Below are 144,179 nucleotides of genomic sequence, written 5' to 3'. Positions count from 1 at the left end.
CCACCCCACCCCCGGGGGACAGCACTACCACATTTCTTGCTTCTTCTTCCAGAACTTTAGTATTTGAACACTCAGGTAGCACTTGGGAAATACCCCTCCTTTTGCTTCAGCGTCTGTCTGATTTTTTTACATTAGCCTCCATCTACTGCTAATACTAACAAGGGGCCCTATGAACGTTTCCACACCACAGAACAGGGAACTGAGGACTCTCATCCAGGCTGCTCATGTGACCAGTCAGGTGTTAGTTAGGGAGGCCATTCAGCCAATGGACTCATTTGTTAAGCCACCAAGGCACTGGCCCAGGAGACCCCTATCCCTATCCCTGATGAATATCAACTGCCCATCAAGGATGTCAGATAAGGTGAAGCTGATTCTTTGCCAATGTGTTTTATGGATGGATGGTTTGGAACATCCTGGCTTCGAAGTCAGTTATGGAGTCATGCAGACCACTGGCCATTCAGAGCATTCGCTGAAACACCATGGAAATGCTCATAGGATGAAGATGGTGAGCGAAGAGATAAACAGACTGAACATCCCTGAGCATTCAGAGGGTCTTTGCCTGGAAGAAAAGGTGTCATTTGGGGTCACAGATTTAAATGTAGTGGCAGGTGGCTAGGTCTGGCATATAACCTTGTCTTGGTTCGGGCACCTCCTCTGGGTACCAGCTGTCTCTCTGCAGCAATCTCGGAGCAGCCTCAGGAAACATGGGAAAGGGAGTAAGGGGAGCTCTTGGATGAGTAGTTCAGTGCATGATCTAGGGTCTAAGGTGTTCAGGGAACTTTGTGCCCAGGTGGCCAAGGACATTTCTGTCTCAGATTCATCACTCATCAGTGTTATGGCAAGTCACTCATCCCCTCTAAATTTCAGTGCCCTGGCATTCCCAAACCCTTCTCTGTCCACACCACAGTGCTGATGTGCAGTTCACAGGAGTTACTATTCTCCATGAGCTCTAAACCATCTGACTCGTGTAAAGGCTGAAAAGTTACTATCCATCTTCCCTGACTCGTACCCATTCCTCTCTGGAGGAACCACTGCCATGTTTCTCCCTTATACTTTCAAACTATTAATATCTGTATTAATTAAGTTACAGTTAATATCTGTAACTATTAATATCAGTGCTTACAAAGTACTGATCACTTTTCTTCAGACTTTATCCGAATTCACCTATAGCCTCACGATAGCAACACGTAGAACCTAATAGAATTTTCACGTCACAGAACAGGGAACTGAGGACCCCGGGTTAAGTAATGTTCCCAGGTTCCTGTGCTTCCAAGTGGGATCTGAACCCAGACCATCAGGCACCAGCTCCCATGCTCTCCATCACGGTGCTCTGCTCCCTTTCCACAGTATCTCCTCTGAGTCAAGTCCTGTCCTCACACACAGCCTGCTGGACATTCTGAGCACCAGAAGTGCATGCCGCATCGCACCTTCCCCCTTCCCAAGCCCAGCCTGGATTCGGCTGACCCCCCTCCCAGGCACCTGGCCAACAGAGACAGCAGAGGCAGCACCTGGGAACAAACTGATAGTCCCCCTGGTCTTCTCCCAGCAACTAGTCAGCTGGCCTCTCAATTTTTATTGTGGTTTCCAGGATCATGGCTCAGGTAAAAAAGAAGAAAAGGGAATCAAACACAAGATGCACACGAAAGTCATCTGCAATCAAGAAACCCTGCTGGCTGTCCCCAGCAGGGGTTCAGACACATGAGAGTCAACATCTGGCCCAGCAACAGGATAGGGGCACATGAATCACCCCCACTAACCACTCCACTGAAGTGCTAACTGATGAGAGAACACCAGTGAGTCGATTTGAGAGTAATGGCTGTAGTTTGTGCAGCAGAGACTGGACGTGGTTGAGGAAGGACTGGACAGGGAAGATGCCTGCTCTCAGCCAGGTTCTTGTCCAGGCTGCTCCAGGGACTGGTCAGGTTTCAGTCAGGGAGGCACTGGAGCCTGTGGACTTCATTTGTTAAGCCACCAAAGCACGGGCCCAGCTGACCCCTTTCCCAGCTGATGAATATCAACGGCTCATCGTCCAGGTTTGGTCAGTTGAAGATGCTGCTGATTCTCTGTACACCTGTCATGTGGGCAGTTGGTTTGGAATGTCCTGGGTTCTGAGCCAGTTAGGGACTCAAGCAAACTACCGGTCATCCAGGGTGGTCACCTGACCCCCAGGAAGTCTCACTGAAAAGCAGCTGATAGAATCAAGTGCTGAGGGGCAAGGGAGGGGAAGTAGGACACATGTTTGCATCACCCTCGTCCATCAGGGGGTCTTCTTTGGGGGAAAAGCAATATATTTGGGGTCAGAGACTGAAACGTAGAGCCAGGAATTGGGTTGAGATCTGAGCCATTCTCTTGGGCCAGGCACCTCCTCTGGGTACCAGCTGTCTCCCCACAGCACATCGGATCGGAGTGGAAGAACGTGGGAAAGGGAGTGAGCAGAGCTCTTGGGTTGGGGTGTCCAGGGCATGATCCATGTCCAGGAGTTCAGGAACCTCTATCCCCAGGGAACCACCTCTGTCCCTTGCCTCAGATCCATCACTCATCAGTGTTGTGACTCTTGGCAACTTAAATGCCTAAATTTCAGTGCCCTGCACCATAAAATATGAGTCACAGCCCCTACTCTGCCCATGCCACAGTGCATCCCAAGAAGTAAAAGATTCTTTCCATGAGCTCTGAAACTTCTTTGTCACCTCATCAATGCACAAAATTAAGTTCTCTCCTCCTGTTTTTAGCCTGCTAGGTTCCCTTTCTGGGAGCAAGCCATAAAACATTTCCTGCTTATTCTTCCAGACATTTAATTCTTGAACACTTAGTAGATGGCACTTATGAATTACCATTTCTTCAGGCTCTTTGTTTACTAATTTTTAGCCTCCTAACTTAGTACTAATAAGCAAATCCTATTAACATTTCCGTATCTCAGGCCAGAGAACTGAGACACAGAAGGGCTACCTAACTAACCTTCCACGGTACATGTGGCTTTCAAATGGGATTTAATTTCTGGCCATCAGGCACCAGCATTCACACTCTCCATCAATGTCTTGTGCTGACTTTATACTTGTTTCATTTATATATTAAAGTTATGTTTCCCATGCCATCAGTCTGTTGGGTATTTTAAGTACATTCTAAAATGCAAAATCCATGTTCATAAGCCCTACTTTGATTCAGGCAGCTCCTGGGCAGCTAGTGATAAGGAGATCTGAGGTATGACCTGGGAATATGTTGTTGAGATTTTTACCAGGAAGATATCAACAACCCTCGGTATTGTGAATGACTTTCCAAGGACCTTACTTCAGAAATATGAAGAGAAAAAGACCAAGGATTCAAGGATGCATATGGGGATTGATCATCAGTGAATAAAATATATTGTCTGGCCCTCACCATCATCAAGCAGGTCAAAATGAGCATTTGGCCCAAAACCTCAAACATCATCCCATACAAGCCACTCCATTGAGGTCACTGTGGGAATTTCATCACAAAGTTGATCAAGAGTAATGATTTTACCTGGGGCACCATACTGACAGATAAACTATAAAAATGTTAAATAATATCCCCTTTTGATTGATATATAATTCACATTCCATAAATTCATGGTTTTGGAACTGTATGATTCAGTGGTTTTTAGCATCTTTTGGTTTTTCAATCACCTTCTTTATCTACTTCCAGTGCATTTTCATCCTCCCCCCAAAAGAAACCCCATACCTAGTATCTGTCATTTTCATTCTCTCTACCCCTTGCACCCCAGCACTGGCTTTTTCTGTCTCTATGGATTTTCCTATGCTGTAAATTTCATGTAGATAGAACCATACAGGAGTTCCTGTCGTGGCACAGTGGTTAATGAATCCGACTAGGAACCATGAGGTTGCGGGTTCGATCCCTGGCCTTGCTTAGTGGGTTAAGGATCTGGCATTGCCATGAGCTGTGGGGTATGTCACAGACGTGGCTCAGATCTGGCATTGCTGTGGCTCTGGCGTAGGCTGGTGGCTACAGCTCCGATTAGACCCCCAGCCTGGGAACCTCCATATGCCACAGGAGCAGCTCAAGAAAAAGGCAAAAAGACAAAAAAAAAAAAAAATAGACCCATACAATGTGTAGACTTTTGTGTCTGACTTTTGCAGTAAGCAAAATGTACTCCAAGTACATCCAGGTTGTAGCATGTATCTGTCCTTCACCCTTTCATGAATGAATAATATCCACTGTATGAATTAGTTTTCCTTTATCAGTTGATGGATAGTTGGGTTGCTTCTACTCTTGGGCTATTATGAAGCTCATTTACAAGGTTTTATGTGAATATGTTTTTTCTTTCTCCTGGTCATATACCTAGGAGTGGAATTTCTGGGCCATATGGTTTCTCTGTGTTTAGCCTTTTGAGGAATTGCCAGACTACTTTCTTTTTTATACTTGCACAAGCAATGTTTGTAGGTGCCAATTTCCCCCACACCATTGCCAACACCTGTTTTTCAAAAATTAGAGCCATCCTAGTGGGTGTTTGCATAATTTTGATTAATAATTTTGAACATGTTTTTGTGTGCTTATTGGCAATCTATGTCTCTTCTTTGGAGGAGTATTCATGCAAATTCTTTTTTTTCATTTTTAAAATTTGGTTGACATTTTATTGTTTAGTTGCCAGTGTTCTTTATATATTTTGAATACTAGACTTTATCAGATATGTGATTTGCAAATATTTTCTTTCATTCTATAAGTTGTACTACATCTAACTTGATGGTGTTCTTTGAAACACTAAAGAGTTTAATTTTGATAGAGTCCTATTTATTTTTCCTTTGTTGCTTGTGCTTTTGCTATCATATTTAAGAGTTCACAGCCAAATCCAAGACTGTGAAGATTTATTCCCTTTTTTTCTTCAGAGATTTGTATGGCTTAGCTCTTACATTTAAGTCTTTGATCCATTTTTAATTCAAAGTCTATTTTATCTGATATTGGTATAGACATCCCTTGCTCTCTTTTGGTTACCATTTGAGTTTTCTCATTGAGTTTAGAAAACGTTTTTTTCTGTCCTTTCACTTTCAATCTGTTTGTGTCTTTGTATCTCAAATGAGTCCCTTGTAGACAGCATATGGTTGGATCATACGTATGTTTTTATCCTTTCTGCCATTCTCTGTATTTTGACTGAAGAGCTTAATCCATTTACATCTAAAGTAATTACAGATAAGAAGAGACTTATTTCTGCTATTATGCTATTTATTTTCCATATGCCTAAAGCATTTTTGTCCCTCATTTCCTCCTTCCTATCTTTTTTTGGTGTTTAGCTGATTGCTTACGGTGAAATATTTAAATTACTTTCTCACTTTTGTGTACATTCTACAGTTATTTTCCTTGTGTTTACTATGGGGTTACCTTCATCATCCTAAAGTTAAAACACTCTAACTTGAATTTATACCAAGTTAATCTCAATAACATCCAAGTTCACAAAATTAATAGATCACCCTACTATCTCAATGCAAAAAGACCTTCTCCAAGATGCATTATAATGAAGTTGTCAAAAATCAAAGGGTAAAGAGAGAATTCTAAAAGCAGTCAGGGAGACCAAAAGATTGTAACTTACAAATGAATCCCCATTAGGTAATCAGTGGATTTCTCAGCAGAAATGTTACAGGCCAGGAGAGAGTGAAATTACATATTCAAAGTGTTAAAAGAAAAAAACCTGCCGGAGTTCCCGTCGTGGTGCAGTGGTTGATGAGTCTGACTAGGAACCATGAGGTTGCAGGTTCAATCCCTGGCGTTGCTCAGTGGGTTGAGGATCCGGCATTGCCGTGAGCTGTGGTATAGGTTGCAGATGCAGCTTGGATCCCGCATTGCTGTGGCTCTGGTGTAGGCTGGTGGCTGCAGCTCCGATTCGACCCCTAGCCTGGGAACCTCCATGTGCCGAGGGAGCGGCCCAAGAAATGGCAGGAGGACCGAAAAAAAAAAAAAAAAAAAAACAAACAAAAAAAACCTTCCAACTAAAAATACTCTATCCATCAAAGCTGACATAGAAATATGAAGGAGAAATAAAGATTTTTCTAGACAAAGGCTGAGGGAGTTCATCACCACCAGCCCTGCCTTGCAAGAAATGCTGAAAGGGAAGTTCCTGTCATGGCTCAGTGGTTAAGAACTCAACATAGTATCTGTGAGAATGAGGGTTTGATCCTCGGCCTCACTCAGTGAGTTGAAGATCTAGATCTGGCATTGCCACAAGCTGTGGTGTAGGCTGCAGATGGGGCTTGGATCTAGCATTGCTGTGGCTGTGGCGCAGGCTGGCAGCTGCAGCTCTGATTTGACCCTTGGCCAGGGAACTTCCATATGCCATAGGGGCAGCCTTAAAAAAAATAAATAAATAAAAAGAAAAAGTGCTGAAAGGAGTTCTTCAAGCTGAAATTAAAAGACAGCAATTGGCAACATGAAAATATGTGAAAGTATAGAATACACTAGTAAAGGTAAATATAGAGTCAGACTTAGAAAACTCTACATCTATAATAGGACAGTGTCTTTAACCCTAATTATAAAGTTCAAAGGAAGAGTATTTAAAATAATTATAGCTACTATAATGTCTTAACAAATACACAATATAAAAAGAAGTAAATAATGACATTAAAAACATGAAGGGTACAGAGTAAAAATTTGAAATTGTTGTAGGCAATTGAAGTTAAGATGCTATCAGCTTAAAATGGAGTATTTTAATCTATGAGATGTCTCATGCAAGCTTCATGGTAACCACAAAGCAAAAACCTAGAGTAGTTGCACCAAAGATGAAGGGGAAGCAGCACATGCCATAGAAAATAACCAATTTACAAAGGTATGAAGAAACAGAGGGGGAAAGAAACAATGGTAAAACAAAAAAAGAGAAAACAATAAGAAGGCATTAGTAAGTCCTCATCTATCCATGATAACTCTAAATATAAATGGATTGAATTCACCAATCCAAAGGCACAGAGTAGATGTGTAATAAATTAAGGGTGGAGCAAGCATGTATTCATTCGTGTGTGTGGTGGTTAAGGTGAGACCATTAGTATATGACCCTTAGCGCAGGACCCTTAGAGGTTGCACTCCACCAACGAGTCTCACAGTGGTCTTTGCAGCAGAGAGTGTGGTGAGGAGCAGATCACAGTCTCCTCCTGGGAGCCCTCCAGGCCATCTGGCCTTGTGCAGACAGGTGAGCTGGGGGACTCAGGAACAGGCTGAGCGCTGTGTCCTACAGAGCTCTCACTGCAACTTCCCACTGGCAGAGCCCAAGCCCCACCTTCACAACCTAATGGCTTTGTCAGTCTCCCTTGGTTGCAGTCTGTGGGACACAGCCCACACGATGTGACTGTATGCTGCCTATGACAGAATCATTTCAGCTTTAAGGACACACATAGGTTCAAAGCGAAGGGATAGAAAAAGATATTTTATGCAAGCAGAAAGCAAAAGAAAGTGGGGGCAGCTGTAATTATATCAGACAAATTTAGATTTTACATTTCTAAGAACAAATACTATGCTTGATCTTAGTCATAATGCTGAGAAGCAGTAGACAAAATAAGCTTTAAGCTAAAAATGCTAACAAGAGACAAAGGTGGTCATTATACAGGGATAAAGGGGTCAATTTATAAAGAAGATATAACAATAATTGGTATAGGCACATTCAACATTATAGAACTTAAGATATACTAAGTGAATACAAAAAAAAAAACCTAAAGGGAGAAATAGACAAAAACAAAATAATAGTAAAGGACTTCTATACGTCACATTCAGCAATGGATAGATCACTAAGACAGAAAAATCAACAAGGAAACACTGGGTTTGAACCATACATCATACCTAACAAAATATTTATAGAACATTCCATCCAAGAGAAGCAGAATATATGTTTTTCTCAAGTGCACACAGAACATTCTCTACCATAGACGATACATAGGGCACAAAACAAGTTAGCAAATTTAGGAAGACTGAAATCACACCAAGAATCTTTTCCAACCACAGTGGTATGAAACTAGAAATCAAGAACAAAAGGAGAGCTAGAAACTCTATAAACATATAGAAATTAAAATACTCCTAAACAACCAACAGGTCAAAGAAGAAATCAGAAGAAAAATCAGGAGTTCTCTTATGCTGTAGTGGGTTAAGGATCCAGCATTGTCATTGCATTAGCGTGGGGTGTTGCTGTGGTGCAGATTCAATCCCTGGCCCAGGAATTTCCATCTGACACAGGCACAGCCAAAAGAAAAAAAGAAAAATTTAGAAACCTCAAAACCAAAAAAAAAAAAAAGGAAACACAACATACAAAAACCCTTGGGGTGCTGCAAAAGCAGTTCTGAGAGGAAAGTTTATAGTGATAAATGCAAATATTAAGAAAACAGGAAGATCTCAAACAATCTAGCTGAATATCCAAGGAACTAGAAAAAGAAAAAATTAAGCCCAAAGTCAGCAGAAGAGACACAGCAAAGATCAGAGTAGAAATAAATGAAATAGAGACTAAAGAAACATTAGGAAATATAAACAAAACTAAGGGCTGTTTTTTGCTTAAAGATAAAATTGACAAATATTTAACTGGATTAAACAAGAGGAAAAAAAATAAAATCGGAGTTCCCATTATGGCTCAGTGGTAATGAACCTAACTGGTATCCATGAGGATGTGGATTCAGTCCCTAGGCTTGCTCAGTGGGTTGGGGATCTGTGAGATGAGATGTAGGTCACAGACACAGCTTGGATCCTGCATTGCTGTGGCTGTGGTGAAGGCCAGAAGCTACAGCTCCAATTCGACCTCTAGCATGGGAACTTCCATATGCCATGGTGTGTCCAAAAAAAGAAAAAGAAAAAAAATCAGAAATGAAAGATGAGACATTAAAATAGGTAAAACAGAAATACATGGGATCATCAGAGATTACTATGAAAAATTATCTGCCAACAAATTGGATAACCAGAAGAAATTAAAAAACAAAACAAAACAACCCTAGAAAGAACCCCAATAAGGTTATCAGCAGATTTTTCAGCAAAAACTCTGCAGGCCAGAAGGGAGTGGTACAATATACTTAATGTGATGAAAGGAAAAAACCTCCAACCAAGATTACTTTACCCAGCAAGGCTCTCATTCATATTTGAAGGAGAAATCAAAAACTTTACAGACAAGCAAAAGTTAAAAGAATTCAGCAACACTAAGCCAGTGTTACAACAAATACTAAAGGAACTTCTCTAGGCAGAAAAGAAAAGGCCACAACTACCAACGAAAGTACCACAAATGACAAGGCTCACCAGTAAAGGCATATATACAGTAAGATAGGAAATCATTTCATCCATGTATAATTATGCTACCAAAATCAGAAATCATGAGAAGAGGTGGGTACAAATGCAGGACACTGGAGATGCACTTGCAATTAAGAGACCAACAACTTAAAACAATCTTGTGTGTATATATAGAGAGAGAGATAAAGAGAGAGAGAGAGATTCCTATATCAAAATTTCAGGGTGATTGCAAAACAAAAACCTACAATTGATACACAAACAAATAAGAAAAATCAACTCAAATACAACACTAAAGATAGTCATCAAACCACAAGAGGAGGGAACAAGAGAAGGAAAGAATAAAGAGCAACGAAAACAAATCCAAAGCAATTAATAAAATGGCAATAAGAACATACATATCAATAATTACCTTAAATGTTAATGGACTAAACAACCCAACCAAAAGACATAGACTGGCTGAATGGATACAAAAACAAGACCCATATGTATGCTGTCTTCAAGAGACCCACTTCACTTCTAGGGACACATACAAATTGAAAGTGAGAGGATGGAAGAAAATATTCCATGCAAATGGGGATCAAAAGAAAGCTGGAGTAGCAATACTCATATCAGACAAAATATACCTTAAAATAAAGAATTTTTTAAGAGACAAGGAAGGACATTACATAATGGTCAAAGTATCCATCCAAGAAGAAGATATAACAATTTAAAATATATATGCACCCAACACAGAATAAGCACAATATATAAGGCAACTGCTAACAACCTTAGAAGAAATTGACAATAACAAAATAATAGTGGGGGACTTTAACACCCCACTTGCACCTTATTGATCATCTAGACAGAAAATCAATAAGGAAACATAGGCCCTGAGTGAAGCATTAGACCAGATGGACTGAACAGATATTTATATGACATTCCATCCAAAAGCAACAGAATACACATTCTTCTCAAGTGTACACGGAACATTCTCTAAGATTGATCACATCCTGGGCTACAAATCAAGCCTTGGTAACTTAAAGAAAATTGAAATCATATCAAGCATCTTTTCCGACCACAACGCTATATGACTAGAAATCAACAACAAGAAAAAACTGCAAAAAAACACAAACACATAGAGACTAAACAACATGCTACTAAACAATCAATGGATCACTAAAGAAATCAAAGAGGAAATTAAAAAATACCTAGAAGCAAATGACAACAAAGATATGACACTCCAAAATCTATGGGATGCAGCAAAAGCTGTTCTAAGAAGAAAGTTTATAGCAATACAAGCCCACTTCAGGATACAAGAAAAAGCTCAAATAAACAAACTACTTTATATCTAAAGCAGCTCGAGAGAGAAGAACAGACAACACCTAAAGTTAGTAGAAGGAAAGAAACCATAAAGATCAGAGCAGAAATCAATGAAATAGAAACAAAGAAAACCATAGAAAAGATCAATGAAACAAAAAGCTGGTTCTTTAAAAAGATCAACAAAATTGATAAACCCCTAGCCAGACTTATCAAGAAAAAAGAGAGAGGACTCAAATCAATAAAATTAGAAATGAAAAAGGAGAAGTAACAATGGACATCACAGAAATACGAAGGACTTTAAGAGACTACTATATGCAACTATATGCCAATAAAATGGAAAACCTAGAAGAAATGGACAAATTCTTAGAAAAGCACAATCTTCCAAGACTAAACCTAGATGAAATAGAAAAGATGAACAAACCAATCACAAATACTGAAATGGAAACTGTGATTAAAAAACTTCCAACAGGAGTTCCCGTCATGGTGCAGTGGTTAACGAACCTGACTAGGAACCATGAGGTTGCGGGTTCGATCCCTGCCCTTGCTCAGTGGGTTAACGATCCAGTGTTGCTGTAAGCTGTGGTGTAGGTCGCAGACGTGGCTTGGATCCCGTGTTGCTGTGGCTCTGGTGTAGGCTGGCAGCTACAGCTCCGATTTGACTCCTAGCCTGGGAACCTCCATATGCTGCAGGAGCGGCCCAAGAAATGGCAAAAAGACAAAAAGACAAACAACAACAACAACAACAACAACAACAAAAAAAAAAAACAAAACAAAACAAAAAACTTCCAACAAACAAAAGTCCAGGACTGGTTGGCTTCACAGGCAAATTCTATCAAACATTTAGAGAAGAGCTAACATCTCTCCTTCTGAAACTATTCCAAAAAATTGCAAAGGGACACTCCCAAACTCATTCTATGAGACCACCATCACCCTGATACCAAAACCAGACAAAGATACCACAAAAAAAGAAAATTACAGGCCAATTTCACTGATGAACATCAATGCAAAAATCCTCAACAAAATACTAGCAAACCTCATCCAACAGTACGTTAAAAGGATTGTACATCATGATTAAGCGGGATTTATCCCAGGGATGCAAGGATTCTTCAATATCCGCAAATCAATCAGTGTGATAACCACATTAACAAACTGAAGAATAAAAACCGTATTCATCCCCTCACTAGACGCAGAAAAAGCCTCTGACAAAATCCAACACCCATTTCTGATAAAAACCCTTCAGAAAGTGGGTATAGAGGGAGCCTACCTCAACATCATAAAGGCCATATATGACAAACCCAGAGCTAACATTATTCTCAATGGTGAAAAGCTGAAAGAATTCCCACTGAGATCAGGAACAAACAAGGATGTCTCCTCTGCCACTACTATTCAACATAGTTTTGGAAGTCCTAGCCACAGCAATCAGAGAAGTAAAAGAAATAGAAGGAATCCAAACTGGAAAAGAAGTAAAACTATCCCTATTTGCAGATGACATGATACTATACCTAGAGAATCCTAAAGACTCTACCAGAAAACTGTTAGAACTCATCCATGAATTTGGCAAAGTCGCAGGATACAAAATTAATACACAGAAATTGACTGCATTTCTATACACTAACAATGAAAGATCAGAAAGAGAAATTAAAGAAACAATCCTATTTACCATTGCATGAAAAATAATATAATACTTAGGAGTAAACCTACCTAAGGAGACAAAAGACCTGTACTCTGAAAACTATAAGACACTGATGAAAGAAATCAAAGACGACACAAACAGGAAGACATACCATGCTCTTGGATTGAAAGAGTCAATGGTATCAAAATGACCACACTACCCAAGGCAATCTACAGATTCAGTGTAATCCCTATCAAGTTACCCAGGACGTTTTTCACAGAATCAGAACAAAATAATTTAAAGTTTGTTTGGAAGCACAAAAGACCCAGAATGGCCAAAGATATGTGAGAAAGAAAAATGGAGCTGGAGGAATCAGGCTCTCTGACTTCAGACTATACTATAAAGCTATAGTCATCAAAACCATATGGTAATGGCACCGAGACAGAAATATAGATCAGTGGAACAGGATAGAAAGCCCAGAATTAAACCCACGCACCTACAGCCAACTAATCTATGACAAAGGAGGCAAGAATATACAATGGAGAAAAGACATCCCCTTCAAATAAGTGGTGCTGGGGAAAATGGACAGCCACATGTAAAAGAATGAACTTAGAACACTTCCTATCACCATACACAAAAATAAACTCAAAATGGATTAAAGACCCTGATATAAGACCAGATACTATAAAACTCTTAGAGGAAAACATAGGCCACTCTCCGACATAAACGACAGCAACATCTTCTCAGATCCACCTCTTAGAGTAATGATGGTAAAAACAAAAATAAACAAATGGGACTTGATTAAACTTAAAAGTTTCTGCACAGCAAAGGAAACCCTAAACAACACAAAAGACAACCCACAGAATGGGAGAAAATCTTTGCAAATGAAGTGACTGACAAGGGATTAATCTCCAAAATTTATAAACACATTCTGCAGCTCTATGCCAAAAAAACAAACAACCCCATCAAAAAATGGGCAGAATATCTAAACAGACAGTTCTCCAAAGAAGACATACAGATGGCCAAAAACACATGAAAAGATGTTCAACATCACTCATTATTAGAGAAATGCAAATCAAAACCACTATGAGGAACCACCTTACACCAGCCAGAATGGCCATCATCAAAAAGTCTAGAAACAATAAGTGCTGGAGAGGGTGTGGAGAAAAGGGAACCCTACTACACTGTCGGTAGGAATGTAAATTGGTGCAACCACTGTGGAAAACAGTATGGAGATTCCTCAGAAAACTGAAAACAGAATTACCATTTGATACAGCAATGCCACTACTGGGCATCTATCCAGAGAAAACCGTTACTTGAAAAGATATATGTATTCCAGTATTCACTGCAGCACTATATACAATATCCAAGACATGTAAACAACCTAAACGTCCATTGACAGAGGAGTAGATATAGAAGATGTGGTACATATACACAATGGAATATTACTCAGCCATTAAAAGGAAAGAAAGAACAGCATTTGCAGCAACATAGATAGACCTAGAAATTATCTGCTAAGTAAAGTCAGTCAGACAATGAGACACCAACATCAAATGCTATCACTTACATGTGGAATCTAAAGAAAGAACACAATGATCTTCTTTGCAGAGCAGATACTGACTCACAGATTTTGAAAAACTTATGGTTTCCAAATGAGACAAGTTCGGGGGGTGGGGGAATACACTGAGGGTTCGGAATGGAAATTCTATAAAATTTGGTTGTGATGATTGTTGGATAACTAAAAAAAAATCCCTAGAAACATACAACCTATTAACTCAGAAGAAACAGAATGGCTAAACAGTCCCCAGTGCTCTACATATTAGTACTCAACTCTCTAATGAACATAAAGGCCCGAATGTTTCACACTGGTTGTTGCCTCTGAGCCTTTCCACATCTTCCTCCTGCTTTTCTTGCCTCTCAAGATCCACCACTTTTCAGGAGTCCTTGGGCAAGTCCTTGGGTAGGCTCATTGACCTGACCTATCTCATGTATAGGGTAGGAAACATATCTGCCCAAGCCACACACAGAGAATGCACGGTCCCTCGGCAATCTCACAACACTCATCTGGCCTGGAGACCACAGCTCTCAGCCCTTCCAATAATACTACAGGCTCCAGGCTTACTGTTTATAATGAAACTTCAACTCTTTCCAGGGGCCTGCTCATCAGCCTCATCTCACCTGCACCAGGTGTAGAGCAGTATCTAGCAGAGGAGAAGGAAAATGGACAGTGTGTCACAATGAAGTTTGGAAGAAAAGTTCTAAAGGCTGGGGTAAAAATTGGCAGGGTAACTAGGAAGTTAACCTGCATGCATGTTCTGGTATCCCCAAGAGGGAAGGTCAGACAAGGTCCCCTTAAGAGCACTCTGAACTCTTTCACACCTGAGCCCCAAGTGCTAATGGAGGAAGAGAACCCTCTTGCTTTCCAGGCCTCCCTGGATGCTGGGTCTCTGGGTCTTGTGGCCTCAGAGACACATCTTTCACTCTGCTCCATCTGCCCTATGTCCAGCCAAGGGCACAGTCTCCATTGTCCCCAATTCCCCCGCACTCTGCATACCAGGGCAGTGATGGCTCTGTACCAGAGTGCAGCCAAGCTCTGAGCCACACATCAGCAGCTGGGCCTACATCCCTCTGACACCAGGTCCTTGGGTTTCTAATTCTGTTGGTTTCTGCTCAGCAGAGATGGTCACCATACTGTCCCTTTTCCCCTTAGCATCCTTCTGCCTTCCTTCACACCACCACCCACAAGCCTTCCTCCCTCCTTCTGCCAAAAGAATTCAAAGCAAACCAATGTTCTCCTCTGTCCTTGTCTGCAGTGGAGGTTCTGGTGGGACCACCACATCCCTGACATAGGCATGGTAACTGAGAGCATGAAACACAGGCTCAGGCACATATAAGTCCTCAAGAAGTGAAAGCTGTTATTCCATCTTCATCATCGCCATCAATCAAAGAAGAAAAGAGCCCACTTTTTCTAAGAAAAACATTTGTATGATGATGAAAGTTTTACTTGTCCTTGGAAAATGTTTTTTAATAAATACAATCAACTATAAATTTTACTAACATAGTAATTCCAAAGGACCAAGGAGCGTGGCAGTGACTTTTATTGAGTACCCACTATTTCCAAGTGTTCAACATGCCCAGTCACTTTTTAGTCATCACCACAGCCCTATAATTTGGAGTTTAGTTATCTCACTGTGGAAGGTAGAGGCTCAGGGAGGTAAGGTGACTTGCCCAGGGTCACACAGCTAAATGAGAGTCTTCTGGGACCAGTAGTAACTTTTGCAAAAACATCTCTTGCTGTACTTACTTAATCCCTGCCACCATCTGATACTCATATTCTTTTTTATTCTATCCTGTTTCCTCAGGTCAAAGAATCCTGAATTAAGGTAAATGGGAATTCGTGGCAGATCAAAAGCCAAAATTACCTCAAGATATTTTTTTAATTCCCCAAGTAATGTCATTAGTCATAAAAATAGAGAGCAATATAGAAAATTACAAATTGCAAGTGATCTTGTATTCATGGGCAAAGCACTAACACATTTTAATGTACCATGATCATATTAAACTAGAAATAACTTTTCTTTCACATGTATTTATAAATCTTTTTTTCAGAGAGCACACTGAGATACTTATTCTTTTATTGTCAAACAATTCTAATTTTTATTTCTTGGAAAATACCTCACTGTAAAGTGTGATATTTAGTGTATTTCTGCTTTAGTTATATATTCCAAGCACTTCGTGCTTACCAGAAACTGCCTAATTTTTTTTAAATTATGGTAAGAACACTTAACATGAGATATACCCTCTGAAAATTTTATTTATTTTTGCTTTTTTTTAGAGCCACACCCGAGGCATACAGAAGTTACCATGCTATGGGTCAAATTGGAGCTACAGGTGCCAGCCTACACCACAGCCACAGCAATGACAGATCCGAGCTACATCTGTGACCTACACCACAGCTCATGGCAATGCCGAATCAACCTATGGAGTGAGGCCAGGGATCAAACCTACATCCTCATGGATACTAGTCAGATTCGTTTCTGCTGAGCCACGACAGGAACGCTCCCTCTGAGAATTTTAAATGTGCAATACGGTATTGTTAGATGTTATACAGCAGATCTCTAGAACATATTCATTTGCAGAACTGAAAATTTATGCCTGTTAACCCCAACTCCCCATTTCCCACTCCCCCTCACCTCCTGGCAATCATTCAACTTTCTATTTGTATGTTTGACATTTTTTTCTTTTCTTTGGCAGGGGTGGGTAGGGGGGTGGGCAGCAGGAGGAGGATTCTTTTTTTCAGCTTTATTGGAGTGTTTCGACAAAATTATTAGTTGTATACAATGTGATTGAAACAGCACTCCTAAATAGGTTGACTAATCAAACTTTGAGTTATTTTACAGAGACGGTGCTATGCCTGTACAATCTGGGATGACCCCAAACCAAGAATCTTCAGTCTACCAATTTAAAGAATAAAAATGTTGCTATCAGAGCCCTTTACAAAAGGAAGAGTCCCATAAGGAAAATGTAGCCTCCTGCTGCAGGAGTAACTTACATGAACTTCTTGAAGACTGGCTAACCTGCTTCCAAGTTTGAGATTCCCCTAATCCCTTAAATTTCACCCCAAACCCTGGATGGAGGAGACAGATTTGAGAGCCTGGCTCCCTGTCTCCTTGCTGGTCAACCTCACAATAAAGCTCTTTCCTTCCTCAAAATCCATTGTCATGGTTTTGGCTTCTATGGGCATCCTGCAGCCAGCCCTTGCTCGGTAACAGGAAGATTTGACACACTGTGAAAGGTTTTCCCCATCAAGTTAGTTAATACATCCATCACCTCACACATTCAGCTTTTTTTTGGGGGGTGGGTGTAAAGACATTCAAGTTCCACTTTCTTAGCAAATATCAACTATACTATACACTGTTATCAACTGGAGTGAGTTCGACTGTTTCAAATACTTCATATAAGTGGAATCATACAATATTTGTCCATCTGTAACTGGCTTATTTCACTTAACATGGTTGAGCAATCCCACTTCTGGGTCTCTATCCAAAAGAATCAGGTTCTCAGAGACATCTGTACTCCCATTTTTATTGCTGCATTGTACATAATAGCCAAGGTATAGAAACAACCTTATGTGTATCAACAGAGAACAGATAAAGAATACATCGCATACACACATTTATATAATGAATATTCAACCCGAAAAGAGGAGGATATCTTGCCATATGTGACAACTTAAATATATTTATTTTTTAAGGCCACACCTGTGATATATGGAAGTTCCCAGACTCGGGGTGGAAATGGAACTGCAGCTGCTGGCCTACGCAAGAGCCATGGCAATGCTGGATCCAAGCCGCATCTGCGACGTACACCAAAGCTTCCAGCAACAAGGATCCTTAACCCACTGAGCAGGGCCAGGGATCGAACCCACATCCTCACAGACACTGTCAGGTTCTTAACCCACTGAGCCACAACGGGAAGGCCTAAATATAAAAATATAAGAAACAGTAGACTTCTGGTTGGGCCAAGACAGAGAAAGCCTCATACAACTTCTCCACAGAGATTACAAATGAAACTCTAGATAAGAAGACATAAAGCATGAACTTGAAACCCTAAGAAGTAAACACTAATGGGCAGGGGTGGCCAGGAAGTCCAAAGTTGAATAACAGCCTGTAATGGAGTAATTGTGGTGGGTTTTTACCTGCCTCTGCTTCCCAGCTTACCCAAGGTAGGTGAAGTCAAGCAGCAGCTGAACATTGAGACTCTGGGATCAACCCCTTATTTCTAACCAGACAAGTGAGAAAGTGGGGCGGGGGGGGGGCTTGCATATTGAGGAGTGAGAGGGTCATCCCCATTGGTTTTTCTCTCTGGTTACATCTCCCCTGCAGCCTCAGTGATGGCAGAGGTACCTAAACCCTGAGAAATTATCTGTGTCTCTGGACAAACAGGTAAAGAGACTCCTGTTGTCTGAAGACTGTGAGGGAATGCTCATTCTTTTCCTTTCTTTTCTCTTGCTATTTCACCTGAAAGGCCACATGTAACTGCATGACGGCTTTGAGGAATGTGCAAGAAGGGTCATGAAAGTCTGAAAAAATGGATAGAATCCTGAAGAGGAGAGAGCTGGAGAAGGAGACTAAGTCTGCATATGAACCAATATAAGTCCTGGGTTCCCTCTGAGCATCTTGCACAGAGCAGACCCAAAGAGGAAGAGCAGAGGATCAGAGAAGTGAACTATGGAATAAACTGCCATTCAACTCCTGAGCAGTACATGCACCATGTGGACACAGACAGCATAGCAATGTCATGAAAACTGAACTGAGACTGGAAGAACCGAGGCTGGAAGATCTCAGAAGATAAGGCACAACAAGCATTTGACAATAGCTGTATTGACTGCTTAATCAAAACAACAGAAGAAGTAATCACCAGAGGATTTTTTTTTTTTTTTTTTTTTTGCTTTTTAGGGCCATACCCACAGCATATAGAAGTTCCTAAGCTAGGGGTTGAATCAGAGCTACATCTGCCAGCCTACACCACAGCCACAGCATTGTGGGATCCCCGATCCACTGATCAAGGCCAGGGATCGAAACTGCATCCTCATGTATATTAGTGGGATACACTTCCGCTGTGCCACAACAGGAACTCCCTCCAGAGGATTTTAATAAGAACCAGAGTCTAGAAACATAATAAACTGTCCAGGATACCATCCAAAATCACACAGCAGAGCATACAGAGAACTACAAAAATCTGACCACTTCTCAAAGGAAAAGACAACAGATCCAGCCCTGAAATAACCCACATGAAAGAATTATCAGACAAAGCATCCATTATAACCACGTTCAATGAGGTAAAGGTAAATCCTCTTGAAATTAATGGAAAGAAACCAGTTCTCAGCAGAGAAACTGAAGCAAAAAGAAGCAGCAATTGAAAATTCTCTAACTTAATATGCACTATCCAAAGTCAAACATTCACTGGATGGGCTGAATAACAGAACAGAGAAAACAGAGGAAAGCTTTAGAAAATTTATAAATCAATAGATATGGCACAATCTGAAGAACAAAGAGGAAAAAAAGATTGAACAAAAATTAAGAGTCTCTGGAGTTCCCATTATGGCTCAGCAATTAATGAATCTGACTAGCATCCATGAGAACGTTTGCTCCCTGGCCTTGCTCATTGGGTTAAGGATCCTGCATTGCTGTGGCTGTGGTGTAGGCTGGCAGCTACAGCTCCGACTCAACCTCTAGCCTGGGACCCTCCATATGTTGTTGGTGTGGCCCTAAAAAGAAAAAAAAATTAAGAGTCTCAAAGACATGTGAAACAATACTGTAAGTTCTAACTTTTGTGCCACTGGAGAGTCTGAAGGAAAGGTACAGAAGAAAATATATGAGGAAAAGAATGATTGAAAACTTCATAGACTTAGAGACACAGATCTAGGCTAAGAAAGGATCTCCCTGACACACAATCTGATAAAAAAGCAAAGATGAAGAATAACTTTAAAAGCAGTTTGGAGAAAATGACCTGCTATAGATTAGCAAATATTATTTTGAAGGGCAGTGATTTCTCATCAGAATACACAAAGGCCAGAAAAGAAAGGAATAACAAAGTACTGAAAAGATCAAGTCCAGGATATTATATCCTTAAAGCAAAGATATCCTTAAAGATGTAAAGCCAAACAAAACCCAAAACGAAATCAGATGGAGATGAGAGAAAACTAAGAGAATTCATCACCAGATAATTTGCTACAAAAATATGGGAAAGGAAATTCAGGCTGAAATGAAATGATATAGGAAAGAAGTTTGCAACTTCAGGAATAAAGGAAGGCCAACAGAAATGGCAAGTTTCTGGATAAATTCTCCTCTTGAATTATTTAGTATATATATACGACTTTGGGTGGGGGGCTGCTCCCATAGCATGTAAAAATTCCTGGGCCAGGAATTGTACCTGCACTTCATCAGTGACCCAAAGCTACTGCAGTGACAATACTGGATCCTTTATCTGCTGCACCACTAGGGAATTCCTTCTTCTTTTTTTTTTTTTTTTTTTCATTTTGTATTATGACTTTTGAATGGAAAAAAAAAAAAAAAAGGATACCATAGTCTCAGGAGGTGGCTCTCAAGTCATATAAAGGTGATACATATGACAACTATAACAAAGAGTGGAAAGTGAAAGAATCTATACGGATATAAGTCTTCTGCATTTTTATTTAACTGGTAAAATATTAATTCTAATTAGATTGTGAAACAGTGAGTATATATAGTGTTACTCTAAGAACAACTAAAAAATTACAAACTCAAGAAAATTGGGTAATCTCTATAGTCGTATATTTAGGAGTTGTGGATAACATAGCTAAAGCATTTACATACAGGTTTTTTTGAGTTTTTTTTTGTTTGTTTTTTTTCTTCTTCTATAGGTTAATTGGGTCATATGGTAAGTATGGCTCTCTGGGCCTGCAGCCCCCACCCACTGCAGGTGTCACTCCAGTGGGATCTGGGTGATTGGGCACTTCTGTTCTTAGTGGCTCTCCAGTGCTGCTAGGGGAAAGGGCAGGAGGATGCATAGGCGCTGATGCCAAAGCTGCCACTCGAGCGAGGGCTGCACAGCCAGGAATCCTGCTCCCCAGCCTTCCTGCTCTGCTGGGAGAAAACCTGTCCTGTACAGTTAGTTCCCTGACAGCTGGGATGGGGAATCCCAGTCAGGGGACAAGGGGCTGCCGCCCTGCCAAGAACCTCATCATCCTCAGGGCAAACACCTCCAATCCTCAAACCCCAGATTTTGGAAGCGCCAGATGGTCCCGGGCGTATCCTCACCTGCGCCGCCCCAGGCCCTCACTTGTCCTATGCGCAAGCGCCGTCCCTCCACAATCGCTGCACGCTTCCCTTCCTCGTGGGCCCAGTGCATGCGCGCTCATTCTTCGCTCACAGGTTCCAGAGCCACGTCCCAGCAACAGGTCAGTGAGCGCTTCACCTTTGGCAGAGTTGGCAGGCGAGGAAGAGCGCTCTGAGCCCAGCTGTCTGTCCAAGGGCTGACCTCACGCAAGTGCTCCATGGGTAGTTACCTGACCAGGCCCTGACCCCTCACCCGCGCCCCCGACACTGGGGGGCTAGAGCCTGCCGGGAGGGCTCGGCTACCTGCAGCCGGCTCCCCGCGCTCGCCAACTTCGAGTAACGCGTCCCAGTCACCCAGCTGTCCATGTCCTCCTACCCACTCGCAGGAGAGACTTCTGCGAGTGGGTAGTGGGACTCTGCATCTGCGCTTTGTCATAGTGTCTCTGAAACGGTAGACCCTACGATCCTGCAGACCCTGCGCTCCTTTCTGGGGGTACTTACCTCTATCTGCAGGCAAGGCCGTGGGAGGAAGGCAGTGCCAGGCGCACACACTGTCACGATTTCCCACAGCTTAGCGTATGCGGTGTACACAGTCATCGTCTGCGTGGGGCAGGAGCAGCTAGTCACCCCTGAGCCGCCTACAACACGCAGATGTGCCCTGGATTCCGGTACAGAGAAAATTGTATTGAGGGCCTTGAAAGAGAGACGGAAAAGGATGGCCAAGCACGACAATCAGGTAACGAGGTCCTGATAGCTCCCGCAGTGCTCAATCTGAATCTGGGCCACCGAGGGTCCAGGGAGGTCTCTCTTCCTTCGTGCCCAGACCTGGACCTCTGCAGAGGAACCAGAGGCTCTTCATGCCAAGAGCTCAGAAGACGGATCCAACAAGAAACTCCGGACCTCTTGTATGAGCTCCAGCCCCCGGAGAAATGCCATTACGAGCTCATGCAGTTCCACCGGAGGTTTCCCGCCAGTGCAGAGGAGGTGGGGTCCTACCACATCACATGCCACAGGGGTAGCCCGGGTCCCCAAAGAAAGGGAGCAAGCAGGGCCTAGGTCTCCCTCTGAAGCTCTGGTGGTTTCCCAGGGGAAGAGCTTGACTGACAAGGATGTGGATGCCGCCAGAGGGCAGAAAGGAACCTGGAGGAACTGTTCGCCCACACCTGACAATCCCAGATTCCTAAGGCACAGGATTCTTCTGCTGGCATCCAGGTGAGGGAGCCTCTGAGGCTGCCCCCACCCCCCAAGCCTGACGTCGGAGTTATCGCTAAGGACCTAGACTCAGAAAAGGAAGCTGCTCTCCGGCACATCAACAGTGGGAGGTGGGGTGAGACCCAGGCCATCTGTGGCTGTAGCACCATGCAGCATTCCTGCTCCTTCCTCCTACCTGCTGCAGGTGCTGGTCCTCAGCCAGCAGTCCCTCCAGCCACCAGCAGAGATCCACATCCTTTGTCTGCTCCCTCTTCTCCCTTTCACAGCCCCTTCCAGGCACCTCTTCATACTCATGGCCCTCAGCCCCATTCACCTTGCTGAGCCCCATTTCCTCCCCAGCATCAGGCAGGGCTGAACTATCTGCTAGGCCCCCAAACCTCTCTGCCCCTGCACCCACCACTGCTCCTGCCACCGTGCCAGGCTTGGCCAGTGCAATCAGAAGCCTGGCTCCTGAGAGGCCAGTTCCTGTGGCTTCCCTCACCTGCTGCAAGTTGAAGCCCATCAGGAGACCTCCTGTGAATGAGGTAGGAGAATGCCATTTACAACCCAAGGCATCTGTCACAGCTGCAACAGATGCCAGGCTTGCCTTCCCCGCAGCTCCCACCACCACAAGAATGGAGCCCCCAACACTCATGCTTGTGGATCTTCCTGTCTTCAACCCACAGAACCCTTCTCCCATCACTGACCCTAGTGCCTCTCCCCTCACCAGCCTACCAGTCACATCTGCCTTCAGTTCCAGACCCTCAACCCGCACACCTACAGGCCTGGCTCCCCAGCCCCCTTCCCACACCCAGGTCACCCCCATGGACACCCCTGGCTCTGCAACTTCCATCTCTGTGCCCACTGTTGTGAGCAATGCTGGGTCCAACAGCTAGCAGTGCTGCTCAACAACTGGCAGCTCAAGCCTGGCCCCCTTCAGGTTGGGGTCTTGGCAACACCTCTGGGCTTTAGAAGCCGAGCAGCTGCCCCAGATCTGAGTTGCCACTTTGCAGCAACTCAGAATGACAGCAGAAACAAGGTGGCGGGGGGGCTGAGCACCACATTCCACTATGGGGGAGGCCTAGGGCTGAAAACCTGGAGCCTCCCTTGCCACAGCACCCTCATGGTGACCACGGGACCTAGCACTGGGTTTGGAGGCACTATTGCCCCCACCTTAAGTCACATCCCTGGGGGCACACCCAGGCAGAGCCCCCTTACTTCCAGCTGAGGGCCTGACACCACTGCCAGCAAGGCTGCCTTTTGCGACTTGTCCATCCTGGCCCCCAAGGTGGGCACAGCAAGGAGCAGCCTTTCTGTGAGGACCCCCCCTCATCATCTGCCCAGGGCCCAGTTTGACACAAAACTGTTCAGCCATGGACCAAGTCATTTTCCTCCAGGTCAATGTCCATTCCCTTGGGGTCTAAGAGGCCAATGACGGCCTAAGATGATAGCTTTGGGGAGAGACCATCAGTGTCCTCGTTCCTCCCAGGGTGGGCCTCATATGGGCCCCATTTTGATGTGAAAACACAAGTCTAGCCCTAGCTCCTATAATCTGCAAGCAAACAGTGCCCAGATACAGACTTCTGTTCCCACCCCAGTCTGTGGCAATTTGGGGCAGCTGTCCTAACCCAGTAGAGTCCTCAGAATGGTAGACAGAGGCTCTTGTCCTGTTCAGTCTTGGAGCAGGGGGATGCCCTGCTGCTTACAGCTGACTCCTCCCTTCTTGTCCCCCCCCCACCGCCCCCAGAGCCCTTGTGTGGTCTATAGAGCCTATAATAAAGCTTTGTTCTTGTTTCTTTGCATGATATTCATGTGTCTGTGACCCGTAGATCAGGTGCGGAAAAGCACTGGCTTGTAGGAGTGGTGACTCAGGAGGCCAGAGCTATTTACAGTTTCCTGTGGCCCTGTTCATGGGGTGTGCAGAAAAGCCCAAAGCGATGGTTTCAAGGACTGACACCTGAATATGAAGTGTGTTTCGAGTTTAAACGATGCAGCCCATGAGAAAATGGCCTCAGGGGATGGATAAACAAGGAGTACATCCTTGTCTGCTGTAATTTCTGACCTGGAGGGTCAGAACATTCCAAGTGAACACCAGGAGCCCACACTCTACACGTTTGCCTTTTTTTTTGTCTTTTGTCTTTTTAGGGCCACACTCGTGGCACATTGGAGGTTCCCAGGCTAGGGGTGTAATTGGAGCTGTTGCTGCCAGCCTATGCCAGAGCCACAGCAATGCCAGATCTGAGCCACGTCTGCAACCTACATCACAGCTCATGGCAACACCAGACAGATCCTTAACCCACTGAGTGAGGCCAGGGATCGAACCCGCAACCTCATGGTTCCTAGTTGGATTCTTTTTTTTGTCTCTTTTTTTTGCTATTTCTTTGGGCCGCTCCTGCGGCATATGGAGGTTCCCAGGCTAGGGGTCAAATCGGAGCTGTAGCCACTGGCCTACACCAGAGCCACAGCAATGTGGGATCTGAGCCGAGTCTGCAACCTACACCACAGCTCACCCTAGCTGGATTCTTTTCCACTGCGCCATGACAGGAGCTCCTACATGTTTGTCTTTTTTAATGTAGTAATCTCTTTTTTTTTTTTTACTTCTTTGCTTTCAGACTCCTAGGCAAATCACCTATATACACTTCTCACCTAAACAGTGTGGGTTTGACATCAAAGCTTCTGGAATGGTGCAAACAAGGAAAGCTTTAATTCTAGGATGCACCACCTCCTGGGGCAATTTGTGACATTCACATTCTGCTTTTTAAAAAAGAAGGACTCCTTAGATATATCTCTTCCCTTTTGCAAGAAATAAAGATGAAAGGGAACTATTTGCAGAGGAAAGAAGCAAACATTAGTTAACTTTAATTATAAAAGATTAAAAGACTTCCAGTTTGCAGTCTGATATGTTTGGAGCTTAGAGATCACCACTCCTGTCATCACAGTACGAGAGAAGCTGAACAAACTGAAATCAATAGTTTTTTCTTAAATCCCTCAGAGAACTGATCACAGGGCAAATTCTTACCTCCACAAGAATTAGGTAAGTAAATACAGAGAATCACAGCTTCACAAAGTACAGGACTGCTAGAGCCCACATCTGGGTAGCAAAGTGGAATGGGGTGTTCCCACTGTAGCTCAGCGGGTTACGAACCTGACTAGTATCCATGAGGACAAGGGTTTGATCCCTGGCCTCTCTCAGTGGGTTAAGGATATGGCATTTGCCGTGAGCTGCCCTATAGGTCACAAATGTGGCTCGGATCCCACGTTGCTGTGGCATAGTCTGGCAGCTATGGCTCTGATTTGACCTCTAGCCCAAGAATTCCCATATGCCCCAGGTGTGGGTACAGCCCTAAAAAAAAAAGCAAAAACAAAAACAAAACTGCAATTGGTGAATTTCTGGAGGCTCATCTTCGACATGTTTAAAAACTCCAGGGGAGGGGGGCAGTCTTATGGGGATCTCCACCCTTTCCTGAATTATGCCTCTAAGAGCCCCACCACATGCTCAGGGTGAAGATCAAGGAAAAGTCCCTCACGCTTCCGGCAGGAGCAAGAAAATCAGCAAGGGTGAACTGAACAGTGTCATCAACTGGATCTAACTAACAGTTATAAAATACTATGTCCAACAACAGCAGTCTTCTTAAGCTGACATGAAAAATTCACTAGATAGGACACATTCTGGGTTTAAAAAAAACTCACACCTCAAAAAAAAAATTACAACAATATGTTATACATAATATATTCCCAAACCAAAAAAAAAAAAAAAAAAAAAAAAACACTTTAGAGTAGGAAAAAAACCTGGAAAGATGGCTGGAAAAATCCACCAATATTTGCAGACTAAATGACACATGGATCAAGAAAAGAAGTCTGCAAAGAAATTTTACATATTTTTCACTAAATGAAAATGAATATACAACTTATCAAAATTTATGAAATGCAGTAAAAGCAGTACTCGGACATTTATAGCATTGAATGCATATATTAGAAGAAAAAAAGGACCTGAAACAATGCTTAGAGAAAGAACAACATAAGCCCAAGGCAAAAAAGAAGGAAAAAAATAAGACAAATTACAGCAGAAATAAATGAAATTGAAAAATGTAAAATCAATAGAGAAAGCAATAAAACAAAAACTAGTTCTTTGAAAAGATCAAAGAATTGAAAAACTGGGAATTCTTGTTGTTGTTCAGTGGTAACGAACCTGACTAGTATCCATGAGGATGTGGGTTCGATCCCTGGATTCGATCAGCTGGTTCAGGATCCAGTGTTGCCGTGAGCTATGGTATAGGTCATAGACGTGGCTTGGATCTTGTGTTGCGGTGGCTGTGGTGAAAGCCCGCAGCTCTGATACCACCCCTAAGCCCAGGAACTTCCATATGCCACAGGTGCATCCTTAAAAGCCAAAAAAAAAAAGATAAACCTCTAGCCAGGTAAACTAAAGAAAGAGAGAGAGAAAGAAGGCACACACACATTACCAACATCTGAAGTGAGAGGGGCTATTATTACTAATCACATGAACATTAAAAGGACATCAAGAAATATTTGAACAGTGGAATGATATGTTCCCTGATGAGTTATTTCGAAACTACAGCAAATCTCGAAATGAACTAAATCAAATCTTTTCCTAACCCTTTCACATTTGGCTTTTAATTTATATAACAATAGTAAAAATGAGAATATGATTTAAAGTCTAAATAATTCCCAACCAGTAAGACTCCCTTAGGCATAAAACACACATCACTAAAGTATAAAATTATTATGATTCAAGGACAGCATTAAAAAACTGAAGAGACAACCTGCAATACAGAGGGAAAAACTGCAACTCATATGCCTGATAAAAAACATATCTAGAATATTTAAGAATGATTACAACTCAGTTTAAAAGACACATAATCCATTTTTTTTGCCTTTTTTGGCCATTCCTGTCATACATGAGCTGGAGCTACAACCTACGCCACAGTAACACAGGATCCTTGACCCACTGCACTGGGCCAGGGATCTAATCAGTGCCTCCACAGAGACAAGCCTGCTCATTAACCCATTCGCCAAAGTGAGAAATCCTAACCCAATTTTTAAAATGGGCAAATGAGGAGTTCCCATTGTGGTTCAGCTTAAGAACCCAACATACTGTCTGTGAGGATGTGGGTTCGATCCCTGGCCTCACTAAGTGGGTCAAGGATCCAGGGTTGCTGCAAGCTGCAGCATGGGTCGCAGATGCAGCTCAGATCCGGCATTGCTGTGGCTGTGCTGAAGACCGGCAGCTGCAGCTCTGATTCCATCCCCAGCCCAGTAACTTCCATATGCTGCAGGTGTATCCATTTAAAAAAAAAAAATTATAAAATGGGCAAACGAGCTGGAGTCCCTGTCATGGCTCAGCAGTAATGAACCTGACTAGTATCCATGAGGACGAGGGTTCAATCCCTGGCCTCGTTCAGTGGGTTAAGGATCTGGCATTGCCGTGAGCTGTGGTGTAGGTCACAGACCTGGCTTGGATCCCACGTTGCTGTGGCTGTGGATGTTGCTGTGGCTGTGGGTAGCCTGCGGCTACAGCTCCGATTCAATCCCTAGCCTGGGAACTTTCATATGTATGGGGTGCAGCCCTAAAAAGACAAAAAGAATAAAATATATTTTGCCATGAGTAATCACATCTTCCAAATACCTAATTTTAAAACTAAAAGTGCAGATTCTACTTCACAGGCATAGGAATGCCTCTTCTTGTGGTTGGATTCCAGGAAATGACAGATGCTTAAGGATAAAACTTAAAAGAATCCAATCATTTTTTAAAAAGCTACTGTATTTCTCAACCCTGACTCTAATTCTAAACCATATATAATTTGACAGACATAAACGAGGATTGGCGTACCAGCAGGCAAAGTAACCCGAAAATTTCAACACTGTGTGCGGCGGCATTTCAGGGGCATGTATCTATTAAAATTCACCAGGCTTTAACGTAGTACTTTCCACAGGCATTCAAAAACAAAAGACATTCTGCATTGTCAAAAAGGTATGTCTCACCTGTCTTTTGTGTCAATATTTGTTCAATCTCCAGTTGACAGGACTCTGACTCACCACAAAACACTCCCCTCAGCGCCCATTCAGCTCACCAAAGCCAAGGTGCCTGAGGCATCTGGAAGGTCCTGTCTTCTTACAGCGACAGCGCTTACCACAGCCTTCTCGGTGCTGAGGGCGTGGACCTAAGAGTGAGAGAAATGCGACCACGCCCCATTCTTAGGCCCCGCCCCCAAAGCCCTGTCCAACCAGGACTCCTGGCTGGGACGAACCCCGCCCCCATCCTGGAGAGAAGCTCAGTTCCTACGCCGCCACGACCCGCGCCATCTTGTACCCTTTCTAGTCACGCCGAGGGTTGCGGGTGTGCCTAGGGCGAAAATGGGGCCCAAGAAGGGCCCCAGCACTCTTTCCCCAGCCAGCCTTTCCCATTTATTTTGAACATTAAGCATTACTTATATATGCCGGACAGTGTGCTCAGTGCTTTAGTTGCATAATCACTGGGAATCCCCTCAACAATCCTGGAACCTGAAAGGTGAGTCAATAGGTCCTTTGGATGCATTAACAAATAATAATGTGAAATAAGAGACTAAAAGCCTCTGGAGTAAGCTGAGTAGGCAGGACGCCTAATTGAGTGATAGAAGTGGACAAAGCTTGGAGAATATTAAAATTAATTCTACCTTCATAAATCTGGAGTCTCACTGCAACGGGGGTACTTTTTTCTGGAAAATAGGGGGGTGGAAAAGTTTCAAATGATACTGCTGTGTATGAGATGCCTCATTTTTTTATAATTAATCTTTTAAATTTGGAGGTCAGTGTCAGTGCACATGCAATTGTGAGAAATAATGCAGAGAGATCCCATGGATCCTTGACCCAGTTTCCCTAATGGTGACATCTTGCAAAACTGTAGTACAGAGTCACAACTTGGGTATTGACATTAATACAGTCGAGATACAGAATCGATACATCATCACAAGAGTCCCTTATATCCCTTTTATTCCCACACCCCCTTCTCCATGCAGCTTCTCCTTAACCCCAGGATTCCACTGCTTTTTCCTCCATCTCCATGGTTTCAAAAATGTTGTCTAAATACACCTTTTGGTCCTTTTGAGATGGGCTTTTTTCACTCAATAAGTTTCTGAAGATTTATCGAGATGTTGGGTATATAAATAGTCTGTTTCTTTTTATGGCTAGCTACTGTTCCATAGAATGGATGTTCTACTGTTAAAACATTCACCCACTGAAAGACATCTGGGGTTCTGGTTTTTAGCTATCATGAATAAAGCTGCTGTAAATATCCATGTACAGGTTTTCTGTGTAAGCATAAGTCTTCACGTCTCTTGGAAAAAAGAGCAGATGTGCAATTTCTGGGGCATGTTTAGTTTACCAGTAAGAAATTGCCAAAATATTTCTGAGAGTGGCTGTATTACATTCTAATAGTAACCTATGAATGACCCAGGTCCTCTCCAATATTACCAAAATATGGTGTTGTCACTTTTTTAACTTTGCCATTCTGATAAATGTATAGCGGAATTTCATTGTGCTTTGCATCCCTGATGCCTAGTAATTTTGACATTCTGATAAATGTATAGCGGAATTTCATTGTGCTTTGCATCCCTGATGCCTAGTAATTTTGAACACTTTGCATGTGCTTATTTTTTCTCTATAAATTTCTCTTTGGTGAAATAACCCTTCTTGCCTTTTGCCAGTTTTTAAATTGGATTGTTTGGCTTTTATTGTTGATTTTTGAGTTCTTTTATTTTATACTCAAATGATGTGTTTGTATGATAAAGTCTTTGAAATCTACTGAGATTCTATGACTTAAAACATTGTCAGATTTTTAAAATTATAAACATCAGTGCTTTAAAAAAAACTGTATTTGTCAGTTCTTCAGTGTAATGTTTTATGTGTCTAGGGAGTTCTTTACATATTCTGACAGTACTGCTTTGTTGAATGAGTGGTTTGCAAATATTTTCTCTCAAACTTTGTTATTTCCTCCTCCTAACAAGATCATTCACAGAGCAGAATATTTTAATTTTGATTAAGTTCAGTTTATCAATTTTTCTTTTAAGGATTGTGCTTTCGATGTGTCAGTTCTAAGCTTCTACCTAGCCTCTGATGTTGATTTTCTTCCAAAAATTTTATAACTTTACATTTATGTCTGTGATTTTTTTTGATTAGTTTTTGTATAATATGTGAAATTTAGGTCATAGTTGGTTTTTTTGTTTGTTTTTTGTCTATGTATGTCCAATTGCTCCAGTATTATTTCTGGAAAATGATATCTTTCATCTATTAATTGCTTTTATCCCCTTGTCAAAAAACAGTTGGGAATATTTGTATAAGTCTATTTCTGGCTTCTCTATTATTTTCTTTTGATCTGTGTATCTATTCTTTTGTCGATACTGAATATTCTTAATTACTATACCTATAAGTTGTGAAATGAGTGACTGATTCCTATTTTCTTCTTTAAAAAATGTTTTAGTTCTTCCAATATCTTTGCTTTTCCATATAATTGTTATAATTTCATCCACTATAAAAATCTTGCTGGGATTTTGAATTACATTAATCCTGTAAATCAACTTAGGCAATTGATATGTTTGCTAGGTTGACCCTTTCAATTCATGAACACAGTATGCCACTTCATTTGTTTATGCCACTTTGATCTCTTTCACAGTGTTATATGGTTTTCAGCATATAAGTCCCGTGTATGTTTTATTACTAATACACCTTAGAATTTTTCTTCTTTTCAGCTTTTGTGAATGCTCTTGTATTTTTAATTTTGCCCCTATGTTCATTTCTGGTGTTAAAATTAAATACAGAATGGAAACCAGACTTGAAAGTTCTCTTGAGTAGACAAAACCTGTTAAGCCACATAAGTAAAGTTTAAATTAGTTTATCCTGCAATGTAGCAAAACTCATCTTGGGTTATTTCTTGTAAATGCTTTTGAAAATCATAAATAAAACAGTTTTCCAAAATTGGAATAAGATAAACACTTTTAATCAATCACCTATCATTAGGGAAAACCCCAATACTACAACCAGTCTTTATAAAGAATAAATAGCTTCCGCATTTTCACTACATAAGCACTTCTATAACAGTGTAACTCTGAGCTTCATTCTACTGTGGGTCTGAATGCTTCCAGCTCACAGACTGTTCTATGTGCAGAATAAACTGATTACCTTTTCCTAATTACCATTCTGTTGATAGTGGTTTTATTTTTGTTATTTCTGAATTTTTTACAGTAGTATGTTGAGATGAAATTGATTTTTGTAGCTTTATTTCATATCCTGCAGCTTGCTGAAATCATTTATTCTGGAGTTTTGTTGTTTTCTGGGGTCTTTTTTTTCTTCATAGATTCCTTAGGATTTTCTCTGTGGACAGTCAAGTTGCCTGTGAATAAAATACTTTTATTCTTCCTTTCATTCACCTGAGAATGTTTTTATTCCCATCTATTCATTCTGAAGTGATATTTTCACTGAATCTAGGATTTTTTTTTTCCCATGCCTGTGTCATGCCGAAGTTCCCAGGCCTGGAATTGAACCCAAGCCATAGCAATAACACCACCAAATCCCTAACCACTAGGCCACCAGGGAACTCCCCAGATCTAGGATTCTGAGTTGACATTTCTCATCTTGTAGTACTTAAGAAATGGTGAGCCAAAAAAAAAAAAAAAAAAAAAAAAGAAAGAAAGAAAGAAGGAAATGGTGAGCCACTTTCTTCTGGCTCCCATGATTTTTGATGCAAAATTTACTACCACTCAGATTGTTTTTCCACCAGAATAAATGGTGTATCATTTCTCCACTGTTTTCCATACTGTTTTCTCTGTCATTAGTTCTCAGATATCTGACTATGGTATGTCTTTGTGTGCATTTCTTTGGGCTTGTTCAGCTTGAAGTTCACTCAGTTTCCTGAATCTATAGGTTTGTGTCTTTTGTAAAATTAGAGAACTTTTCAACCATTATTCTTTCCAAGTACTTTTTCACCCTTTCTTTCTCTTCTCCTTCCAGAACTCTGATGAAGTTAATATTAACATGTTCCTGAGGCTCTGTTCATTTTTGTTCAAGTCTGCTATCTTTCTGTTTGGATGGGGTAATTTCTGGGGGTATAGCTCATTGGTAGAGCATTCAACTGCAGACAGGTAATTTCTGTTGCTCTCCAAGTTCACTGATATTTCCCTGTGTCTCCTTTATGCTAATCTTAAACCTATCCATTAATTTCTTTTCATTTTTCATTATTTTATTTTTCAGTTCTAAAATTGCATTTGATTCTTCATTGTATCTTTCTTTGTTGAGACTTTCTAATTTTTTTCATTGATTTAAAGCATGCTCTTAATTACTCATTTGATCGTTTATATGATTGGCTGCTCCAAAATCCTTGGTCAGATAATTCAACACTTCTGGGAGTTCCCATTTTGGCACAGCAGAAATGAATCTAACTAGCATCCATGAGAATGCGGGTTCAATCCCTGGCCTCGCTCAGGTGGGTCGGGGATCTGGCATTGTCATGAGCTGTGGTGTAGGTCACAGAAGTGGCTTGGATCTGGTGTTGCTGTGGCTGTGGCATAGGCTGGCAGCTGTAGCTCTGATTTGACCCCTAGCCTGGGAACTTCCACATGCTGCAGGTGTGTCCCTAAAAAGCAAAAAAAAAAAAAAAAAAAAAATTCAACATCTCTGTTACACCAGGGTTGGCATCTATTGATTGTCTTTGTTCAATTCATTTGATCTTCCTGGTTCTTGGTGTGATGAATAATTGTCTGTTGAAACCCGGACATTTCAAATATTATTATGAGAATTTGGATCTTATTTAAACATTGTGTCATAGCTGGATTTTTTGACCCCACTCAAGGAAGAGAAGGTCTTACCTCATTGCTGCCAATGAGTGTGGAATCTAGGTCTCTCACTTGCCCTTCATTAACCCTGAGGGCTAAGCTTCTCCTTATGGCTGGCAGGGGTGAAAGAGGAGGATGAAGATCCAGCTCTTCACTAGGGCTTCAGTGATACCTCCATGGGAGGGATGGATGTGAGTACCTCATTGGTACACCCCATGTGACCTCACTGTCACCAAGAGTAGGGCGAGTGGCCCTGATAATACTGGGTAGTGGTGAAAGCCTCCCCTGACATCACCCCAGCAGGGGAGATGGAGACCACCTCTTTACTGCTGGGGGTTGTGAGTGGAAGTCCAGGCTTTCTCCAAACTCTCCTAACCCTGGAGATTGGCAGGAATGAAAGTCCTGACTCCCTACTTAGCCTTCTCTGACATCAGCACTCTGCCCTGCCCCACCAGAAGGGGGTTGAGATACCTCATTGCTGCCTGGAGAGAGTGGAAAATGAGGTTATTCACTTGATCTTTGCAAGTTGGGTGGGCGACATGTTTAAACTAATTATCTCTGTTTCCTGCTTTGTGCCTGGATCAACTGCCCTTGTCCCTGGGGCATAGATGAGAAGCAGACCAGTCATCTGGCTTCTTTAAAATGAAACCATTCTCTATGAGAACAGTGAGGGGAAGTGGGAATGGAAAAAGCAGGAATTGCAATGCCGATTGAGGCCTCTTTTAATCCTTATTAATGATGGAACTGAATAACATGCTCTGGCAAACCTGCAAAGATGGCAGCATTGAACATGAGCTTTGGAGTCAGACAGCCCTGGGTGCAAATTCCAGCTCTTCCACTAATTAGCTGTGTAAGCCTGGTTAAGTTATTCAACTTCTTCGAACCTCATCTATAAAATGAGAATTGTTAGGAGTTCCGATTGTGGCGCAGTGGTTAACGAATCCGACTAGGAACCATGAGGTTGCGGATTCGGTCTCTGCCCTTGCTCAGTGGGTTAAGGATCTGGCATTGCCATGGGCTATGGTGGAGGTCACAGACATGGCTCGGATCCTGCGTTGCTGTGGCTCTGGCGTAGGCCGGTGGCTACAGCTCCGATTTGACCCCTAGCCTGGGAACCTCCATATGCCGCAAGAGCGGCCCAAGAAATAGCAAAAAAAGACAAAAAAAAAAAAAAAAAAAAAAAAGAATTGTTAATGTAACACATTTTGATTTATTACTATGAAAAAGTAATTGCTGTTATTTTTATTGTTACTTAGGACTTCATCACTACACTTTGGTATTGTTTATTATACAGCTATAGATAACTGATACAAAGATCTTATCTTCCCATTTTACAGACTGAGGAAAGTGAGGTTTGCTTGAAACCATGGAGCCAACATTCAATCTCTTTCTACTATATTACACAGGGTAAGGCCCGTTCTGACATCCCCAACCTCATGAAGCAGAGCCAGTTATTGGTAAGATGGGGATGGGGGAGTCCAGGCTCCATTTCTGCAACTCTTGTCCACTTACTTATGACACTCAGTTTTCACATCAATAAAATGAGGTCATAGCACCTCCCAGGAGGGTTACTATGAGAATGTTTTCAGGTAGGGGATTCTGCTTTCTTCCTTTGAGGCTTGGGAGAGGCCTTCCTCCCTTGGGGAGTCAGAGGCTGAGACATTTCCCTGTCTCTTGGGGGGTGCACTGGAGACAGTGCACCTGGAGGCCATCAGGCACATAGATACATAGCCAGGACCCTTCTCCTGGAGGCTAGAGGGCTACAGGAGGCTCAGGGAGGTGGTAGGTTCCAGGCCTGGAGGAGAATACATACACAGTGGGACCAGATGCCAAGGCTCCAGGTCCATGGTTGGAGCTGGAGCAGTCCTGGGGAGAAAAATTGATGGGCCTTTGGATGTTGCCTAGTTGCAGAGAGCAGAGGGTGGTTGGGCGGGTGCCGTGTGGGCGTGCCCAGAGGATCTAAATGCAGCCCTGCTACTGCTATTGCTCCTTGGGACTAAGCATGTGCAGGGGAGCCTTCTGCCAACTAAAGGTGGGCTTGGGGCAGTGGGGTGAGGTTAGGGCTGTCCCCTTTTGGAGCTCTGAGAGCTTCTAAAGAGCCAGAAGCTCAGAAGATGTGGGCATTATAGCCCCTCACCATTTCAGGGTTGGGGGAGGCAGGCAAAACTCCCTAAAACCACAGAACTGTATGTCCCTAGATTATCCACTCTCTTCCTTTTATTTAATAAACATATCTGTGGCAGGAGTCAAGACCCTTCTTCCCACACTGTGCGCTTTGAGCAAGTGACTTCACCTCTCTGAGCCTCAGTTTCCTCATCTGTAAAATGGGGATGACAGTAATACTGCTTTCATAGCTTTTTCAAGATTTAATGAGAAAACAAGGTGCTCAGCAAGGGAGATTGTTACTGTTGATGCTCTCCTTCCCCACCCCATTTCCTCAGCCCAGAGAGGCCCTGCCTGCTCTACCCAGAGGCCCAGTCCTGCTGGTTATATGGGGTTTTGCAGGAAGACTGGCTAAGGCCAGAGCTGGAACCAGCAAGATATAGGTTCTTTGACCTTGGATAAGACACTGGCCCTCTCCGGGCCTCAGTTTCCCCCCTGTGGAAGACAGGATCTATAAAAACTGGGAGACAGCAGTGCCTGGTGCATTTATGGAGTGCCGACTGTATGTATTCAACACTAAGTTGAATCAGCTCAAATCATAATTCAAGGCCGAAGACAAAGAATCAAGAGAGCAACAAGAGTGAAGTGACTAATCATGCTTAAAAGCTCCTAAGTTTAATGGCTGATTTTCATTAAAAAGCATGGAGACCAGAAGGTAGTGGGATGGCATACTAAAAGTGCTGAAAGATAATAACTGTCAACCAAGAATTTTCTCACAGAGATGCCCTTCAGTAGTGGAGACATTAAGACATTCCCAGATAAATAAAATCTGAAATAATCCATTGCTATCACCACCCTTCAAGAAATACGGAGTCATTTAGGCCGAAATAAAAAGGCAACAGGGCAATTTAAATCTACAAGAAGAAATAGTTAACGTATGTAAATGTAAAAGAAGGTATAAATATATATATAACATATATAAACAATATACTATTTTCTTCTAGCTGGTTAAAAAGGATACTACATGGATATTGTAAATCTATGAGCACATAATGTATAACATATATCATTTGTATAGTAATAATAGCATACAGGATCTGTCTGTACCTGGGACAGATCCACACATGAGCAAAGTCCCTGTAAGTCACTGAAATTAATTTGGTATTCATCCAAATTGGGTTATAAATTAAAATATTATAGTGCCCAGGGAAACCACTAAGATAACCCAGAATCTATAGTAAAAGAAACAACATAGTAATTCAGTTGGTGCACTAGAAAATAACTGACATAAAAGCAGTAATAGAGGACTATTAGAACAAAAAGCTATAACTCAAGTAGAAAACAATGGCAAAATGACAGGTTTCAGTGCTGTCTGATTAGAGATTAAATGTATTACATACTTGAGTTAATAGGCAGGTATTGGGAGAATGGATAAAAAGCTATGATCTCGGTATATGCTATCTATAAAGACCGCACTTTAAATTTAAGACATAAAAAGGTTGAAAGTAAAAGGAAGGGAAAACATCTATAAAGTAAATATAACCAAAAGAGAATGCCTGGCATCGTTAATATAAGACAAACTTTATGAACATTTTTTTTCTAGAGATAAATAAAGACATTATAGAGTGACAGAGTCCATTTTCCAAAGAGTTAACAGTTATATTGCTCTTAAAAAGATAGCTGAAAAATGCATGAAGCAGATTAATTTCAGCATAATTGAAAGAGAATTATATAGTCTTTCATAATAGTCCTTCCAGTAGTGGAGAGAATTTTTTATTTTTATTTATTTATTTATTTATTTTTGTCTTTTAGCTATTTCATGGGCCGCTCCTGCGGCATATGGAGGTTCCCAGGCTAGGGGTCTAATCGGAGCTGTGGCCACCAGCCTACGCCAGAGCCACAGCAACGCAGGATCCGAGCCGCGTCTGCAACCTACACCACAGCTCACGGCAACGCCGGATCGTTAACCCACTGAGCAAGGGCAGGGACCGAATCCGCAACCTCATGGTTCCTAGACGGATTCGTTAACCACTGCTCCACGATGGGAACTCCAATTTTTTATTTTTTAAGTTGTTCACATCAGCACTGTGGACTGGACACAGTAGAGGCTATAACCCATGTTTTATGGTGCAGGGCACTGAAATTTAGGCATTTAAGTTGCCAAGAGTCACAACACTGATGAGTGATGGATCTGAGGCAAGGGACAGAGGTGGTTCCCTGGGGATAGAGGTTCCTGAACTCCTGGACATGGATCATGCCCTGGACACCCCAACCCAAGAGCTCTGCTCACTCCCTTTCCCACGTTCTTCCACTCCGATCCGATGTGCTGTGGGGAGACAGCTGGTACCCAGAGGAGGTGCCTGGCCCAAGAGAATGGCTCAGATCTCAACCCAATTCCTGGCTCTATGTTTCAGTCTCTGACCCCAAATATATTGCTTTTCCCCCAAAGAAGACCCCCTGATGGACTAGGGTGATGCAAACATGTGTCCTACTTCCCCTCCCTTGCCCCTCAGCACTTGATTCTATCAGCTGCTTTTCAGTGAGACTTCCTGGGGGTCAGGTGACCACCCTGGATGACCGGTAGTTTGCTTGAGTCCCTAACTGGCTCAGAACCCAGGACATTCCAAACCAACTGCCCACATGACAGGTGTACAGAGAATCAGCAGCATCTTCAACTGACCAAACCTGGACGATGAGCCGTTGATATTCATCAGCTGGGAAAGGGGTCAGCTGGGCCCGTGCTTTGGTGGCTTAACAAATGAAGTCCACAGGCTCCAGTGCCTCCCTGACTGAAACCTGACCAGTCCCTGGAGCAGCCTGGACAAGAACCTGGCTGAGAGCAGGCATCTTCCCTGTCCAGTCCTTCCTCAACCACGTCCAGTCTCTGCTGCACAAACTACAGCCATTACTCTCAAATCGACTCACTGGTGTTCTCTCATCAGTTAGCACTTCAGTGGAGTGGTTAGTGGGGGTGATTCATGTGCCCCTATCCTGTTGCTGGGCCAGATGTTGACTCTCATGTGTCTGAACCCCTGCTGGGGACAGCCAGCAGGGTTTCTTGATTGCAGATGACTTTCGTGTGCATCTTGTGTTTGATTCCCTTTTCTTCTTTTTTACCTGAGCCATGATCCTGGAAACCACAATAAAAATTGAGAGGCCAGCTGACTAGTTGCTGGGAGAAGACCAGGGGGACTATCAGTTTGTTCCCAGGTGCTGCCTCTGCTGTCTCTGTTGGCCAGGTGCCTGGGAGGGGGGTCAGCCGAATCCAGGCTGGGCTTGGGAAGGGGGAAGGTGCATGCGGCATGCACTTCTGGTGCTCAGAATGTCCAGCAGGCTGTGTGTGAGGACAGGACTTGACTCAGAGGAGATACTGTGGAAAGGGAGCAGAGCACCGTGATGGAGAGCATGGGAGCTGGTGCCTGATGGTCTGGGTTCAGATCCCACTTGGAAGCACAGGAACCTGGGAACATTACTTAACCCGGGGTCCTCAGTTCCCTGTTCTGTGACGTGAAAATTCTATTAGGTTCTACGTGTTGCTATCGTGAGGCTATAGGTGAATTCGGATAAAGTCTGAAGAAAAGTGATCAGTACTTTGTAAGCACTGATATTAATAGTTACAGATATTAACTGTAACTTAATTAATACAGATATTAATAGTTTGAAAGTATAAGGGAGAAACATGGCAGTGGTTCCTCCAGAGAGGAATGGGTACGAGTCAGGGAAGATGGATAGTAACTTTTCAGCCTTTACACGAGTCAGATGGTTTAGAGCTCATGGAGAATAGTAACTCCTGTGAACTGCACATCAGCACTGTGGTGTGGACAGAGAAGGGTTTGGGAATGCCAGGGCACTGAAATTTAGAGGGGATGAGTGACTTGCCATAACACTGATGAGTGATGAATCTGAGACAGAAATGTCCTTGGCCACCTGGGCACAAAGTTCCCTGAACACCTTACACCTCTAGATCATGCACTGAACTACTCATCCAAGAGCTCCCCTTACTCCCTTTCCCACGTTTCCTGAGGCTGCTCCGAGATTGCTGCAGAGAGACAGCTGGTACCCAGAGGAGGTGCCCGAACCAAGACAAGGTTATATGCCAGACCTAGCCACCTGCCACTACATTTAAATCTGTGACCCCAAATGACACCTTTTCTTCCAGGCAAAGACCCTCTGAATGCTCAGGGATGTTCAGTCTGTTTATCTCTTCGCTCACCATCTTCATCCTATGAGCATTTCCGTGGTGTTTCAGCGAATGCTCTGAATGGCCAGTGGTCTGCATGACTCCATAACTGACTTCGAAGCCAGGATGTTCCAAACCATCCATCCATAAAACACATTGGCAAAGAATCAGCTTCACCTTATCTGACATCCTTGATGGGCAGTTGATATTCATCAGGGATAGGGATAGGGGTCTCCTGGGCCAGTGCCTTGGTGGCTTAACAAATGAGTCCATTGGCTGAATGGCCTCCCTAACTAACACCTGACTGGTCACATGAGCAGCCTGGATGAGAGTCCTCAGTTCCCTGTTCTGTGGTGTGGAAACGTTCATAGGGCCCCTTGTTAGTATTAGCAGTAGATGGAGGCTAATGTAAAAAAATCAGACAGACGCTGAAGCAAAAGGAGGGGTATTTCCCAAGTGCTACCTGAGTGTTCAAATACTAAAGTTCTGGAAGAAGAAGCAAGAAATGTGGTAGTGCTGTCCCCCGGGGGTGGGGTGGGGGGGAATGGGGCATGGGAGCTGGATGGCCCCAGGGCAGGGCCGGGGGGAAGGTTACAATGTTATGCTTTACAGCTTGTGAAGAATATCTGTTATCGTCTCCTGTGAGCCCCAGGTCAGCCCCTTGGGAAGCTCAGGGCAGGTGCTGTGACCCATATTTGATGGTTCATGGCACTGAAATGTTGAGATTTTAAGTGCCTTTCCCAGAGTCACAAAGCTGATGACAGATGGATGTGGGACAGGAATGTCTTTGGTTCCCTGAGGACAGAGTTCCCTGAACCCCCTGCATCCCCTAGATGGTGCCCTGGACTCTTGGACTCCCTCCCTCGCCCGAGTCCTCCTGCCCCACAGTCGCTTCAAGGACAGGAGGTGTCTGAGCCGACAGACAGGAGGGCGCATGCCTGACCCAGCTGCCGCCCATCCGTGCTGATCCCTGACCCCAAAGGTGTCAAGTTTCCCTGAAAGAAAGTCCTTGAAGGACCAGGGGTTCCGCTTGTGTCCCTCCTCCCTTCACCCTTCAGCTGCCTCCTGGTGGTGTGACCAGTGCCTTGTCTCCACGTGGCTCAGAGCCCTGGCCTCTCCAGGCTAACCGGTTGCCCACATGGCATCTCTCTAACGAGTTAGCTTGGCCCTCAGGGACCAGGCCTGGATGCACAGTCAGTGCTGATTCATGAGGAGAGTGGCGTGCTGGCTGTGCTTTGGTGGCTTAATGGGTGAAGCTGGTGTGCCCCCTGCCTCCTGACTGTGGAAGTGAGCAACTGGCTGGGGAGGGGCTGCGGCTTCCCTGCTGCTCCTCCTTCTTTACACGCCTGCCTCCATCCCTAGACCCTGCAGTGGCAGAGGACAGAGTCCCGTGTCCTCCTAGAGGGACCCCTCCAGAGCCACAGCCTGGAGACCCCACCCCAGGACTCTCCCCGAGGATGAGCCAGGCCCTCCTGGCCTCAGTCACCAAATGTTCCTTCACTACCCCGATGGCATTTCCCTCCTCTCCACTCTCCCGGGCGGAACCCTAACCCCAGTGATCCTGTCCACATCAGCCATCGGCGATGGAAATCCTGCCGTGAAATCCCAGTGTCCGTCCTTGCTCAAGCCTCTCGATTTAGACTGCTAATACTGGGTTTGGGGTTTTGATGTCAGCATTCAGGAGAGTTTGGCCTGTGTTTCCCCTTTCCTGTAAGGTCTGTTGCTAGGATGACGCCAGTATTCTCCTGGTCCAATGAAAGCAGGGTGGCTGTGTCCCCTCTGTCTGTTCTCTGGGAGAGTGGCTAGGAGGCGGCATCATTTCTGTCTTAGATGTTTGGCAGAGGTCACAGGAACCCACCTGGGCTTGAGCTTTGCTTTGTTGAAAAATGGGATTTTTTACATTTCTTTCCAATTGAAGCTTACTTGGCATATTGTACAGGGCGCACACAGATCTTAAGTGTCGCTTGAGGTCTTTTTGTAAATGTGAACACATCTGGTATCAACACCCAGTTCAATATCCAGGACGTTCCCAGCACCCTGGCAGCCTCCTGCAGAAGAAGAGAAGAATCACTAGTTTATCATGTCATGAGAATGAACCCAGTTACTCCATGTATGTGCCGAGCCCAGTGATTTCCACACAGTTAGCTTGAAATTAGCGTGACAGCACTCTTGGGGAGTAGTGGAGGGAGCTGGGGGGCTCAGAGAATCCAGTCCCTTTGGGGTTTGTGCTCTGGAGGTCTGGGGTCAGGGTAAGGAAGCTGAGAGGGGCTTCTCAGAAGCATCTGGGCTTTACAGAAGGAAAAAGCCCTGCTGCCCAGAGGGGAGCACCCTTGCTCATTCACTCAGCCCTCTCTGCCTCGGGTGTTTTCCTTAACCAAACACAGAAAGGTGTCTTGAAAACAGAACTAGTAGGAGATGAATTTTGCTTGATGTGAAAGCTTCCGGTGTTAAATATAAAACACATGTCTGAAACTAATACCACGTCTGTATGGTTCAGATGGAGAATAACCAGCAGGAAATAGCTGACCCGAGGAGGAGCAGGGAGCTGCCCTCCTTCCCTGGCCTTGGCCTTCATTTAAGCTTCCACTCACTGGACAAGCTGCATCCCCTCTGAGTCTCAGGCTGAGGGCTCCAGGCCAAGGTCTTCACGGGTGTCAGACCAGAACCTGCCACACATACACAGGAGCCGGAGTCAGTGGGGAGGTGGGCTCCCTGTGGTTGGCATGCAAGGTCCAGGGGGCTGTTCAGTCCTTGGACGTGACCTCGTGCCCTGACGTCCCCAAGGCACTGGGGCCTGCTGGCTGCTCTTTGCCAAGGGTGTGGTCTGTGAGCAGAGGGTGTCTATATAACCATCCTTCAGGGGTGATTTAACCTAGGCATTTGTCCAGGCAGTGTTCCAAGTGGGACTGGTCCCCTGAACTGTGGAAGCGATGCAGAGCAAAGGTCTGGGACTCCAAGATGAAAAGTCCAAGTCGCTGCCATTTCCCATCTGGGGTCTGTTCGAGCAGGAGGTCTGATGACACAGGTGAGAGTGGTGACCCAGTCCTCCTGCCCACAGGAACACAACCCATGCGACCTGCACAATGGAAATGTTCAGGGACCGGCAATATTCTGTTTCCTCCTGGTAATCCTTTTTCTTTCTTTTACACCCCAGCCATACATGCCTGTGCATTTTAATTTGAAATAATCCTAATGCTGTGGTAGAATCATACATTTTACAACTTTTTACTCTATCCTACCATGAAAAGTTTCCAGAATACACTGCTCTTCAGAGTGTTATCAAACCAAATATGTTTGTTATTTAATTATAATATTGGAACAATAAGGTCATAAATAATTTGGAATCCTGGCTCTTTAACGCATCCTAATTAGCATTGCTTTGAACTGCCTTCAGTTTTTATGGGTGTTGGATTTAATTTTTGTACATCCATAAAAAATCTATAGAGCCTCAGGTTTAGAAATGGTGCCACGAGGTGACCGAGGCCCTCCATGGGGCTCCACAGAGGCTCCACATGGGGCTCCACAGAGGCTCCACAGGGGCTCCCAGGGGTTGGGCAAGTATCAGCCAAGTGTGGATCCTGCAGTGTCCCCTCTTTGATCCCAGGGCTGTCATGTGTCTCCAGGGATGCAGCAGCGCTGAGCCAGGTGAGCTGTCCTGCTTGCATGAGAAGGAGCCCTAGCGCCTCTGTCCTCCTCACCCCTTTCCCAGGAGGCCTGAACTGGGGGTACCAGGCCACCCCTGATATCTCACCACACCTAGCGATTAACGGGGGATGCTGCCTGTTGACCTTAGTGGGTTGGGAGGGTAGGGCTGGGTCCTGCAGAGGGAGATGTTGAACCACTCTGGTGGCGCTCTTTCACAGAACACGATGTGAACATCACCTCCATGTGTCATGCAGGTGGTAGCCAGACAGGTGCCTCTGGCTGCTGCCCCCTGCCCCAAATGTAAGAGCCTGGTAACCTCAGGGTTCTCTGGAATGGGGACCATTCCCTGGAGAGATGCACTCCGGGCCTCCTTCAGTTGCCTGTGTGGATAACTGTCACTTCCTGTCTCTTTTTTAGCTCACGTGCAATGGTAGCCACCTCTGTGCTTTTCTCTGGTGTTTGGCTTTCCTGAAGCATCAGCCCTGCCCCCACCCCCCAAAAAAGTGAGGCATGCCTAGGTGCACACATGCACTTATTTGCCTTCTGCTCTTCCTCCTGCCCTCTCCATGTTCACATTTCCTCTTCTTGTTCTTCCTCATTTCCTTTTACTTCATCCCTTCTCTTGAATCCAGGACGAGAGCATTTCTTGACCACTGGAGGGAAAAGAACAGTCGTGTGTATTCAGAACCACTCAGGGCAGGATGACACCCACTGGTGGTGTCGGGGGTGATGGGAGGGCAGGGCAGGGCCAGACATCCTAGAGCCCCTACAAGCAGGGTGGGCCCAGCCCTTCCGGCTCCCAGCCCTTTCTCCTGCCCGGGGGCCACTCAGGACTGCTCCACACGATTCAGTGGAGCAGACAGGGATGGGGGTGGGCTGGGGTCTGGAACCAGGATGAGGCTAAGAAAGTAGGGGAGGAGGGCTGGAGAGAAATTGTGCAGATTTTCTAGAAGATCCTAGATCTCAAGTGCTTGGATGAGACCAGGTCCCTCAGGATAAGAATCAAAAAGAAGGAAGGAGGGAATGGGGAAGAGCTACAAAGAAGAGCTTCGGAATGAGAAGAAGAAAGAGAATTTTTAAAAGACAGAGGAATAAATCATATTAGAGCATTACATCAAGTAATGCTCTGCATGGATAATTACAGAAATGGGGGTGGGGTGGCCTTGGGAAAGGAAGGGGGAAGGATCAGGGTCAAGGTGAGAACTCAGGGTCCTGATGCTCCTGGCAGGATAAAGCCTGACCTTTGGATCTTTCCTGTCTCCATCTCTCTAGTCCTCCCCTAGAGCCTCCTGTCACCACTGCAAGGAGGGGATGGGTCTCTGATCACCAGCATGGTTTCCTAGTCCTCAAACTCTATAACTGTGGCTAGGAATAAATGGTTGTGTCATCCTGTGCCTCCAAGAAGGCAGTCACTGTCTCCACAGTCACTGTGCATAAATTCCCTTCTGTCCCTTCTGGTCCCTTCATGGCTGACTTCCCTATCTCTTGAATAACATTCCCTATCTCCTTGTCACCCTGCATCCATCACTGTTCTCCAGCATGGGCATGTGGAAGGAATAATCGTGGGTATTTCACCACCCACTCCTACCCTGAGGACCCTGCCATGACTCTCTGGCTATGCTGAGTTCCATGGGAGAGAGTGACTATCCTGTGCCTGGGGTGTCCTTAGGTCTTTGGGAGACATTTGAAACTCACAGCGACCCCAAGCATGTTCAAAAGATGAACACAAGCTTAGAGGTGAAGAAACTTGTCCAAATTCCCTTGGTCTGCCAATGATGCAACAGGGGTCCTCCAGCAGGTGTTGGTCACACAAGTACACAGTATTTGCCAGGTTTTCCCAGAGCTTTGGAAGGACTGGGGGAGGGGAGGGGAGGTGGGCCAGCCTGGGGCAAGGTCCCAGGGTAGGCAGGGGGCATGGCTGGGGCATGGGAGAGCCGGGACAGGGCAGTCTGGCTGGAGCAGTGGGGTCTGAGAAGAGCAGTAACCCTCTAGCCCTGCTACCTGGAGGCTCTGTCCTGGGGCCAGTTAACCCCAAGAGACCCGTCAGTGGGGCTGTGAGGGCAAGTGTGTGGTCCCAGCCTGACAGCCCTTCGCAGAGTCCTCATGACTTCCTGCTGACGTGGAGGGGCTCGAGGGGAAGCTGGACAGGGGCCTTATTCCTGGTCCCAGGATTTGGGATGTGGGTGAGGAGTGGGGATGAGACACGGGCTCCAGGAGGGACCCGGGAGCTCGCACAGGGAGTGGGGAGGATGCCATCTCCAACTCCCCGACCCCTGGGAACACCCTTAAACCCGGAGTGGACAGAGGACAGGACAGGAAGGTGCCGCCACAAGACCTGAAAGCGGGAGAGCGTCTGCGTCTCATGCACCTCCTGGCTCACACAGGAAGGACTGTGTCTCCAGGTTCAGGTGTTCCTGAGGGAGCTGGGTCCCACCAGATGGCCTCCAGTCACAGCTCCACCTCAAACCCAACCCACTGACGCTGCGCTTCGTTCCCAAGGGATGCCAAGCAAACGCGAGCAGAGGCTTTACTCTGGCAGTGGCAAAGGCAGGAGAGGGCCATTGTTACGGGAAAGAGCATCTTCAATCGCAAAGCACAGCACTGGAAGCCCGGAGGCTTAGTATCTCCCACTGTTAGGTCATTAATAGCTGAAAAGAGCAAAACAAGCCCTCACACGTATTTCCTTCTTCTTTCTTATTTCATATCCCTCTTCCTCGATCTCCAGAATTGCTCTGGGGACCCCTCTCCCCTTGGACTCTACCTGAGGAGTCTCCATCCTCACTGCCCGAGGCTTAGATTCCCTCCGCAAGCCATTCTTTAGAGGCACAAACATGAGCAATCAAGTTATTAGAGAGCGTGGCTCAGCCTCTCCTCCTCCTCCAGCTGGGGCCCCACCGGTTCACACAGCAACACCCACCCTCGCCCCTGCCGCCGCCCCCGGCTCTTCCCTCTGGGTTCTCAGACCTTCCCTGGGCTCCTGGAGCCAGAGCCCTTCACCAAGTCAGCGATCACAGTGGCAAACCGGCAAATGAGAAAATGAGAGAGGGGATCCCCCTTCAACTTCTGGCTTCCCTGCTCCCGCCAGGCCCTTCTAGCCCTAGCCTCCACTCTTATTGGCCTGCAAGTCCAACTGTGCAGCACCTGCTTTGGGTTGAATGCCCTTAAGGAACCGAGCCCATGGCAGGCACAGAGCAGCTGCCCAAGAGAATGTTCTGTGAGGATGGAAATGTTCTCTGTTAAATGGGGCCTTGAAATGGGGCTAGTGCGATGGGGGACTGAATGTTTCCTTTGGTTTGGCTTAATTAATTTAAACATGAGCAGGCACTTCGGAGGCGTGGCTGCCACCAGACAGTGCAGTCCTAGAGGGGAGGAGATGCGTAAGACGTAGTGTCCCCTCCCCTGGCTGTCCCTTGCAAGAGTAGTTTGCTGGTCTGATCTGACCATTCATCTGTAGGTTCTTCCCGCTTGTGCACACGTGCCAGGCACACAGGAGGCCCTGGGGCCTCAGACAGTAAGGTCAACACCCAGGTCCCAGCGGGATCCCCAGTGGCGGGGGTGGGGGAGGCACCTGTCAGCGCAGCTGAGGAGCATGGGCTGGTGCACCTGTCAATCAGAGTAGCAGGGTCGGGGGTGGAGGTGGGGGGGAGAGAGTGCTTCAGGAGCCCACCCTTCTCTCCCCTGATCTGGATTAGAGCCTGGGCAGGGGCCTAGCTGGGTGTGGGCCCAGTGGGGGTGGACAGGCTGAGGAGGGAAACGTCCCACCCTTGAACTAGAGCCCAGCCCAGGGGGTGTACCTGAGACAGGTCGTCCAGGGCTGAGCACTGGGGTGAGAAGGAATGAGGAAGACACAGCTGTGCTCTCACAGTGATCACCTTGTCCAGAGTTCCTGTGCCCAGAGTGGGAGGACACAGCAGTTGGGCCTGAGAATTCCAAGACCATTTCAGAGAAGCTCTCAGATAGATGCCTCTCAGTCAGAGAGATGAGTAACAGAGACTACTTCACCTCTGGCATCAGCCCCTAACTCTTTGCTGAGCTCCCCCTGCACTAGGGGCCATGTCTCTCCCACTTCCTCTTCAAGTAGAAGGTTCAACAGTTGCCCTTGCCACATTGTGTGAAAGCTTTCAGTTTCATTGTGTTTTGGGGCCAGACAACCCTGACTAGCCATGTGTATACAAGGACTGGTTGTCAGGCAACTTCCAGAAGCAGATGAAAAATAGAAATTTATCTTTCCTGGCCCCAGGCAGAAGCAGCCTGTAAATCTCCCTGACCCTGTTTTCTGACCCATCCCTGTTGAGTTATCTTCTGGCCAATCCCAGCTGGAGCCTGATTCAGCCCTGCTCTTCTGCCCAGGAAAGCCAGCCTATTTTTTTTTTTTTCCTTAGCAAAGGAGTGATTCCAAAATACTTGCCCTTGTAAGGGCAATTACACCTGCAATTATAAAGAAGAAATGTGATGGGGACCAGACCCTGGATGCGAACTATTTGCACATGTCTTCCATTCTTTTGGTGACTTTAGGAAACCATAAACTGTGGTCAGATCAAAGGCCCCAAAAACATGGTTAGGGGACTCCTGTTGAAAAGGCATGAGTTTTTCTCAAAGAATGTGTCCCTCAAGTTCAGCTTGGTGGACAATGCCCACATTCTTTTTTTTTAGGGCTGTACCTGTGGCACATGGAGATTCCCAGGCTAGGGGTCGGATCAAAGCTACAGCTGCCAGCCTACACCCCAGCCAGAGCGACACACCAGATCTGAGCTGAGCCACTGTGACAGCTCACAGCTCACGGCAACGCCACATCCTTAACCCACTGAGCAAGGCCAGGGATCAAACCTGCAACCTCATGGTTTCTAGTCGGATTCATTTCTGCTGTGCCATGACTGGAACTCCAATGCTCACCTTCTTTATCCAAAGAGACATATTGCTGCTAGGCAAAAGGTCACCCACTGTGCAGCTTATAGCAGATGCTGTCCTTTGAAAATGCCCTCTCAGATCAGGTATCAGTCACTCAGCACTCCCCCCACCGTGGAAAAGTACAGATCTTCCCTAATGTACCTGGTTAGCTTTCAAATTTGAAAAGGAAAGAAACCAAGAAAGCAGCATTTTTTATCTTGGCTCTAGATGCAGTTTCTTCTTTTGGTCTATTGGTGGGAAGAGCCTCTAACAAGTTCTTTGGAGGGGAGAACCCACAGTGACTGCCGGGACTTTGATGGTGCCACTCAGGAATTACTTTGGGCTCTGCTTGATGTGGACCCAGGGCAGAAGTGTGTGGACGTATTTGGTTAACAAGCATGGACCGAGGTGCTGCTGGGCCATCTTCCTTGGTGAACTGAAGGATTTCAAAAAGAAGAAGGTGAAAGAAATGGGAAGCATTTCTTTCCTTGGCTTTGTCCCTCAAGGTGACCTAGAGCAATGTGAATAAGGCAGTCTAAGAGGGTACTGACCTGTAGGCTGTGAGTCAATGGTGAGTCCCCATTGCCCCACCTGGCTATTCTGAAGCTCATCTCGATCGCCACTGTCTTCCTGACCTCTTCCAAGACCATTTCAGCCTCCCTGACTCAATGATGCCACTGTGGCATCACCGGTCGGGGGCGTGGGATCTCATACTTGATCAAAAAGCAGACTTTTCTTGGTGGAAGAGATTTGACTGTAGGCAGTGAATCCTGCTGTGCTTGTTTGAGACTCTTTCGCCATGAAGATAGTCAAATATAGAAGACAGGGGAACAGTGAAACATTGCCACTTTAAAATAACCCTCATTAGCCATATGTTATTTTTACCTCCAGTCTTCTTTTTCTTTGTCACGTGTGTGTAATTCGTTGAGAGAGGTAGCTGTCATTGTTCAGTTGGCAGTTCTGGAGGTGGACGAGTCCATTATGGGGGGTGTGGGTGGGGTGAGCAGCAGTGCTCTGTAGTGAGGCTACGTAAGAGGGGGATGGGCCCCAGACACTTTGAGTTCTTGTTTGTCACTGTCCCCAGGGTGCGTAGCTCAAGGATTTCAGGATTTCTAGGGTTCCTGGTGATAATGTTGCCAAGTACACTAAAGTGATCTGTGTTGGGCCCTCTGCTGAGGGGTGATGACCCAGAACCTGTAGATAGTGGCCAGCTGTCCTAGGCAATGCCTTCTGTGCTCAGAATCTATGTGCTGACCAGGAGCACGTGAACTCCTGAGCGCTTTTCACGCCAATGACGATGCTCAAGTCCACGTAAAATGCACTTCTAGGGATTGTTGGGGAGGTGCCTTGGTAGACCCTTGGCCTCTGGGTTTATGCAGTTGGTTCACTAGGATTGAACAGGCCCCTTATGTCCCTCAGCCCCAGATTCTTCTTCCTTATTAGGAGAACCTTTCCCCTGGTCTGCGTATGCTCTGAACCTCCTCATGTTGCTTACCTGTGTGGTCATATGGGACCCAGCCAGTGCCATCAGCATATGTGCAGTCCACTGCTCTGCCAGGGCCATCGCGAGGGACCCTCTGGCCATGCGGGACCAGCACACACTGTGGACACTGATCACGCTGCGTTGCTTCTCCTTTCCGTGCGTGAAGCTTATCCCCACCCATGTGGTATGTGTTGATCCTCTTCGGAGACTCAGAACCCAGGAGCCAATGCAGTGGGCCCAGGTCTGTGGGCTCCTACTTTGGGGGTTGGTATCGTGAGGATCTTTGCCATCCTGTGCATGCGCGGCTGGGAACCCTCCCTGGGCCCTGGTAGCTGGGTCTTCCTGCCCATAAGCTCCCTTGGTTTATGTGACCACTGAGGCCACCTTCTAATGATGACAGTGTTTGGGATCTCTGTAGACTTGGGCACTTCTGATCTCGTGCACAGATACTGTTGGTTCCACTGATGAGTGATAGGTGTTCGGTGGTCCAAAGTATGGCACTGGGGCCACACCCCTGTGTCACATTTTGTGTCTAACACTCAGGAACTTAAGACTGGGGCAATGCATATCTACATCCTAGTTTCTCCAGCTGAGGACTGAGGATGCCAAATCTCCAGGTATGGGCATAGTGAGTATTGAGTCAATTAATGTGTGTAAAGAGTACAGCACTGATGGTCTTTCTCACTCCCTCTGTCCTGTCTGAGGAGATTAACCCTGGCAGTTGTGCTGCATGTCAGTTGCGTATCTACTGGGGAAACATACACATAAACACACAACGAATCTGCTCCACACACATGTTCACAGTTACCCCACTTAGACTTATACATGGACTCCCCCTGCCCCTTACTCATGCACACACCCCCATCCCATCTCCAGGGACCATAGGACATGGCCATAGGTCTTTACCCAGATTAGAAATTTATTCTACCAACCTCAAATCCTCTTTCCCACCAGGAAGCTGGGACTGGGGAGGCTCTCTAAATCAAAGGCAGCAAAAAAGCTGTGCCTTCCCCATTCTCTAGGTTTTTCTTCTTAGCAGTTGAGTGGTTCCAGAATACTTAACCATTTTCATGGCTTTTGAGGCCACCCTCAATAACAGAAAATTTACAATGAGTTCACAATATCCATGGCACAAGGAAATGTCTCAGAGTTCTTAATGAGGGAAGGAGTCAGGGAATGACGGGCTCTTTCTTTGGAACTTCAGCATCCTTGGATTCACTGGGAGGGTAGCTCTCAGCTGGGTTCCAGGTCCTTTATCTCGGAAATTGACTTCCCTGCTGCCAGTTGGGTCTGATGTGGTTCTTCTGAGAGTTCCCAGAGCATGGAGGGCACAATAGCCTTCCCCGTGGGGGTCCTCCTTCAGTAAAATGATGCATGTACCTTAATGCAGATTCCCATTTCAAGTACTTGGGTTTCTCAGTGGAGGCCTGGCCTAGAGGACATCCGCTTTCTTCTTCAGTGTCCAGCCATGGTGGCTTCTGTCTCTGAATATGGCTGCTCCAGGTACCTCATATTCGTGGAATCATACAGTATTAGTTCTTTTGTGACTGGCTTCTTTCACTGAGCATAATGTCCTCAAAGTTCAACCATGTGGCATGCATCTGAATTTCCTTTCTTTTTAAGCTGAGTAATATCCCTTGTATGGGTAGACTGCATTTCACTTTTATATCTGTCACCGGACACTTGGGTTATTTCTACCTTGGAGCTGTTAAAAATAACGCTGCTATGAACATGAGTGTACAAATATCTCCTCAAGACCCTACTTTGAATTCTTTGGGGTAGATACCTGGAAGTGGAATTTCTGGATCATATAAGTATTCTATTTTTAAGTTTGAGAAACTGCTATACTGTTTTATATAATGACTGTACCATTTTATGTTCCTCCAACAGTGCACAAGTTTGTAATTTCTCCACAGCCGGGCCAACACTTGTTGTTTTCTGTTTTTTGTTTGTTTTGTTTAATAGAAGCAATCCTAATAATATGTTGGATAGTATCTCATTGTGGTTTTGTTTTGTATCTCCCTCATGATCAGTGATGTTGGGCATTTTTCATGCACTTATTAGTCATTTATATATCTTCTTTGGAGAAATGTCTGTTCAAGTGTTTGACCCATTTTTCAGTTGAGCTGTTTATAGTTGAGTTGTAGGAGTGCTCTATATATTCTGTATATTAACCCCTTTACAGATATATGATTTGCAATATATTTTTTTTCCATTTGTGGGCTGTCTGTCATTGGTCATTGGGCTGAGGTAGAAGAAATGTCCAGACTCATTTCCAGCTACCCTACATATTCTCTTTGTCTGGGACATTAACCTAGAGCAGAGCTAAGAAGTTTAAAGAGCTGGGGTGGGATTGGGGGTGGAGGCACCATCTCCTATCCTCTAGATCTGCAAATTACACATTGTTTGAATCTCCTAGAAAACAATGGAAAAAACAAAAATGTTGAAATAAACATAAACCATGTATTTTTTCAATTCAATATAAACTAAATGTTGGAATTTTTACATAGGGCACATGAAATTGAAGTGGGGAGGGGGGCGGGCCCTCCCAGAACAAAGGGAAGACAACATGCAACACCAGCATCTGAGTATACATGCGCAGATCTGCAATGATGTAGCATAACCTGTATCCATGAGCACAGGTGTATCTATAACTGTCTGCCCAAAAATTATAGTATACTTTATAAGGGGGACAAAGGAATTTCGATGTAGCAGGAGAACTAACAGGGTATATAAGGTGGCACCCCACTGCATTCAGGGCTAAGCTGTTGGATATGAATCCTCTGAGCCAGTGCTGACATGAATAAATGCTGCTTCCTGACAAAAAGGCTTCGGTGTCCTGTCTCCCTGTACGAGAATCCTACAACATTTCTTGGGGGCTTGTCAGGGATTTGGAGATGGTGATTACACCTCCTTTGTCACCAGGGTACAACCCCTGGGACACAGGGAGAGGTGACCTCGCTGGTGCCAGCATACTGAATGATCTGTAGGGGACTAGCCCTCTTGGCATGCCAGAGCAAGGACCCTGAGAACACAATGGAACCCAGTGAGGCCCAGGAACCAGCCAAAGGAGCACCGCCCAATGGACTGGTAAGAAGCCAGATTCCATTTGGTGGCCTCCCCCTATGAGGCAGAAGAGCCTGATCACCTCCCAGAGTTGCCCTAGTAGTCTCACAAGTTCTCATAGAGGAGACAGGAGATGAAACTGGAACTCTTAGTAAGGTGGCTGGCGGCGGATTGGAGATGTTGTATGAATGCGAGTAAAGGAGGAGCACAACGGGAGAGTTCCGAATTGACTAGACGGGCAGAAGTGAGTGTTGAGTCCCAATCCGAGGTTCCATGACAATCCTCATATGGCTTATGGTGGCACTCTTCAGAGGGATCCTGATGTTGGGGTTTACATAGTCCCACGGATGCTAAGAGGCACCTGAAATATCTCCCCTGGAAGAGCAGCTGGAGATGGAGGCAGAGACTATTTACTGCTTCCCTTTCCCCTCCTTGTGTGCGACTATTGTCTTTTAGGAGGAGGAAATGAGTGGCAAACAGAATAAACAATCCCCCTTGGAGTGTATGATAAAGAATTTCAAGAAGGAATATTCAGGAAATTACCATACAAAGTTGACTCCCAGAAAACTCCAGATGTTCTGTGAAGTAGATTGGCTTTCGTTCAGGGTGGGTTGGCCTTCTGAGGGATCACTAAATAGAGAACTAGTTAATAAAGTGTTTATAGAGTCATCATGGGTGACCCAGGGTACCTGGACCAACTCCGTTACATTGACTGCTGGCAAGACATGGTCCTTTCTTGGCCACCTTGGCTAAGGGCCTGTCTGGAAAAAAAAATTGTAGAATCATGTTGGCTTGAATAACAGCTCCCTCAAAATGTCAACCAGAACCCCAAAGAAGCCTATTTTATCTGAGGAACCGGAGGAAATTCCCCCACATTATGCACCATTGTACCCTCCACTGCTCCCTGCACTCCCAGCAGCTGGGGCCATACCAGAGGTGGCTGCTCCCGTGAGAGCAGCCCCTCCCTTGACTCACCCATAAGTTATCAGTAGCTGCCTCTCCTGAGCCACCAGTGGTATATGCTGGTCAGAAGGCAACCAAAAAGTCAGGCCAGCAGGGACAGTAAATGCACAGGCTTACACCCAGAGCCAGTTTCCTGCGAAGAGAAAAAAAAAAAAATCCCCAATGGGACCCTAATAATGCCTGGGGATTTCAAATACTGGAGCCTCACCAACAGGCTCTTTTAAACAACATGAAGGGAAAAAAAACAAAAAAATAAGTTAAATGCCTTGGCTTTCACATATCTCAGGGACAACATCAACTTGGCCCTGAGAAAAAGCAGGCTGTCTGCTCAGTCCCTGTTCCCGCCATCTGATGCCAGGTTTGAAAATTTCTCAGGGCCACAGGTTTCTGCAGGATCTGGATACCAAACTAATCCATTTTTTAAAAACCCCTTTATGAGGCCACAAAGGGGGGAGAATGGGAGCCTCTGTTGTGGGAATGAGTACAACAGAAGGCTTTTGAAAAATGCACCTGGCCCGGGACTTTCAGACATCTCCAAGCCTTTCTTGTATGTACATGAGTGCGCTGGGGTCGCAGTAGGGGTCTTAACTCAAATGCTGGGGTCACTGCATTGTACAGTGGCATATCTTTCCAAACAATTTGTCTCTCTTGCCCAGGGGTGGCCGCCCTGCCTGCGGGCACTTGCAGCCACAGCACTGTTAGTGTCGGTGGAAGCTAATAAATTAACTATGGGACAAGAACTAATAGTCCATGTGCCACATTCAGTAATGACATTAATGGAATATAAGGGACAATACTGGCTGACTAATGCCCAGATGATCAAATATCAGAGAATGTTATGTGAAAATCCATGCATTCACCTGGAGGTGGTGAGGTCTCTAAACCCTACAACCCTACTGCTGGCAGGGCCAGGTTAGTCAGATCATGACTGTATTAAAGTCATGGATAAAATATTCTCCAGTCGACCAGATTTAATGGGCCAGCATTTGTGGTAATACAATTGGTGACAAAGGGGTTAAAAATCACCTGGAAGTTACACACAGCCTATTGGCCCCAGAGCTCCAGGAAGATGAAATGGATAAATCAGACTCTGAAACTGCAATTAAGCAAACTGTGCCAGGAGACACACCTGCATTGGGACCAGCTCTTGCCAATAGCCTTGCTAAGAAATAGGTCCAGCCCTACTAAGCAGACTGGGTTTTCTCCTTGTGAAAGCCTCTATGGGCACCCCGCCCCTCCTCCCATTAACTTCTTAAGGGTATAAGGGGGGACTTAAAGGAATTAGGGAACCTCACCCTGAGGTAACAGAGGCAGACCCTAGGTTCCACCCTGGCCACCCTCTGTCAATGGGTTAGGGAATGATTACCTGTAAGCCAATCACAGATGCCCACCCCTTCGAATCGAACCACCAGGGGGGATGGCCTAAAATGGTTTAAAAAGGAGTTGGGAATGGCCACAGCCCCATTTAAAAACCTCATCTTTGGGAGGGGGCCTTTCTTGGACTTTGGGACTCCACCAGTTTTGGGTGGTGGCCAAACACTTCTACCTGGTATTGGGCCCTGGCTCCCACAGTCAACACTTCCCAGTGCCGATCCTCTCCCTATCAAGCCATAGTCAATTGTACTCTACATACTGAGGAGGAGGCCAGTCCATTCTGTGGCATATCTGAAATTAGTAAACACTGGGACAGCCTCACTCTTAGTGACCCTGAACACTGGAGTTCACCTGATGGGCTGTTTTGGATATGTGGAAAAGAGCATATGCACAACTCCCTGCTTGATGAAAAGGGAGTTACACCTTTGGAATAATTCAATTGGGGTTTCTTCCTCCTGCCTAACCAGGAGGGAGATAAATTAGGGGTTCCCCGTCATCAGAGCCTGAAGGTTAGAACCAAAAGAAGTCCTGTGATAGGGGGACAACAAAGATGAGAAGAGGCCACCCCAGAGGATTATTGAGACTCATGGTCCAGCCACTTGGGCACAAGATAGGAGTTGGGGCTACCAGACCCCTATATATATGCTCAATCGAATCATCAGGTTATAGGTGATACTGGAAGTTATTACTAACCAAACAGCCACAGCCCTGGAACTCATGGCAAAGCAACAGTCACAAATGCGTACAGCTATTTACCAGAACCACCTAGCCTTAGACTACCTATTAACAGAGGAAGGAGTATGGGGAAAATTTAACCAATCTAACTGCTGTCTCCAGATAGATGACAACAGACAGGCTGTAGATGACAATGGACAAACATTAGAAAAGTAGCATATGTCCCCATACAAACTTGGAAGGGCTAGGACCCCAGAGAGCTATTTGGGGGATAGTTTTCAACCTTTGGAGAATCCAAAACACTCATAGGCATCATGCTCATGATCTTGGGAGGCTGCTTGATCTTACCCTTCCTATCTGGCTTCTCTAGCTATAAGATCTGTCTCTGCACATGCACCCGCATGTTCATTGCAGCACTGTTCACAATAGCCAGGACATGGAAACAACCCAAATGTCCATCGACAGATGATTGGATTTGGAAGAGGTGGTATATATACACAATGGAATACTACTCAGCCATAAAAAGGATGACATAATGCCATTTGCAGCAACATGGATGGAACTAGAGAATCTCATGCTGAGTGAAATGAGCCAGAAAGACAAAGACAAATACCATATGATATCACTTATAACTGGAATCTAATATCCAGCACAAATGAACATCTCCTCAGAAAAGAAAATCATGGACTTGGAGAAGAGACTTGTGGCTGCCTGATGGGAGAGAGAGGGAGTGGGAGGGATCGGGAGCTTGGGCTTATCAGACACAACTTAGAATAGATGTACAAGGAGATCCTGCTGAATAGCATTGAGAACTTTGTCTAGATACTCATGTTGCAACAGAAGAAAGGGTGGGGGGAAAAATGTAATTGTAATGTATACATGTAAGGATAACCTGACCCCCTTGCTGTACAGTGGGAAAATAAAAAAATATATTAAAAAAATAAAAAATAAATGACATGACCACAAAAAAAAAAAAAAAAAAAAAGATCTGTCTCTGGCCTCATTGAAGCCCTAGTCAAAAGAAAAACAGCCACACACATGATGATGCTATGAAAATATAAACCCCTAGCCCAAGTTGATGCTCTTTGACCCTAGGAAAGGGATCAGAGCATCAAAGGGGGGAATGAATTGGGGAGGGGGAAGGGCCCTCCCAGAACAAAGGGAAGACAACATGCAACACCAGCACCTGAGTGCACATGTGCAGATCTGCTACGATGTAGCATAACCTGTATCCATGAGCATAGTCATATCTATAACTGTCTGCTTAAAAATTACAGTGTACCTTATAAAGGGAACAAAGAAATTTAGAAGTAGCAGGAGAACTAACAGGGTACGTAAGGCAGTGCCCCGCTGCATTCAGGGCTCAGCCTTTGGATATGAATCTGCTTAGCCAGTGTTGGCATGAATAAACGCTACTTCCTGACAAAAAGGCCTCGGTATCATGTCTCCCTGTACAAGAATCCTACAACAAAATAAGGCCACATTTGTAGGGCTTAAGAGTCACATGGAGCTAGTGGCTACCATATTGGGCAGATGACAAATCTGCATACATACTATCAGGCATAGAATAGAGTTAGTACTCAGCAATGGTTCAGTTATCAATGTCTAAACTCTGGCAACCCACTTTAGAACTTGAGGGGAATAAAAAAACTTATGAGGTTTCCCTCCTTGCCTTCTTCCCTTTGGGCTAGTTTCATATTGGGCTTCTCTTTGTTCTAATCCCCTCTTATAAGGACACCAGTCAGATTGAATTAGGACTCACCTAATGTCCTCATTTGAACAGAATCACCCTCTTTAAAGGCCTTCTCTCCAAATATAATCTTATAAATGAAATAGTGGAGGTAAGGACTTCAACATATGGATTTGGTGGGGGAGACACCATTTACCCCATAACAGAATTTAAATAAATTTTCATAGTCTTGTGAGGAGCGGGTAGTTAGGATAACCTAGTTATCAAGAGACAGAGATGTTTACTAAACCAAGCAGTGGCAGGATCAAATGGGTGGGCGTTTCAGAAAGTAGAATCCAGGAGGAAGGAAATCTGGATCAGAACCTGGAAAAGGGAGGTCTTTTCACAGACTTCGACATGGCGCCTCCTAGCAGCTAGCTGTGAGACCATTAAAGCACTTTCATTACTCCGCTCATCAGACATTGTCAAATATGTTTGCAACAGTCACTCAAGAACTAAAACCTATCCAGGCTCTTTTAAAACTGAAGTAGAAAGGCCAACATATGTGGGGAGGTGTGTAAGGACAACACCAAACTCTCTAGTTTCATTGAAGTTTCAGTAATATGACTATTTAAAATATGTACAATTTATGAACTGCTGTTGTGACCTCATATTTTGAATCGCAAAAATATTTACAGTAAGCTTCGTGATTTTTGCTATGTCTTCACTGTTACATTTTAATGCACAGTAAAAGAATATGGCAATTAAAGATATTTTCTTTTGGCAATAACATCAAAGTGAAGAATCTAACTTATAGTGATATCGGAAAGATGATACCAGAATCTGGGTTCTTGTTCACAGCAGTTGGAGAATGAACTCCCCGAACACACAGGCAGCAAGCAAGCAAAGTCTTTATTAAAGAAAAGCAAATAGCTCCCAGGCCAGCTGGGAGGTGGGAGAAGAGCCCCTTTCTTTATTGTCCTATAGGGATTTTTATCTCTTAAAGGTGGGGGGGGGCACCAAGGTGGGGTCCAGAAAGATGTGATTTTCTCCCATTGGCCTTGCTCAATTACCTATATCAGTCCTTGTCCAGTAGGGGTTTTAGGGTTGGAAACGCCCAGTGCGAATTTTATGTTTCTTTGTCCTTTTCTTTCCTTGGATTAAGTCACCATTCCTCTCACTTCCTTTTATCAGTTGAAGAGTGGGCTAGAGATTCTCATTTCCTATAGTAAACAAAGTCTGTGGGGAATGTACATTTCCTGTAATAAAACAAGGCCTATGGAAGTGTTACTCTCTGGAGCCCTTAAGCTACAAAAGTTAATCAATATCCATATCAAAAGAATGTATCAGAGCCCATGTTGCTAAACTGACTACCTGAGTTAATATTCTGCCTCAATAGGATGAGAATTAGCATGGCCAAATCCCATCTCTCCTTTCCTTGGTACCACATGATTCCTTGGCAAATGGTATTGTGTGTCCACCAGGCTGGACCCATGTATTCTGAATAGTTTAGCTGAAGTGAGCATTTAAAACAGGCATTAGAGAAGGGTAAATATTAACTAGCAAAGCTTGAAGGTTTTGGGGGAGGGTTAAAGTATAGTTGATTTACAATGTTGTGCAAAGCTGAAGGTTTTGATCTTTAAAAAGTATGAGTGAAAATAAATGAGAATTTTGCCCACCATTGTGTGGTTTAAAGATTAAGCATGACATACTTATGAATATATATGAAGTTATAGTAATGAAGTTACAGTTAATTAATGCAAGTGTAATTCATTTTAACATTTTGGTTCAAGGTAGAATAAAAATATTTGTGGTACTTAACAAAAGTGTTTGTGGTAGCTTCTCTGTCTTTAGTGAAATTTATTTTTGCCAGAATTAAATAAAAATATAATCAGATTAAAGAGCCTTGGGTGAATAGGTTGAGAAGAGATCCTTCAATACAAAAAACACCTTGTAGAAGGTGTGGTGTATATACAATGCAATATTAGCCTTAAAAAAGAATGAAATCCTGCCATTTGTAGCAATGTGGTTGGACCTAGAAGGTATTATGCTTAGCGAAATAAGTTAAAGACAAATACTGTGAAATATCACTTTTATGTGGAATCTAAAAAACAAATTTATATAACATGACAGAAACAGGATCAAAATATAGAAAAAACACTAATGGTCACCATTGGGGAGAGGGATGGAGGGAGCAACAAGTTCAAGGTATGGGATTAAGAGATACAAACTGCTATGTGTAAAATAGATAAGCAGCAGGATATATTGTGTAGCACAGGGAATTATAGCCATTATCTTGTAATTGCTGTCATTATAGCATAATCTGTAAAAATACTGAATCACTATGCTGATAATGTAAATCAACTATACTTCAATAAAAAAAAATCCATTTTTATGTCCTTCAGCAAAGTTTTAGTTTTTGCCATATATATGCCCTATGCAAGTCTCATTAAATTTATAACTAAGGGAGTTCACGTGGTAGCTCAGCAGGTTAAGAACCTGACATAATGTCTGTGAGGATGCGGGTTTGACCCTGAAGTCACTCAGTGGGTTTAGGATCTGGCATTGCTGCAAGCTGCAGGATAGGCCCCAGATGCAGCACAGATCCTGCATTGCTGTGGCTGTGGAAGAGGCCTGTAGCTACAGCTCTGATTTGACCCCTAGCCTGGGAACTTCATATGCTGCAGGTGTGACCCTAAAAAAAATTATAACTAAGTATCTTTAAGAAAATATTTTAATTAAAAAAATTAAAAACCCCATGTAGGTGGATCTCCCACCAGAACTGAGCCAACTTCAGAAGGCGCTAAAGTCCAGAGGAGGGTCTAGTGGAGGAGAGGTGAGTCCAATCTTATGTGATTTCTTTTTTGCTTCTCAGTTTTCTAGAGAAGGCAAATATGAGAGAACAAGTCTGGGAAATTGGGTAATTTATGAACACAGCAAGTGTTGCCCGAGGCCAACCCCATCCCAGTCCCACTTAGGGACTCCCGAGCCCTCTGCTCCAGGAGTTATAGGCAGGACTAGAAATTCAATACCCAGGCTAGAAGGACAACATTATTTTTCCTTCATCAGATCATAGCTTGGACTCCTCTACCAAATGATGACTTGACTGATTCAGGTCTTAGCTGCTGCTGTGGGTCGATTTGGACCTGCTGGGGGAAGTTGAAGGGTTTCTTCAGGGATACCCAGCAGAAATATCATGTAACCCACCCATGTGATTCTAAGTTTTCTAGCAGCCACACTAAAGTAGCACAAATGGAACCAAGTCAAAAGAATTTTATTTGGCAAAATGTTATTATCTCCACTGGTCAACGCTGAAAAGATCTCAAAATGAAATAGTTGAAATCGCTTTTGTTACGACTTCTTCCAAATCTAGTCTTGAAGCATTTGATGCTCACAGCACATCTCAATTCAGAGAAGCCGTATTTCAGGTTCTCGGTGGCCACCTGAGGCTAACGGCTATGATATTGGGCACCCAGGTCTAGTGTCCTTCAGGGATGTTCCTGGAGATGGATGTTGGAATCATTTCCTCTTCTTACATTAGCAGTGGATCTCGCAGTAGGTCACAGGCCTCAGAAAAGCAGGACACCCGGAAGTTAAGTGCGCCCGGCTGATGGCAAGGCCACCTGGGTCCCAGCCCCGGCTCCTCTATGTCTTAAGTTCACATGCTCAAACCTCTGAGTTCATTTCCTGTTCAGGAAGTTGCTTGATAAGAGAGGCACAGACAGTCTGAGAAAGCGTCTGGCAAAGAGAAAGTGCTCCGTAAAGAAGGGTTGTAACACCTGTTACCTCTTCTCTTGGCAGCTTCCCTGCCTGCCTCCTGTCAGCCTGGGCCACACCTCTCAGAAGGCCTCAGCCCAGGTCTGGTGAGGTCCCGGGTGGGAATTCTTAGGCAGGGGGTTTGCTGAGAGGCAGGGTGGAGGAAGGAGGTAGGGCAGGAGAAGATGCTTAAGCAATGAAGCTGAAACTTAATCTCAAGTTGATCCCATGGGCAGCCCTGAAGTGGGACTGGCTCCATGCTTGTCCCATTTTAAGGCCTCTTGCCCCTCCCTCAGTCTGACATGGGCTGTGGGTCAGATGAGAATGCCCCTCCCAGCACTTGCACCCAAGCCAGCTCCTGTCTCCCTGAAGCAGCTGGTAGGGGCTGGGGAGGCTTTGAGTCATTACCTACCTCCTTGATGCTGAAAAGATGTTACTGGAATCCAGGTTCTTGTTCACACAGTCAAAGAATGAAATCCTTGAACACAAGGCAGGAAACAAGTAAAGTCTTTATTACAGGAAAGCAAATAGCTCCCAGGGCTTCCAGGAGGGGGGAGAAGAGCCCCCACTCTCTATTGTCCTATAGGGGTTTTTATCCCTTAATGATGGGGGAGCTACAACATGGGGTCCAGAAGGATGTGGTTTTCTCCCATTGGCCTTGTCCCGTTACCTGTATCAGTCCCTATCCAATAGGGGTTTCAGGAGTGGAAATATCCCATAAGTTTTATGATTTCTTTGTTCTTCTCTTCCCTTAGACTGAGTCACCCTTCCTCTCATTCCTTTTCTATCAGTTGAGGAGTGGGTTAGAGATTAAGGTCCATGTTGGGGAAGGCGTATTTCCTATAGTAAACAAGGCCTGTGGGGAATTATTCTCTGGAGCCCTTAAGCCACAAATGTTAATCAATAGCCGTATCAAGAATACATTGAAGCCCATGCTCCTACACTGACTACCTGAGTTGCTATTCTGCCTCAATTCCCCCCTTCTAGAGTCGGAGACCCTAACTTTGGGAGAAAGGGGGCAACAACTGCTCTGACTGCTTCCTGCTCAAAAGGGGCATCATTAGGGGAAAGTAGTTAGGTCTCCACTCATGGGACAATCGAGTGGGCTTCGATACATTACACTGGGTACCCCTTCTATCACTCTTTGAAGGTTGATAGCTTCTAATAGGGATGTAATGAAGTGAGAATGCAATTAATTATATAGGGTCCAAATAAAAGGATTGAGGGCACAGTGATGACTATGGTGAGGAAATGTTTCCACCAGGAGGAGGAGGTCAACCAGTTCCAGAGGGCAGCCCCAAAAGCTGGAGCTGGATTGGACATCTCATGAATCTGTTGCTGGAGATCTAGCAGGGAATCAGACACATTCTGTGAATAATCAGGAATATAGATACAACATTTAGATTTCATAATGTACAGATTTGAGCTGCAGTGAGTATATCTAAGGCCAATCAATTTTGTAGCACTACTTTTTTTAATTTGTTGTTGTTTCATATTTAGGGTAGAAATAGCTTCTATAGTATCATTAAGAGCTTGTTGAGTAAAATTAGTTAAGGCTTCCACCCTCAGCATTATGTCAGTGGTTCCTAACGAAGGCACAAATATCACTGTTAAGTAATCATACCAGTGGGACACTGATCTGGACCATCTAGCATGTAATGTTTATGTTGCTCCCAGCAAATAGATGTGGGATGGGTTAAAAAACCCTCCTATGGACTGATCCACATATATTGATCCCATATTTGATAAAATTGATTAAAATATCTATAACTTCATGATTTTTCTGATTTCTCTGACTGGTCATGAGATATTTGTATGCCGTTTCTTTGGTCAGCGTATAATTGAAAGTTACCTTATGACATTGTGAGGAGTATGATTTGTGGCACCACCTTATTTTTAAAATTACTCTATTAAGTTTATTTTAAACTTAGTTCCCACCATGCACAAAATTTCTTTTTCAGCCTTCACTTCCCACACACCTTGCATCACTTTCTGAATCCATATTAGTCTGCCCCTTATTTTTCCATCCAGAGCAATAAGCTAAAGACAGTGTCTTTCTTTTCCCTTAATAAAATGTAATTTCATTCTTCATTCCTTCTTTAATGAAAGTACAAACACTCTACTTTTCTAAAGTAACCACGGACTGTCTTTTGTAATTTTTTAAAATGTGTGTTTTCCTTATAGAGAACATCTCAGGGTGGCACTAAACATATTGATTAATAGTCCTAAACACCTTAATTTCCTCTCTTTAGTAACTGCGGTCTCAATGTCTCATTTGACTTTTGTTAAACCTAGGTAAATAAGATATTAATGTTGATAACTCTAATGACATGTATGTATTAATTATATCAACAAACTACAATTCTTATATGATATTAATTTAATACTGAATATTTTCCAGTTTATGTGCTGCATGTGCATGGGGGACTAGATATGTATATTTGGAGTCCATGTAAATATTTATCCTTTTTTTTTGACCCCAATTCCAATGCTCTAGTTAATGCTATTAATTCTGCTAGTTGAGCACTTGTTCCTGGCTTCAAAGGTCCACTTTCTGGGTCTCATATAGAGTTACAACTGTATATCCTGTCTTGTATTCTCCCCTTTCAATAAAAGAGCTGCCATCCATAAACATAGTGAGATCACAATTAGATAAGGGCTCATCCTTTAAGTTCTCTCTGGCTGCATCATTAGCAGCCAAGATCTGGTGATAATCATGTTTAACTTTCTGATCTAGTGAGTCAGGAAGAAAAGTCACAGGATTTGAAGTTGAGCAGGTTTTTTTTCTTCCTATCTTTCCTCCTATGGCCCAGAGTTCTGGGTCAATATCTACTTCCATCAAAGGCAGGCATAAAACTTGATGAGGCTCCCTTGTCATGTGAATTGAGGCTTTAACCTTCTACAAAATATCTCTTCTAAAAAAGGAGTTGGACTCTCTGGAACAATCAGAAAAGCATGAGAGAAAAAAATGGATTTCCAGTCACAACTCAAAGGTTGTGTAAAGAATTTTGTAACTGGCTTGCCAGAAATACCACAAATAGTGGCAGATTTATTTGATGAGGGCCCAGTGTTGGAGAGGAGGACTGAAAAGGTGGCTCCTGTATCCAGGAGGAGGCTGATAAGCTGTCCTCCTACATTTAAAGTCACCAGGGGCTCCTGAGTGGTGATAAGGACAGGAGCCAATGTGGAAAGCCCTGGGTCCCATCAGTCTTGATCCTGAGCCTGAGGAGTCAAACCCAGGGACCTTCATCTTTGGGAGAAGTCCCTTTTCCAGTGATATCCCCCATGTATACGACATGGCCTAGTAGCTGTGGTCTGGGTCTTGGGGCATTCCCATTTAAGGTGTCCCTCTTTTTCACAGAGGAAACAGGCTTCAGGCATAGGTCTCTGTGCTAGTCCTCTTGCCTTGGAAGCTCCCAGGTTGACTTCCTGTAGTGCCATAACTAGAGCCTCAGTTTTTCTCTGTATCTCCTCTTGTTCTCCTTTTGTTCTTCCTTGTCCCGATTATAACATACTTGAGTTGCTACTCTAAGGAGGTGCTCTAGGTTCTGATCAGGGCCAAAAGCCAATTTTTGGAGATTTCTTCATGTATCTGGTGCCAATTGAGTTATGAATTTGTCTTTAAGAATTATTTGGCCCTCAATTGATTCTGGGTCCCTTGGTGTATGCTTTTTCAATGCCTCTCTGAGTTTTTCTAAGAAGGCCAAAGAACTCTCTCTTTCCCCTTGACAAACTTCCAATAGTTTGGAGTAGTTAATGAGCTTTACTCATGAGGCTTTTAGTCCCTCAACTATACAAGTAATAAAATGATTTCTATGCCAATTGTCTTTATGGTCCTCTTCAGCAGACCAATTAGGATCACTCATAGGAACTGCCTGACACCCTATGGGGAATCTTGTTCATTCCTCTCCTGATCTGCCTCTGACGTTTATATCATACCACTCATCTCCCCAGCCTTGAGCATGTTCTAAGACTTTATTTATTTTTTTCACTTATAGTCAATGTCTGGTTTAGTAATAACATGACATCCTTCCAAGTTAACTCAAAGGACTGTGTGAGACTCTGAAAGACCTTGATATATCTGTCTGGGTCATCAGCAACTTTTCCCAAATCTGTTTTTATCCTTCTTAAGTCCTGAAGTGAAAAACACATATGGACCCCTATTGGTCCCCATTCTCCGTTCGCTACCTCTTGCAAAGAGAGTAAAGAGGGATATAACTATGGCACTGGATGGGGGAGTGGAGGAGACTTGGGCAGTATGGTGAAGGCTGATTAACTTCTAGAGGGTCTGACCCAATTGGGCCAGGATATGGTGGGCACCCAGGTCTGAGGGAGTTGGCGTAACTCACTGGAGAAGTCCACAAGTCTTCCTCAGTTTAGTGTCTTCCCTTGTTATAAAGAAGATCTGAACATAAGGCACCTCTGACCATTTTCCTTTTCATCTACAAAATAGGGCTAATTAGAGAATAGTATTATAATCTAGAGAGCCTTCAGATTGCATCGCTCCCTATCCAACAGGTTATATAGTGGCCAGGCTTTTGTGCAAAAGAAAATTATATGTTTATTTTTCAGAGTCTGAGGCTCAAAATTTTCCTCAGTTTTTTTTTTAAGGCATAAGTCAGAGGAATTGCTATTGAGCTGTGTGCCAGGCTCAAGAATGTGGCTCCCATCTGAAAAAGAGAAAACACCAGTGTCAAGTGTCTATTGTCCTTTCTTGGCTATGTGAGGGCATCCCCTCTCTTGTATGGAGCAGCTAGACATTAGGGGTCAAATTCCCATTTGATCTTAGGCTGACTGGAATTAACCACTCCTTACCAGCATAGCCTCTTCTCCTGTCATCCCTACCCAGTGCCTGTCTCTGGACAGAGGTGAAGAAAACCCAGGCATACAGGTCCTGATCTTTGGAATTCTAAGATCCTCACTCTGACATGCCCTCTGTTAGTATTAGGAAAGTTTCTAAGACACAGTTAAAGGGTAAATTCGATGAACCAGCTGCCAGTTTCTCCAACCAGGATGAAATAAATAGCAAAAAGCAAAACTGACCATGCCTGGGCTCTGAGACTGGATGCTTGGCCTAATTTGGATGAATACTAGTTAGTTATGAACTCCTTCTCCCTCATAGGCATGGTAACAACTCAGGGTGGTGTTAATATCTAGAGGTCTGTTTCCTTTGCTCTGCAGCACCATTTGAGGTAATGGCAAAGGAAATGATAAACAAACAGATTAGTCAAGCTCTTTAAAGGACTCCTAAGGAGATCGGGCATTACTTGACAAGAAGAATATAACAATGACCGATCCCAGCTTAGGGGACAAGGCTGAAGTCATATATGATGTGGTATCAATTGGCCTAAAGCCCAAGGGGTATGCGACTGACTAAAAATAGTGAGAGGTAAAAGACCAGAAGTATGATATAATGGGATGGACTTATAATTTAAGGGGAACTCCCTAAGCTTACAGAGCTGGATTATGAGGACTTTGGTCCATATAGCCCTTAATAGTTTTTTTTTTTTTTCTTCCCACAGTGCAAGGAGTCTCCTTGTATCTTTTCCTCTTAGGAATGCTGCTAAAAGATAGATTTCCATCAAAATTGGACTCTGGCCACTCAACTAACATCATTTACTGTAAAATGCTGGCTCCTAACATACTGTAGGAAGCAGAGAAGGTGGAGACAAGAGTCTCCTAATGTTGCAGAAATCAATTGTGGCAGCAGAAAGAGACAAATGGCACTCGGAGATGCAGAATAGCAAGGTTTATTTAGCACCAGTGCAGGCTCAGAGGGGTCACCTCCATAGTCTGAGCACCAGGCCTTTGTTCTGGGTAACTTTTATACAATACAGACTTCCAGGTCTTAAAATTTCCCCACACAAGCAGCCCCAGCACCACCCCCCCTTTCCTGAACAGAGTTCCTGCCTAAGGAGCTGGGCAAGCAGGATCACAAAAGTAAAACTGAGAAGCAATGCTTGGAGCAGGGTTAGCAGGGCTGCTAGCAAGGACATAAGGCATGTAGCTGCTACAAGATTACAAGTAGGGTGGTATGTGGTGAGCATATCTGCTGACAGACATGTAGCTGTCTTCTCAGCTGGGGGGGGGGTGTTGTTTCTCTAGTTAAAACTCTTGCTTCATTCCCCCCTCTTGATGTTCAGGGTTCATCTACAGCCATCAGAAGTGGTCTTCAGTCATTATCCACTGGTAACCTTTGACAAGTAGCAAGAGGGAGGCTGTTTTTCTTTCAATTATGGTTTCTATGAAACCTTTTACTGTATTCATTAGGAGGGGTACAAGGCAGAGAATAAGTAGGCACCCTGCAAGTATGACCATGATTAATCTGACTATTGTTTAATTCCTCCCAGCCAGGAGAACCATCCACCAAAGAGACTGTGACCCATCCCTTCCAAGTCTGTACAGGCACATGGGCAATTTTAGTCATGCAGTCAGCAATTTCTTCTATCACCTTTCCTGTATCATCTATTTGTAGGCAACAATTACTCAAGTTAAATTTTTTCACAAACCCTTTCTTCAGAAGCAAGCAAATAATCCAAGGCCAAGTGGTTTTGGTAGATGGCATTATACATTTTATTTTGCTGTTGGGCTAATATAGTCAGGGCCCTTGCAGTGTCATTTGTTATAAGTTCTAATACCGCCTGTAGTCTGATGATGCTGTTCAGCATATAGATATGGGTGCAGTATCCCCAGGAGCCATCCTCTGCTCAGTGGCAGGCCCATAATTTTGAATTATCTGTTATGGGGGCCATTTATCATCTTTCCAGTCTCCAATCTGGAGGGACTTTTGGTCTCTCTGGGTGCCCTGTGTCCTATATATAGGGACTCCCACTTGCTCCCCTAGTGACAGTGGGAGCAGGAAGAAGGACAGTCTGATCATTCCTAGTAGGCATATGCTCTGGCCCAACTCGGGGGGGGGGGAGTATGGAATATGCCACTTTCCCACAGATCCAATATAATCCTTTTGGTGCTCACCATTGGATATCAGCACTGATATCGTCCCATGCCTGACAGAGGTGGGAAAAGTTAGAGGATTAGGCTTGGGCTCTGAGAGGTTTGAAGATGCCCACCATTGAGTCTTTTGGGCAGTTAGGTTATCAAACCTTAGGCATAAACATGTTAGGCTCCCAAGTGAAACACTGAACCATCCTCCCTGCCTTGCAAGGCAGTTTTTCCCTATAATAACTGTCTGGAGGAGCCATACTCCATTGGCGGGTTGGGGGTATGCAGTTTCATTATGGGGCTTCAATGGGTCCAGTTCCCTAGCCTGCCAAGGCCCATGGTCTCCTGTGTTTTTTCCTCCACATACATATCAAGAGGAGATTTTTGAGGGTTTGTGCAATGGTCTCTGCCAGGGCCAAAAACAAATTTTTAGTCATGGCTGAAATGGGAGGCAAAGTGTTCTTTATCTCCTAGTAAAAAGGATGGAAAATGCTGTGAGAGGCAGCCTGGAGCATAAGTGTGACCTTCTGGAATTGTAACAGAGCTCCAGAGTCATTGCCTCTTCCATTAATGCATATGCCTATTATGTGACCCTCCTTCCATTTGGGCTCATTGGAATTATAAATAGTGAAATTAACTGGGTTACAAGTCTTAGTCTGACAGTCTGGAGGGGCCATGTCTTTTTGAACTACAGCAGTTTTGTCTCCTTTATCCCAAGTTGTCCACGACTTGAAGCCCCAGTAAAGGCAATAGAAGCGCATGTCATCTTGACAATTATTCCAGATGGTTGTAGTTGAGGAACCACAAGTATATTTATCTTGGAGCCTATATTCTCTTTCCCATGACAGGCTCCCACATGGTATGGTAGAAGTCCATGACCCACCCATAGCTTCACAGGCATCAAAAAGTACTTGGGGTTGGTGATTTGGGTCTGATTAATTAGGTGCCCTGCCTTATGAGAGCACTGGACCTCTAACCATCCCTCAGTTGCTGAGTATTGCGGATCAAAGCAAGTATAATGGCCCTCATGTTGACAGATAGAATAAGTGGTTTTGTTGTAAGTACAACTTCCTTGAATTTCTCCCTAACAGGAGAAATGAGTAACGTCAAATCCATGCAACCCCCTGATCTGATCGGGTTACTTGAGTGCATGGATCACATGAGGAAATGGATCCTGGCAGGGCCAAGGGGGACCAGATTAATAACAGCAACTGACAAACATACATGTTGAGCATGGGATAACAGTATATGACAGTAAGAGAATCTGTATAGAAAATAAGGCAGTCTATTTCACCGGGCAGTTGATTCCTCAAACTTCAGCTGTGCGTCGACTGACCAGCTTCTGCTGTCAGAGAAGGGCTTTGAGATCATTGTCTCCTCTTCTGTGTTGTCAGACACAGGGGTTTTTCCAGGTCAAGGGCAGCCTTCCATTCCCCAGAGATATCAGTCGGGCCAGCCGGTTTAACTCTGGAGTGACGGACCCAGGCATCTATTCCTGTTACTTTGAGAGCAGTGGGGGTGGCAAAGATTACAGTATAGGGCCCTTTCCATACTGGCTTTAAAGGCTTCTTTTTCGAGTCCTTTATCCACACCTGGACTCCTGGTTTGTGGGGATGCAGTGTTATACCTAAGGATATGAGTATTCTATCTGTGACCCACTTGTATATTCATGAGATGGTGAGCCCCAATCCTTGCAGTTGTTTATGTAAATCTGTCTCCCAATTCTCTGGTGTTCCCTCTCAAACTGACTAGCGAGGTGGCCTTCCATATACGATTTCAAATACCGAGAATCCTATCCCCGCTTGGGGTGAGCATCTCACTTTTAGGAGGGCCACCAGCAATATATCTACCCAGGGCAAGCCAGTCTCCTGATATAAACTTTGCTAGAGTCTGCTTAAGGGTTTGGTTCATGCATTCTACTTTCCCTGAGCTTTGAGGGTGATAGGCAGAATGTAGCTTCCACTGGATCTGTAAGGCTTTTGCAATCTGCTGCACTCTCTTGGCCACAAATTCTGCTCTGTTGTCTGACCTGATGACCAGAGGCATTCTGTATCTGGGAATGATATCTTTCAGGAGTGCCTTGGTTACTTCCTTGACTTTTCAGTTTGAGTTGAGAAGGCTTCTACCCATCCCAAAAAAGTGCAGAAAAAACTAGCAGGTATTTGTATCCCTGCTTGGAGTGACTTCAGTGAAGTCCATTTCCATATCCTCAAATGGAGACAGTCCACAATGCTGTGTCCAGCTGATCAGCTAGGCCCCTGGTGAGCATTATTTTGCAAACAAGTTATGCACCATTTGGAGACTGAGGAGCAGAGTGCTGGAAGACATGCAATGAGGTAGTATTGACCCAGTAAGGTCTCTAAGGCAGTTTTGCCCATGTGAGTTAATTCATGTTGCTGGTGGACTAGTTTGTAGGCCAGCTATTTCATAACATAAACCAGGCAGTCTTGTGTGACCTACCACCCCATCTTAGTTTTGGTTTCCCCTTCCTCTTTTATCCATTTTTCCTCTTCTAGAGTACTTGGGGACAATAGGCATTTCTGAGGCCAGCAGACCTTTGGGTTTGTCTGGTGGTTGCCCCCAGGCTACTTGTCTGGCAGCTGGTTGCCTCCCTTTTGGTGGCCTTTGCAGTGAATAACTGCCACTTCCTTAGGTTCCCATACTGCCTCTAGGAGTTTTAAGATTTCAGCTTGGGTTTTGATCCCTTTTCCTTCAGCAGTAAGGAGTCCTTTCTCTTTATATAAGGCTCCGTGGACATGTAGAGTTGCAAAGGCATACTGTGAATCGGTATAGATATTAACTCACCGGTCTTGGCTGAGCTCCAGTGCTCTGATTAATGCCCATAATTCTGCTCTCTGTGCTGACCAACCTTGAGGAAGTGCTTCTGCTTCCATCACTTCTGAGTCAGATACCATAGCATATCCTTCCATCCCTTTTCCATCCTCCATGAGGCTACTGCCATCAGTATATAGAACTAGGTCTGGATTTTGGAGTGGTTTATCAGTTAGGTCAGGTCTGCTGGAAAACAATTCATCTAGTACCTGTAAGAAGTTATGGTCTGGGGGCCCTGCTTCATCTGGTAGAAAGGTGGTTGGGTTCAGAGTTTGCACAATTTCCAGCTTTACCTATGGATTTTCACATAGTAAACCTTGATATTGAGTCATTCATGTATGTGTGAGCCAATGGTGGCCCCTATTGTCCATCAAGGTTACACCTGAATGTGGGACTTTAACTGAAGTTCTGTCCCAGAGTCAACCTATCAGCCTCCCTTACTAACAAGGTAGTAGCTACCAGCACTCGGAGGCAGGGAGGCCATCCAGCTGCAGCTGAGTCAATTGGCTTTAGACAAATATGCCACCAGCCTCTGCCAAGGCCTGAATTATTGGGTTAGGACTCCCAAGGCCATTCTGTTTTTTTTTTTTTCATGAACAGAGAGGTTGAATTCTCTGGTTACATTGGGAAGTCCTAAGGCCAGGTCCTCAGTGAGTTTGGTCTTGATGGTCTGAAATGCTGCCTCCTGGCTCAGTCCCCATTCGAGAGGAGCCTTTTCTCCTCCTTTCAGGGCCTCATATAGATGTCTGGCCAAGTCTGAAAACCCAGGGATCCATATCCTGCACAATCCCGCTGCCTGTAGGAACTCATGAACCTTCTGGTGGGTGATAGGGACAGGAATGGCACAAATTGGGTGTTTTCTTTCAGTCCCCAATAGTCATTGGCCCCCATGTGATGTTTCTTACAGATTTGTGCCATTTTCTTTGATACCCAGCCTCCATTAGCAGGGAGAGGAGAGTTTTTATTCCTTCTAGGCATTGGGCCTGTGTGGTACTGGCCAGCAAGAAGTCATTAACATAATGTAGCAAGACACAGTCTAGTTTTTCTCCAGGAAATTCAGCCAGGTCAGCAGCCAGGGCATCACTGAAAAGAGTTTTTTTTTTTTTTTTTTTTTTTTCCCACTGTACAGCAAGGGGGTCAGGTTATCCTTACATGTATACATTACAATTGTATTTTTTCCCCCATCCTTTCTTCTGTTGCAACATGAGTATCTAGACAAAGTTCTCAATGCTATTCAGCAGGATCTCCTTGTAAATCTATTCTAAGCTGTGCTTGATAAGTCCAAGCTCCCAATCCCTCCCACTCCCTCCCCCTCCCATCAGGCAGCCACAAGTCTCTTCTCCAAGTCCATGATTTTCTTTTCTGAGATGTTCATTTGTGCTGGATATTAGATTCCAGTTATAAGTGATATCATATGGTATTTGTCTTTGTCTTTCTGGCTCATTTCACTCAGGATGAGAATCTCTAGTTCCATCCATGTTGCTGCAAATGGCATTATGTCATCCTTTTTTATGGCTGAGTAGTATTCCATTGTGTATATATACCACCTCTTCCGAATCCAATCCTCTGTCGATGGACATTTGGGTTGTTTCCATGTCTGGCTATTGTGAACAGTGCTGCAATGAACATGCGGGTGCACGTGTCTCTTTTAAGTAGAGTTTTGTCCAGATAAATGCCCAAGAGTGGGATTGCGGGGTCATATGGAAGTTCTATGTATAGATTTCTAAGGTATCTCCAAACTGTTCTCCATAGTGGCTGTACCAGTTACATTCCCACCAGCAGTGCAGGAGGGTTCCCTTTTCTCCACAGCCCCTCCAGCACTTGTTATTTGTGGATTTATTAATGATGGCCATTCTGACTGGTGTGAGGTGGTATCTCACGGTAGTTTGGATTTGCATTTCACTTATAATCAGCGATGTTGAGCATTTTTTCATGTGTTTGTTGGCCATCTGTATATCTTCTTTGGAGAAATGTCTATTCAGGTCTTTTGCCCATTTTTCCATTGATTGATTGGTTTTTTTGCTGTTGGTTGTATAAGTTGTTTATATATTCTAGAGATGAAGCCCTTGTCGGTTGCATCATTTGAAACTGTTTTCTCCCATTCTGTAAGTTGTCTTTTTGTTTTCTTTTGGTTTCCTTTGCTGTGCAAAAGCTTTTCAGTTTGATGAGGTCCCATGGGTTTATTTTTGCTCTAATTTCTATTGCTTTGGGAGACTGACCTGAGAAAATATTCATGATGTTGATGTCAGAGATGAAAAGAGTTTTTGAATCCCTGTGGGAGTCTTGTCCAAATGAGCTGCTCCTTTGTCCCAGTGTGTGGATTTTCCCATTCAAAGGCAAACAGGGGCCAACTAGCAGGCACCTCTCAGAGGCAGAAGAAGGCATCTCTTAAGTCCAGTCAAGCGAACCACTCAGTAGTGGAGGGGATCAGCCCCAGCAGGGTATATAGGTTAGGCACGGATGGGTACAACGTGATTGTTGCTTCATATATGGCCCTCAAGTCCTGAACTGGGTGGTAGTTTGTAGGCACCATTCTTCTCTCCTTACAGCAAGGGTCACGATCAAAGGAAAGTGTGGTTCTGTTAATTTGAGTTGAGCTGATCCATCAGTGGAGAAGGAGATTTGACCATCTTGGCCAGCAGCTCTCTTCCCATCAGGGGAACTGCGCAGTCAGGTAGGTAAAGAAATTCATGTACTACCTCATGGCCTCCTAACTGGCACCACTGGGGACCACAGAAGAGCCTGCAGGTTTGGGCACCTGTGACCCCAATGATGGTAGTTTCTTTTCCTGAGAGGGGGGCCACAGGTTTTGTGCCACCAAATATTCAACACCTGTATATACCATAAAGTCTATGGGATGGCCCCCTACTTGAATTTTGACCATAGGCTCTTGGGGGCCCAGTTGGAGAAAGTCCGGTCCCCCCAGTTGTATTCTGCTTTGGCTAAGCTGATCAGATTTGCGCTGGATGGCTCCAGTTGGTATCAGCTAGATGGGGATGCTGCTTTGGTCTTTCTCTCAGGATGACTGGGCCATTCATTTTCCAGTGTCCCTTTTCTTTACAGTAGGCACACTGATCATGTCTAAGGAGGCTACTTTTTCTTGGCCTCAAGTCCTGTGACTTATGGGGTGGTCCCGCTAGGGGCACCACTTCTGACAGGGTTGCCACCAGAAGCATGGCTTTTTGTTTCATGCTGTTTTCTGCATAGCTGTTGGCTGTTTGGTCATGGTTAACAAAAGCTTTGTTGGATATTTCCAGTAATTCAGTGGCATTTTTATTCCTGAAAATCCTTCTAATTTCTGTAACTTTTTATGATGTCCAATTGATCTTGTCCCACAAAGTCAGCATTTATCATCCATTGGTTCTTGGAGATTCAGGATCAAAAGGGGTGAAGATCTGAAAAGCCTTATGTAGTCTCTCATAGAAGTTGGCTGGGCCTTCATTCAGCTTTCGCAGCACCTCAGTGGTCTTGGCCAAGTTAGTAGGCTTTCTAGCCCCAGGTTTTACTCCCTGTAGGAAGGCCTGTCAGTACCTCTCCAAATTATCACTTCCCCCTTCAGTGTTGTGGTCCCAGTGGGGGTCTTCTTCTGGGAAGACTTCCCTTGCTGTTTTCCACGTCTAGCTGATCCCCTGGGGCATTGGTCTGGAGACATCTCTGGGCTTATATATGATTTGTTGGTGCTCTTCAGTGTTAAACAAAGTGAGAAGGTTGGAGTTCCCGTCGTGGTGCAGTGGTTAATGAATCCGACTAGGAACAATGAGGTTGCGGGTTCGATCCCTGCCCTTGCTCAGTGGGTTAACGATCTGGCGTTGCCGTGAGCTGTGGTGTAGGTTGCAGACGCGGCTTGGATCCAGCGTTGCTGTGGCTCTGGCGTAGGCCAGTGGCTACAGCTCCGGATTAGACCCCTAGCCTGGGAACCTCCATATGCCATGGGAGTGGCCCAAAAAAAATAGCAAAAAGACAAAGTGAGAAGGAGCTGCCTGCTGACAGTCTAACCAGGTGGAGTGGTGTGTCTATAAAATGGATTCTAAGAGGTCAATCAGAGGTCAATTCTAAGAGGCTTTTCAGTGTATGAGGGGGTATGATGCTTTCAGTTGAGGAGGTCTCATGGAAAAGGGCTGGTAGTAAAAGACTGGTCCCCCGTCTCATATGGTCCCATCAGGGGTGATATGCTGTGGTCCCCGCATCTCTCATAAGGGCATTTGTAGTGCTGGGGTGGCTGCTCCCTGGGTCGACCAGAGACACCTGCTCACCAGTTCTGGTGAATCTAGCTGCAGGGGCAATATCACCTCAGGGACTTCAAGAGGAGGAGGAGGAGGAACAGAAGGCGGTGGGCTGTCTGGCCACTGGGGACCTTTGGCCCCCAGAGGAGGGGCTGGTAGCACATAAGGAGGTAGCTCAGGGGGTGAGTCCTCAGCCTCTCCTTGAAAAATAGGTGGCTCATTTTCTTGAGGTGAAATTATCTTCTTGGACTGAGATACTAGGACCTTACACTGTCCCTGGCCTGTGACACAGAACCGAACTCAAGAAGGCCTTAACTGGGCAACTTCTAAACATTGATCAATGTGGAGAAATTGGTCTGGGTGTCCTGGGTGTCCTGTTATAACATTATATACTGCTCAAACCATGGGCACATCTAAGGTCCCTTCCAAGGGCCATCTGACCCCAAAGGATGGCCACTCTAGGGCACAGAGGGTGTGCAGTTTTCTAGAACTCAGTTTTACACCACAATCTCCATAAAATCCTTTCTTAAAATTCTTAGCCATACATTCTAAGACAGTGGGTTTTGAGGCTGATTTACCCATGGCATGCATTCCCACCCTGTGACGATGTTGCAAGACAAACAGTAGGGGGAGCACTCACTTTGGTCCACCTGACTACCCCCCTCTTGGAGGTTTAAGGTGCTTCTTAGTGTGTGGCTGGTCTGTATAAACCCCAGACCCAGACCAGTCTAACAGGGAGGGAAGAGAACCTCAGAACCTGGGGCAGACTTATGAGGTCACCACGGAATTGTAGGTTAGGACACACTCAGGCTCTGTAGTCCAAAGACAGTGGAGCATAGGCTCTCATACTCTCCAGTCACTCACACATGCACACCAGAGTTGACAGGCCACCCAATCCTGAGGGAACAAATCCTGTCCTGAATGACCCTTTGGTCCCTGAGAGGTGATCAGTCTCTCCTTCTGCCATATGGTGGGTCCTGACTTGGGCAGATGTCCCCAGGGCACTCACCAGTCTGACCTCCCATACTGGAACCTGTTTTCACTGTCCTTCTGAGTCTGTTCAGGAAAGAGCATGAGCCGCGGCCAGCACAGTCTGAGTGAGGGTTAGGATCTGACAAAAGGCCAGGCATGCACTATCTGCCTGTCACTGGGCCGGTGACCAAGGCCTTCCCCAATTCCCTGACAAAAGTGGCACAAGGGGCCAGCTCGGTTATTGGCTTCCTGGCCAACACACCAGAAATGTTGCAGAAATCGTGGCAGTGGAAAGAGACAAATGGCATTTGGAGATGCAGAATAGTAAAGTTTATTTAGCACCGGTGCAGGTTCCGAGGAGTTGCCTCCATAGTCTGAGCACCAGGCCTTTGTTCTGGGTAACTTTTAAACAATACAGACTTCCAGATCTTAAGATTTTCCCACGCAAGTAGCCCCAGCACCACCCCCCCCCTTTCCTGAACAGACAGAGTTCCTGCCTAAGGAGCTGGGCAAGCAGGATTACAAAAGTAAAACTGAGAAGCAATGCTTGGAGCAGGGTTAGCAGGGCTGCTAGCAAGGACATAAGGCACATAGTTGCTACATGATTACAAGTAGGAAGATATGTGATCAGCAAAGCTGCTGACAGGCACGTAGTTGCCTTTTCGGGGAGGGGGGGAATGTTGGAAATTACAATAACTCTGGCTCAGGTCATCAGTGTCAGAAAGTGAGACACATGGACAAGGAGAAATCTTGACAAGGCTCTTTACTTCTGCAGAAGGGTGCGGGCACTCCAAAAAGTGTATGTGCCGAACAAAGGACCCTCCCCTATTTATCCCTAATGCAGGTGATGTACCTGTCCCCTTCCCATTGGTCAGGTCAGGGGGCACACTCTTCCTGGTTGGCTAATCTGCAACAAATTGTTACTGGGAGAAGAGGGAAAGGGGAGGGATGGGGGTCACAGGAAGGCAAAACCAGAGCAAAATGGAGTAACCAAGATTTCCTTTGATAGACAAGACATTATGTTACTTTCCACAGGGGGGAGGGGGTTTTGTTTCTCTAGTTAAAACTCTTGCTTCACTAAGGGGTTTAGGAACAGTTACTTTAAATCACCCTTCAAGAATTTAGAAAAACATTTTTGTTCCTCACATGCCTTTAAACAATTATTAACCTTTAGAAATATAGTAACCTGTGATTTCCCAAATGCTTTACAAAGACTAGAGTACATAGAGGAGATTGTGGGGTGGGGGGAATGGGAAGGAAAGTTTGCCTCATGACTCGCTTCATCTGTCTCTGGCTGTCTCCCTTTTGGGACACCCCATTTGGTGCCTCTTGGCATATGGTAGGATGGTAGAAACCCCCAACTGGACTCCTGGCCTGATTGGACTCAGGAGGGCTGCTTTTTAGCCATATGAGGTCACTCAGCTTAAAAAGAACCGCAAATCGGGACTCCACACTCGCTTCATGTCCAGGACATGTCTCAGGCTCACACACTCATTCACACATTCACCCTCCTTTCAGAGGCAAACGAAACTGAAAAGTGTTCTAGAAAGTGCAAGCTTGCTGCTGCTTACCTTGTGAGTGCTGGTGTATTGGGTTGGATCCCAGACCATCCCCCAAAAGATTATGCCAAAAAGATGTTACCGGAATCTGGGTTCTTGTTCATGCAGTTGAAGAATGAACTTGGCGGACACACAGGCAGCAAGCAAGCAAAGTCTTTATTACAGGAAAGCAAAGAGCTCCCAGGGCTGCTGGGAGCAGGGAGAAGAGCCCCTGCTCTCTATTGTCCTATAGGGGTTTTTATCCCTTAAAGATGGGGAGATAGCAACATGGGGTCCAGAAGGATGTGGTTTTCTCCCATTGGCCTTGTCTGGTTACCTATATCAGTCCTAGTCCAATAGGAGTTTTAGGGGTGGAAATGTCCTTTAAGTTTTATGGTTTCTTTGTCCTTCTCTTCCCTTAGACTGAATCACCATTTCTCTCCTTCCTTTTCTGTCAGTTGAGGAGTGGATTAGAGATTAAGGTGCATGTGGGGGCAGGTACACTTCCTATAGTAAACAAGGCCTGTGGGGAATATTACTCTCTGGAGCCCTTAAACCACAAATGTTAATCAATAGCCACACCAAAGAATGCATCGAAACCCATGCTCCTACACTGACCACCTGAGTTAGCATTTTACCTCAAGATCATAGCTTGGACTCCTCTACCAAATGATGACTTGACTGATTCAGGTCTTAGCTGCTGCTGTGGGTCGATTTGGACCTGCTGGGGGAAGTTGAAGGGTTTCTTCAGGGGTACCCAGCAGAAATATCATGTAACCCACCCATGTGATTCTAAGTTTTCTAGCAGCCACACTAAAGTAGCACAAACGGAACCAAGTCAAAAGAATTTTATTTGGCAAAATGTTATTATCTCCACTGGTCAACGCTGAAAAGATCTCAAAATGAAATAGTTGAAATCGCTTTTGTTACGACTTCTTCCAAATCTAGTCTTGAAGCATTTGATGCTCACAGCACATCTCAATTCAGAGAAGCCGTATTTCAGGTTCTCGGTGGCCACCTGAGGCTAACGGCTATGATATTGGGCACCCAGGTCTAGTGTCCTTCAGGGATGTTCCTGGAGATGGATGTTGGAATCATTTCCTCTTCTTACATTAGCAGTGGATCTCGCAGTAGGTCACAGGCCTCAGAAAAGCAGGACACCCGGAAGTTAAGTGCGCCCGGCTGATGGCAAGGCCACCTGGGTCCCAGCCCCGGCTCCTCTATGTCTTAAGTTCACATGCTCAAACCTCTGAGTTCATTTTCTGTTCAGGAAGTTGCTTGATAAGAGAGGCACAGACAGTCTGAGAAAGCGTCTGGCAAAGAGAAAGTGCTCCGTAAAGAAGGGTTGTAACACCTGTTACCTCTGCTCTTGGCAGCTTCCCTGCCTGCCTCCTGTCAGCCTGGGCCACACCTCTCAGAAGGCTTCAGCCCAGGTCTGGTGAGGTCCTGGGTGGGAATTCTTAGGCAGGGGGTTTGCTGAGAGGCAGGGTGGAGGAAGGAGGTAGGGCAGGAGAAGATGCTTAAGCAATGAAGTGGTCTCAGCTGAAACTTAATCTCAAGTTGATCCCATGGGCAGCCCTGAAGTGGGACTGGCTCCATGCTTGTCCCACTTTAAGGCCTCTTGCCCCTCCCTCAGTCTTGTAGTGGGAGATGGGGAGGGGCCCTCCCAGAACAAAGGGAAGGCAATGTGCACCACCCGCATCTGTGCCAGCATGCACAGCTCTGTGGCATGATATAATTAGTACCCCTGTGCACATATTATCCATGTAACATATCAGAATTTACAGAATGTATGTTACCTTATGTTACCTTATAATGGGGCCAAAAGAGCAAGATGTGGTGGGAAAACTAGCAGAGGTATATAAGGCAATGCCCCACTGCGTTCAGGGCTCAGCCTTTGGGTATGAATCCACTGAGCCCATGTTGGCAGGAATAAACACTGCTTCCTGGAAATAAGCCTCAGGGTCTTGTCTCTCTGTACCAGAATCATACAACAGTCCCACATGGGCTGTGGGTCAGACGGGGATGCCCCTCCCTGCACTTGCACCCAAGCCAGCTCCTGTCTGCCCAGAGCAGCTCTTTGAGGCTGGGGAGGTTTGAGTCCTTACCTACCCCCTCACTGCTGGTGGGGTTGGAGGTGTAGCTGTTGAGGGGAACCTGAACAGCAAGTCCAAGAGTGCCCCAACTGTGCCATTTTAGATGTTTCTGGGTTTTCCACACTCCCCAGTTGTCACTACAATCTGCCCTCCCCTCCATATCTTTTGGTTTCGCATCTGAGGATTCCACCTTGGATCAAAAATAGTAAAAAAAAAAAAAAAAAAAAAGAAAAAATCCAGGAAGTTCTGAGAAGCAATTCTTGAATTTGCTACCAAAAGGAAACAATTTACCTGGTATTTACATTGTATTGACACCTGTTTACAAATCATTTACATTGTAATCTAGAGATAATCTAAAATATATTTGCATTGGTTATATGCAAATACCATGCCATTTTATACACAGCATCCTCAAATCTTGGTATCTGCTGAGGTCTAGGAATCAATTACCCATGGATACTATTGGATACATGGATGACTATTTCTTTTAAAGTTTTGGAGTTCATGATAATTAGGTTCAGGTGAGCAATTGGATGAGGGCAATTTAAGTGGTCAAACCAGAATATTCCTCAAGGCAACACAAAAGACATTCTGTAGCAGACAAGCCATAGACCCTCCTGATGTCATTCATTACCCTTTGAATGCAGTGGAGTAATTGCTGCACGTTCCCCCCCAACTCCCACACATGTACCATAGTTATATCTCTTGATAGTAACACAGAATGTGTCCTAGAGAAATTAAAATTGACATTAAAAAAAAAAAAGCTCCAGGTGAGGGGTGTTGCAGGTGAACTAGATGAAACAGAATCCGCTCTAGGAAAATGCTGGTTGAAAACAGGCAATGTGTTGGGGGAGGGAGGAGGAGGAGATTCAGTTGTCTGCAGTTCTGAGTGTTTGAAAGCATCTATTAAAATCTGCATTTATGCACCAATCAGTAAGTAGTGTTCTTTTTAAGTGTAAGTGTGCAAACTAAGTTAAATAATATTTTATTGTTTAAAATATTACTTGGAGTTCCCGTCTTGGCGCAGTGGTTAACAAATCTGACTAGGAACCATGGGGTTGCTGGTTCGGTCCCTGCCCTTGCTCAGTGGGTTGACAATCCGGCGGGTAGGTTGCAGACATGGCTCGGATCCCAAGTTGCTGTGGCTCTGGCATAGGCCGGTGGCTACAGCTCCGATTGGACCCCTAGCCTGGGAACCTCCATATGCCGCGGGAGCGGCCCAAGAAATAGCAAAAAGACAAAAAAAAAAAAAATTTTATCCCTAAAAGCAGGATAAAGATTTGGAAAGATAGTCACTAGGAGGTAAAATAACTTAGAGCAGTTTCTCAGTGGGAGCCTCTTGGAAACCCACAGGGAGCAGCAGATGGTTGTTACAAGGCCTGGGGCTGTTGTTTGGAGAAAAGCGCAGGAAGTCCTGCAAAGTGCTGGGAGTTGAAAGGGTCAGCATATGTTTTCTCATGGATCTAGAGAGCAAATGTTCTTGGCTTGCGGGCCATGGGATCTGCTACAACTACTTAATGCTGGATGTTGACAGAAAATTCTAGGACGTGTATTAGAGTGAGACAGTACAGAGTGAGAGTGTGCGTAAGAGTGTGTGGATGAGATGTGAGGGGGCTTGTGTGGGTGATGAGTGTGCCCTGTGAGAGTGACAAGGTTGAAGGCTGAGAAATGTATACAGTGCGGGCTTCCCAGCAGGAGCTGGTGTCCTGACCAGAAAGCCCTCAGGCCCAGTCCAGGACGGTGATCTCTGGCACTATCTCCAGGCAGGAATGAATAAATGTGTCACTAATGGATTACAAAGTCACAAACCAGGTGCCCAGAATTTTTTAGTCCTTTTATTTAAAAAAATTTTTTTTAAATTACCATTGATTTACAATGTTCTGCTGCATAGCAAAGTGACCCAGACATACATCCATATACATTTTTTTTTGCCTTATCTTCCATCATGTTCCATCACAAGTGATCCAATATAGTTCCCTGTGCTATACAGCAGAATTTCATTGCTTATCCATTCCAAATGTAATACTCTGCATCTACTAACCCCAAACTCCCAGTCCCTCCCTGTCTCTCCCTCTCCCTCTTGGCAACCACAAGTATGTTCTTCACATTCATGAGTTTGTTTCTTTTCTGTGGAAAGGTTCATTTGTGCCATATATTAGATTCCAGATATAAGTGATATCATGTGGTATTTGTCTTTCTCCTTCTGACTTACTTCACTTAGTATGAGAGTCTCTAGTTCCATTCATGTTGCCACAAATGGCATTATTTGGTTCTCCTTTATGGCTGAATAGTATTCCATTGTGTATATGTACCACATCTTCTTAATCCATTTATCTGTCATTGGGCAGTTAGGCTGTTTTTATGTCTTGGCTATTGTGAATAGTGCTGCAATGAACATAGGGGTACATGTATCTTTTTTAATGAAAGCTCTGTCTGGATATATGCCCAGGAGTGGGATTGCTGGATCATATGATAGTTCTATATTTAGTTTTCTGAGGCACCTCAGAAATACTGTTTTCCATAGTGGTCGTACCAATTTACATTCCCACCAACAGTGTATGAGGCTTCCCTGTTCTCCACAACCTCTCCAGCATTTGTTATTTGTAGATTTAACAATGATGGCCATTCTGACCGGTGTGAGGTGGTACCTCAATGTAGCTTTGATTTGCATTTCTCTTATAATTAGTGATGTTGAGCATATTTTTTTTTCATGTGCATGTTGGCCATCCGTATGTTTTCTTTAGAGAAATGTCTATTTAGGTCTTCTGCCCATTTTTCAGTTGGGTTGTTTATTTTTTTGCTGTTGAGTTGTATGAGTTGTTTCCGTTATTTTGGAGATTAAGGCCTTGTTGGTTGCATCATTTGCAACTATTTTCTCCCATTCCATAGGTTGTCTTTTTTTTTTTTTTTTTTTTTTAAAGCTTGTAAGTTTGATTAGGTCCCATTGGTTTATTTTTATTTCTATTGTTTTGGGAGACTGACCAAAGAAAACATTTGTACAGTTGATGTCAGAGAAAGTTTTGCCTATGTTCTCTTCTAGGAGTTTTATGGTGTCTTATGTTTGAGTCCTTAAGCCATTTTGAGTTTATTTTTGTGCATGGTATGAGGGTATATTTGTTAGGGGCTACATGGGGCTCATTGTTAAGATGGCTCTTTATGGGACTGACCACCTAGCTCAAGTAACACCCTGTTTTCACTGCTGGCACCTACTTTCTCAAGACCATGAGACCCTTCCCCCCTTCATCATGGGATACTACACACCTCCAGCTTTCTCAGGATTACGAGACCACCCTACCATGAGACACCTTTGACTTTCTCATGACTACATGACCACCAGAGTTCAGCTGCAGGCGAAAGATAAACTAAACTCCCCCCACTTCAGAGAATTCAATTTCCCATCTGTGGGGTACAAGAAGGCCCCCTTGAGAAGGGCAGGGGGCTGACTCTTCTCAAGGATCAGTCACCCTCTCCCTTTCCCCTCTAATAAATTTTCTTCTCTTTCCTGAACACATGGCTTGTTCTCTTTTTCTCCATGCCTGCCTTACAATATTTTAGTTTCATTGATTTACATGCAGCTGTCCAGTTTTCCCAGCACCACTTGTTGAAGAGACTGTCTTTTTCCCATTTGATATTCTTGACTCATTTGTTGAAGATTAATTGGCCACAGGTGTCTGGATTTATTTCTGGGTTCTCCATTCTGTTCCATTGGTCTGTATGTCTGTTTTGGTACCAGTACTACTCTGTCTTGATTACTCTGTGGCTTTGTAATATTGTCTGAAGTCTGGGAGAATTATGCCTCCTGCTTGTTTTTTTTTTTTTTTTTTCCCTCAGGATTGCTTTGGCAATTTTATGGTTCCATATAAATTTTTGGATTGTTTGTTACAGTTTTGTGAAAAATGTCAAGGGTAATTTTATAGGGATCACCCTGAACCTGTAGATTCCTTTGGTAGTATGGCCATTTTAATGATATTAATTATTCCAATCCAGGAGCATGGAATATCTTTCAATTTTTTTTGAATCCTCTTTAATTTCCTTGATTATGTTTTGTAATTCTCAGCATATAAGTCTTTCGCCTCCTTGGTCAGGTTTAATCCTAGGTATTTAATTTTTTTAATGCAATTTTAAAAGGTATTGTATTTTTATATTCCTTTGCTAATATTTCATTGTTAGTATACAGAATGCAACCAATTTCTGAATGTTAGTCTTCTTTCTTACTACTTTGCTGAATTCATTGATCAGTTTTAGCACTTTTCTTTTTTTTTTTTTTTTTTTTTTTTTGTCTTTTTGCTATTTCTTGGGCTGCTCCCGCGGCATATGGAGGTTCCCAGGCTAGGGGTCCAATCGGAGCTGCAGCCACTGGCCTACACCAGAGCCACAGCAACGCAGGATCCGAGCCGCGTCTGCACCTACATCACAGCTCACGGCAACGCCGGATCCTCAACCCACTGAGCAAGGGCAGGGACCGAACCCGCAAGCTCATGGTTCCTAGTCGGATTCGTTAACCACTGCGCCACGATGGGAACTCCAGAGTTTTTTTTTTGTCTAGTTTTAGCACTTTTCATGTGGAGTCCTTTTCTGTATTTAGTATTATGTTATCTGCACAGAGTGACAATTTTACCTCTTCCAATTTGGATACCTTTTATTTCTTTTGTTTGATTGCTATGTCTAGGACCTCCAGTACCATGTTGAATAAAAGTGGTAAGAGTGGGCATCCTTGTCTTATTCCAGATTTTAGTGGGAAGGCTTTCAGCTTCTCTCTGTTGAGTATTATATTGTCTGCGGGTTTGTCATAAATGGCTTTGATTATTATGTTAAGCTATGTTCCCTCTCTACCCACTTTGGTAAGAGTTTTTATCATGAATGGATGTTGGATTTTGTTAAATGCTTTTTGCGCATCTATTGAGATAATCATGTGGTTTTTGACTTCTTTTGTTAATGTGGTGTATGATGTTGATTTATTTGCATATGTTGAACCATCCTTGTAAACTTGGGATGAATCCCACTTGGTTTTGGTGTATGATCTTTTTTATATGTTGTTGGATTTGCTTGGCTAAAATTTTGTTGAGAATTTTTGCATCTATATTCATTAAAGATACTGACCTATAATTTTCTTTCTTTCTTTTTTTTCTTTTTTCTTTTTAGGGCCACACCTGTGGCATATGGAAGTTCCAAGATTAGGGGTCAAATCAGAGCTACAGCTGCCACCCTAAGCACCACAGCCATAGCAATGCCATATCCTTAACCCACTGAGCAAGGCCAGGGATGGAACCCATATCCTCATGGATCCTAGGTGGGTTTGTTAACCTCTGAGCCATGAAGGGAGCTCCCTTTGGTAGTATCTTTGTCTGGTTTTGGTATTAGGGTAATGATGGCTTCATAGAATGTCTTTAGGAGTGTTCCTTCTTCAACATTTTGGAAAAGCTTAAGAAGGATGGGTATAAATTCTTTGTATGTTTAGTAGAATTTGCCTGTGAAGCCATCGTGTCCTGGACTTTTGTTTGTAGGGAGTGTTTTTTGTTTTGTTTTGTTTTGTTTTTACATATTCAATTTCATTTCTAGCGATCGGTTTAAACACTGAATAGGGGGCAGCTGACCTTAAATAGAGTGATATTTCATCCCCTAAATGCTGTGGCATGCTGTAGTCCTAGTGGTTTCCTTACATCGTCTCCATTTTAACAAATGAGGAAATTGAGGAAAGTCTGTTTTTTAAGCCTTTCTGTGGATTAAGCAGAACTGTAACATTTTATTTTTGCCTTTCTCTGCTTCTTTTAAAAGAAATGGAGTGAAGGCTCTGGGGGCATGAAATAATTAAACACATGTAATTCTGTGAAATGGAGGGCCTGATTTGAATAAATAAGTGGCCACCCAGTAATTTGTGAAAGACCCAGATGTGGAAGACCCCCATCTTTGGTAATTGGGGACCCTTTTCTCTGCAGCTCCACCCTCGAATGCACTTTAGCCTGGCTCTCCAGGCCCTTTGGGGACTCCATCCATACATCTGGACTTGGGTGGCTGAGGCCCCTCCTCCAGGAGCAGAGCGAGAAGGATTTCTGGGAAGCCCAAGTGTAAGAACAGCTGTTGCATTTGACTGCCAAAGACTGCACCCCATTTACCTGGTAACAGCCTGATTTTCTCCTGGGTTAATAAGAACCTGTAAGATTTACTCTCTTAACACCTTTTATATATGGCATACAGCAGTGTTAATTGCATTTATCATGTTGTACATTATATCCCTTGTACTTATATATCTTATAACTAGAATTAAAGGCTTTGAAGGAGAAGGAAGGGCAGTGTTGACTTTAAAAATGTACAACATGGGAGATGTGAGTTAAGTTTTATTGGGGGCAAAACAAGGACTATAGCCTGGGAGGCAGCATTTCAGATAGCTCTTGAAATGGCTCTGAGGAGGCAAGGGGGCAGCTAGGATATATAGGAGTTTTGCAACAAAGGGCAGGTAGTAGAAACAAAAGATTACTGTTAATAAAAGAAAACCAGATATCTCAAGAAATTTAGTGCTTTTCTGTGTATGGGAAGGTGCAAGGTCTGGGCTTACTGAAATCATTCCTTTGCTAGGCACCGCAGCTATTTGGGACTAATATCCTGTACTTTCACATCCTAAGGGCTCACCTTCAGGAGTGGCTGCAGTCTGAGGGCTGCTAGATGGCAGGTGTTGTTCTTTATTTCTTTCCTGAGTTCCCTCAGGGCTCCTTGGCTTGGAGATGGTTGCTATTGCTGATGACTGTGACATCCTTTGTTTACTGATATGGCAGGCCATATTTTATTTCTCAGCAGTGTAGATGCATCTGCTTCTAAAAACATTGGCTGCCTATTTACCCAGGAGTGAAACTACTGTAATTTCAAATAATCTTGTAAGGAGCGGGGAGTCAAGTCTTAGGTCTTAGCGGACACACATGTTTATTGAACTGAAGAGAGATGGCATCACATTAGTCCTGGACTTTGGTAGTTGTTCAGAAAGGGGGATGGAGTCTGGAGCCTTTCTCAGAAGAGGGAGGTACCCATCCCTTTGTGAGTGGTGATATAGCGCCCCCCCGGGGGGGCTGCTGCTCATTTTATTGCTAATTAGGCAAATATCTGAAGGATTTGCAATTGTTACTAACACCTGTGCAGGATCTTAGACGCACACCATCAAATTGCATTTGGGGGGTGTCTAATAATTTCTAAAGATAATAAATAATTATTACAACTTGTGAACTGTTCTTACTACCTACTCATTTCTGTGACTTAAAAAAATTTTGAAAAATTGGAGTTCGCATCGTGGCTCAGTGGTTAACGAACCTGACTAGAATCCATGAAGACACAGGTTTGATCCCTGGCCTTGCTCAGTGGGTTGAGGATCCGGCATTGCAGTGAACTGTGGTATATGTCGAAGATGCTGCTTGGATCCCGAGTTGCTATGGCTGTGGTGTAGGCCAGCAGCTGCCGCTCTGATGCAACTCCTGACCTGAGAACCTCCAGATGCTGTGGGCACCTCCCTAAAAAATGACAAAAACAAAAAAACCCAAAAATTTTGAAAAATCATATTTTTGACCATTTTTTTACATTTAATCAAGGGCTAAAACAGGATTACATTAAGATCCCTCCTTTCTATTCATTGCTTGGCAATAAAGCCAAGGAAAAGAATCCTTCTAATCAGATCACAGTAAAACATTTTCAAATTCCATCTCACCTTACTTTACATCACAGTACAACATAATTATTTAGAAAACATACCATTCTTTGGAGTTCCTGTCGTGGCTCAGTGGTTAACGAATCCGACTAGGAACCATGAGGTTGCGGGTTCAGTCCCTGCCCTTGCTCAGTGGGTTAACCATCCGGCGTTGCCGTGAGCTGTGGTGCAGGTTGCAGACGTGGCTCAGATCCCAAGTTGCTGTGACTCTGGCATAGGCCGGTGGCTACAGCTCTGATTGGACCCCTATACTGGGAACCTCCATATGCCACGGAATGGCCCAAGAAATAGCAAAAAAAAAAAGAAAACATACCATTCTTCTTTTCATTTTCTAAGTACTTTAGCTAATGCAAGTGAAAATTTATATCATGAATGAGCAATAGCGTGAATAACACTATTTTTTTGTCTTTTTAGTGCCATACCTGTGGCACATGGTGGGTCCCAGGCTAGGAGTCAAATCAGAGCTACCGCTGCCAGCCTGCACTACAGCCACAGCAATGTGGGATCCAAGCCTTGTCTGTGACCTATACCACAGCTCTCGGCAATGTTAGATCCTTAACCCACTGAGCAAGGCCAGGGATGGAACCTGAGTCCTCATGGATATTAGTCAGGTTCGTTACAACTGAGCACAACAGAAACTCCTACACTGTACTTTTTAAATCTTAAAAACCCATCAAAATGAAGTTACAATGAGAGGTTTTTTAAACCCACCATTGTATTGGCTAAAGATTAGCATAAAATATTTACACACACTTATACAAACACACGTGTGCATCTGTTATATTTACATTATATATGTAATATGTATAATGTACTAATTATATTACATTCTAATCAAGTAGTATGTCTACATTTAATTTTGTTGATAACATAAACTTCTTCCCCCAGGTCAAACAACATCAGTAAACACAGCCGAAAGCAATACATGGTGAAACTGGCAAACACTCAAAGAAACTTCTGGGAGTTTTCTTGTGGCCAAGTGGGTTAAGGATCTAGCGTTGCTACTGCTGTGCCCTGGGTTCGCCTCCCTGGCCCAGGGATTTCCACATCCAGGGGTGTGGCCCCCCCCGCCCCCGAAAAAAAAGAAAGGAAAAGAAACTTCTGAAAATGTTATTTTAAAAATAATATTGTCTGAAAATGTAACACAATTTGGAATTTTTATTTATTTTTGATTTTTTGGCCGAGCCCGGGTCATGTGGAAGGTTCAGGGGCCAGGGATGACACAGGATGAAGGTGCTGCACCCAAGGGAACTCCCTGGAAATTTAATTTTTAAAATAGCATTATCAAAATAATTTGTAGAATTTAAAAAAACTGAAAAAGGTTAATTTGGGCTATTGGTAAAACAAAGTAGATGTTATCCATGGTGAATGTGAAGCGATAATGCCATCAATATTTCCATCATTCGCAAACTTAGATGAAGTAGTAATGAAAATCTGAAAGCCTGACACACCAGCTGTCTGAGGCTCCCAACCCCAGTGCTGACCTCAGTGCCCATTCACTGCCTGGGTCGCCCCTGGCTCCCTGAAGGTAGGACCCAGCAGTGCCTCACCCCCGGCCTCCCATTGACCCTCCGCCAGGTCCCTCAGAATCGTGGACACTCATACACAGATCCCACGTATCCCAACTACATTCTGGGAAAGTCCCACGCTCTACTTGCCTCTTCGGAGTCAGCCGCTCTTTGAGTACGTACGCCACCCCCTTGCAGGATGTCTCCACTGGGGACTGTGTTCTCGCAGCATCTGCTTAGGGCCGTACTTGGATAACTACCGGGCCTATTGCACCATTGCTCCAAGACTTCAGCTCCTTCCTCTCCGTTATTTTCCCCCAAACCATGACTATCTTCATCCTGGGCTCAGCACCCAGCCATCCCAGCTGCTTAAGATGCTCATCGGCAGAGCTGCTGAAAGTGGGGAAGGCAAATCCTTACATCTTTTCCCAGGTCACAGAATGTTGTCCTCGTGCCACCTGGTGGAGATCATGCGCGTTTGCACATTAACGAGGTCATCGGGGTCCTATTTCCTACAAGTTAAATTTATAGGACCAATAGCCTGTGTTGTTTTCACTCTTCCAGTGACACCCTCCTTTCAGCCCAAACAGAGGTGAGCCTGTTTGGCTGACAAAATTCCACAAAAACTCAAAGCCCAGCTCAATGCTTGCTTCCTATATAAACCTGTCCTTATATAGAGATCATTTATTTCCACCATCTTTTGTTTTCCCAGAAGAAATTGAATCCCCCACCTCATAGGAGACTGGTCACAATATTTAGTTAGAGATGTGTCTTTTTCAGCTTTTCTTAATTAGATAATACAGGAGGGCTGGGCTCTGTCTTTACAATGACCAAAGAATGCAACCAAAAGCACACACCAAATGATTACTTTATAAATGAAATACAGTTTAATCCAAACTCTTAGAATTAACCTGGCCTCTTACCGACCATCTCCCGAATCTTTATTCTCATTGGAAAAACACTGAATCTGTAGGAGTCATCTAATCACTAGATGAACCATTATTGAATAGGACCAAAATTCAGTCTTATAAAACATGTATACAAAGAAAAGATAATTTATGATAAATTTCTGGTGGAGAAAAACAGTAAAATTATGTTCAAGTTGTTTGCAATTTGAAAACAAAGCTGTTATTTCAGAAATTATGTACAATTGAATCAAGCGAGTTTCTTCCAGGATATCTGGAGATTCATTGCTCCCTTTTCAAAGACCCGAATCCTTCAGTTCATCTAATCCCATGAGAAGTCTTATTTAAAAAGGACCAAATTAGATCTTTAAAAATATGTATGCAAAAGAGGGCATTTATTTAATTTGAGATAGGGGAAATGGTAAGATTATATTTAAATTCTCTGAAACTTGAAAACAAAGCAGTATGTATTGGGTGGGGTGAGAGGCTTTCAAAAGAAAAGAGCGTTGATGCAAAGGAAAACACAACTGCTTCACTGGTGACAAGTTCCTCATTGAGAACAGAAGCACCATGGGAAAGGTTCCCTGTTCTTGGACTCTGTGGCTGGTAACCTGACACTCTGGGAAGTGCCCAAACCCAGGAAGAACTGAATGATCATTTTTCTCAGTTATAAGTTATTCCTATGAATTATCAAAAATTTCAAAACTAGAGATAAACATCTTGAATTTTTTTCATGGGATACATGCACTTATTACATTTTTATTTTACAATTTATTTTATTGAAGTATAGTTGATTTACAGTGTTGTGTTAGTTTCAAGTGTACAGCAAAGCAATTTCTGTACACTTGAAACTAATGTATTATATTTTCAGATTCTTTTCCATTGTGGTTTACCACAGGATATTGAATATAGTTCCCTGTGCTATACATAGGACCTAGTTGTTTATCTATCTTATATATAATAGTTTGCATCTGCTAATTCCAAATTCCTAATCCCCTTCTCCTTGGCAACCACAAATCTGTCCACTATGTCTCTGAGTCTGTTGCTATTACCTTTGATTTTGATGTATATAATAAGAGAGTTTATAACCATTTTGCAAAATCACAACAGTAATCATACTGAATAATCTATTTGGGGATTAATAAATGAAGCCTGACGTATATGACATATATCAGAGGAATCATCCCTGCTAACAACTGATGGAAAAATATGTTAAACATGTGAAATTTGTTTACTCTATTTTAATTAAAATTAAGGTTTAACTTAAATTGATAGCAATGTAATCTTTATTTTTTTATTTTTTAAATTTTTTTTAGGGCTGCACTTGTGGCATATGGAAATCCCCAGGCTAGGGGTAGAATGGGATCTGCAGCTGCCAGCCTACACCACAGCCACAGTAATGCAGGATGCAAGACGTGTCTTCAACCTACACCACAGCTCATGGCAATGCCAGATCCTTAACCCAATGAGGGAGGCCAGGGATTGAACCCACATCCTCATGGACACCAGTCGGGTTAGTAACCCACTGAGCCACAGTGGGAACTCCTAATCCTACTTTTGCATTAAAAAAATAAGTACTCTAAAGATTAAAGATTTTACTTAGGCTGTTATTAACTGGAGACATGTTACCAATAAAACCTCATTCTCAAAAAAAACAAAAGCAAAAACAAAAAACAAAACCCAAAACATAAAACAAAATCCCTCATTCTCTGCTATAATTAAAACAAACATGATTAGGTTAAAGAGGTGTGACCAGGAAAGGGGTCAGGGACTGGCCAATAAAAGGCCCTTCTGTGTCTGTTTCCCACCAGACCTGAGCTATTGGTGGAGGCCTGCAGAGGACAGAGGATAGTCATGGGCAGAAAAGGTAAGTCCACTCTTCTTTATTATTGTTTTGTGTTTTTTTGTTTTTTCTTTTTTGGCTGTGGCCACGGCATATGGAAGTTCCCAGGCCAGGAACTGAGTCCCAGCCATAGCTGTAACCTACACAGCTACAGAAACACTGGATCCTTAACCCACTGCACCACAGTGGGAACTCCCACTCTTCTTTATTTTGATTTTACTTCTTAGATGTCTAGAAATGTCTGTTATGACATAGGAGGATGAGGAGAACTTAGTAATTAATGATTTCCACAAATGTTGTCTGCGTGCTAACTCAATGTTTGAAAGTCGGTCAGACTGGATATCCCCACTGTGGGAACCATATTCAGTTTTAAGGCTGCAAAAAGCATGAATTTCCTATTTTCATGTATCCAATTTTCACTTGGATTACTCCAGAAAGGGGTGAATGGACAACTTTTCCACTGCTTTGAACACAAATATTACCATGTGACATGTCCAGGCTGGATCTGCTGGCAGAGCTGGAGGGTCCTGATGAGCATGGACCCTCTTCTACCTCTGCTCAAAGCACAACGAGGATTTGTGGTTTTGTTTCCACCTAGAACCTCAAGTCCCCAAAGACAGAGACACTGTGCTTGTTCTAGGGGTGACATCAGTTGGGACACTGTCACTCTCTGCATGTAAGTGTTGTCAGAACTAATAGTCATTGGACTTTTGTCAATTCATTTTCCATGTGCATTTTCCCCCACCCTCCCCAGCAATAAATGAGGCAGAAGGCAAGTAAGAAACAAGGAGACGTCCCTCTGTCAGGCCTCTATTGGAAATCTGGTGTCCCCAAAGTATAGATGTATCATCTGTTTCATTTTGCTTAAGGCTTCATCTCTCATGGAGTATGGAAAATATTCTTCCTTCTAATTCCACATCCTCCTCCTGTCCATGGACACTTGTTAGTGTCCAGCAATAGGACCTCTGTTGCCATATTGCCACCACAGAGATAATCCCAACTACAAGATACTGCTGAACCAAAACACAGAAAACACAAATAAATGGAAAGGTATCCCCTATTGACAGAGCGGAAGACTTCAGGATACATTATTTAAGAAGACTTTGGAGGGAGTTCCCGTTTTGGCTCATCAGAAACAAATCTGACTAGGAACCATGAGGTTGCGGGTTCAATCCCTTGCCTTGCTCAGTGAGTTAAGGATCTGGAATTGCCGTGAGCTGTGGAGAGGTCACTGATGCAGCTTGGATCCCGATTTGCTATTGCTGTGGTGTAGGCTGGCAACATCCATATGCTAGCCTGGGTTTGACCCCTAGCCTGGGAACATCCATATGCTGCAGGTGTGGCCCTAAAAAGCAAACAAACAAACAAACAAAACAAAAAAGAGAGACTGCAGATTTTGCTTCCAGTAAAATTGTGATCTGAATTAAGAGAGACCCTGACTCCATTCCATGAGGTTCTACAGACCTCTGACCTGCCAGGACCACAAAGAGAATTGTTTGATTTATTTACAAACATGGAAAACAAAAGCCTGGGATCAAGCCCTCGATTACTACTGCACCTAGAATAGCAAAATGTGGAAACAGAAAAATGCGGTTGAATATTGCTAACTTACCTAGTCTTAATTATGCTGAGCACTGGGGCCTTGAGGGCAGCAGAGGCAGTGCCATTAGCTGGATCTGGGGCAGTTGGAGCAGAACAGGAAAGATGAGCCTCTGAGCCCACAAGACTCAGAGATCCAGCACCAAGGGAGGCCTTGGGAGGAGGGAAGGGGGTCCTCCATTAGCACTTGGGTTCAGGCACATGGGGGAGTGCCCGGTGCTGTTAAGGGCAGCTTCTCTGACCTCCCCTGCTGGGGACACCACATGTGCAGGTCCCTTTCCCAGCTTCTATGCCAGCCTTGAAAACTTTCTCTTCCAAATGTCCTTTGTGACACTTTGTCACTTTTTCTTTTGATCCACTAGATGTTGCTCTACACCCACCCAATAAACCACCATTTTTGATCCCTTAGGGTCCTGGTGTGGCCGTGTGGTCTGTCCTTCTTATTATCCAGAAGGGGGAATGGAGACTAGAGTGTTTACCAGGGCTTATTGACATTCTGGTGACAATATTATCTCCAAAAGCTATAATTTTTGCACTCAGCATGTACCAGCTTTTCACAGATTAGCCCCTTAAGCCCCCATAGGACCCTGTGAGGAAAATTCCCATTCTATATACCAGGAAATTGAGTCTCAGAGAAATGATGTGACCTGCCCAGAATCACACAGCACATAACTGGACAGACTGATTTGACAAGGCTTTCGTCTAAGTCCAGATGCCAGAGACACATTAGTATTGTCCTGTTACGCAAGGCAATTGCTATTATTTCTTGAGCTCCTACTATGTGCCGGGCATTGTGTGGGGCTCGAAGAATACAGATGAATAAGACAGATCCACTCTATGGACAGTTGGTCTTGTGTTCTCTCCTCAGGGAACCTTGAGGGCAGTGCCAGTGTGTCCTCATTGCCCAGCACAAAGCTTGGCACAATGCTACAACCTCAGTTAATGTTGGCTGAGTAAATGAACTGCTTCAGGTTCTACACCAAGCACTTAAAGATGATTGCAGCCAAAAGACCTTACTCTTGGAAATGAAAACAAAAATAAATTTGACCATACTTTTCAGTAAATGATGCTGGGTCAATTTTCCAGATGGAAATCTTTAACCTGATCTCAAAATCAGATCCAAAAATCAGTTTCAGATTTTTTGTGGATCTAATTATGCACGGTAGAACAGTAAGCTTTTAGAGAGACTATTTTCATGACTTTGGGGGTCAGCAAGGATTATGTAACTAGGATACCATCGTGTTAACCATGAGGGGGAAAAATGGACTATTTTCACATGAAGAACTTCAGAATTCTCTTGTGGCCCAAAAGGTTAAGGATCTGACATTGTCACTGAAGCAGCTTGGGTTTGATCCTTGCCTTGGGAACTTCCATATGTCACAGGTATGGCCAAAAGAAGAAAAAAAAAAAAAACAAACAAAAAAAAAACACCCAAACTTCCATTTGTCAATAGACACCATTAAAATAGACTTGAAAAGAATTTCTGCAATATATATTTCCAACAAAGGATGTGGCAAATGGAGAGAAAAAGCATAAGAGAGAGAGATTCAGAGAGAGAGAATGGGTAAAGAATGTGAAAAGACATTTTCCCCAATAGACTTTCCCCAAGCAAGTCTCTTGCTAAAATTCAAATGAAAATGTGCTCATTAGTCTTCAGTGAAATGAAATTTGACACCCCAGTGTGATACTTTCACACTCCTGCAGGGTCTACTGGGTTGGATAAATTGACACAGAGTTCTGGGAAACTACGTGTAAGTATCTCCTAAAACTGATACATCTGCATCTTGGATTATGCCATTTCCTCTCCTGACACATATACACACTACACTGGAATGTTCTTAGCACCATGATCCCTAACAGCCCCAGTCAGGAAACTCTCCACATGCCCATTGATGGCAAAATGAATAAAGCATGGCATATTCACACAGTGGGACTGTACACACACAGAGAATAAGCAAACCACAACTGCATGTAATAATGTAGATGAATATCACAGAGAAAGGGAATCGGACACCAGAGAGTAACTTATGGAAAAACATGATAAGTAAGTTACACACATCATCTCATTAAGTCCTCGTCACAAGACAGTGAATTGCTGTAATTACACCATTTAACTAATGGGAGACTGAGGCTTAGAAAGCTTGGGTTCGTGTCTACACACACATGTTGCAGACGATGCATTGCTGATGGTATTCCAGTGAGACTGGGTTACCAACAGAATTCTGTTGTACAAACTTGAATTTCCCCCTAACTGAACACTGTAACTTGTTCATTGAGATGGTCCTTGATCTGGAATAGTTGGAGCTTAAAAATTGGAGGGTGGGGGAAGGTTTTGGACAGGAATTTAAAAATTTTTGATTATGAATAACATGAAAACCCACCACGCATCCACCGTCTCCATCATTTCCTAAAAGAAGATCCATCTTAACCCCTAAAGAGTTAAAAGGAATAACTTCAGAAAAAAAAAAACCAAAGCATAGCCGTTCCCAGACAGGGACAGCTGGTGTTTGTACACTGACATGTTTGCTACAGAAATCGGCCACTGGCTTATAGATTTGAATTTTATCTCCAAATACTTCCTAGCTGTGTGGCCTTGGATAAGCAGCCTCACCGCTCTGCGCCTCACTGCCTCCTTCTTGGGGTCGTTGTGGGAATTAAATGGATGTAATTTACGTAAAACCTTTAGCACATTTCATAAACTACGGAGGCTGACACAGCTTGGATAGTCACTAAAGACAGCGCCACCTGGTGGCCCTTCATCCCAGGACCGACAAGCGGCTTCCGCGGAGTGATAATGAGGCGTCAGCAGCAGTGAGCGGAACCTTGTGTAATGGCCAGGGCTGAGGCAGAAGCTCAGAGAAAAGCCATATATATTCATGGCATCATTTAAAGCTGAGGCCTGTCCGTCTGCCTGTTCCTCAGGAGCTACTGTCCAAGCTGTCCCTCTGGAAGAGGGAGAAAATAAAATCTTTCTGGCGTCCCATCCACCCTCCCCGCCGTCATAGGGCAGGGAGTGGGGCTGTTTTACTTGGGGTTGGGGGGAGCTGTCTCTTCAAGCTGTCACCTATTCGGGTCGGGGCTGGGTGTAGGCTCACTGTCAGCTACAGCCCTCTTTGCCTCTTGCTTTCCTGTGAGGTCTGAAGATGAAAAAAGGGACAGCAAATTGAACTGGGAGTCTTTTTGACGGTCACAAAAACAGGACACATGTAAGTTCTGTGTTCTCCCAGATAAGGGTCTTGCACAGACTGGGCTTTTAGCCACTGGAAGCAGCCCTTTGTCCTCAGAAGAGTCGTTGGGGGAGAGGCTGTGAGATCTGAAAACAGAGTTGAAGACTCTTTTTACATTCCTGCCCCAATGTGAGAAATTGACATTGATTTTTGTTTCCTGTCTCTGCCTGCAGACTTTCACATAACCCACAAGCTTGGGAAGCAAACTCATTGAAGGATAAAGAAGTATGGCTCTGGGAGAAGGTAGGCTCATGTTTGAATCCCACTCCTGACACGTGCTGACTGTGTGACCTTGGGCAAGTTCGGCCTCCTTGACCTTGCTTCTGTGTCTGTAAAATGGGGATGGTAATAGCACATCCCTCAGGGATTCGAGTGTGCTACTATGTCCTACAGTCTCAGCCGCCTACAGGCCCCAGACAGGCATCATGAATGGGAGAAGTGGGCCAGGTGTAAGGCAAGCCCAAGGCTGCCAGCTTTTTCCAGTGTTGAAGAGAAACAGGAAATCATCTCTATTTTTCAATGTTGGCAATTGAACAACATTTGAAAAACAATGCACTGTGATCCATAATAAAACCCCATGTTGGCTGTGTGACCTTGGGCAAGTCTCTCAACATCCTTGAGCCTCTTTTTCCATGTATAACAAAGGTAAAAATACACCCAGCTCCTGATCTTTGCAATTTACATCAATCACTTCCTTTAACTTTTCCCTCCACGTCTTAAGGGAACTGTTACTATTATCCCTCATTTTACAGGTGAGGAAACAGAGGTGCAGAGATGCCAAGGAAACCCTGAAACCCACAGCTAGTAAGTAGCAGGGCTGTTGTGACACTTAGAATGAATCAATGCACAGAAAGTGGTCAGTGAGTATTAGCTGTCATTGTGCCATGGTCCTTATTATCAGTGTTATCAATAACATAAATGATTCACGGTGAGTTCTCAAACTTAATTCAATGGCCAAAGTAAGCCACGGTGACTTCAGTCTATCAGACAATGTCAGGATTAGCTCTGAATCATGTGGTATGTACTTTTTCAGGTAGCTCTTGGTGATCTTTTTTTTTTGGCCATGGCTGTGACATGTGGCAGTTCTCAGGCCAGGGACTGAACCTATGCCACAGCTGTGACCTGAGCCACTGTAGTAGCAACACCAGATCCTTAACCCACTATATACCACAAGGGAACTCCACTCTTGGCCACCTTAACATTTCTTTTCTTTTTTTAAAATTCAATGAATTTTATTATATTTATAGTTGTACAACCATCATCATGACCTAATTTTATTCCATCCCAAACCCCCAGTCTACCCCTCCCCCTCCCAACCTATCTCTTTTGGTAGCCATAAGTTTTTCAAAGTCTGTGAGTCTGTTTCTATTCTGCAAAAAAGTTCATTTGTATCCTTTTTTAAGATTTCACATATAAGTGATAGCATATGCTGTTTGTCTCTCACTGTCTAACTTCACTTAGCATGATAATTTCTAAGTCCATTCATGTTGCTGCAAATGCCATTATTTCTCTCCGTTTTTGGCTGAGTAATATCCATCATGTATCACATCTTGTTTATCCACTCCTCTTTTGATGGGCATTTAGGTTGCTTCCATGTCTTGGCTGTTGCATATAGTGCTGCAATAAACATTGCAGCACCTGTACCTTTTCAAGTCATGGTTTTCTCCGAATAGATGCCCAGGAGTAGGATTGCTAAATCATATGGTAATTCTATTTTTAGCTTTTTGAGGATTCTCCATACTGTTTTCCATAATGATTGCACCAATTTACATTCCCACCAACAGTGTAAGAGGGTTCCCTTTTCTTCACACCCTCTCTGGCATTTATTATTTGTAGCCTTTAAAAAAAATTATTTTTTGTCTTTTGTGTCTGTTTAGGGCCGTACCCGCGGCAGATGGAGATTCCCAGGCTAGAGGTCTCGTTGGAGCTGTTGCCGCAGGCCTACACCAGAGCCGTAGCAACACGGGATCCGAGCCGTGTGACCTACACTACAGCTCATGGCAACGCCAGATCCTTAACCCACTGAGTGAGGCCAGGGATCAAACCCGAAACCTCGTGGTTCCTAGTCGGATTCGTTTCCGCTGCGCCACGACGGGAACTCCTATTTGTAGACTTTTTGATGACGGCCATTCGCTGGTGTTAGGTGGTACCTTATAGTAGTTTTGATTTTCATTTCTCTAATAATTAGTGATGTTGAGCATCTTTTCACGTGTTTTTTGGCCACCTGTATGTTTTTGAAGAAATGTCTGTTTAGATTTTCTGCCCATTTTTGGATGGGAATAGTTCTTTTCACAGACATTGGGGACACTCTGCCAGTGGGTTTTCTGGGATGATAGTTAGGTTTAGACCCCCAGTGCAGTGGACAGACCCTCATCTCAGGGTGACCAAACCAATCATGACCAGTAATTTACAGCTTGAGTTGTTCTGAAATCAATACAAATCTGCTCTTCGTTGAGTGGGCTGTAAAACATGGGTGGCAGGCAGCCCCAAAAAGCACTTGATGTGGGAGTGGAGAGCTTTTGGAGCCTGGAGATGGGCCAGGCTTTTAGAGGAGAGTTGAGGCAGAGGGAGGAGGAGGCTGACCAGAGCTGGCCAGAGTTCCCATTGGTACCTAATTAGGGCATTGTCTTGTTGAGAGAGTAGATTTGATTGGCAGTGAGGCATGGCAGAAAGAGAACAGGTTTTGGAGTTGGACAGAACTGGATTTGTTTTCCAGCTGTGTCATTTTTCTACCTGTGATTCTCTGGGGAATTGGACTCCATTCCCTGACACTTGGTTTTCTCATCAGTAAAATGGGTAATTAACTGAACCCACTACACAGATGATGAGGGAATGAATCTGTGTTTGCAAAGCCTTTGTTTTCACTGTAATGCAAGGTCATCCAGTGCAATCCTTAAGAGGCAGTGGAGTCAGGCAGACCTGGGTGGAATCCTGCCTCTTTCACTTTCAAGCTGAGTAACCCTGGGGAGTCACTCCCCCACTTTGAGTCTCAGTTTTCATCTACAGGGATAATAATAGAGGTCACCGCCCAGGTGGCTGTGATCATTAAATGAGATGATGCACCAAAATGTAAATCAGCACCATGCACAGGACATAGTATGAGCTCAGCAAGAAGATGGCATTATTTTTGTCCATCTGATTCTTATTCATGCCAAGCTGGCAGCATGTTAAGAAGGAAGGAGGGTGTGGGGGCTCTTGAATTGACAAAATACTGTGCTGAGGGCTTTGCACAAGGAGCCCCACAGCCTTTGTGCTGACTTTTGGGTACCTTCTCAGCCTCCCTGTTTTCTCTTGCTCTGACACGTGATTGGGAACAGTCTTTTGGGTCCTCTCCGTGGACTTAGCCAGTAGGGCCTCCTTGAACAAACCTACAATCATTTCAGGAGTTTTCCTCCTCATCAATCCATCAGCCAAACAAGAGGCATTCCCAAGGTTATTATGGTTGAGAGGGAGATTTAGAGAATATTTATTTTTATTTTTGTTTTGGCTGCACCCATGTCATGTGGAAGTTCCCAGGCCAGGAGTTGAAGCTACACTACAGCAGCAACCTGAGCCACAGCAGTGACAACACTGGATCCTTAACCTGCTGAGCCACCAGGGAGCTCTGAGAATATTTGTTTTTGAATCTGTTTCCTCCCAATGTCTTTATTAAAACCGTGGGTTCCAGGGTATTGTTTGCATAAGTTTAGACTCCATCCTGTCCTCTCCAAGTTTCCTGCTGGTCAAGAGACAAGGCATTCCTCTTCTTTGGATGGGAGTGGTTTGGAACACAAGCATAAGAGTGAGATCTTTAAAGCCAGATTGATGTGGTTGTGAAGCCCAAGTTGCCCTCTTAGCAACTGGGTAACCTTGAGCAGATGACCTCCCTGATTCCTGAACCAGTGGAAAAAGTATCAGTGCCAGACTCCAGGGCCACTTTGAGGATTCATTAATGCCTGTGGTTCAGCACTTTATTAAACTGTTATTGTGACTACGCATGTCCTAAATAGGGCAGGATAATGCCTGAGACTCTGGAATGGGATGGATGTCACTTTATTTGATGCCACAGCATTTGGTTACCCATCTCTGGTATTGGGAGGGCTTTGCACATTTCTTCTGTAAGGGTGATCCCATTGGTTCTTAGAAGAGCAGGGTTTTTTTCCTTTCCAAGCAGATAGGAGCTGAGACATCCCCCAGCTCTCCAGGGCTCGGGGATGTACGGGCAGAAGATTTCTTCCAGGATCAGACTGTAGGTGGTCTGGTGTCATCTGCCTATTAAACAGCCATCCAACTCACTCCATTCTAGGAAGTCAGGATCTACCTGTCCTTGTGATATCCTAGGATTTGTGAATTTGTAAATCTGAATATACATTTACAGATATCAAGTGAATGATGAACTTAGACCAGCCTGAATCTTGTAGATGAGTGTTATGTACAATATAAAATGATTGCAGGGAAAAGTAGAGAATGCCTAGGAAGCTATTTAGATAGGTAGAAGTTACTGTCTGTTTCTTTTCTCATACTCACCCCCACTGACCACCAACCACCACTCAGTCCACATCCAACCTAATACTCACCCCATTCCTCATCCATCCATTCTTCTATCCATCCCATCTGTCCATCCAGCCATTGACTAACTAACTATCCCATTCATTCACCATACATCCACCGTCCTTCACCAAGGCACTGATCCTATCCATCCATCCAGACATCCACCACTCACCCACCCTATCCATCCATTTAGCAAACATTTGTTAATTACTGATCATGTGTCACAGCTTGTGTTATGGACCTAGGACACATGTTACTTAAAACCTGGCTTCTTTTTCCCAAGAACTTCTCTATCCTATGTACAAGAGCTATACTCTAAAATAAAAAAGACAAAATAAAACGCAACCAAGTTTTAGTAAGACACAGCACACCGGAGACAACGTCTTATCGTGGTTATGCTCATGGGCTTTGCAGCCAGACCAACCTGACTTGGTTTTGGGTTCTGCCACCTGCCAGATGGATATATCCTTGTACCACTCACAGCAATTTATTAAACCCCAGTTTCCTCATCTGCTAAGTAGGAATAATAATTGCATCTACTTAGAGGATCGTACTGAACACTAAACAGGTTAATGCAAAGGAAGTTAACATGTTGGCAGAGAGTCACAGAGCAAAGAACTGCTAATCTCTTCTGAATGGAGGAGCCCCAGATGACAACCAGAAAGACAAGGAACCTCAGTCCTACAACCCCAAGGAACTGAATTCTCCCCACAACCCTGCAAACTTGGAAGGGGACCCTGAACTCTGGGAAGGAGCCACTTGACACCTTGACTGAAGCATTGTGGGACCCTGAGAAGGCCCAGCTAAGCCATGCCTGGACCACTGGCTCATGGAAATTGCTAGATACTGATTGTGTGGTTTTAAGCTGCTAAGCTTGAGGAAATTTATGATGTGGTAATAGATAACTAAGACATTCAGTAACTTGCCCAAGGCTACAGAGCTCCTCAGCCAGTAGAGGCAGGATTCAAATAAGAGTAAACAACCACGGGAGTTCCCATTGTGGCTCAGAGGTTAACAGATCTGACTAGCATCCACGAGGACACAGGTTTGATCCCTGGCCTTGCTCAGAGGGTTAAGGATCTGGCATTGCCATGGGCTATGGTGTAGGTCACAGACATGGCTCGGATCCTGTGCTGCTGTGGCTGTGGTGTAGGCCGGTGGCTACAGCTCCAATACGACCCCTAGCCTGGGAACCTCCATATGCTGCAGGTGCAGCCCTAAAAAAAAGAAAAAGACAAAAAAAAAAAAAATGAACCACCACAATTACTGAAAGATAACCAGCCCGAGGGGTTAAAATGAAAGCTATTTTCTGATTAGCCCTCAATTGACTGGAAAATCCATTAATCAGAATTTCTAATTCCTGGACCTTAAGATTAGTCAGGGATTTTCTGATTTTGAAATCAAGTTTTCCATGACAATTGGGGCAGATACCATGGATGCCCTGATGATGCTGGAGCAACGCGGCCACTGTAGAGTCAGGAGAAGAAAGTTCTGTCTTTTTACGCAAAGGTCTGGTTCAGAGCAGCCAGCTGTTTCCATTTTGAAAATGTGATGGGGGCTGCTTATTGAGCAGTAATCACTTGATTTGATGTCTCTGTTCTTTTCCTCCCCATTGGACCCCATGGGCTGAAAAAGTCACCTGTCTGGGTATATGACTTACTCCTTTTAAAGACAGAGAATATTTTCACCACTCCTGCACTACTACCAAAAGGGCAGTAGCAGCTACGATCATCCAGATCTTTCATGATCCTGACACAGAGATTACCTGAGACTTAGGTAGGGTTCTCCAGGTAGGCTCATAATCGACACCCTTTATGTCACTTTAATATATATTCATCATCTGTTTATTGGAGCAGTCCAGAAAGCCAAGTTTTTAATTAATAAAATGACGTTTTCCAAACTCTGAACGTGGATTAGACACTCAAACACAGCAGGAAGAGTGAAAGAGTCATGTCTACTCATTTGCACCCTGGAGCCAGCACAGAATCAGCCCCCTGAAAGATTGGGCAAAATATTCCCTCTTTTGCCCTGCTCTGTTTCCTCACTTCACTTTTATTTGCAGCTTCTTAGGAGACATATTAAAGGGATTGACACTTGGATCAAGAAATAAATCTCATTTTCAGGAAAGAGCACCATGCTGTGCACAAGTGGAGTGCAAAAATCCTCAACAGACTAGAGTTGATGCAGGGGCTAAGAGTTTCACAAGTTTTCATAAGTCTGTGTTCTGTCCTCTATGGAGTGCGGGTACTGGCTTATATTTTACCAGCTCTGAGTGTGTATAAACCTGAGCTAGCTAACTGGCCCCACCTTCCAATCAGGTGCTTGGGTGCCCCTGCCTGCCTAGCTCCTTGATCTGGTCAGTCTCTGCTGATTGTTTTGAATAAATCATCTCATCTTTTCCTTCCTATCCCTGGGTGATACAGGTGCTATTATGTGCCCTGTTTTCTTTTCTTTCTTTTTATTCTTTTTAGGGCTGCACCTGCGGTATATGGAGCTGCCTGGGTTAGGGGTTGGATCGGAGCTATAGCTGCCAGCCTACACCACAGCCATAGCAACGCGGGATCCGAGCCTTGTCTGCAACCTATACCGCATCTTGTGGCAATGCTGAATCCTTAAGCCACTGAGTGAACCCACAACCTCATGGTTATAGTCGGATTCATTTCTGCTGTGCCACAATGGGAACTCTGGCGGGCCCCATTTTCTTCTGCATCACTGCAGCCCAAATAGAAAGCGTAGAAAGCTCTCAGCAGATCTTTATTTGATGAAATAATATTCTGTTAAAGTTAGTGGCAGTTTGAGATTTATGCTGCTGACCCTAAATGATTTTTAAGCAATTAAGTAGGGTTGGCCTTTCAAACAAATGTGTTTTTACAGCAGTAACTATGATTGGCTGTGTGCCTTGCATGTACCAGGAACAGCATTAAGCTCACAAAATCCACTGACTCATTTAATCATCTCAATAGCCAAGCAAATTAGGAACAGTCCCTCCATCTTTCAGGTGGGAAACTGTGGATGAAAGCGGTTCCATAACTTGCCCAAGAAAAACTTATGGCTACGTGGTGGAGATCACAATCTGAGTATATGTGCATTTGGATGCACAGCTTATGCTCTTCTGACCAATGACTCCTAATGATCCGTACAGTCATTCCTTCTGCAGGGATTTGGCAAACATCAGCTTGGGAGGTGGAGGAGGGTAAGATGTGTAATTAGCCAGAGTTTCTGCCTTGTAGGGGATAAGCTCCTGGAAGAAGTGTCAATAGCTGGAGAGATGTGTCCATGTCATGCTTTCAATGCAGGGATCCATATGGTCTTGTCTGGAGAACTGTGGAGCTCAACAGATCACAGTCTAATGATCCCAAGAATAATTTCAAAAGATCTCACATTTACTTATCATAATTCTCCAACACTATGAGAGGACTCATGATCCACAGAATGTTTCTTAAACTTCTTTTCCTATCCCAGCCACACCTCAAACCACCTTCTCCACTCTTATCTGATGCATCTGCTTCCCTTTTCCTCTTGCTTTTTGCATTAAGATTCCATGTCATGGAAGCTCCAAACAGGTGACAAAATCCAAACCAGCCCCACTGACAATTTGATGGAAGCCATGGACTTTCTCCAAGGTTAATGTTGCGCACGCACATGCACGTGCGCGCACACACACACACACACACACACACACACACACACAGAGTTTCATTGGTTTGCCAATCATTTCAGGGGGTCTGCAGACCTCCTGAATTTTACCCTCCATTTCTGAGTGAGAGCCTCTGTCATTGGCAATCTGAAAAGCCTTCAGCTCCTTATCATTTGCCAATGTGCATGAGAGAACTTCAGAAATTTATGTAAAAATAGGTGCACCCCCAACCAACCAAACCCCATGCTTGCTGCTTCATAAGCTTGTCATTCTGCAGTTTCCAGCCTGGAATGGCCTTCTCTTGCAGGAAGTGGGGAGCTGTGGAAATAGGAGAGCAGATGACAGAGGCCTCTAGCTGTTGAAATGCCAGAAGGAGCTGGAGCCAACTCTCTCCTTTTATAGTAGGAGTTCAGGTTCTTGATACCCAAGGTGGTTTTAATTCAACCACATGGCATGATTCTGGAGACCAGCAGTTCTCAACCATTGCCTGGCACCACCACTGGGTGGCCTTTGGTTAATAGGAATGCTGGAAAATAATCTGAGCTATTGGGGAAATACTAAAGTTGGCAAATTTTTTGCTTAAAAAAGGAATTTGAGAACATTCAAGTTTCTCTCTTTAATGATACTGTTTTAGATGCTTTACTTTCAGATTAGGCTTTCCTGCAGGTGGGGGAAGGGTGGGAATAGGCAGTGGGTACCATCTGGGGAATTCTGAACAACACTGGGATACCCATAATCTTCCCCGTCATGGTTCCTCATTTTTTATGTCATGTATGTTATGCTAAACCCAAGATTTGCTTTGCTAACCCCAAGAGTTTTTTGTCCTTTTTTTCTCCTTCTAGAACAATGCTTCCCAAACTTCAGTATTTTAATCCTACTTTCAAGACTTACCCTTAGTTACACAATATTATTATTTTTAAAAATATTTGTTCTAGGAGTTCCCTCATGGCTCAGTGGTTAACAAATCTGACTAGGAACCATCAGGTTGTGGGTTCAATCCCTGGCCTTGCTCAGTGGGTTGAGGATCTGGCGTTGCCGTGAGCTGTGGTGAAGCTTGCAGATATGGCTCGGATCTGGTGTTGCTGTGGCTCTGGTGTAGGCTGGCAGCTGTAGCTCTGATTGGACCCCTAGCCTGGGAACCTCCATATGCTGCAGGAGTGGCCCTAGAAAAGGCAAAAAGACAAAAAGACAGAAAGAAAAAGAAAAAAAATTTGTTCTAATAGTCATCCCTCTGTAGCCTTGGCTCAAGCAGCCATTTTCACGAAATCATGAGGTTGATGTGTTTGTTATTTCCCCTCAAGATCCATTAAAATAAGCACAAAACTTTAAAATAATATTCATGGAGTTCCCGTCGTGGCGCAGTGGTTAACAAATCCAACTAGGAACCATGAGGTTGCGGGTTCGATCCCTACCCTTGCTCAGTGGGTTAACAATCCGGCGTTGCCATGAGCTGTGGTGTAGGTTGCAGACGCAGCTCGGATCCTGCGTTGCTGTGGCTCTGGCATAGGCCAGTGGCTACAGCTCCGATTGGACCCCTAGCCTGGGTACTTCCATATGCCGTGGGAGCAGCCCAAGAAATAGCAAAAAAAAAAAATTAAAAAAAAGATAAAATAATATTCACCATCCATGTTCCAGCAAAAATCAGGAGTTCCTGTCATGGCTCAGCAGTTAGTGAACCCAACTGGCATCCATGAGGATGAGGATCAGATCCCTGGCCTTGCCCAGGGGGTTAAGGATCCAGGGTTGCTGTGAGCTATGGTGTAGGTTGCAGACGCGGCTCGGATCCCACGTTGCTGTGGCTGCAGTGTTGGCCAGCGGCTACAGTTCCATTGGACCCCTAGCCTGGGAATCTCCATATGCCACAGATGCAGCCCTAAAAGACAAAAAGACCAAAAAAAAAAAAATCATTCCCTACACCCCTGGGTGGTACAGTTACCACATTTTTGAGGACACACTGTTCTAACAAGTGCCTTCGTGGGTTGAAATTAACTTTGACCCATGTATTCTTTTGTAAATTCTGGTTCTTCTTTTAAAACCCCATTAGATGCTGACTGTGTGCCAGGCACTGGCCTGGGCAGGTGTATGCCAGTATTTCATTTAATCTTGGCAACCAAATGTTGAGGTTGTTAGTCCTATTTCCATCTTATAGATGGATAAAAAGAGGCTCAGAGAGGTTGAAGTGTCTTGGTCAAGGTCACACAGCCTGTGATTTCCAGGAGGACAGAGCCAGGTGTCTATCTAAGGGTAGTGAGGAACTACCAACCACAGTGGAGGTACTAGTTGATTGACCCCCTCAAGTACTTGTGGTGGCTAGGTTTCTTTTTTAAAATAATTTTTAATTAAAAAAATTACTATAATTTAATTTTTTTTAATTTTATTATTTTTATTATTTTTTTTTAGGGTACTAGGTTTCTAAGGCAGCCCCAGCTCCTCTAAACAGTCAAACCACAGTGGGGACATTTGTTTGTGAAATATGTCGCTGTGTTCTAGCAGACTAGATTCTTTCCAAGAGTTTCTCAAAAATCCAGCAGAATAAATATCAGATTCTTTATTGCACACCACATAATAGGAATATAACTTATTACCATCAGAGCGCCAGCCTCTCGGCAGCCTACATAAATCTGGCGCTCCAATTGACTCCATATGCATTTAAGCAAAACCCGGCCCACGTAGGGGAGCAGAGGATGTAATTGGAATATGGAGCGGGGCTTTTGGATTAATCATATTCTGAATATTAACTGTGCATTATGCTGATTTCCTTGTAAATATATTCAGAAGCCCCAGCGTGTGTACCTGACTTGGGCTTATACAATCAGAATAGCAAATGTCCTGAATGTGGGGCTGGAAAGAGTCCCAACTGCAGTGTATGAGGCTGAGCTTCATTTCCCCTGAGAAAAAGAATATTTCAACCCTCTCCAGGAGGCCTCAAAACACAATGTATGGTTTTCTGACACCAGGGGAGGAAGCAATGTTTGTTTTCAACTGCCTGGTTCAGAATGGATTTTGCCAAAGAACCAGACTGTGTTTTACAGTGGATTCTTGGAGGATTTTTCTGGCTCTTGAACTTCGGGAACAAGCCACTCTGTGTGATTGTCTTTCCTGGGTGGGGTGGGCAGTAGGGGTTGGAAGGTATGGAGGAGGGAATAGGATGTAAAACAGTGTGACCAAGATTGAGATTTAGAAGGAAAGTCCCAAATGGCTTCCAGCTCTGCCAAGGGCCTGGCAGCGATGACCTTGTTTCATGAGATCAGACAGTAACCTCTCCAAGTCACACAATTCATCATTCACAAAGCCAGGCTTGAACCTGTCAAATCTCATCTAGCACCCATGGCAACTTTGAGGAGTTAGGTATTAAGATGCCCATTTCACAAATGTAGAAACTGAGGCTTGGAGTTTTGCTTGGAGGAAATGTGACTAAATCATGGAAGAAGGACTTTGACTTGGGCACAAAGTTAAGTGGGCACCAAAAAAACTCAGAAATCAAGAACAATGATATTCTAATGCCAATTTTTGTAATTACTACAAAAAAATCTATGATGAACAAAATAGCAACATTTTAAATTAAGACAGGATTAATAACAGTGCTTTGCTGAGCCACATTGAAGCCTGAGGCAAAAGGCAATATCAGTAATACTGATTTCATCTTTATCTTTTCGACTTCCCTTAAATTTTGTGCCTGAGCTGGGTGCCTCGCTCGCCTCACCGGAGTTCTGGCCCAGTGTGGGAGCCAAAATTATCTTTCTAAGCCACATATGAGATCATGTCAAACCTCTGATCGGATCCCTCTGGGGGCTCCTAGTTACCTACAGGAAAGAGTCCGGATGCCCAATCCTGGCTCAGAGGCTTCTGAGATCAAGAGGGAACAGATAGCATGCCCTGAACCGGGCTATGATTTACATATATCAAATAATTAATCATCTTTGGGCCAAGGGCACAGGCTCCAGACTTAGCCTGGATCCTGGGTTTGGATCTCATTCTATCATTTACTAGCAGTGTGACATCAGATGATGCCCTTAAAGTCCTAGGGTCTCGGTTTTCTCACCTGAAAGAGATGGAAAGTCTTGTTGTTTTCATAGAGTGGCTAGAAAATTCAATAACAAATAACAAGAATCCTAAAAGTAACATCATTTATTGAGCACCAGTTTTGCCAGGATCTAGTTCACAGTAAGTGATCATTAATTCATTCAACAAATGTGCATCTGCTTAAGCATCTGCTATGTGTCAGGTACACAGCACTGGAACTTTGGGGGCTCAGTAAATGTTGTTTATTGCTATTACTATTATTTAATCCTCACAAAAGACCATGAGATATGTACTACTGTTTTCATCCTCATTTTATTGGTGAGGAAACTGAGGCTCAGAGGGTTTAAGTAACACAGCCAAGGTAAGGCAGTAATTACAGTGGGAAGACAGGATAGGACCCCAGGAGATGTGGTTCCAAAGTCCACAGGGTTCTTAGTGAGGGTGATGAGAGCCTTGCTTGAGCACCTTTATCTCTCCCTCAGGACCATGAGCTTCCAGTAGCCAGAACCCTCGTGGTATCTTTAGCTTTGTGTCTGCCTCAGGCTTGGCAAGAAGCTTTGTATACAGTAAGTACTCAACAAATGGCTGACAAAATTAACTGCTTTGTGGTATGTGCCCTGGTATTTGCTCCCATGATAGAGAATGCATGTGGTTCTTCTCTGAACTCCTAGTTCCATTCAAGGATAGAGAACATGGTTCAGTTGGTAGAGGTGAATCCAGAGTGAAACTCCTCTTTTCCCCACCCGCTGCTGTGCACCTGCTCCTTCTGAAGGTTTCAGTGAACATAGCACACTCAGTCCACCGACTGCTGATACAAGACACCTGGGTGTTCCTTCCCTTTTCTCCTTCCCTGTCCCCTGACAGCCACTCAATCTCCACCTTCTGGATAACCCACCTCCTAAGCCTCTTTTCCCATCAGCCACTTCCCTCCATCCTCCCTCTGCCTTCATCCAGACTGCCATAATCTCTTGCTTGGATGCCTATAACCGTCTTCTTACTGCTCTGCCTCCTTCTAACCTGGCCTCCATTTCATTCCATTCTCTACTGGGCAACCAGAGCCCTCTCTTCAAACCAGACATCTGACCCAGCCTCTCCTCTCCTTCAAACACTGCCAAGACTCAGCATACCTAGAGCAGAGATCTCTGAAATGGGGCATCCACAAACTGGGGACAGTGCTGGATGTTCGTCCTGGGTGTGGGAGAAGGTGGAAAAATTCTATTTCTGTGTATTTTCTATTGTATCTGATTTGAAAGTTTTATGTCTGGGCATGTTTTATAATGTACTGTCTTAGTTCAGGTTCCCTAGAAGCAGAGCCTGAGGCAAGCATTTGGATCCATGTGATTTATTGAAGGAATGCACTCAGGAGAAACCAATGGGAGAGTCAGGGAGGCAGGATGGAGAAGAGGAAAAAGCTGAGCAAAGATGTGACCTCAACTAGTCTAGCTTCAGTGTGATCTATCTGGAACCTCTAGAAGGGGAATTTCACCACATCAGCTTGACCTTTTGTGTACCTCTGTCAGCCACCTGACTCTAGGTGGTGAGGGGTATCAACTTCCAGTTGAGGCATCTCCCTTTGTCCAAGGGCTGTTGCTCAGATAAGAGGGCAGCTCTTTTATGAATGAGTATGTCACCTGGGGAAGGGAACAGGTACCAAGAGTGTTGACTATGTACGGTGGTATGGGAGAAAGGATAAGATTGGCTATATTTATTTCACATTTCTAACTCTTGCATTTTGTGTATTTTCTCCATGTTTTACAGTAGACTCGTCACCATGATGCACATGATGTGTTAGTATAGGACTATTGTGTGATTTAAAATAAATTTATCAATGTTGCAGGGGCTTTGGTTAAAAGCTCATGTCTTTCCGACTCCATAGGGAGTATAGCCAAACTTGAATCCATGTCTGAATCCCAAGCCCTATGGCTGGAATCAAGCCATGCATAGAAGCCAGGGGCTGGTATGGGCAGGGATGCCTCTCAAGCAGCTGAAATCAAGAGGGGCCTAGTCTTGTTTATTTTGGAATCCAGCATTAGAACACTCTGACCCAGTCTCTTCTGGTCACCTTGTCACTCGCTGGGTATGTGGGAAGGCAGTGATTGCACCAAGGGGAGCCCTTGCAGATGATTCTGGAGGGGCTGATAATTCTGACCTCTTCCTGCCTCTTCCTGTGCCTCAAACTTTAATGGGTCCTCCAGATGCTGTGAAACCCACAACCTATCTCATCTTTGGCCAAGAATAGCAGCCAGAATAAAAGCTCCATGGGACTGGGAGCCAAATGGTGTGAAGGCCATCTGCTTTGAAATAAAAGGGGTTCTTGCTCTCTGTCTGGCTGGGCCCTCTGTGCATATTCCTCCAGCCTGAGCCTCTGGGCTGGTACTGGGAGATCTAAATCAGGTCACATCTGGAATAGATTGCCATGAAAAGGAGGAGCTCAAAAGTCAGACACAGTTGGGACCCAGCCTCACCTTGGCCAAGCACCCAGCCTTATTAACTGTGAAACCTTTGGTAACTTAGGTAATTTCTCTGCACTGAAATTAAGGTCTTTACAATATCTAGATCAGTTTCCCAAGCCAAACCCAGGACAGAGAGCTGTGAGCAGAGTACTAACAACTGATAACCATAATTGAGTACTTGCTATATGCCCAGAACTGTGCAAAATGAGATGTGCCTATCTAAGATGTGCATATCTGTATGTATGTATATGTACACATATAATGTGTGTGTACACATTCTAATTAATAACCTCAAACCCCTATAGCTGGGCATATTTTTTTTGGCCACACCTACGGCATGCAGAAGTTTTCAGGCCAGGGATCGAATCTGTGCCATAGCTGTACCCAGAGCCACAGCAGTGACAACGCTGGATCCTTAACTCCCGGAGCCACAAGGCAACTCCTTACCTGGGTGTATTGACCTTATTTTGTAGCTGAGGAATCTGGGGCTCATAGAGCCTGCATAACTTACTACTGCTCAGTAAGTGGTGGAGCTGCGATTTGAACCTTTGAACCAGGGCTGCCTTGCCTCTTCACCATCCCCTTCACTGCCTCACACACCCTCCTTTGTTAAGTTTTCAGCACCCCAGATGCAGACTCCAAGCACTTCTGAGACAGCAAAAGCCTTGTCTGCAGGCATTTGGAAATCCTAACTAGAAAGCAGGTCATCTTTATTGAAATGCCGCATAGTAACCAGTTGGGTGTAGTAAATGCACACACCCAGTGGTTTAAATGTCTTCTTTTTTCTCCCATTTTTTAAAGTTTTACTGAAGTATAGTTGATTTACAATGTTGTGATAATTTCTGCTGTACAGCAAAGTGATTCAGTTACACATATACACCCAGTTGGTGCCTACCCTAAGTTAAAACCCCCTGAAGGTACTGCTGTTTTAATAAACAGTTTGCCTTGTTAACACTGTAAACGTTTCCCTTGCCGTGGGGCAGGTCGTGCCAATTAAAGGCAGAGATGAGGAGAGCAGGAGGGCAGTATGCGCATGCCTGCTGAGAAGCCAGTCTCCTCTTGCCCGCCTGGTCCCCACGTTTCTCCTGGGAGGTTACGGGGACATGGGGCCCTGGGATGATAGACTCTCCCACTTAGTAAGCAGTTACCAATGTACAGTCTCCAAGGGTAGCTCCAAGCAGCTGTTCTTGGAGGTTGGGAGCTTGGGTTTGGAGCCACTGAGACCCAGGTGTGTCTTCTGGCCCTTTTCTAAGCCTCAGTTTCCCCAGCAGGACTTAGCTGAGGGGATGACACAGTACTGACCTGGGGCGAACCTTGAATGAAGGGATGTTCACAAAAGTACTCAGCACAGCGCTTGGCACCTAACTAAGGATGGATGCTCCTCTCTCCTCCTCCTCTATCTAGTGGGCTTTTTATGCTTTTTGGCCAGTGAGCTTCAGTATCATACTCTATTAAGGGTGGGGGTATTATAACCTTTGTCCAGAGTTCCTTTTCCCTAGGAAAAAGTGAAAAACTCACTTTGCCATCTCCATTGTAAGCTTGCGACTTGGGACTCAGTCCTGGAAAACTTGGACTTTTTTTGGTGAGGGGTGGTAAACTTTTTATTAAAGAATAATATTCACACAGAAAATCACACGAAGTATAAGTATGTTGCTTGTTAAACATTTATAACAAGCAACTGGTTAGTTCTGTAACCAGTGCCTAAAATGTGAAACAAAGAATTACCACCTCCCCAGAAAACCCCACTGAGCCCCCTTCTAGCCACCCTTCCCCAAGTATATCTATTGTCTTGACTTCTAAAGCATAGGATGTTTTACTAGTTTTTACACTTTATAGAAATGGAATTATATAAATATATACGTATGGAATTAATGGAATAGTACATATAAGTAGAATTAATATATATGGAAATATAAATTATATTGTACATGTAGTTATATACCATTTATCCTCATTTCAGGGTCGTAGTCCATTTTGTGATGATACCATGGTTAATTTATTAAATCCGCTTTTGATGGACATTTGGGTGGTTTATAATTTTCAGCCAATATGAACATGACTGATGTGAATATTCTCATACATATTTATTGGTGAACATATGTATGCATTTCTTTTGAGTAGAATTGCTGAGTCAAATATGATATACATAGTTGGCTTTAGCAGATACTGTGAAATCATTTTATAAAGTGTTTACACCAATTTATACTGCTGCTGATAGTATGTGTGACTTTGCAATTGTTCCAGCATTCGGTGTCTGCATCTTTTACATTTTAGCCTATTCTGGTAAGAGCAAGAGATATCACATTGTAGTTTTAATTTGCATTTCTTCAGTATTTAAGGACATTTTCAGGTACTTATTGGCCAGTTGGATATTGTCTTTTGTGAACTTCCTGTTCAAGTCCTTTTCCATTTTTCTCTTTGGGTTGTCTGTCTCTCCCTTACTAAATTTGTAGGAGTTCTTCTTCTTTTTTTTTTTCTTTATGGCTGTACTTGTGGCATATCTAAGTTCCCAGACTAGGGGTCAAATTTGAGCTGCAACTCCAGCCTACACCACAGCCACAGCTGGATCTGAGCCCCATCTGCAACCTGTGCCTCAGCTTGAGGCAAGGCTGGATCCTTAACCCACTGAGTGATGCCAGGAATCAAACTTGCATCCTCTAGGACAGTATGTCAGATTCTTAACCTGCTGAGACACAACAGGAACTCCTGTAGGAGTTCTTCTTAATACTTTGGATAAAAGTCCTTTGTAAATTTGCAAATATCCACTCCTGCTCTACTGGGTGTGTTTTCATTCCCTCCATGGTATCTTTTGATTACTATCAACCATTATAGCTGTAGTTCAATTTATCAGTATTCCTCTTCAGATAGCACTTTTTGTGACCTATTTAAGAAATCTTTGCTTACCCCTAGGTCATGAAGACACTCTCTTGTGTTTTTGACTAAACATTCTCTTTTTACCTTTCACATTTAGCTGTGTAATCCATATGGTATTGATTTCTGTGTATGGTGTGAGGTAGGGTTCAAGCTGAATTTTTTTTCCAACATGGAGTGACCCAGCACCAGTAATTGAAAACAACATCCTTCCTCCTCTTCTTCCAGGAAATTTTGTTATATTAGATGACTATTTATGAGTGAGTCTGTTTCTGAACTCTTATTTTGTTCTATTGGTTTATATGCCTCATCTTTAGCAAACTTTCATATGCAAGAGAGGACTTGTAAAGAAGGAGGCACCTCCAAGGCATTCATTTTTTTTTTTTTGTAATTGTTGTGCAAGAGGCAGGAAGAAATCTATCCAGCTTCTGGAAGCAGCTGCAGCAGGGTCCTGGAGCCTTGGTAGTATGCTTATAGTGTGTGAGCCCTCAGTGGCACTAGCTGTGGGATCTCCCCCTGGAGCAGGGGCACTGCCCTTGGACTTATAGACTTGAAGCTAAATTCTCTGTTCCTTCTGAAAGGCTGGATACAAAGAATTTGAATCCTCCATGCTCACCTTCCTCTGAAACCAATTTGCCCCTGCATGCTCCCTCCCCAGTAAACTGTGAAATACAAGGTCTCCTTGTAATACTTTTATACACTGCTCGCTGCAGTTTAATATATGAGACACTGCATCATAGTCTGGAGGTTCAAAATTACCTCGAAGTAATCATTTCCTAGAGGGCTGGTAGTAAACATTCTGTCACATAGCTATAGATTGTCGCCTGTCGCCATCAATCAGCCCCCAGGGAGATATTAGGGGGAATGATACGGGAATGAATTGAGAGCAGGTGCACGTGGCTGCCAGCTCTTTGCAGAGGGAAAGAGGCTTGGGGGCCTATGGCAGGCTGGCTTTGTGGGAGCATGGGCTCTGTAGGCATCACAACCTAAGGTTGTGTGTTTGAGCCCTGGGTGGCTTGTTGTCATAACTCAGCTCCAGGAACATGGGATCCTTCAACCTTAATCTTGGCCTTCTGATATCTTCCCTACATGCTTCAGACCAAAGTCATCACCTGTATTTGCAAGATAATAATAATTGCCCATTGGAGTCTGCTAATCCTTTTCATGCATCATCTTATTGATCTTCAGAGTGATTATAGGATGGAATTACAATGTTAGCTTTATTTCATAGCAGAAGAAACTGAGGCTCAGAGATGTGGGGAAACTGGCAGAGCCACAAAGCTGGTCAGTGGCAGAGGCAGGATTTGAACTTGGATGTTCTGGCTTCAGTGGTCAATTGCTAAATCACTACATAGTGCCTCTGTTAAACAGTCAATTCTGCGCAGGGCCCATGAGCTTGTGTCCTTGCTAAACTTTGTTGCACGCTGTTCTTGTACCATTGTACAGGTAAAGAAATTGGGGCTCTGAGACTGTACAGCTGCTCATCCAAGCTTAGCAAGTAGATGGCATTGCTGAGATTCCACACCAGGGTTCTTTGGCTATGCACCTGAAACTTTGTCCTTGGGAAGCAAGGAGAGTATGGGTAAAACATCACTTCCTGCAGTTTCAGGATATGTGCAGGTTTACCTCATGGACCTACCAGCTTGGTGAGCTTTGGCCTAAGTCCCCAATGGATCAGATCAGGTTTGAGAAACTGAAGCTCATGTAATCTGGATGATCCTTTTAAGAAAATTAGTAATAAAACTTAGGTATGGGAGTGTATACTTATTTGGAAGGTGCATTTATATGAGGGTCTTGGCACTTACAGTGCATGAATGTCAAGGTCAGTCTACTCTGGTCCCCAGCTCCTGTGGGATCTCACCTTGGATGCTAAATTTCCAACAATGAAAAGTCATTTCATGCTGTGGTTGGCATTTCATGAATCTGATATTGGAAAGAAGCACAGTGTGGTTGACTTAGGGGTATTCAGCATGTCAATGTCATCTTCGGGCTCTACTAGTTGAGGTGAGGGCCCCACTTGACTCTGAGCCAGTGCCACTCAAAGTGTGGTCTCTTAGTTGTGCATCTGGAAACTTTGCCAACAGTCCAGGACAAGATCAATCAGGCACCAAGAATTGGATGTAGAAACTTCTAGAGCATTCCAGCTCTGCACAGGGGCCAAGTGCCCTGGCCTTTTAGAACTAGGTGAAGACCAGTCCAAGTGTTGTTGAAATTCAGTGGTGAGCCACCTGTGGTGTGAGCGAGTACTAATCAAACACAATTGGATGGCAGCTCCATGCATGATAAGGCTTAGATCATTAGATAAGGCATGCTTAGATAAGGCATGTATCATTTTTTTTTAGATTCCATGTATGTGACATCATAGGTTGTCTTTCTCTCTCTAACTTATTTCACTTAACATGATAATCTCTAGGTCCACCCATGTTGCTGCAAATGGTATTATTTCATTCTTTTTTATGGCTGAGTAATATTCCATTGCATATATGTACCACATCTTCTTTATCCATTCATCTGTTAGTGAACACTTAGGTTGTGTCTATCTCTTGGCTATTGTAAATAGTGCTGCAGTGAACTTTGTGGTGTGTGTGTCTTTTCAAATCAGAGTTTTTGTATTTTTTGGACATATGCTCAGGAGTGGGATTGCTAGATCTTTAGTTTCTTAAGGAACCTCCACACTATTCTTCATAGTAGCTGCATCAATTTATATTCCCACCAACAATGTAGGATGGTCCCCATTTCTCTACACCCTCACCAGTATTTAATATTGGTAGGCTTTTTAATGATGACCATTCTCACTGGTGCAAGGTAATAACTCAGTGTAGTTTTTATTTGCATTTCTCTAACAATTAGGTGATGTTGAGCATCTTTTCATGTGCCTGTTTGCAATCTGTGTGTTTTCTTTCTTTTTTTTTTCTCACTTCTGTGTGCAGATGGGCTAATATTTGGCCAATTCAGTCGGGTACAACTCTAGGCTGTGTGTCTCCTTTGGGGACCAGCAACTCCCTTATTATGGTGATGGCAAGAGGGCAGGAAATTGGAAACATGGGATGCCTCTTGAAGCTTGAAACTGTAGCACTGACTTCCTCCCTCATTTCATTGGCCAAGACAAGTCACCTGACTAAGCTCAACAACAGTGGGGCAAGGGAGTAGACTCCACCCACCAGTCACATGGCAAAGAGCATGGGTGTATAATTCTGTTTAAGGGAGGATGTGGTGTTGGGAGCCACAATCCAGTTTACCACGCTGATAACCACTGATACTAGAATGAGCACTTGGCAGCAAGCTTGGCCAGAGTAGGTGCTCAGTAAACATTGTGTATCTTCCTAGAAAGCAGACTCATGTGGCTTCCTCTGAAGCTGTTGTGGGGGAATGATTCTCCTCCACCAGAGGTTCCAGGGATGAGTTATCTTTCCATCCCAGCATTAAGTCAGTCTCTGGGGAGAAAAGACCGTGGCATAATGCACCAAATGCTTTGAGTTCTTAGAAGAAAGTTCCAATTGAAGGCTGCCAGAACCATTATCGGCTGCTTAAATATCCATTTGCCCATCCACCACTCACGAAGTGCTCTATTTATTTGCACACACTCTGTAATATAGCAGCAGAGGGAGAATTCATTAAGGCAAATTGTGAGGGTAGCTTTCAAAAAAAAATTTCATCTCTCTGTTTTATGTAGTGCATAGTTCCCTGTTTAATGAGAACTCTGCAAGTCCATTTTCCTTAAGGGTTTAATAAAAGTATAATTTAAAAAATTAAGACAGATGGGGAAAGTGCCGAGGGAAGCTATTTTACCATTAACTCACAGAGTAGACCTTCACCATACTGCAAGATGGGTGGGGAGAAGGAAGAATCCAAAAGCTATCAAGAGTCCTTTAAGGTTACATAAAACTCCAGCCTGGGTTTATGTGGCCCAGGGATTCCTGCCGAACAGATAGGAATTAGATTTAGTGGTTGAGTAATGGGGCTGTTACTTGCTGGCAGTTTAATTAATGCTGATATAGGAGCTTTGCTTTTTCTTAGAATTTGAACTCCACAGCACCACGAAGGGGACATTTACATTTTAAAAACTTTCTCTGAATAATCTTGGTTGCTTTTGGAAGGGAATGGGGTGTTTGAGGGAGGAAGAAGAGCCTTGAGTTGTTTGAGACCCCTGTGCAAGTCTCAGCATCCTACATGGGGCTTATTAGGGGCAAAATGTCCACTGCAATTTGGTTGCCTTCCATCCTGCTGCCATTATTGGCTTCTTAAAGCAAGGTAGTACCTGAAAGAGAATCACTTTAATAGTAATAATATATACTTATATATTATTATTATATATTTTATATATCTATATATTATATTTATGATACATAAATATGATATGTTATACTATAATAATAACTATAAGTATAATAATTACAATAATTATAAGTGTAATATAATAATAACATAACACTAAATTAAAGAAGCCTGGAATTAGTATTCCTCCCATTTGAGGGTGCTTATTTTGTTAATTTTCACTGGGAGTTTGGTGTTATTATCATCCCCATTTTACAGATCAGTAAACCAAGACTCAGTCACTCAGAAGACACAGAGCTGGGAAATGAAAACTGTGTCTGCATCTTAAGCCCTGTGCTACCCTTTTTGAGGTGACAAATGAGCCATCTGAGTCTCAGATATGTGGGGTAAAATTCCCCAGCCTGAATAGCAGGCTCAGAATGAGTGAGAACTAGATTTCTTACCTAGCAGCTTTCCTCACTGCATCTCCTGAATTTAATACGGGGATTGCAACTCACTTAACTATTAGCCTGCCTAACACTCATTAAGAAATATAATATATATATATAAAATAATATACCCTCCTCCCTCAGCTGGAAAACAATCAGCGAACTCACATCGATGGAAGGCTTACTGTGTGGCAGGCACTCTTCTGAGTGCTGCGTGTTCTTTATTTCACTTAATCCTCCCAGTAACTGCTAGGAAGAAGGTACAGTGGGCCCTCTGTATCGGCGGGTTCCACATCCCGCATGTGGAAGCAAGACTGAGGGACGTGAGCATCCAGGGATTTTGGTATCTGCAGGGACCGTGGTCCTGGAACAAATCCTCCGCCGATACTGAGGGACAACTGTGTCTAACTCTCCCCACTTTCTAGCTAAGGAATCGGAGGCTCTGAGAGGCGAAATAAATTGCCCAAGGTCACGCAGCAGGAAGTGGCTCAAACAGGATCTGGACCTAGGTCTATTTGAAACTCTTAAGGCTTTGCACTGACTCTAGGCTAAACAGACACGACTGCTGAGTTTTCCTTCACTTTACCAGTGTTCCGGCCTGTCGCAAACCCTGGTAATTGAGAGCTGACTGATGCAATGCAGCCTGTCACACCTGAAAGTTATTTTTAGCATGTTTCTATGTAAATCTTTCTTCTCAGAAGGTAGGAAGGAGCCTGCCTGCCTTTGCGCACTCTGCAGTTGGTATATTGTTTTGCAATCTCCTTGGCATGCTGTGTCGTAAATCAGGAGGCCCCTCAGACCTCCTTGAGATGACACAGGTCCCTGGGTCAGTAGTTTGGGAAACCCTCTCTTCTCTGCTTGCCTCAGGCTGCTTTTCATTAAGTGATCCTAGAAAGAAGCAATTCCTTTCTGACCAAGGAAATGTCTTTGGTTTCCTTCTATGTTCAATTCAAAAGTAGTTGAAAATAATTTGCTTATCTTTACCATGCTGCCAAAAACTTTTGAATTGATGGATGAAGGTCAAGAACTTGATAATGTCCAGAGAATGGAGAGGATGACTCCCAAGTTCATGTTCACTTTATAAAAGTTGGTAACTGGCTCCAAGTAAGTTGCTCTCTACCTTGATCAAAGACAATAGAGGGCAGGTTTTAATTTTGCAAGGATACTTGGATTTTCCATTTAGGACCAACACGTACACCTCTGCTCTTCACGTCCTCTTCTGTACCAGACATCACTAATAGATCATGGCACTACCATCTACTCAGACCATTTGTGATCTTGAAATCTTTTCCAATAGAGTGATCCAGGAACCTTCTGCCACTGATCAAAATTGGATCAGAGGTGAACTCAATTCACCAAGCGTGTCTGGATACTGTTTTGTGTTCTCTTTGAGGTTAGGCATCCCTGTTTTCCTATCAGCCAGCCTCAGAAACGTGGATTGAATTACTATGATGGGTGATGGGAAACAATTCTCCATTTCTTAAATAATGAGAAATGAAGGCTTTAGAGATTAATTTGTCAAAGGTCACCCAGCCAGTAAGTGAGGGAGAAAATTAAGCAGATTTGTGATTCAGACCCAGGTGCCTATCTTGGCTGTGCCATTTCCTCATTTAGTCATGTTGGGCCAGTTATTTCAAATCCTGAGCCTAAGTTTCCTCATCTGTAAAATAGGAATAGAATGCTACCTCAGTGAGCTACAGTGAAGATTGCAATGAGATACTGCATGTGAGGTGCCTATGAGAGAGCCTGGTGGGTAGAGGAAGTGCAGAGTACATGTTAGGCATTATCTGTCCAGTTTTCTTAAAGATGTCATGCACAAAACCCAATATACATTGTTATGAAATCTGGTGACTCTGAGAGCCACTGTTCCCGTTTTACAGATCAGGAAGCACAGACTCAGAGAAGTAAGAGGTTTTCCTCAAGTCATACAGAAAGTAAATAGAAAAGCTAGAATTCAAATGCCAGGTATGGAAAGCATGAGTCCTCACTTCCTTTAAGGCTTTATTCATCAGAATAACCCTTCGCTCTGGGCAGTGTGTCATGACCATCCTTTTAACATTTCTCTCTCCCTCGGTGTCTGTTTCTCCTTAGCCTCCTTTATTCTTCTCTCCAAAGCATTTGCCTTCTTTGCATATTCTATATAATTCACTTGGTTATTTTGCATATATTTTATTGCCTGCCTCATTCCTAGTTGACTATAAGCTCCCTGAGGGATTTTATTTATCTTTTTTTTTTCTTTTTTGGCCGCACCTGAGGCACATGGAGGTTCCCGGGCCAGGGATCAAATTCAAACCACATCTGTGACCTCTGTCACAACTGCCACAATGCTGAATCCCTAACCCACCATGCCAGGCTGGGGATGGAATGGCAATGCCACAGAGACAAGCCAGATCATTAACCCGCCGTGCCACAGCAGGAACTCCTATTTATCTCGTTAACTGCTCTATTCACTGCTTTGAGCACAGTGCCTGACGCACAGTAAGCACTAAATATTCACTAAATATTTTCTGAATAAATGCATGATGTCTACATGGCTCAGAAGCTTCCCTTTTGATAAGCAATGGGGTCCTGCTGTACAGCACAGGGAACTATATCCAATCACTTGTGATAGAACGTGATAGAAGATAATATGAGAAAAGAATGTATGTATATATGTATAACTAGGTCACTTTGCTGTACATCAGAAATTGACAGAACATTGTAAATCAACTGTAATAAAACTTTTTTAAAAGAAGCTTCCCTTTGGATCATATCCTACATAAGTTATAATCATAGCTGATAGTTATAAGCTATTAGTTGTTGAATGGCTACCATGCTCTAGGCATCATGGAGACAGCAAAAATATATTGTTGCCTAATTTGACCGTAACTGCTCATGGAAGGACAATTATCCAGGCTTTGCAGTTGAGGAAACTGACCGTCAGCAAGGTTATGTATGTGACTTGGTGCCCATCAGACACCTGTTAAGGGACAAGTGGGGAGTCAAGACCTGCTCTTCTTCTTCAGCCCATGACAAATGATAAGAACTGGCTTCCTGGAGTTCCCGTCGTGGTGAAGGGGAAACCAATCTGACTAGGAACCATTAGGTTTCGGATTCAATCCCTGACCTGCTCAGTGGGTTAAGGATCCAGCATTGCCATGAGCTGTGTTGTAGGTTGCAGCTGCAGCTCGGATCTGGCGTTGCTGTGGCTGTGGCTGTGGCTGGCAGCTGTAACTCTGATTTGACCTCTAGCCCGGGAACCTCCATATGCCTCAGGTGTGGCTCTAAAAAAGCAAAAAAAAAAAAAAAAAAAAAACCACCACCAACAACAAACTGCCTTCCTTATCAGTAGCTGTTTATGAATACCATCCTTGGACCCAAATTTTTGAGAACCAGACCTTGTTCAGCTTAGAAAACTTATCAGACCTCTTGAGCAGACTCTACTGTCTACGTATTCCAGGGTTGGAACCCACCAAAACTTACTGAAATGTAGTCCCTGGGGTGAGAGGGAGTTGTTAAGGAGTCCAGAAGTCTGATTTTTAATAGGAACCTAGGTGATTTCTGTGATCAAGCTAATCTGGATCTGGAAAACAGAGTAACAGAATTCATCCATCCATCAATCTATCCATTTCTTCATTTTTAAAATGGGAATAAAAACTTACATGGTTGTTGTAATGATTAAATAAGGGTATATTAAGAAGTGCTTAGGACAGGGCCTCCCAAATAAGTCATAAGGGCTGATGAAGACTTGGGTACCTGCTGTTGTTGGTTATTAGGGATGCAGCCGAGACAGATAGACGAGGCCTTGCCCCCCCTGGTGCTGATCATGTAGTTGGAATGAGCACAGATTTTGGCATCAGATAAAATGGGATAAAACTCTGGCCTTTGCCACTCCATTCAGCAGTGAGAAAACTACCAAACTTCTCTGGATCCATTTGCTCGAATTATAAAATTATTATTAACAGCAAAAACAGCTTTATAGCTTTGTTGTTGTTTATATAAACTAGCTGAGGTTGAGGCTCAGAGAGGCAAAGCAGCTTGCCTGGGATCACACAGCTGGTGAGTGTCAGAGCCTGGGTTTGGATCCACATCTGTTAGTCTCTGGGAATGTAATAAATATTACATTGGCATGTTATATGGCTTCCATATGAGAGAGAGAGAAGATTCACAGAGAATGAGTGGAAAGGGTTATAGACCTGGTGAAGGCTTCATCCAACATACCTGCCCACTTAAGAACATTATACCGAAGCCTATGGGAACTCTCCTATGACAAAGCAATTTCCAGATTCACTTAGTGTCCACTGACTTCACATAGCACCAGCCTTCCTAAGTTCTCCTGCCACATAGGAATTTGCAGAGCTCCTTGGAGAGGTTCAGTTTCTCTAATCTCACCAGTCCCAAGGAGGGTTTGGGAGACATGAAAGGCAGTGGCTATTTATTTCATGAATAGATAATGGCGAACCGTTTAGAGGAGCAGTGGCAGGAAGATGAAAAAGCTATTAATACAGTGGGAAGCTCATTTCTTTCGGAGTGGTCAGCAGTTGCTGGAGAGGACAAAAATGAGAAAATATTGCAGTGGGCGCTCCTGACAACACAAATTATTCAGGAGATATTAAAGTGCATTGTTCACCATCGTAAACATTTTTTTAAATGTTTATGAGATGTGTTCAAAGGCATCTTGATGGATGAGACCCAATAACATTTTATAGGGGTGCGTGTGTGTGTGTGCATGTGTGTGCGTGTGTACTCACATTTCTTTTGTTCTAGTAGCCTCTGTAAATCATTTCTTTGAGCTGATGTACTCAACAGTGGCAAGGCTGGGTCTCCATAATGCAATGTGAAGCCCATGCCTCTGTTCTCTGGGTAATAGTACACTCAGGATGTCTGCTCGACACTGCAGATGGGGCTCTGGGAAGCTGGGATCTGATCTGAGGACTGATGGGAGTGGAAGAAATATTCCTGTTATCTCACTTATTTTAAATGAAATGACTTGCCAGTTTGGTTCAGGAACTGACCAAATTAGACAGTCTACTAGTTTGATAGATTTTTCCCCCTCTTGAATTGATGTATCATTTGATTGATTTATTTATTTAAATTTATTTTTTATTCTTATTTCCCCCAACACACTTTTTTTCCCCACTGTACATCATGGGGACCCAGTTACACATAATTTTTTCCTCCCATTGTTGTGCTGTGTTGTAAGTATCTAGACATACTTCTCAGTGCTACACAGCAGATCTATTGTAAATCCATTCCATGAGTGATAGTTTGCATCCGTTGACCCTAAGCTCCCAATCCCTCCCACTCCTTCCCCCTCCCCCCTGGCAACCATAAGTCTATTCCCAAGTCCGTGATTTTCTTTTCTGTGGAAAGGTTCATTTGTGCTGTAATTAGATACCAGATATGAATGATATCATATGGTATTTGTCTTTCTGTTTCTGACTTATTTCACTCAGTATGAGAGTCTCTAGTTTCATCCATGTTGCTGCAAATGGCATTATTTCATTCTTTTTTATGACTAAATAGTATTCCTTTGTGTATATAAACCACCTCTTCCTAGTCCAGTTGTCTGTCGATGGACATTTGATTTAGAATTCATGCACACAACCAGTTTAACTGGGAGGGATGAACTTGGTTTTGACTCCATTACTCAGTTTTTTAGACTGATGAAGAACGTGGGTTAGGAATTCAAATGCACCAGGGTTAAATGCTGGCACCTTCACTTGCTAGAGGTGTGACTTTGGGAATGTCACTCTATTTAAGCCTCAGTTTCCTCATCTGTAGAATGGGAACAGTGATAACTGGACCTGTTTTACTGGCTTATGGGGATTAGTTGAAATAATGCCGATAAAGAGTTTATTAGCACAGGGCTGGCACATAGTGATTTCTTAATAAAAGTGTTGGTTATTATCATTAGAAGAAGGAAGGGGCTGGGGCTAACAGGGGAACCATAAATCTTTCTTCTATTCTCAGGGATGCTTGAGGAAATTTGGACTCTTTGTGATATTAATGGGAGGATTGTATCCATCAGAGATAAATGATGCTCTTGCTGGAGTGGCTATATGTTCATCACTGACCCAGTGATATGTCTGAGCCCACTGTACTTGGTTGTTGGGTTTATTTATTACATGACCTGTAGTATGGAGGGCAGCTGATGAAGGATGAGAAAGTTAACATGTGCTTCTCAGGGTGCTATATCACTAGCAAGATATTCAAGGATCCAAGACCCTGAAGCTTCTCTATGTTGATGTGATCCACAGTCACACCATCCTCAAGATCAAAATTTCAGCTGGAACATGGGACATTGGCTCCGGATGTCCAAGACTTATGATGCTGGTAGCCTAACAAGCAGCTATTGTTACTCTGTATTCTGTATTCCTTCTTAAGATGAAATAAGCCTTGTGTCTGGTGAGCCTATTGTGTATCTTGTGAATTTCAATGACCACCCACACCTGAAAGTCACTGCAGTGGTCTTGAAGTGTTGAGAGATTTGCGGTTAAAAGTATCTGGACTTGGAGTTCTCGTTGTGGCACAGCTAGCATTATTTCAACTAATCTCCGTAAGCCAGTAAATCTGACTAGTATACGTGATGACACGGGGTCGATCCCTGGCCACCTTCAGTGGGTTAAGGGTCCAGCATTGCTGTGAGCCGTGGTGTAGGTCACAGACACAGCTCTGATCTGGCATTGCTGTGGCTGTGGCATAGGCTGGCAGCTCTGATTTGACCCCTAGCCTGGAAACCTCCACATGCCACGAGTGTAGCCCTAAAAGGCAAAGAAAAAAAAGTATCTGGACTCAGTTTAACATTATTTATCCTCTGGGAAAATTAAGGCAAGGTACTTAATCTCCTTGAGCCTCAGATTCCTCTTCTGTAAAATGGGGATGAAATTGTATACCTCCTAGAGTTGTGATTCCTTAGATGAGATAATATATGTTATATGCCTAGAACAGTGCCCAGCCCTGAACTGCATGATTTTATGAAATGTCCTGTATCAGGCACTTGACTGAGTCTTGCCAGATTCCTTTTCTGCTCATCAAGAACCACTTGGCTTAGGAATTAAACCCCTCGTTAGTTATAAAGTTGTCCCTTGCCCAACATTTAGCTTTTTCTGGACTCTCACTAGGGGTGTCTTAATCTACAAATAGAGCATTAATTTCATGAGGCCAAAGAACATCTAATTCATGTCTAATGTTTGGCAAAGGGTTGCAAATATCTACATGATTGTATGGCTAAATGTAAGACAGGTGTTAAAGAGCTGAAGAAATTAAACCTGGACAGGTATGATGATGTCATGTTATGATGGCCAGGCAGAGTGTGGACTCTGTCCTGTATACACTGGGGAGCGACGATGGACTTTTGAGCAGGGGAGTGGTCTGATCAACCCCATACTATATTCATGATAATATTGACTATGTCAGTGACATCAATAGCAACGGTGCTGATAACAAGGAAATCTAATTTTTTTTTTCAAAAACTGTGCCAAATCCTTTACACTCATCATGGCATCTAGTCCTCACAAAGACCCTCTGAGCTTGGAATACTGGATAATTGGCCATGTGCTAGAGGAACTGAAGAGCAGAATGACTTGAGTCTTTTGAGACTTGATACAGGCTCTTAAGGGAAGACAATGGAAGTGGAAGTGACAAACCCCAAACACATAGCACATATTTGCCAGTTTTACTGGTCAGCCAAATACCTCTTTAGCTCAGTGAAAAGTTCAACCATGTCAATATAATCCCTATGTCAGAATAGTCAATGTCGTCATGGCTTGACTCGTCTATAGGAAGAGTTTATTATTAGGTTAAAGGGGAGGGTGTGACTCATTTGTAGCTGAGTCAGAAGATCCCCAGAGAGGACATTCTGAGAATGTCTATGACAGGGACTTTGCACGATGTAATGAATGAAGTAGCTGATTTGGGCCATTTTTCTCCTAGCTGGAGGCTATGCTCTCCTGGCTGAAGATTTCCCTTTCTCTTCCATTTAGTCCTTCTGGAATTATCCTGAGACTTCTGGCTGATCATTGGCTGTGTTACTTTTCTTCCACAATTCTGATTCTATATGCTGTCACCATTCTCTGACTTGTGTCAGAAACCAGTGTCATCCTACTAGCCCTCTCTATCCAGTCCTGTCGGTCACCAGGCTTGCTACAGGAATCTGCCAGGAGTCCTTACATCCACCCCTTCTCTTCACCCAGACTGCCACTGCCATCCGGGTGCCATTACTGGTTGTATAAGGATAGCAGTGACGTCCAAGCTGGTCTCTCTGTCCCCAGTCTCATCCCTCTGTCCTATTCTTCACATCGCAGCTAGAATGCTGTTTGGAAGATTCACATCTGATCTGCCGTTCTCTTGTTTCAAAACCCAAACCCCACATCCTGATGTTCAGTGCTGGTCATTACCTGGCCCTTCCCTAGCACCCTGATCTCAAACTGCCACTTACTCCATGCTCCAGCCATGCCACACCTTCAGATGGGTCCCCCAAGTACCAGGTTCTCTCAGGGTCTTCTGGGACTTGAGTCCTCAGCCTCACACTGAAAAGCCCCAGTAGGTGGTCCTGTCTTTCCTGCCTCCCACTCCCTCTTTTATGCCCCTGTCAGCATGTGGACCTGGTAAACGAGGGCCATATTTCCTGGGGAGATATCTCTAGGGCCGTATCTGCCGTGCCAGCTGAGATTGATGAACTTTCCAATGATGAGGTTTCCGGGGGCATTTATTGACGTATAAATCAAAATCCAATTTATGTGAAGGAAAATCCCAGCTGGTTTACATGGCAGGATTATGAAACAGTTTTTGCCTTGTGCACAGCCTCTTGAACGATGTAAAATGATTTTACCTTCCACCAAAGAAGCTTGGCTTTCTAACTTCTGCTGGCATTTTCTGGGCTGACCCTGGAAACTTCCAATAATTCCAACTAACTCCAAGGTTGCCAACTTATAACACTCATCTAACTGAGGGGAGGAAAGGAAGTGCAATTTATCGAGTGCCTACTATGTGCCAAGTAAACCCCTGCAATATCCTACCTTCCGCTTCATAACAATCTTCAGGGTACTTGACATCATATTGAAAGCTTCACCCTCAACCATGTGACTTTCTCTCCATTCTCTTGCTGAGAGGGTGTATTAATTATCTATTGCTGCAGAAGAAATTACCACATACTTGGCAGCTATAACAACTCACATTTATTATTTCACTATTTCCATGGATCAAGAGTCTGGACACAGCTTAAGAGAGTTCTCTGCTTGGGGTTGCAATCAAAGTGTTGCATTTGAAGTGTTGTCCAGGGTTGTGATCTCCTCCGGGGCTCAACTGGGGAAGGATCTACTTCCAAGCTCATCTGATTGTTGGCAGCAGCCCTTTACTCATGGGCCATAGTACTGAGGATCTCAATTTATTGTTACCTATTGACCAGAGATTCCCCCTCAGTTCCTTGACACATGGGCCTTGCCAACATATCCACTTACTTCTTCCAAGTGAGGAGGGGAGGGAGGGAGAGAGAGAGAGAGAGAGACTTCAAGATAGATGGTACAGTCTTATGTAATGTGATCACAGAAGTGACAATCATTCTGTCATGTTTGTCATATTTATTGGTTAGAGGCCAGACCCAGGTCCTGCCCACACTCGAGCGGAGTGGGTTACACAGGCATAATTGGAAGGTGGAAATCATGACCACTTCAGAGTCTGGCTGCCCTAGAAAGGCTAAGACATTCAAGGTCACACAGCTAGATGTTTGTGGAGTTGAAAGCTGACTTCAGAGCCCACACACTTAACACTATGCTGCCCCTTTAGCTGATTCCACAGTCTGTGAAACACAAAGCAAACCTCTTCCTGGGAGATTTATCCTGACTGCTGAAGCCTGGGTCATTTGTTCATCTCTGGAGCTGTACCCAAATCGTTAACACTGGAGTATAGGTGAAGCAATTCTGCAAAGGATGCCTTTTTGGGTATTATCACCCCAAGTGGGGAAGGGATCCTGGTGTATCCACTCCTGCTGGACACAGACCTGTGCTCTGGTGAAGAACACATTCCCAGATGGGGCCCAAGTGACCATAATCCACTATAGCCTTGGGGAGAAACTCACATGGCCGCCCAGAGGTTAATGCCAACACAGCTCTCTCTCCCCGTGGTCACCCTTCATAGAAGAGGCCTTCACCATCTGGCTTATTAAACAGTATTGCTGCTGTGTTTTTATTTTTCCACCATCACGCACAGCCTCCAATTTGATGTTTGGAGCTCTTCCAACTCTTCAGTTCTGAACAAGACTTGTGTTAACTCCTACTTGGCCGTCATGTGTTTTTGTATGGGTTAAACAGTGCAGAAGGGCGCCTGGATCATATGCAAAGTCAACACAATGAGATCTCTTTTCCAGTGGCAGTGAACACAACCAACATCCCTTCCCCTTCATTTAGTAACAATACCCTGGCTGTGTCTTGTTTTGTTTTAGGATCCTTCTTCCTTCACTCTTTAGCCTTCATACCACTCATTAAGCCAGGAGAAGCCTTCTGCTTAAGGGAAGAGGCACCTTTTCCCAATTCACACACAGAGACCCATGTAAGCTTACAGCAGCCTTGATGACTATTCTCAGGAGAGACGACCTTATGCTGGATGGGATCGTGACATAATCTGCCCAAGCTGTCTTTGAGAGCAAGCATCTCATGGTTTTAAAAAGCAACAGGCAGCTGCCCATCATGGTAGAAATTCTCCTTTTGGCATACTGCACCTAATCCTCCCAAGTCCATATGTAGCATCATTTAGGTAAAGAATGAAAAGCTCTGGCTGTCATGTGTCTTTAAATAAACCTTAAAATTTACAGCCAAGGTTGGGCTGATGTTCAGTCATAAAGGCTGTTCTAGGGGAGGGAGTGTGGAAAATACACATTAAAAAATATGCAATCAACACCAGCTGTGGTCCAATTAAATTCAACTGATCACAGGTGTTTATACAGATTACACACACACACACACACACACACACACACACACACACACACACACACTCTTTACCCAACAAATTACTTCCTTTAAAATGTAGAGTTTGAAAAACAGCAAAATGAGGTCCATTTACCATCCACATTAGAAACACTGAAATCCTTAATAAAGATTGTAGAGTCTCTGTCCCCCTATGAATCCAAATATTTTAGGAGAGGGAGCCAAGAATCGGAATTCTAGCAAGAACCCAAGGCATTGTCCGTGCTCAGTGCTGTGAAGACCACTCTGCAAGGTTAGTAGTGTTCCAAGGGTTATTTTTTAACTGAGATAACACATATCTTAACTCTCAAGCCAGAATAAACTGTTTAAGCTGGCCCATTCAAGGTTTTAGTTTCCAGAGGAAACTTCTGGAGATGCACTCAGCAGAGTGAGTTTTTTCTCCATCATGGACCTTTAGGTATTTTGCAAGAATGCATTCCTCCAAGCCTTTTCTATTGTCCTTTCTCCCAATTCCTGACATCTCCAAATGACTACATCAGGAACTGTGTATCAGTCTTGGGAACATTGAAAAGTGACACCCACCACATTTTAAATCAAGTGGTACATCTAATACATTTGGCCATAAGTAACTGAAAGCCTAACTGTGGTTCAAATTCTAAGCCCAGTTATCTCCATTATCAAGAAGTCTGAAGAGAGGTAATTCCAAAATCCCTGCTAGACTCTGGGCTACTGGATGGCTCTACAATTCTCTGATCACTTCACAGCTCCCTACCTCATGTTGTGAACTGGTTGCAGCATCAAACCTCTTGGCTTCGCACAACTGCTTTCAAAAGATAGGAAGCAGAGGCTGAGGAAGCAATGGGGAGATGACACTGGAAGGAGGCTGTGTGATTTCTGAGGCCAGTTCATGAGACACCTGTCATTTCTGTCCAGGTCTTTTGAAAATTCTCACTCTTAGATCATTTCCTCTTGGGAGCCAGCTGCCATGTTGTGAGAAGCCCAAGCTACATGGAAAGGTCACATGTACACATGCTGGTAGACACCCCCGTGGCACTCCCAGCTGACTTCTAGCACCAACTCTCTGTAAGCACTAACTGCAGCCATCTTGGATGGTGCAGCCTAAATGAAGTGCTACCACTCAGTGACTAGATGACACCAGGTGAAGCAGAACCTCCCAGGCAACCTTACAGGAGAGCGAGTATGTTGTTTTAAGCTACTTTCTTTGGGGGTTATTATTATGCATCATTGGATAATAAGCCAACCACCAGAATGTTGGAACTCAGGAATATTTTGATGATGAGGGAAGTTTACCAGTGTCTTTAAGTGATTGGTTGAGAGCTGCTCCTGGGAGGAGATGAGAAAGTATTTATTCCCTGGCACTTCTGGTCCGTCCTGCAATGAGACAGAGCAGCCTGCATAGACAGAGGGACTCTTCACCCAAAGAATTGCATGAGTGGGCAGCAGGAAGTCAGTTGGCCAGCTAGGTGCCCAGAAATGGTAGGAGATGCAGCCCCATGAGGGGCAGAGGGCACATCAGCATCTCTTGTACCATGTCAAAGGAAGCAGCTGCTCAGTTCCTGATAATTATAGCCATGAAGATATATGGTTACATAGTTATCAGATCTTGTGAGCTTCCAAGAAAAATCAGAAGGCTGGATCTTTATGTAAATTTTCATTATTTTTGAAAGTTGAAAACTAATTCAAATTTTTAAAAAGTCTCTAGGGCCAAATCATGCAGTCCAAATAAAAACAGGTGTTTCTTGGGTGGGGGATGGGGAAGGATGCACCAGTCCAAGATGGAATGGAAAGAGCACTGAGCCCCAAGTCATATTTCCTAGAATGAATAAATGTGGCAAGACTGAAGGAGCAGGTGATGAACTTGACCTTAAAGGCCAATTTATTTTTTTATTTTTATTTTTATTTTTTATTTTCCCACTGTACAGCAAGGGGGTCAGGTTATCCTTACATGTATACATTGCAATTACAGTTTTTCCCCCACCCTTTCTTCTGTTGCAACATGAGTATCTAGACATAGTTCTCAATGCTATTCAGCGGGATCTCCTTGTAAATCTATTCTAGGTTGTGTCTGATAAGCCCAAGCTCCCGATCCCTCCCACTCCCTCCCCCTCCCACCAGGCAACCACAAGTCTCTTCTCCAAGTCCATGATTTTCTTTTCTGAGGAGATGTTCATTTGTGCTGGATATTAGATTCCAGTTATAAGTGATATCATATGGTATTTGTCTTTGTCTTTCTGGCTCATTTCACTCAGGATGAAATTCTCTAGTTCCATCCATGTTGCTGCAAATGGCATTATGTCATCCTTTTTTATGGCTGAGTAGTATTCCATTGTGTATATATACCACCTCTTCCAAATCCAATCATCTGTCGATGGACATTTGGGTTGTTTCCATGTCTTGGCTATTGTGAACAGTGCTGCAATGAACATGCGGGTGCACGTGTCTCTTTTAAGTAGAGTTTGTCCGGATAGATGCCCAAGAGTGGGATTGCGGGGTCATATGGAAGTTCTATGTATAGATTTCTAAGGTATCTCCAAACTGTTCTCCATAGTGGCTGTACCAGTTTACATTCCCACCAACAGTGCAGGAGGGTTCCCTTTTCTCCACAGCCCCTCCAGCACTTGTTATTTGTGGATTTATTAATGATGGCCATTCTGCCTGGTGTGAGGTGATATCTCATGGTAGTTTTGATTTGCATTTCTCTTATAATCAGCGATGTTGAGCATTTTTTCATGTGTTTGTTGGCCATCTGTATATCTTCTTTGGAGAAATGTCTATTCAGGTCTTTTGCCCATTTTTCCATTGATTGATTGGTTTTTTTGCTGTTGAATTGTATAAGTTGCTTATATATTCTAGAGATTAAGCCCTTGTCAGCTGCATCATTTGAAACTATTTTCTCCCATTCTGTAAGTTGTCTTTTTGTTTTCTTTTTGGTTTCCTTTGCTGTGCAAAAGCTTTTCAGTTTGATGAGGTCCCATGGGTTTATTTTTGCTCTAATTTCTATTGCTTTGGGAGACTGGCCTGAGAAAAATTCATGATGTTGATGTCAGAGAGTGTTTTGCCTATGTTTTCTTCTAGGAGTTTGATGGTGTCCTTTAAAGGCCAATTTAGGTGGGGGTGGCTTTCAGGCAAGGGAAGCCACTTGAGTGAGGGCCTAGGAGGTGACAAAGTTTGTAGAATTGAGTGAGAGTGACTAGAGTGGAGGCTAATTAATATGAGGGAAAATGAGGAAACAACGTTGATGTTACGTGTAGAAACAAATAGACAAGGAGTATGCTAATTTGGTACATTAAATGCATAAATAATTTTCATATCTTCACTTTTAGGAGTCTGGGAGCCAGAAATAGAATGCTTATGTCTTGGCAAAATATGTGCATTGATACACACCTGAAACCAACACAGCATTGTAAATCAGCTATACTTCAAGATTTTTTAAATGTGTGCTGAGAATCTCAGAAAGAAAAAAATATGTATGTTAATTGGGATCCTATTTACTTTTATGTTTACTAGGTTAATTATTTAAATGTGATGCTTTATTTTGATGGATATCCATAAGCAAGCAAAGTGTGCTAAAATGGTGTAATTGTGTTGAATTTCCCATATCCTGCATTTCATAGCAGAGGATTGGGTAAAGACTATATAGCCTACACTCAAGCAAAATCATTTTATTTAACCTATCTATTGGCCAAATATTCCTGTCCTCTAGGGGTGCTTGAGTAAGAATACAAGTGTATCAGTTAGCTTTTGCTGTGTAATAGAATGCCCTCACAACAGTGTCTTAAAATAACAACCATTTATTTAGTTTACAATTCTGTCATTGGCAAAGTAGGCTGGGCTCAGCTAGTTGTTGGTTCTTCTGATCTTACGTGGATACATTCTTACATCTATTTTCAATCATAGCTAGGTAGGCAGCTTTAGTGATGGACCCTCACATGTTTGAGACCTCAGCTTGGATAAATGTTGGCTTGATCTCTCATCATCCCACAGGCTGCCAAGGTTGTTCCTATGGTGGCCAGGAAGATTTCCTAGATAGAATGGAAACAAACACAGCCTCTTGAGTCCCAAGCTTAGAACTGACATAGTATATAACTTCTACCATGTTCTACTGGCTGATGCTAGTCACAAGGTCTGGTGCAGATTCCAGGAGTGGGGAAAATCATCTCCACACCTTGGTGGGAGAAGTAGCAGAGTCTCATCGTGAAGAGCATAGGAACAGTGAGAGGAAAAATTGCTTTAACTTTAGCAATATTCTCCGATTACTCATACACTCCTAATTCTTGCTATGTGTAAAAGGAATCACATAAGGGAGCTTAATGAGCAGAGGATGGCAACAGACCCATTTCTTATCTTTTGCAGCCAAACAGGAGACTTACAGAGATCTGCCCTTTCCCATGAGGGAATTCATTCCATCCCTTTGGGCTGCTGGGTCAGTCAATTTTTTCCATTTTGGTTTTCTGACTGTGGCCATCCTCTCCTTTTCATCCCCCAGGACAATAGCCTGGGATTCTCTGCACAGATGTCAAAGAAATGAAATGTCAGCAGAGTTCACTGTGACCCTGGAGGCCAGTGCTCTCCCCCTCTCTCTCCCATCTCCTGCTCATAGTCGCCTTTGGCAGGGCTGGTCTGCACTATTAATAAACCTTCCCCTCAGCACTTTCTCTTGAGGGAACGGTATCAGATGGGCTCCATCTATCTCCCAGCTTCACTCCCGTCAGGCTGGACAGAAGGTCTCCTGACATGGAGATAAGAAATCTCAGACATGACTGCTATGGAGGGGAAGCTCAGGGTTCCATTTTCCTTATGAAAGGTCATATCACTTCTTTTGCAGTGTTTGGAAAGAAAAGAGCCAACATAATGCACTTTTAAAATGCCAATGGTCTTGACATCCCTAATAAGAAGTAAATGAAGGAAGAGAATAACTGAGAAGGAGAGCTGACTTCTAAGTGCCAGCGGGAGAAGTAAAACATTTTTAATAACCCATGTTAAAGGCTATGTTTAATTCAATTCTGGGTTAGGGAAATGCAATTATTGCTGCTTTTAAAAAAAACTTCTTGCCTCATTGCGTTGAATACAAGCACCAGGAATAGCTCCCCCCTCAAGAGGCTTAGGAGGCAGGGCAAACCAGTCAGAAACTAGCCATATCAGCTTTTCATCCATTTATTCTTTCATCACATATTTGAGTGGTCACTATATGCCAGGAACCGCTGGGCACAGGGAATGCAGAAGTGGGAGATGGCACAAGATTTTGTTCTAAAGTAACTCACAGTCTAATTAGGGAGCATGACAAGTCAATGCTATAGAGAGTGATGGGTGCTACCTCAAGAAGTGTAAAGTGTTATGGAAGCCTCTCCATGGGAACATCTTTTGAGGTTCTTCCCTCAAGCAGTAGAGGCTCCAGGAAATTATGGGCCAAGCCTAACATATTTACTCCTATACCATGGTGGCTGGCCCTTAGAAGGGGCTCATTCCTATTTATTGGTTGACTTAGTGGTATGAATCCAACATTCTCACCCCATGGTTCTGTCAGTTCTTCTCCAAACTGGCCCTGAATTCTTACACCTGTGAGCTTTGACAAATAATGTCTGGAATCTTGTTCTCACTTGTTCTCACATTTCAGTCCTCTAGAAAACTCCTATTCACCCCTCAATAGCCAGACTAAATGCTCTCTCTTCTGCAGAGCCTTTTCTGATCTGCTGAGTAGAACCTATCCTCTCTCCATAATGCCTCTAAGCACCTTGTTTATATATCAAGTTTGGTCCTAGTCTCAAAGGACTTGTCTATTGTAATCATTTGTTTTAATATATTTCTGTATCCTTCACCAGATCATGGGCTTCGTTTGAGCTGGGTCTGGATGTTAGAAATCTTTAAATCATCTGTGCCTGGCCCACAGTAGCAGCTCAACCAATGTTCATTGTAAGGATAAAAGACTACACTTTATGACCACAGATCAGTGACTGTCATTAAGATGGTATTTTCTGATTCATGGAGACAATGGGATAGAATTTGGGATGCAGGAAGGAGAACGGAGAGGAACACCATAAGCTTAGCCTCCTCTCAGCTGTAGGGACTGCATTTCCTGCTTTGTCTAATCTTAGAAAGAGGAGGCTAGGGTTCACGTCTTAGAGCTATGGCTCATATCCCAGAGCAGATGAAACACTGCTCTCTGCAGAGAGTATGGAGATCATTGATCAAAAGCTGGGCAGGATTTAGGACTGCTTGGAACTGAACATTCAGATGCTGTCATTAGCACAGACTCTCATCTCAGAAGTTTCACTTTAATCTTTATGTTCCACCTGATGCTCAGTCATGATATGCTGATGCAGCACAGGAGTCCTAGGGTCAACTGGGGAGGGATGACCTGGAGCAGGTAAGAGAGGGCTTTAATTAGCTGAAGGGCTGCCATGTGGAAGAGGCAGCAGAACAAAAAACAGAGGGTGATGGTTACAAGGCAGCAGATTGAGTCTGACACAAGAAATGTTCAAAAACTAAGATTCTTATACTACTGGGATTAAATATTATAAAGTGATGAGTTCCCTGACACTTCTAAGTATGGCATTAGACTGGAGCAAGATTGGTAATTCTATTTGTCTTTCAGCTGTGAAAAAAAATCTGCTTGTTCATCAGTAGAGAAGATAAAATAACCATAACAAATAAACAACCCATGAATGCAGTGATATAACCTAACCAATGGTCATGCTTATTTCCTGTCATTCCTAGTCAACCGTGGTCCTGCATGGCCTCCCTCCAGTGGCCTGTATTTTTCTTTCATTCTTCCTTTTTTCATTCTGTACCCTCACCTCTCTCTCAAAATATGATGTAGTTGTCCTAGACTGTCTTGAATGAGGACATCTGGGTCCCAGTTCTAGGGGAAAAACTATCTGTGCTTAACAGTTGTTTAGGACCACGGACAGCAACATATGGTTTCTTCTCCCCCAGCTGCTGAGGTTAGGCTACATCCAGGTTGCCAGGGCCATATTTAAGCCAAAATTGTGGGACCACCTGCTATGATTGATGCACTTGGGTTCCTATGTATCAATTTTCTAGATTTATTCATGTACTGAGAGAGAGGGAGAGAAATAGAAAGAGATGAGACACAGTTATCTAATGAGTTCTGATTCTCAAAGGTCCAGTGGTTTTCTCCATCATTGAAATGCATAAGATTACCCTTTATCCATTCAGTCAACCTCCTTTTACTTGAGTCAGTCTAAGGAGGTTTGTTTGTTTGTTTGTTTTTTCTTTCTTTCTTCCTTTCTTGTCTTTTTTGGGCCACACCCACGCATATGGAAGTTCCCAGGCTAGGGGTCAAATCAGAACTTCAGCTGCTGGCCTATGCCACAGCCACAGCAATGTGGGATCTGAGCTGCATCTGCAACCTACACTGCAGTTTGTGGCAATGCCAGATCCTTAACCCACTGAGCAAGGCCAGGGATCAAACCTGTGTCCTCATGGATACTATTTGGGTTTGTTACTGATGAGCCACAACAGGACCTCCCCTAAGGAGGTTTCTGTTCCTTGCAACCAAATGATTCTTGATAAAGATAGTGGTCGTTAGGGAATTCCCATCATGGCACAGTAGAGAACAAATCTGGCTAGTATATATGAGGATGCGGATTTGATCCCTGGCCTTGCTCAATGGGTTAAGGATCTGGAGTTGTGGTTTAGGTTGCAGACTTGGCTCGATCTATCATTGCTGCGGCTGTAGTATAGGCCGACAGCTGTAGCTCCAATTTGACCCCTAGCCTGGGAACTTCCATATGCTGCAGGTGCAGCCCTAAAAAAGCAAAAAAAAAAAAAAAAAAAAAAAAAGATAGCATTAGGAATCATCACTCACAAAGTGACCAGTCTTGTCTTTCTACCTTCCATACAGCCTCAAGCATGAAACTCTCCAAAATCCAAATGCTGATAGCAGATAGCATGGATGAAAAACAGAGTTTGAGGAAGAGCCTCATGAGACATGCATTCTGGCCACAGCCAGAAATGGGCTCACTCTCTCTGTCCATTAGGCAGAGGCAGTCCTCATCACTTTCAAGAGGCAGATGTCAAGCAACATCAACAAATTAGACCCCAGTGGTGCTTGTTTGACTGAAGCACTCAGTTTAACAAGTCTTTCCATGACACACAAAATTCTACTTGCTCCATCAGCAAATGTGACCTGTTTGGTGTGAATAATTCAGTATTTTGCAGGGGTTCCAACTTCCACTGAGAATGCATCCCTGTCAAAGATTGTTAACTAATCCTATGGAGCAGAACTGAGCTCTGGTTCACCTCTGAGTCAGAAAAACACTTGGGAAAACAGTAAAAAGAGAATCAAAAGGAAAAATACTTTCCTTCACTAACAACAGAAACCATTCTCTCCAAACTCTCCCAATACATACGCATATCAGTATGCAGCTCTTCTCCTTCCGAAGCTTCAAACAGGGTCTGGGGAGATTTTGGTCCAAGAACAATTTCTGAAGATGCATTTCCATGCCAAAAAAAAAAAGGACTTTTAAGGAGAAAAGTCCAGCTCTGGATGAATGTGCTGACTGTCTCTACCTAGAGGAAGTGAAGGATCTGGAAAAATGAGAAAGTCCTGATCATTTACAGCTCAAAAAAGGGTTTCCTTCCCCTTCTTTCTTTCCATCTGTGTGATCCTGGGCAAGTCACTTCCCCTCTCTGGCACATTTGTAAAACTAGAGCTTTGGATTAGAGCTCAGAAATTCTTTACCAAGAACTCTGGGTGGTCCATTGTGGTCAGTGAAGTCTCTGAAATACTGTGCAAAATTCTGTTCATATGTGCATTTGGAGAAGTGGAGATGCTCTATAGCTTCTATCAGATTCTCAAATGTGTCCATGACCTCTGAAGCTGGAGAACTCCTGACTGGAGATAGTTGCTCGGTCTCAGTTCAGTCCTAAATCAGGCCATGATTCTGATGTCTTCTTTGAGTCTGGAGAGTTATGTTTCTCTGCTCCTTGTTCGGACTGAGGGGCATGGAATTTCAAGCTTTAGAGCCAAAGTAGGAAGCTCAGTCACTGAATGCAGCAATTTGAGTTTGTGCATGGGCTTCTACCAGAGGGATAAGATGATCATCCATTTATTATTAGTAGTAGTATTTGTCTTTTTAGGGCAGTACCCACAGCTTATGGAAATTCCCAGGCTAGGGGTCGAATCAGAGCTGCAGCTGTCAGTCTACACCACAGCCGCAGCAGTGCTGGATCCTAGCTGCATCTTCGACCTACACCACAGCTCATGGCAATGCCAGATCCTTAACCCATTGAGTGAGACCAGGGATGGAACCCATATCCTCATGGATACCAGTTGGATTTGTTAATGCTGAGCTGCGATGGTTACTACTTCATTCATTTATTCATTTCGCAAATATTTATGGAGTCCTCCTGGGTGCTAAGCTATCTGCTGACCTCTGCTCTCCTGGAGCTCACAACTAGGAGATGACAATAGAAAAACAGTCACGAGTAATTATGATTACCAAGTATGACAAAGGCTCCAAAGGGTCACTGAGAATTTTGGGGAGAGATCAGAAGTGACTGTTTTTTTTTTTCTTCACTATCACACCTCAAACCTCCAATGAGTGGTGGCCTCCAAAGATAGTTTGTGTCTCCCCATCCCACTGCCGTGACCCTAGTCCAAGCCCCCATTGTCCCGCACCTGAACCTCCTCATCCCTCTTCTCTTTGCTTCCATTCCTGCTCATTGACCAATGTGCTGAGACTCATGGAGAAGAGGGTGGAGGTATACAGAATCCAGTAATGTGTGACATTTGATTTAAAAAAACCAAACAGCTTAATTCCTGTGCAGGAAGAACCCTCAGGCTCTAGGAAAGGGAGTATGAGGAGTGATACGACAGGGGTGCTCCAGGTACTCAAGACAGAGTGGTGGGGAAAGCACTTGCCTTCTCAATGTGAGAACTTTGAAGGACAATACTCACTTGGATGTGTAACGTATAGCATTGGGAAAAAAATAAAATTATTCGTCTGGCATCACACCTGGTGTTGCATAAAACAAAACATAATAGAGTCAGAGCACTTATGGCTGAAGCTGTTGATTCTCAGCCCACAACAGGATTCAGAACAGTCTAAATAAAGCAAGCAAGCAAATCCAAACCCACAAACCAGGCAAATTAGGGAGTGATTACATCCATTTGTGTTTCAGAAGCACTCTGATTTACGAAAGGCTGTCTTTAAATAGCATCCCTTGGAGTGTTTACAGATCCGTAACTGCTCACTGGAAAGGCTGGAGACAAGGTGGGATACCTGAACAAAAGGTGTAAATCCCTGGCCAGTTGAAGGCCACGCTAAGGAATGTGCGACCTAATTTAAAGCTACACACACACACACACACACACACACACACACACGGAGGAATCTATCCATGCTGTAAACTGCAACCATCAATATTGGGAGTAGGGTGGGCTCTGGCTTCTTATCTGAGAAATGCATATAAAAGATTTGATGTGCATATGGCAAATAAATAAGTGCTCATAAGTGTCAACCATCATCATTATTCCCTACGTTCCAGTACCAGTTGAGTGGCAATTCAATTCATTTCAGTTCAATTCTGGTATTAACTCCCCAGAATTAGTGCAGCCCCATAGGGGCTAATTAGTCTTAGCCCCACTAGACCGTTCCTTCTTCAGAGAACAACCACAAGTCCCAGGTGTCCCCTCACCACTCACACTTCTGTTACAGATTTGAGGTTTCCCATAACTCCCTTTGAGGTTTGGTAATTCACTAGAATAACTCAAGGAACTCACTGAATGCATTGTGCTCATGATGACAGTTTTATTATAAAGGATACAACTCAAGAACAGCTAATCGGAAGAGAAGCGTAAGGCAGGGTGGGGAGGGGGTTCAGAGCTTCCATACTCTTTCCCCAAAGGATCCAGGTGTGCCACCCTCCCAGCACATTGATGTGTTCACCAGGCTGAAAGTTCCCCTAAGCCTTGGTGTCCAAGCCTTTTAATCCAGGTTTCATTACATCAGCATGATTGACTAAATCCTTGATATTTTTTGTTTTGTCTTTTTAGGGCCTTACCCTCAGCATATGGAAATTCCCAGGCTAGGGGTCGAATCAGAGCTGTAGCTGCCGGCCTATGCCACAGTTCCAAGCTGTGTCTTTGACCTACACCACAGCTCAGGACAACATTGGATCCTTAACCCACTGGGCGAGGCCAGGGATTGAACCTGCATCTTCATTTCCGCTGAGCTTTGCCGGGAATTCCCTTGATTTAATTTCAACCACATGATTGAACTTAATCTCCAGCTCTCTTCCCCTCTTCAGAGGTGGCTGAAAGGTCCAGCCCTTTTGTTTTGTTTTGTTTTTTGTTTTTGTTTTTGTTTTTGTTTTTTTGGTCTTTTTGTCTTTTTAGGGCTGCACCTGCGGCATATGAAAGTCCTCAGGCTAGGGGTCTAATCAGAGCTGTTGCTGCCAGCCTATGCCTAAACCACAACAATGCCAAATCTGAGCTGCATCTGTGACCTACACCACAGCTCATGGCAACACGGGATCCTTAACCCACTGAGCAAGGCCAGGATCGAATCTGCAATCTCATGGTTCCTAGTCAGTTTCAAATCCACTGCACCACATAGGGAACTCTGATCCTGCCCTTTAATTGCACTGTTGGTTCCCTTGACCACAAGCCCCCCACTCTGAAGCCATCTAGACCTCTTCCTTGCTGTACTGTATCCCCAAAAGTAGGTCATATAAATAAAAAAGTTACTTCTATCATTCCAGAAATTCCCAGGATTTTGAAACACTGTGCCAGGAAACAGGAACAAAGCAAATCTATTCTTTATGGTATCACATTCCCTCTGCCATGCTCTCTCCTTCAATATAAAGCTGGAGGGAGATCTTGAGAGATCAAATTCTCCATCCTTCTGCTCCCAGGTAAACCTGTATTGTAATCATGGAAGACACTTGATTATCATTTTTGGAAAAAAGTGACAACAGTCTGTCACAGGCTAGAAAAGTCTCCAGTCACTCCAGATTCCTAGGGAGATACAGCAATAGGGACCAGCCACCTTTTTCCTCTAGATATCCCATTTGCTTTGACTGGACTGCTCAAACCTCCCTTGTAACCAGAAAGAGGACTGGCCACCAAGAGTTAACGTTTTGTAAAGATTCATAGCGGGAGGGAAGGTAGCTCCTGGGTTCCACTGCATTAAGATGCACTGCTCTGTTGTACGTGATTTTGACTATTCCTAAGACACTTCATACCCATAAAGGTTTGTGTCTGAAAGGGTGTTTGGATTTATTACTTCTGGTGAGGGTATCTCCCTGTACTTGAATGCAATTCATTTTCTCCCTGCAATTACCCTGAAGTTACGCAGTCAGCAGTGTGTATAATCACAGGTACTACAACCACAGACTCCACTAAACGTTCTCAAAGGCCTTACTGGTTAGGGACTCACAAAGCTCACACTGCCATCTCTTACTAAGCGCGTTTTTCTTTGAGGTATCTTCTCATATTGTCTTTTGCATTCGTTCATTCAATCATTTATTCATTCACTTCTACCTTTCCCTGGACTGCTCTCTCTACTCACATTGTCTAACTGGTAAACTCCTCTTCAGCCTTCGAGGTCCAGCTTAAGTGTCAGCTCCTCTGAGAACCTTCCATGATTTCCCTCAAGTCTCTCTTCCATGCTTCCATATGTAGCATAAACATTTATCTGTGCATCTGTCACAATCTGTTATGGTTACTTAATTAATGCCTGAGCAGTTCTATTGGACTGAAAATTCACTGAGGGTAGGGCATGTGTCTAATCCCTCTCTGGCTCCATAAGCCCACCATGACACTTGGCACTGAGAAACATTTATTGAGAGACTGTGTAGGTGATTCCTGATCCACAACGAGTATTGCCTATTCCATCTGTAGAAGGCTGTTGATTTCTTACTTCTCTTTCTTTCTTGCTAACAGAACCTCATTTTGGACTAAGTAGTGGTGCCTCATGGCCTCTTTCTCAACTCCAGGGTGGTGTATGTTGGTTGCTAAAATACAGTTATGGTCATTTCACAACTAGAGCCAGTGGTTGGTTTAAGTGTGTGGGTATGTACAATCCTGGCCAAGGAGATGAAAGGCAAGTGTGCCTTGGTGGGGAGATTCTGGGGAAAAAAGTTCCTTTCTTGATAAAAGTTGTTGCATCATGCGTAAGACTGTCTTTTTCATGACTTTGGATGAAATTTGGGGAGGCCACAGTGTCTCAGGTAGGACCTGCCATCCCAAGGCCATGCAGAGGGTAGCATTCCAGAGGATGGAAAACACCCGAAGCCTTGATGACACTGTTGTTCCTCTGTGCTAACCAGCTTGGACCCATCATAATACAGAGATTCGTCCTCTTGATTTTTGTTCTCTGTAAGAGGAGGAGGTTTAGGTGTCTTTGAGAGGGAGTGGAGGAATGGGTTATGAAGACATTCCCAAGACCTGGAAAGTCATCCACTTATTTTACAAAAGACAGTGACCTATGTGACTGGGTTCCCTTTAGAGACAACATGCTGATTTCCTTCTGAGGTTAATTCTAATAGGAAAGTATTCCCCTCCCCCCCGGACATGGTATTAAAAATAGTATTTATTAAAGAGGCGGTCAGGATTACCTGTGTCCTTTATATGTGGTATAGGAGATTTTCTGGTACAAGTGAAGAATATGCTTACCAGTACCTTGCCATGTGGGCACCGGGGATTCTAGCCAATGGATCCTAGCCCATGAAGTATAAGCCAAAATGGTGTGTCTCTTCTGTCCTAAGGTATTTAGGGGCCAGTGTGCCATCTCCATTCTCTCTCTTCTCCTGCTGCCCCAACCTTCAGAGATGTGTGTCCTAGATAACATTGTTATAAGATAGTATCAGGTTTTTAGTTTGAAAAGAAATTCTTGGAGTTCCCAACATGGCTCAGTGGTTAATGAACCCAACTAGCATCCATGAGGATGCAGGTTTGATCCCTGGCCTCACTCAGTGGGTTAAGGATCCGGTGTTGCCATGAGCCATGGTGTAGGTCACAGATGAGGCTTGGATCCTGAGTTGCTATGGCTCTGGTGTGGGCTGGTGGCTACAGCTCTGATTGGACCCCTAGCCTGGGAACCTCCATATGCTGCAGGTGTGGCCCTAAAAGGACAAAAAGACAAAAAAAAAAAAAAAAGTTCTTGGGCTGAGTTACTGATTTAGAGGTCATTTGGTTACCCTGTAGCTTCTGGTGACTAATACAGAATAATATATTTGGAAAATATAAACAAGGACAAAGAAGGACAGGAAAGGAAATCTCCTGTAGTCAATGCTTTATTAGAACTCACATGGCCATGATGCTTGCAGGATGACTCTGGAGAAGATACCATCTCTTAACCCAGCCTTGCAGCGAACTCTCAGAAATGGTAAAAGTGGTCTTTTACATCAGTGATTTTCACCTGATTTCAAGCAGAAGGGTAGCCAGAGACTGAAGAATGGGCGGACAAGAAGAGAAACTTGGAGAGCAATGCATATTACTGACAGCTGTCATCATCGTGCAGAGATTCAGGAAACTGAAATCTTTGTCTGTGAAACTGAAATCTTTTTCTGCTTTACATAGCACTCTCCAAAAGTTTCCACATCCTTTCCCATTAAAGCCAATTTTCATTTTTCAACTGGGCCAGTGATGTCTTTCCATCAATGACATAATGTATTACCGCTCAAAGATAATCCTGTTTGTGACTTTTGTTTCCAGTATTACATCTATTTTTCATAATTGAGTTTCCACAGTTAAATATTAAACCACAGTGTTTATCTTTATCCTATATTTATAAAAGATGGAATTGTATTGCCCATGCAATTACAAAAAAAGTCTGTTTTTTTACTTACAATGTTATGAACATCTTACCATGTCATTTAACATTCTTCAATAGCATACATTTTGGTGCCTGCCTGGAATCCCAACATCTGGATATATCCTCA

The 144,179-nt window shown here is 43.8% G+C and overlaps 1 long non-coding RNA gene across 1 annotated transcript; it reads left to right on the top strand.

The window, feature by feature from the left end:
- LOC110256855 lies at positions 80,203-143,848 on the top strand. Its single transcript, XR_002338908.1, has 5 exons — positions 80,203-80,291; positions 91,270-91,325; positions 96,301-96,370; positions 96,880-96,931; positions 143,565-143,848. It is a non-coding gene; the product is annotated as an uncharacterized LOC110256855 (long non-coding RNA).

Source organism: Sus scrofa, chromosome 14 (assembly GCF_000003025.6).
Source record: "Sus scrofa isolate TJ Tabasco breed Duroc chromosome 14, Sscrofa11.1, whole genome shotgun sequence".
In the NCBI taxonomy this organism is placed as follows: Eukaryota; Metazoa; Chordata; class Mammalia; order Artiodactyla; family Suidae; genus Sus; species Sus scrofa.
This window is presented reverse-complemented; position numbering and strand designations above follow the sequence as displayed.